At 42.8% G+C, this 144179-nt stretch overlaps 1 protein-coding gene across 1 annotated transcript; it reads right to left on the minus strand.

Moving 5' to 3' along the window:
- Window positions 1-12690: 12690 nt before the first annotated feature.
- ANGPT4 (angiopoietin 4) lies at window positions 12691-76656 on the minus strand. The gene is made up of 9 exons (XM_072631692.1): window positions 75983-76656; window positions 36525-36680; window positions 34257-34378; window positions 32853-33085; window positions 27115-27230; window positions 26378-26479; window positions 22643-22809; window positions 16827-16957; window positions 12691-15470 (listed from the first exon to the last, which is right to left on the minus strand). Exons 1-9 carry the CDS (start codon window positions 76280-76282, stop codon window positions 15310-15312), a joined length of 1488 nt encoding a protein of 495 aa, XP_072487793.1. The 5' UTR covers window positions 76283-76656; the 3' UTR covers window positions 12691-15309.
- Between the last annotated feature and the right edge of the window lie 67523 nt (window positions 76657-144179).

Below are 144179 nucleotides of genomic sequence, written 5' to 3' on the forward strand. Positions count from 1 at the left end.
GCCCAACAAGAAAAAAAAAGTATGTGTGCGTGTGTGTGTGTGTGTGTGTGTGTGAGAGAGAGACAGACAGATAGACAGAGCCAGTCAGAGACAAAGATAGAGACAGATAGACAGAGAGAGATAGAGAAGGACAGAGAGACAGAGTGAGACAGACAGAGACAGAGAAAGAGATAGCATTGATAGTATTATCCACCTCATTCCAGGCAATGGAATAAGTAATGGATATATAAGTACAAAAGTACTTACATGGAAATATAAAGGAGATAACAGACATATAAATACAAAAGTCAGACAATCCCTGTCCTCTAGACACTTGTACCCTAATAGGGTGATACAAGACAAATTGGGGAATGGGAGTTTTCATCTGTAGAGTCACAGGGATTAGGAGTGGGGGGAAGGTGGTGAGTGCAGCCTCAGGGCAATTGATTGTCACACCTTTCTAGCAATAATGATGTCACTGATCAAGAGCTTGAGGATATCTACATAGCAGTGGGACACAATGCCTTCAGTGACTAGGCCCTGGTTTCCCGATGGATGGCTATGATGTATTTGGTCCATTCTGACTCTAAATCTACGTTTCTGTGAACATTGAATGATAGAGCTGAGGAGTTAGAACTTTAGAAATCATTTAGTCTAATTTCATCATTTAACAGAAAAGGAAACTGAGGCTCAGAGAGGGAAAATGATGACTCTAGTCACATAGCAAAGTATGACAGAGTCAAGATGGGGTGGGAAGGAAGTTCAGAGCAATCTCCACTGTGCCACACTGCCTCTCATGTTCATGAATCACTCTGTGTAATGTCCTGGAGATGGTAGATTTTCAGCTAACTAGGAACAGGAACTAAGAGTAGCTAGGTGACTGGGCCTGGAGTCAGGAAGACTCATCTTCCTGATTTCAAATCTGGCCTCAGACACTTATTAGCTGTATGACCTTGAGTAAGTCACTTAACCCTGTCTTCCTTCAGTATCTCTGCCAAGAAAATCCTCAGTGGAATCACAAAGTATCAGACATGACTGAAACAACTGAACAAAAGCAACAGAAATGATTCCTGTACTCCATATGATCTCTCCCTTGTGGGTTTCTCTAAAAACCCACAAGGTTTGTGGTTTCTTAGATAGAACATAGAATGTCAGAATTGAAAAGGGTACTAGATCATAGAACGTAGAATGTCAGAGCTGGAGGGGCTTTGGAATATGAAACTGTAGACTTGTAAGGACATAAAATGTCTGAGCTAGGAGGGATCTTAAAACACAGAATGCAGAATGATAGAGCTGGGAGAGAATGTATCACCTTGCTCTGGATTGGTAATCAGATTGTTCTAGCTCTGGGTTCTAGCTCTGATGCTACCACTAACTTGTGTAAATTCGTGTAATTCCAGAGATATAATGGGGAGAATAGAGCTTTACTCCAGGCCTCCCATTTCCTGAGTCGTATGTGTGTGTTTATGGATATATTTCCTTCCTGTATCCATCACCATTCTTGTACTTGGCTTGGAGGTCTTCCACCACCCTATATTGTTGCATGATACCAACAGAAACTAAGTTCTGTTGTTGCAACACAAGTTATCCGCAACTCACAAGGGCGAGAGGGGGCAGATGCTCAGTCTTCCATGATGGCATTCAGCTGGACTGTCCCACCTACTATTCTTTAAACCAAACTGTTTCTGACCCAGGTGGAAAAAAAAATCATAGCTACAACTCTGAGTGAATCCTTTCCCTCTGTAAGCCTTAGTTTCTCCATTTGTAAAATGGGATTGTGCTATATGGTCTCAAAGTGGGCCCTTCTGGCTCCGATATTTTGTCTTGTGTTTAAGTACTGCGACCAATTGATTAAGATGGACCCTCCTTCCTGGCAAGGATGGAGCCCAGCTGGTTGACCTCATGGGATACAGGGCAGAAGCCTCAAGGGCTATGACGTTGGGAGCTATGGAATTTGAGCAGTTGGATCTTATCTCCAGCAGGGAATGGAAACTGTGTCCAGTGCCCAGGGGCCCTGGGACAGAGGGCACATTCAAATCAATCCAAGAAACAAACACATTTTGTAGGCAGGGTTTGGCCCCAGGGAATGCCACAGGCTCGGACAGAGGATGGGAGTCTTGGCGCACATCCTCTGGGTCCCTGCATAAGAAATCTAGTCTCTGAGTGGAAGAGTTCTAACCTCACCCCTGAGAGCTCCATGAGATGGGCTGATCTGGGGAGGTCTCTTTTCTTAAGTTACATATTGGTTAAGTTACTGTAAAGGTGATACAAGGATAGATCAGACTTGTGCTATGTCCTTTGAGGAATTCATAGCCTATTTAGGGATTCTGGACTCACAATTGCGTACGCTGACTCAAGACTGGGCCGAGGTTATATAAATGGTCAAGTTGATTTGCCATCCAATGCCTCAGTTCCTTCTTTTGCCAAGCAAGTAGATAAAAGAGCATCTCCTGCCTCCATAGAACGGAGCTTTGCCTTTCTAGAAAAAAGGCCTCTGGTCCTTGAGCTTCAGAAGGCACTCCAGATTTCCCTGCTCCATCTCTTTGTCCAACTCCGACTAGCTATTCTGGGGAGCGAGTTACCTCTTCCAGGCTGGTTGCTAATGTTTTATAAAGAATAGCAGGTCTACACAGTGAGCTTTGAAGGCTCCCCATGGCCTCCCATTTGGGATATTCCCAAATCTGGTCCCAAGTCCGCCTTTCCAACTTTTTCTCATGTTGCATCCCTCTTGTTTGACCCAACAAGACAGAACAATCTACTGTCCCTCAAACTCACCCTGCAAACTACCATCTCTGAGCCTTTGCCTATAGTGTACCCTTGTTTAGAATGCTTGACATCTCCAGTTTGTCCAAATTCTACTTCAAGGTCTAGATCAAGTCCTCCTTCTTCTTCTCCCCCCACCCCCAGTTTATGGGGAACTACTCTTCTTCGTCTAAATTCTTGTAGCCTTGCCTGGTAATGTTAATGATCTTTCCATGTGTTTGAGTTTTCACTCCTTCACTAGATTGTAATCTCCCCGAAGGTAGGTACAAGACTTTGAATATCTTTGACTTCCTTCCAGGCTCAATTTAAAGCCAGTCATCTACAGGAGATCTTTCCTGCTCCCCCGAGGCCACTGATGCTCTCCTGTCTCAAAGTCCCTCTTATCTACTGAATATTTTGTTGTTGTTTAGACATGTCTGACTCTATGACACTATTTGGGGTTTTCTTGGCAAAGATATTGGAGTAGTTTGCCATTTCTTCCTCCAGCTCATTTTACAGATGAGGAAACTGAGGCAAGCAGGGTTAAGTGACTTTCCCAGGGTCATACAGCTGGTAAGTGTCTGATGTCAGATTTGAACTCAGGTCTTCTTGACTCCAGGCCTGAAATTCTATTCACTGGGCCACCTAGTTGTAAATATATATTCTGTATTTTGTATCTACCTTGTTTGTGTACATGTCCTGTCCCCCATTAGAATATAAACTCCTTGAGGACAGGGACTGTGTTTTTGTCTTCTTTTTATCCCTACTCTTTAGCACTATGGCTGATACATAGTAACCATTTAATAAATGCTTCTTGACTTATTGCCTGACTATCCTCTGAAGCCAAGACCCCCCAGGCCCTTGATTGAGAGTCAGCTTGGTATATGTAGAAAGAGAACTGGATTGACAACTAGAAACCTAGGCTCTGACGCCAGTGTTGCTAAGTTGTGTGATTTTGAGCAAGTCATTTCTTCTGTCTGAGCCTCAGTTTCTACATCTAAAATATGAAGATGATGATCCCTATCCTGTATCCCTCAAAGGGATACAAGATGAGGAGGGGTGTGTTGGACCTAGCTCCAGCTAGTTCCTGATTAAATTTTCACCGTGAACATTTACACCTTGGAAATTGAAAATGTCACAAATCTGGGCTTTATTGTCTTGTGGATTGTGTAGATTTAAGAAAGTGTTAAAGAAAATTTTAATGTAGATTAAACTGAAAAGTGTGTCTTACATCCATTTCCCTGCCAAAGATCTGGTTGTTAGAGACACTTGCCAGCATAAGCTTGTATGAGGCTTAAATGAAGTCATATATGTAAAGGGCTCTATCTCCTTCTCAATACCTGACACATAATAGGGGATCAATTAAATGCTGAAATTCAACCTTTTCTACCTGTAAACAATGTCCCCTCCAGGAACACTTGGGTTTGGGCTAACCCTGGTTTTTCCCTTTGTCCTGTGGATCCTGGGTGGTGTGGGAGGGGAGGGAAGTGGGATTTGGTGGTTGGAGAAGGGAAAGGCACAAAGCTTGTGCTTCAAGGCCCCTCAATTCAAGTTTCACCTGTAAATTGCATCATTTCCCTTACATTGGATGTCTCTTGGAGAATGGAGGAAGGTAGATGACTCTAACTCTAACCCTAACCAGCCCTAAATGCTTCCAACTCCTATTATATCCCTAACCCTAACTGCAGCAGCAGCAGGCAAAGGGCCTTAGAGATGCCTGGATACTTGGGATTATCTGTTCCTAAGAAGGTAGCCATCAGTGTTGGGGGCCAGGGGTTCAGAAGCAATCTTTTATTTGGGATTATTAGACAGAATGGGCTGTTGAAACACAGCATCAGAATTATGCTGAAGAGGGAAGGATCCTTAAAGCATGAAATCTTAGGGCTGGGAAGAAACTTTAGGGCATGGAATATCAGAGGGGAAAGGACCATGGTACACACCAAACATAGAACTTCAGAACTGGAAGAAGTCTCAGAGGCCATGTGTGGGGAGCCAAATCAAAGGAAGCAGCCCCCTCCTCCTTAAGCAGGGTTGGGAAGCTGAGATCTGGATTTTGTCCACCTCTCATGGATGTTTGCCCAGCCCCTTTGGCTGGTCTCAACTCCATTCTCTGGCCCCAGGCTGTTTTGAAGGAGAGCCAAGGGTGAGGAAAATGGATGGCTATCTTTTCTTGCTGTCCTTCCTTAGGAAGGAAGGGGACAAACAGAACCTCCTTCAGGCAAAGGTTGTAGGTTTAGGGGATGGGTGGGATAAGCTGTCTAAGGAAATGGAATATCCCCCAGCCTTCTGCTGCTCCATTTCCTCAGGAATGCTTTCTCTCTTCCCCAATCTCTGTCTGATCCTTCCTTCTCATCCTTCTAGGCATAACTGAAATCCCATCTCCCCCAAGAAGCCTTCCTTCACTATGTCAGATCACAGCAATCTCTCTTTTCTCCGATTCTTGTAGGCCTTATTCCAGTAACAGAATGTCAGAGCTGGAAGGGACCTCAGGAATAATTGAGTACAGCCTGCTTACTTTATAGATGCAGATTCTGATGCCTAGACAGAGGAAAAAGTAACATTCAAATTCATCCTGTGAATTAGTGGCAAAGCTGGGATTTGAACCCAAGTCTCATGACTCCTTGAAAGAGTTTCTTTCCAACATATCACTGCTTGCACCCTTCATCTGGCCTGGCATTCGGATTTTTGTATGTGTGAATCCTGTCTGTTCTAGGGGACCAGGCGTTCCCTGAAGGTTGGGCCTGGGTTTTATGCATTTTTCTGTCCACTAGGTGCCAAGCTCTGGGGTCTGTTGTAGCAGAAGGAGTTCTTGTCTTGAGGCTGGGGGAGTCAGATGCAAATATTGGGTCAGCTGGTTACTAGCAAGCAGTATGACCTTGGGCAACTCCCTTCTGGTCTTTGAACCCCAGTTCGAGGATTATAGGGAGGGGAATGCCTTTCAGATTTGAAATTCATCTTACAGAAATGTGAGTTATTACAACATATGTCCCAAAGAGCCCTGTACTAGGAGTCTAGAACTGGGTTCTGGACCTGGATGCATTACTGAGTGGTTGCATGGCTTTGAGAAAATCACATACCCTACTCTCAACTCCAGTTTTACCATCTACAAAATGGGAATAATCTCAGCCTCATAATTAGAGGGATCAATGAAATACAGGACCATAGAAATTTAGCTACCGTTATTATTATTGTCAGTGCCTAACAGCTCAAGAGTTGGTTGTAAGCTTTTTCTCAGTTTGTGCATTCAAAGATCTCATTTCTTGATAGGCAGGCAGCAGAAAAGGGAAAGAGTGGACTTAGTTTTTCCATCTGTGCCTTGGTGAAGTACGGGCACTCAGCTTCTGTTCTTGACACAGGTGGCTTTCCCAGAGCAAAAGATCAAAGGCCTTTAACGACCCTGGAAATAATTCACCAAAAAGCAGCAAGTTTACACTGTATATGGTATATACCAAGGACTTATTTAGGGGAAGTTCTCAAGGAAGTGTCTTCCAGTGATCATGCAGGTGAAGGTGAATGGCAGGGATCCATTGTTTCCCCCAAGTGACTGACTGGATCTTCTCTCCACAAGGAACTAGACTTAAAAGGGCACAATCTGACAGTATCCAAGCCTTAGGCACTCCATGGCCCTCACATTTTCCCTTTCTTTTGCCTGAAGTGGCAACATCACCTTTAGATCAAAGGGACAGGACTATGTATGTCTTGTATGTATCTCCTTTCTCAAGGAGTAACAAGTGACCTGTCTTGTCCCAGCAGGAGCCAGGGGGTTCCTGGGAGATGGGAATTCCAGCCTAGTGTGGGAACAGTTGGTTGCCCTGCCAGGGATGAACCTTAATGAATGACACCCACCATAGGAAGTTTCTTCCTCCAACCTCATGCCCTAACATGGCTCAGTATGGCCAGACTTCTCTCTGTAAAATCATCCTTTCTCTTTCCAAGAACTTGGTTTGGGAGAAATGGGGCAGGTGAGGAGGACACCCCTTAGAGACCCCAGATTCTAGATCTCGGAGCAGGATCCTGCTTCTCACCTTATCTCTCCTCTCCTTCTTTCCATAAGACCCAGCCTGTAGTGAAAATCACACATGCCAGAGCCAAAGTATGATGCTATATGCACTGTCCTGGCTTTTTCTTAGGCTTCTAGAGATGTTTCCTCAGAGTCCAGCATCTCAGAATAATAACACTGGAAGAGCTCTCAGGACGTAGAACGTTAGAATGGAAGGGAGATTAAAACAAAGTGTCAGAGATGAAAAGGATCTTAGAACAGAAAGTAACAGAGCTAGAAGGGATCTTGGACCCTAGAACATAGTATACCAGAACTGGAAGGGACCTCGTAGGTAATGTAGTTGGACCATTCACCTTTATAGTTACTCACCCAAAGTTGGTGAGCTAGCCTGGGCTTAAACCGTCCCTTTACAAGATTATTATACATTCCTCCCCTTCAGGTACCTTATGGTTCAGCCAAACTGACCCTTGATTTTCCTTACACATGACATTCTTTCTCTCTCTGGGCCTTTGCCCTTCCCCATACCTGGCATACATCCCCCTCCCCCACCCCTTGCTTAGGCCTACTGGAATCTCCAGCTTCTGTCAAAGCTCAGCTCAGACAGCATCTCCTATGTGGGATCTTCCTGAGGCTCCCAGTTCCCCTCCCCTAATACCTTATATTTACTTTCTATATGTTTTGGGTCTGGAAGACCTGGGTTTGAGTCCCTCACACAATACTTCTGTATGAATGACTCTAAACAGATTACTTAACCATCATGCCTGTGAGACAGGAACTGTTCTACTCTGGAAAAGGAAATTTCCTCATTAGCACTTTCCTAAAGCAGTGAAATCACTGGTCTGGTCCAAATATATGTATATTTTGTGTATACTTAACATATACATATTTTGTCTCTCCCAAAAAAATCCTAGTTCTCTGAGGGTAGGAAATTATTTTATTTTTCACATTTTATCCCTAGCACCCTGGCATACATTAGGTGTTTAATACATGCTTGTTGGTTGCTAGAACCTAGGTCTCTTGAGTCCCACTGTAGGACTCTTGGCTACACCATGCCTCCAGTGACTTGGAAATGAGCTGGCTTGGGGCACAGATTTGTGGAGGCTGCTTGAGGCCCTACTGGTGTGTTGGGTCTGCTACGTTCTACAGCTGGAGAAGTTGTGGTGAGGGAAGAGGAGGAACCCAGAGGGAAGCTGAGGAAGGACAGCAGAAAGTAGCCCAACTCTTGGGTGGAAGGAGGGTAAAAAGAAAGGCAGAGGAAGGGAGGAGAAAAGAGGGAAGGAGATAACAGTTAAACAGCCTATTACAATGGGAAGAGAACTGGATTCAGAGTCAAGAGCAAAGTTCAGATCCTGATCCAGAGGCTTCTTTCTTGTATGACCTTGTGCAAAGCATTACCATTCTCTTGGCCTCAGTTTCCCTATCTGATCTGTAGGTATGATCTGTAGATCAGGGGTCTTGACCAGGAATTTGTGGATAAATTTCAGGGGGTCTGTGAACTTGGATGGGGAAAAAATTTACTTCTTTATTTTTACTAACCTTTGGCTTTCTTTATAATCCTATGTATTTTATTTTTATTTAAAAAGCACTACTCTAAGATGGAATCCATAGGCTCCCTCAGATTTCCAAAGGAGTCTGGGACATAAAAAAGATCAAGGACCCCTGAGCTAGAGGGTCTTTAAGATCTCTTGCAGATTTTGAGATACAAACCAGGAGGGGGCCTTGTGATCTTCCAAGGAAAAGTTGGCCCCTTGGTTTCTGCTTCTTCTTTTTTCTAAACACAAACTGGGGAGGAGAGGAAGCTTGGGGTCTAAGATTTTGTTTCTCCCCAGGGAGTTTTTATGTTGGGTTAGGCCAAGCTTCTCCTCCCAGGCTGGGCCCCAGCCCCTAAAGCCCCATCATAGCCCCCCTCCCTAGTTGTGCCCCACCCCAGTGTCCTTCATGACCTGCTTATAAAATCTGAAATACAAAAATAAATATTTGTCGATATAAAAATAAAACAAGCACTTTTCTTTGGCCTGCCTTGGAGGAAAGGGGGAAGGGAGGGAGGAAAGTTATGAGGGAACAGGACTAATTTTCTTCTTGCTGCTCTGGAAGTGCAGGGTTTGGGGGCTGGAGGGAGGCTGGAACCCAGGGAGAGATTGCTCCAATACGGGAGGTCTGGGCTCTACTCAAAAGCAAATAACAGGTTCCCTGGGTGGCGAGGACACAACCTGGGGCCAGATTTCAAGGTCTGAGCTCAGCTAGGTCTACATTTCGCTTTCCTCATCTGTAAAACGAGGTGGTTGAACTAGTCATTCTTTTCCAGCTTTAACATTTCATGTTTTAAGATCCCCTTCTAGCTCGGAAAGTCTGCGTTTTGTGGTCCCTTCTAGCTCTGATGTTCTCTGTTCCATACTTTAAGGTCCCACTGGTGTGTTCTCTTCCAACCCTCAGTAACACAGATATTCTCTGTTCCATGTTCTATGGCCTGATGCAGCCCCTAGCAGTCTGTGAATTAATATGCCCATGCAAGTAGTTGACTGCTTCTACCATGTAATATGAGGGACCCTGGACAAGACTACCTACTGCCCAACATTTCTATCCAAAGACCCTTCGCACTGCTTTAAATTCCATCATTCAAGAATCACCTTTTTGATACAAAGGGCCTGGCACAGGGAGACAAAGCTATGCCCTGCGGAACCTTCTACCCAGCCAGCACAAACTCCAACTGAACTTATTATCAGGGGTGTCTGCTCCATTGGGCAGTGGTGGGGCTTGGTGCCCAGGATGGATTCCTGAGAGGAAGGGGCCCTCCTTCTATTCCCATTCCCACTGCCTGTCTATAGATCTTCAGTAACTCAGACAAGTCCTGGCTGTTCTCTGCCATTCAGAGGAAGGAATGAGGAGCCTGTGGACATGGTCTTCTGCCCTCCCCTCAGAGAAATGGTCCCTGCAGCTCCACTAAATGCATAAGGAGCCCCAGCCCCCAGCAGCACCATTACCCAGAGCTCCTCACATTTCTTTGAAGGGGAAAGCCCCCAAGTTCTCTCCTCTTAGCAGAGAGACTGTGAACTTTCAATACTAATTTTGCCCTCTGGTTCTAGAATATCAGGACAGTTTTCCTTGATAATTTCATGGAAGATAATGTCTAGGCTCTTTTTTTGATCATGGCTTTCAGGTAGTCCCATAATTTTTAAATTGTCTCTCCTGGATCTATTTTCCAGGTCAGTTGTTTTTCCAATGAGATGTTTCACATTATCTTCTATTTTTTTCACTTTTTTTTTTTAACCGCTTGGTTTATCTCATAGTCATTCATTTCCCTGAACTCAATTCTCTCTTTCAAAGAACTATTTTGTTCAGTGAACTTTTGAACCTTCTCCTCCATTTGGCTAATTCTGCTTTTTAATGCCTCCTTCTCCTCATTGGCTTTTTGGACCTCTTTTTCCAATTGTTAGCCTCTTTTTAAAGGTGTTATTTTCCTCAACATTTTTTTGGTTCTCCTTTAGCAAACTGCTAACTTGCTTTCAAGCTCTTCCATTGCCTGAACCCAGTTTAAGTTCATTTTGGAAACCCTGGAGGCAGGGGCCTTAACTTCCTGTGACAGCAAGCCTTGTTCTTCCTCATCCGAAAGGATGGGAAGAGACACCTGTTCACCAAGAAAGTAACCTTCCATAGTCTTATTTTTTTTCCCTTTTGTGGGCATTTTCCTAGCCAGTTACTTGACTTCTGAACCCTTTGTCAAGAAATTGAACTCAGCTGCTTGGCTTTGGGTGGGGGCAGGGCCATCACTCAGGGCTGAGATTTAGATCAGCTGCTCCCTACCACCAAAGGTTTTAAGTTGAGCTGCCTGGACAATGGACCCAGATTGCTTCCTGGCCACCGTAGCTGCCTGCGGTCTACTGCTGCCACCTCTGCCATTGCCTGGGGGTAATGCTGGAGGAACCCCTTTCCCTCTCCTCCAGCTGGGAAAGCCCTCCCACACTGACCTTTGGAGCTTTCTTTGTCGCTTGTGGTTGAAGTAACTGGAACCCTCCCTGCTGGGTATTCTGCCCTGGAGACCTGTTCTGTTCCTGTTCCTCCCTGCCATGTGGCCAGGGCTTGGCTTTGCTCCTTTCAGCATCCCGTGAGATAGACCTTTCCTGTCGGCCTTCTAGGTTACCTTTGGCTGGAAACCTCTTTCGCTCTGTTGTTCTATGGCTTCTACTGCTTTAGACTTTGTTGAGAGTCATTTTTTACAGGTATTTTGTGGGTTGTGAGGGAAGCGCTAGAGTATATGCGTCTTTCTACTCCACTCTCTTGGCTCTGCCCACCTCAGGCTGTGAACTAACTAGAGGAGGGGAAGAGGCATTTTGTATCAAATATGGCCAAAGTGTTGTTTGTTTTATTTAATTATACTTCTTTGTTATGGGTGGAAAAGTGGTCATTGGGAAGTGATGGTGTAAAAAAAATGGAGTAGATCTGAGATTTTCTCACTATGGGGAACAGCAGGTGAGAAAACTCTTTGTTAATGCAGGCTGGCACTTTCTCTGTAACTGGTGTTACAGAGAATTCCCTAGAACATAGAGAGGTTAAATAACTTTGCCATCAGTGAATTCAGATCTTCCTGGCTTTGAGCCAACCTTTTATCCACTAGACAGCTCTTAAGAACACACCAGAGGCCTGAAATCCAACCTTCTCATTCAACAGAGAAGGCAACAGGGATACAGAAGGGAAGGGACTTGCTCTTTATCTTACAACCAGTTAGTGGCAGAGCTATGATTTGAACCCACATCAGTGTCCTCCTAGTCCCAGACTCCTTCCACTACACAAGCAGCAGCATGGTTTAGGTCCTTTGAGGGGAGGGGCAGGAAGGTGGTTCTAGTTCTATTGTCTTCCCCAGTCCCAACAGCTCAACTCTTTTCCCCAGAAATCAAAAGTGTTGGACCCAACCCACAAATATTTATCACCATGGACTCCAAAAAACTCTCTCTCAGATAGGAGGTTCTGCCCTTAACACTACAGGCTTTCCTTTTTTGCTCCACTGCATTCTGCTCCCCTACCCTGAGACAGGCCTAGATCGCTAATCTGCTTTGGGATTGAAAACTACCTGATCCAACCCACAAACACTAATCACCATAGAGACCAAATCTGGTTGTTTTTTTTTTTTAAGGTAAGGGGGCTCCATCCTGTTTCCCCTACCCTCACTTCACCCATCACTTTCTCAGGCCTAGGACAGTAATCTGACTCCTAGAATGTCCAAGCTGGGAAGGACCGTAGAACATAGCCAATCATAGCTGAAGGACCTCAGAACAGCTTTGTCATGAAATCCCAAAAGCAGGCCTGGAAGAGACCTCAGCAGTCATCTAGCCCAAGCCATACCTGAATGAGAGTCTCCACCATGAAATATCTAGCAAGTAGTTATATAACATCTGTCTGAAGACCTCTGATGAGGGGAGACCATGAGTTATCAAAGCAGCCCATTGGAAAGCTGGAATATTACAAAGTTCTTCCTTATATCAAGCCTAAACCTGCCCCTCTGCAACTTCTATTCATTGATCCTAGTTCTAACCTCTAGAATCTAGCAAAATAAATCTAATCTGCCTCTCATCTCTCCTAAGTATTCTCTTCTCCAGGGTTAAACATCTTCAGTTTCTTCATTCATTCCCTCTGTGGTACAATACCAAAGTTCTTCACCTTCAGACCCTCCCTTGCAGGCTCTCCAACTAATCAATGTCACTCTTAAAATGTAACATACAGAATTGGTGTGATGTTTCAGGTGGGATCAGACCAGGGCAGAGTGTAGTGGGATTATCTATCTCCTCTCTGGTGTAGACATTATTTTTCTCTTAAGGGAAGCTAAGATAGTGTTAGATCTTTGACTACCCTATCAGACTATTGACTGGTATTTTTTTTTTTCCAGAGATGTGCCAGAGCCAACTCATACCAGCTCCCCAAAGCCCAACTATTAAATTTCTAGTGTGAGCATTTACACCTTGGAAATCAGCAAATGCTACAGATCAGGGTTCAATTTATTGTTTTGTTGTCTAGACTTTAAAAAGTGCTAGAAAAATGTTAATAATGCAGGTTAAACTTAAAAGTGTGAGTGCCATACATTTTTTGGAGAGTCTATTGTTAAACATTTACCATCATACCCTTGCTTATAATCCATTAGCACCCTCAGATTTTTTTCTGAATGACAGTTATTTTACCCTTCCTTCCCCATTTTATACTTGTGAAGTTTATTTTTTGAACCCAAGTGTAGGATTTTACATTTGTCCCCATTAAAATTTTATGATTATAGATTGTGAGCTGAGATAGACCTGAGAGAGTTCATCTAGTTCAACTCTCTTTACTTTACAAATGAGGAAACTTAGACCCAGGGAGGTTATTCTTTGTCCAAGATCTAGCAGCTGGTAAGGAGTAAAGCTGAAATTCATACCCAGGCCCTAATCCCCAAATACCATGCTGCCTCACTAGTGAGCAACTGAGATTTGGCTCAGTGTTTTTTTGGGATCCTGACTCTGGCATCCAGTGTATTAAGCCATCTCTGAATCAAGGACAGAAAAGATTTTCCAACTTCTGTTTTCTCTTGCCCTCCCCTCCCCCTCTCTACTCACCCAAATCCCATTCTTCCTTCTGCACACAATTCTAGTCTTTCCCAACCCATGCTGTGCCCTCGCCCTCAGAAACCTTCCCTAATATTCCAAACCCAACTGATCACGCCTTCTTAGAGTACCTACTGTCCTGTCTGGACCTCACTAACTCTAATAAAAACATGAATCTCATAGGCTATTACCCAAGCCACAGGATCATGGATTTGAAACTTGAAGGGACCAGATTTCTTTGAACCATTGATCTTTCCATAGCACTATGATATATGTGTCTTTTTTTTTTTCTGACTGCTTATGGAGCTGCTATCTCCAACTAGATTGTGAGTATGGAGGGCAATATGGAGTTTAGCATTCTGTGCTCCCCATTGCAGGAGCATGGAGCTGGCCTTACCTAGAGACAGAATAGGAGGCTTCCTACACTTTTGGACCTTCCCAAGCTGTTTGCTAAAGCTGAGATATCCTTCTACTGGGGACAAAGTCCTCTATTCCTACCTCTCTTCCCTTTGCCACCCCCTCCCCCTCAATAGTGGCCACATTAAGGATATAAGTTCCCTTAGGAGGGGGAACACAGGGTTGGGTTACAGGGAGAGATTGGTGACATCTCACCCTTTCCAAGAAATAAGCTTAGGAGGATGTGGGGAGAGCATAAGATATTGGGGAAATGAAGAGGGGGATCACTATAGACTGAGGAGCACTGCTAGGAGGAGGGTAGTACTCCAGGGCAATTGTCTTTCTTGCATATTTTTGTTGCCCAAAGGATAGGTGGATGCCTGATCCAAGAGAAAGCTGGCCTGGTCTGAGATGACTAGCAGTTGTCCAATACAGCAACTGGGTGCTGAAGCAGGCTCTGCCAGGTCCCTAGGTGGTCCTCTTGTCTTCATCACTAGGCCCACTGGCAGAATGTGGCAAGAATCCTCAGGGTCAGGGATCCTGCTGTTACAACTTCCCATACCAGTCCTTCGTCCCCTATCAGATTCTCTGCATGGCTCATTCTCTAGGTTTGATTCTTTCCATCCACAGGTTCGTCTCTCTAGGGTCGCCAGTCCCCTTCCTACCACAGGCTCTCCCATCTACTCCTACCCCTTAAGGCCAGATGGGGTTGATCAGTGCTTCTCAGAAGGAGTCACTTCAAGTTCTTCCTCAGTGGGTTCAGCTTCTGAGATGGAGAGAACCACTTGACAAGCCTGTGTTAAGTAGAGGTTTCCAACCCTCTCAAAGGTAGAGAGCCAAAGGGTATCCCTTCTCCTGCCTTCAGTTTTCCTTACACTCAGCAGACCCATCTACACTGCTGGGGCTCCTAGCCAGGGAGCCCAGCAGAACCAAGGACTTGAAAGCTTGGTCTTTTTGAATGAAGATAATTCTCTGGATCTCATTAAAATGTGTGTGGGTGGTGGTGGTGGTAAGGAAGAGAGATGGAGCCAGCTCATCTGGCCATGTAATGAGGATCCTGGATGGCAGCACTGAGGACAAGGAGGGGCTGCCCAGACTGAGGATAGAAAGTAGAAAGGATAATGGGCTGGATGCAGAGAGGATGGTTAAGGCCAGGAGAGGATGGGGGAAGGTGGGAGAGAGTTCAAAAAAGAAGTAGAATTAAATGGGATCAACATAAGAAGAGAGGAAGCCTCCCTTCCCCAAAGTGGACTTTGTGTCCAAGGAGCCCAGAGGAAACTGTTCTGTGGGACCTTTCCAGGGTGAGGGAACCACAAGAATCTGAGCACTGGAGCCAATGCCAATGTGGCCTCTGGGAGACAGTCTGGCCATCTTGGTGAGGCTAGTCCAACCCTGACTGCCAGCATCCTGGTGCTATCCAAAGCTGGTCTTATTTTGAGGAGTACAAATGAATTTGTAGAATCCAGTAGTCTGTTGAGATCCCACTCCTCCTCCAGACAGACCTTCAAGCATCTCAGACCATCACCCTCCTGGTGGGTTGAGCTTTAGGTAGTTCTTCTTGGGAGTTGGAGAGTATCTCCATCCCCCTAATCACCACTGATGGCCTTCCAGGCCTGGGCTGTCATAGCTCTAGAAGTCTGTGGGCCTCACCATCATGCGTGTGGCCCGAAGTGAGTAGCTGGGGCCCTGGAAGTAGTGCCACCGGATACCATTGAGTTTTCGGACATTGTGCCTGGCTGGATAATAGATGCCATTGAGGTTGGAGAGCCCACAGGCATCAAACCACCATCCTGGAAAGAGAGAATGCTCTTCTAATCTGACTCAGATGCCTCCCAGGGTATAATGAGTAGTTTTATAAATATTCTCCCCTACTCACCCCAGCCCTGGGTCCTTCAAATACTTATGAGATACTTACAAATGTAGAGAAAACTGACCAGGCCCTCTCGCATACCAATATCACTAGCTAACTAGGCTGTCAGAGATCTAGTGTCTGGTTTTGATTGGTTGTCATCATTTATTTGGCTATTGTATTAGCAAGAGCCCTAGATTGAGGGTCAGCATACCTAGGGGCAAGTTCAGATTCAGATTCTACTATTTAAATTGGTGTGACCTCCAACAAATCATTTTCCTCTGTTGAACTTGTTTGTCCATTGATAAAAAAGGGAAATAATATTGGCATTGGTTTTCTCCAGGCTATTGTGAGGAAGAGAGTTTTTAACTGTAAAGTGCTATAGAAATGTGACCTATGGTTTCTGACAGCTCAGCCAGAGAGTGACAGGGGAGAATGGAAACCTGGGCCTAGCTTCCTTGTCGCCTTTGTTTCCACTGAATTCAGCACAAGAAAGAGGACCAGAAAATGATGTATTTCTATTCCTGAAATGAAGCAGCACCACATTTTAGAGTCATAAAGCGTTCAACCCGGAAGGGGCCTCAGGACATAGAATGATAGAACACAGAATCTTAGGACCAAAGGAACCTTAAAAATAGGAATCAGGAGGGACCTTAAGCACACATGCAGAGGATAGAATGGTAAAGCTATAAGGCACCTGAAGTATAATCAAGTCTAACTCTCTCATTTTAGAGATGTGGAAAGTGAAGGAATGTGATTTGTACTGTAAGGATACATGAAAAACAATGTATCCTTTGTCATTTTGTAGGGAGCTCAAAAAGAAGAGGACTTCCCTTTGGAGCCAGTCTGTTGCCAGTGGGGTAGCATCTTCCCAAGTCCTACAACGGTGACAGCTTTGCCCTTGGGAGAACTGGAGGCTCTTTGAGGACTTGCCTATATGGATGTGTTGTATCAAGGCCTAGCCATTGGGAGAAGTTATGACTTAATTATATAATGTTATGTATATAGATATTTGTGTTTGTGCTTTAACTTTCACCTTACCCTATGGCAAGCTCTTGAGTACTTGGACAGAACACAAGATATGTAAGCAAGCGTGAAGTGCTTAGAGATGTGAGCTGTGGTTAGTTAAGTATATTCTTTGCTGAATATTGGGCTCTTTAAAGAGTAGGTAGATACATAAATGTTTGTTGAATGATGGCTGATGTTGGACAGAGGTTTAGTAGAAGAGAGCTTCCCCCATTCGATTCTTCCCCTTTCCCTCCCTCTCCATCTCTCCCCACTCGACCCTCGTCCTCACCTCCAGACAGCATCTGGGCACACTTGCAAAGACAGTTGTCATTATCAGAATCTCGGGTGCTAAAGTTGGTGCCCTGGAGGACCAAGCCACTCTGGTGACCGGCTGTGCCACTGTACTCCTTCAGCGTCAACCTGGAGATCCCAGTGCCCCGATAAGGGACAGGTGAGAAAGGGTAAGGAGAGGGGAATGGAAGGAAAGAGGAACAGAGTAAGTAATGAGAGCGAGATCAGAGTAGACTCAGCCTGTGAAAGCAGTGCATCCCCAGGATGGGGAAGGGTGGGGAGGCCCTCCATCAAGGTCCCATCCACTCTGGAGATGAGGTTGAGTTTATTAAGGGACAGAATCTTGAGAGGCACAATGAGCCTGTGTCTAAGGAGGTGGGCTGATACAGGAGGGAGATCCTCTGAGGTATTTACAGATAAGGATACTGAACTTCAAAAGAATTAGGTGACTTGCCCATGGTCACAAAGCTAGTAGGTCTCAGAAAGCAGTTCTCTCCTGATTCTAAGTCTAAGGTACTTTCCCCTATTCCACAATGCCTTTCAAGCACAGTCCCCACCACATTGCAGGCCCAGAGAAGGGTGACCCTTTCACTTGTCTCTCTCTCTGTCTTCTATATACACACTTAGATGAGTATATATGTGTACATGCACATAATACATACATGTATATACATATATATGACATACTGTGAGTCACCTATTTTTCCATTCATGTTTGCCTCTCTGTGTGTTTATACATGGGGCTATATATGTAGTTTGCATGTGTATTTATATTTTCTGCATGTATATTTTTGTTCTGTGTTTATATGTGGGGATTTGTGTATATTTTGAGACATGTGTTTGTGTTTACAAATGTGTGTCCGTGAGTATTTTTGTAGGTTTGTGGGAGTGAGGGTGTGAATGTTTTGTCTCTGTGACTGCCTGTGTTTGGCTATGTCTGTTTGCATGTGTCAGTGGGACTTTGTATATTTGTGTCTCTGTGTGTGTCTCTGTGTAGGTGCCTTTGTGTTTGTATGTGTCCCTCTGGCTTCAGTGCATGGCTATAATAGTCCACAGGTGTGGGTTTCTTGCATTGCACCCCCAGGTAGGTTGACTCAGCTCATGTGTATATGTATCTGCTCCAGTCCAGAACTAGCTGGTCTTTCTCAGCTATGGGAGGAAGTCAAGAGGTATGCCCAGACAAGTAGTAACCTTGGGGCCCACTGGGGAGGCTGGCTTCTCATAGTCTTCTACCTTGCAGGGAAGCAGCCAAACTCTAATGTCCCCCTGGTCCACTAAGGCCTAGGCAGCCTGGCCCAAGAGTCCTTAGGAGAGCCTCTGGCCTTCATTCCTGGCTGGGGATTGGGGGGCAAAGGAGTGGGAGGTATCTAGAGTGCCAAAGGAGTACAAGGGGAGAAATTAAATCCCAGCTACAAACCACCTATAGCTCTCCATTGCCTGTAGGACAAAGTCAGAACCAATGTTCCAGGACCTCTACCATATGCTCCCATACCATCTTTGCTGACTCCCCTTCCATGATAGGAAGCCTCCACTGCCTAATGAGCACAAAGACATCACTGTCTTCACCTGACTTCTCCATACCTTTAGGCCCTTATTGGATGATGAGTGTGTCCTACAAGGTGTGGACGTATCTGGACACATCAGCCCAAATCTCAGCTTCTGCAGTAGAGTTCAGCAGGGCGCTTCCCTCCCATTCCCACTGCTCTTTCCCAGGTGCCTTTTCTTCTGAAAGCACTTTCCATCGACTCTGGAGATATCTAGTATGTGTGTAGCTGTTGACATGTTATCTCCCCCATTAGAAAGTGAGTTCCTTAAGGGTGGGGACCACATTTTTACCTCTTTTATCCCCAGCTCTTAGGACAAGCCTGAGACATAGTAAGCTTATTGAGGGATAGGAACTGAGGAATATTGAGGAACTTAATGTTTATTGAGGAACAGATAAAGTCAGTGGAACATGCACAGTCAGATTATTTGCCGCCTTATGATCGGATATAGTCCTTAGGAATGTAATGCCTTGGATCAGTCATTTGTACTTCCCCATGCAGATTCTCCACTGCCGTCAGGCTGCTGTATTCTGGGAATAGGCTGGGATCCTTCTTTGGTGCATACTGTTCCTCTGGCCTGAAGGATCCTCCTTGTTCCTTTCTACCTCTCTAGAATCCATCTATTTTTCAAGCCCCAGCTCAAGGGCCTCCTCCCTTGGGAAGCCTTCCCACAGCATCTCAGCCCACTCCCTCTGAGCTCTTAGAGACAGGACTTTGGTCTCTGTGCCGGCCATTATCATAGTGAAAGAGGAAGCACAAAGAAAAGGGTATATTCGTTCACACGAAGGCTGTCAGGTCCCCTGGCAGGGTATGGGAGGTTCGGGATGCTTCTTCCTCTCCCCCTTCCTCTCCCCCTTCCTCCCCCCATCCCCCCATCCCCCCATCCCCCCCTGGGTCTCCCAGGCCAAAGGAGAGCCCCTCCCTCCTCCACTATAAGGTGAGCCAGGAGCATAAGCTTTGTTGGACCTTACACGTTGTACAGACAACAAGTCTAACCACGTCACTCCCTACTGTATCTCTCCCCTTCTCACAAAACTTTTTAATTCCCTATTGTCTACATGAAAAAACAAAGTCTCCTCTGTCTGTCATGAAAGGCCCTCCAGAATCTGGTTTAAGCCTATTGTGCTAGCCCTATCTTACACAGTGCCTGGCAAAGAGTAGGAGCTTCATAGAATGACCCACAAGCAGCCTGTTGACATCTCCTTCATGCCCTAGGTTACAGCCAGCTGTCCTGACACCTCACTCTTCCTTTGACTCTTCTCTTACAGGGGGTCTCCCCTGCTTTGAAGGTCCTCCTTTCTACTTCCTCCATGAAGCCCTCCCTGACCATCTTCCCCCCCACTCCCTGCTCCCACTGAAGATTCTAACTTGTTCTCAGATTTTTCTAGAGCATCTGTCTGGATTTTTTTCTGTCCCTATTGCATTCTATCTTGTATTTTATTTGTGTCCAGATGGTATCCACCCTACCATCATAATAAGAACTATCATCTCCATGTAGATAGTTCCTCAGTTTATATATCTAGCCCAACCAGGGGTGTGTTAATAAATGTTTAGAAATAAATTCTGAAGTACCCAGGATACATGTAAGTATAATCTGTGATATTAACTTTTTTCCCATCACTTTTCAAAGCCTAGATAATCAACAAAACAATAAATCCAGCCTTGATTTATGACCTGTAAATGCTCCCACTGAAAATTTAACAACCGGCTCTCACAAGTAGGAGGAGCTGGCTTTAGCAATATGTGATGGCCTTGATCAAATTGTTGAATGCTGTGACTTACCAGAAATGCACATGGGAGATTGGATGCTCTTTGAAAACATGGATGCTTATACTGTTGTTGCTGCTGCTTCTACTTGCAGTGGATTCCAGACACCTACTATCTATTATGTGATGTCTGGGCCAGCATGGCAATGCATGCAACAAATCAAGAACCAAGGTTTTCCAGCACAAGTAGAAGATCAGGATTGGCCATTATCTTGTGCTTGGGAAAGTGGAATGGAACATCACTCAACAACTTGTACTTCAGCTAGTATTAATGTATAGATGCTGTTTGTAGCCATTAATTGCAAGTTTAGCTTGAATTTAGAACATTTTGGGGGACCATTAACTTAATTCCTGCTAGATTTAAATATATTTTAAGAATAGGGTTGCAACAATAATGCAAACAAAAATGCAACAATATGGAAGACTAAGAGATGGGGTCACACTTATCTGTGTTCCTACGGAAAACTATTTGGATATTTGTTTTATATGGATTTTTATTCACTTTTCAAATATACTTCTAAAGATTGTCCCTCAGCTTCTAAGCAAGCATTTGTAGCTTGTAAAATGGCAGGATGGGATTGAGCTTAGTGTTGTGATGTGTTTTAAAATAAAAGTATATTGAAATTTAAAAAAATGTCAAACTGAATGAGATGGTCAAACTCAACGTATCCAAAACTGAATTCATTGTCTTCTCCCCCGCCACCCCTACCCATTTCTCTTTTGAATTTCCTTATTATTGTCAAGGGAACCACCATCTTTCCAGTCACCCAGGTTTAGTGTCATCCTCTACCCCTCATTCTCACTCACCCCATGTATCCAGTAAGTTTTCAAATCTTATTTTTGCTTCCACAACATCTCTCTCATTTTTTCCCTTCTCTCTAGTCACAAGGTTATTATCACTTCCTGCCTGGGTCATTTGCAATAACCTCTTAATTGGTTTCCCAGTCTCAAGCCTCTCCTTTCTCCAACCCATCCTCCACAAAGTTGACAAAATGATTTACTTAAATCACAGCTAACCATGCTACTCAATAAACTGTAGCTCCCTATTACCTAGAATCAAATATCATTTCCTCTGGTTGGATTTAAAATGATATACCTCCTGACCACACCCTACCTTTGCAGCTTCATGACATACTACTTCCTCTCCATGCACTCTACAGTCTGGTCATATTGACCTTCTTGCCATGTTTCACATGTTACTTTCTATCTCCCATCTCTATACCTTTGTGCCAAATTCAAGACCTAGAATGCCTAATTTGTGTCTTGAAATTCCTAGTTTCCTTCAAGATTCAGCTGATGTCACCTTTTTCAGGGAGTTTTTCCTATTTCTCCTGGTAGTTGGTACCTTTCTTCCCAGCAGCCCCCCACCCCAAGTTACCTTGTGTGTGTTTTGTGTTCATCTATATAGGTGAACGTTGCCACCCTCATTATTAGATCCAGACCAATTCTCTAGGGAAATCTGAGAACAAAATATGATTTTTCAACTAGGGATAGGTAATAGAGGAGAGTGAGTAGTGGGAGATGGTCAAGGAATCTCTTTTGGGATAGGGACTATTTGGATTTTGTTTTTATATCCTCAACATCTAGTACTATGTCTGATACACAGTAGGTACTTAATAAAGGCTTGTTGACTGATAAACTATAACAATAATTCTCATTTTTAGTCATGTGAGGCTTAAAAAAACTTTCTTCCCAACAGCACTAAGGGCCCAATATGTAGAGTGACAGCATGGTAGAGAGGATAGTATGCTGGACCCAGAGTCATGAAGACCTGGGTTCAGATCCTACCTCCTACACTTACTAGCTGTGTGACCCTGAGCACATTACTTAACTTCTGTTTACCTTGGGCAATGGGCAAGTTAAGTGCTTAATAAATAATAAAAGTTTGCTGAATTGATCAAGACAAGACCAGGCTTGGGGACAGATTTTTTCGCCTTAAAATTCAGCTCTTCTGCTTGATTTTGCTAGGCCTCTGTTTGCCAAAACTTAGAACCAGCATTCTCTGCTTGGTTAAAAGGTTCTAGAGACCTGGGTGCTAATCCTGACTCTGCTACTAAACTTGTTGAATGACCCTGGACCACTTGGTTACATCCCTTCTCTGGATTCACTTTTCTGTGTCAAATGAGGAGGCTGGACTTAATGAGTTCCAGTGTCCTTTAAGCTCCTTTATTGTGAGTCATTCCTTTCCTGCACCCTCTCTTGTGGGCAGGAGGGAGCTGGGTGCTAACAGGCCTTCTCCTCTACATGACCCCACTGGGCACAGAGCCTTGGAACTGCTGCCTCCACAGGAGGGGTCCCCACTCTCTTGGGTTTGTAGTGACGTGAGTCTGAATGGCGGACATATGGCGGTGGTTGGACCCACCCAGGGCCTGACCCCCTATCCATCATCTCTAACCAGGCCAGCGCAACCATCTAGAGCCTAGTGGCCTGGGCTGGGACTGTAGGAAACTCATAGAGAGATCAGCATCCCTTTCCCAAGCCCTAATTCCCCTTTTGCTTCCCACCTGTAGAACTGCTGCTCACTCCCCAGCTGGATCTGCTCATACTGGGCGTAAGCCTGGTTGCCTTCCCAGTCCAGCAGCTCCACCCTCAGGGCATAGGGTGCCTGGCTGGTGAGCTGGTGCAGCGCCTCATTGCCCAGCCAGTACTCCCCAGCAGCATCTCCGAAGCCCTGTGAGGGGAAGAAGGGAAAGGGCGACAGATGGGGTGAGGTGAGCTCCGGACAGGGCAGGGCTGTGGCCCAGCCAGAGTTGTGCAGCTGGAGGCTGAGCTATCACAAGGCAAATCTGTCTAACCCGCATGCGGCAGCATCCTTCTCAGCTGTTATCTCCTTTGACTTCCCTTCTTTTTCAGGTACCCCTGCTCCCCATGCTTATGCTTGCTACCCCTCTCACTGGGCCTGCTCTTACGAAGGCTCTGACACCACCTGCTGATCCTCTAAGGGCCTTTCATCGTCAGCCTCCCCTTCTGCCTCCCACCACATCAGCCTCCTCTCTCACTGGGGGATGATAATGATAATATTAATTCACATTCCTCTAGGTCAGAGGTTCCTAACCTTTTTGGTTGTTGTCATAGACCCCCTCTGACAGACTAGTAAAGCCTGTGGACCTCTTCTCAGAGTCATGCTTTTAAATGCCAGAAATAAAATACATAGCTAGACAAAGAAAATCATTTATGGTGAAATATAGTCATCAAAAAACATTTTGAAACAAATCCACAGACCCCACATTAGAAACTCCTGGTTTAGTTCTTTAAGGTTGACAAAATGCATTCTTTGCCGCAATCTTGTGAGGTCTGAGGGCCATTTTAGCGAATCTCTCAGGTCTTCCCTATTCATACCATTTCTTGTGGTTGCCCAGGTTCATTTTTGCCTCATTTTTTAACTATTTTCATCCCCTGGATAGTAGGACTCAATTTCTGGCTCTCCCTCCTTCTGCTCACTGTCCCTTCACAGCACTGCCTGGGTCCACAGCTTTCCAGTATTTGTTTTTAAAATGTCGTATTTTCCCATTAGACTATAAGCTCCCTGAGACCGCGTATTACCTTTTTTCTTTATATTTGTATCCATCAGCACAGTGTCTAACTGTATGGTAAATGCCAGTTCATTCCTTCCATTTCTCTTTGTCTCTGTCAGTGTGTGTCTCTGTCTGTCTCTGTCTCTTTTGATCCTACGCACTCCCTCAAGCTATCACTACACCTCCCTTCCCTTTCACAGCCAAATGCCTGGAAAAAATTTGTCAACGCCATCTGCATTTTCTTTCTTTTCACTCACTTCTCAATTATTGCAATCTGTCTTTTGACCTCATGACTCATCTGAAAGCGTTCATTCCCAATCTACCAGCAATCTTCGAAGGCCAGATGCAATGTTTTCCTTTTTCTTGTTGTGGTTGTTGATTCTTATCTTTCTTGTTCTCTGCAGCATTTGACATCATCGAGCAGTTAGGGGACATAGTAGATAGAGCCCTGGACCTGGTGTCAGGAAGACCTGAGTTCAAATCTACCCTGAGACACTTATTAGCTATGTGATTGTCAGCAAGTCATTTAAGCTCTGTTTTTCTCAGTTTCTTCATCTGTAAAATGGGAAAATTAATAGTACCTTACTCCCAGGGTTATAATGAGGATCAAATGAGAAATTTGGAAAGTGTTTAGCATATAGTTGGCACTTACTAAATGCTTATTTCCTGCTTTTCTTCCCTCTTTTCCTCTCTCTACACTCTGTCTTGGTAACCTCCTCAGTTCTTATGGGTTTAATTATCATCTCAATGCAGATGATTTCCAGATCATATTTGCAGCACTTAGTCTCTCCCCAGAGCTCCAGGCCTGGACAGTTTTGTGGACATTTTTCTGATCCAGCTTCTCTCTGCTCACATGGCCCCACCCTTGTTCTAGCCCTATCACCTCTCACTTGGACAATTGCAATAACCTCTGAATTGGTCTCCGAGACTCAAGCTTCTCCTCTCTCCAGTCTAGTCTGTACATGCTTTCAGCATGGTGTCCCTAAAGTCCACATCTGACTACGTCATTCCTCTACTCAAAAAATCACAGTAGGTCCCTATTAGCTCTAGGATCAAATTCAAACTCCCATATTTGGCATTTAAAGCCCTTCCCAGCTTGGCTCCAATCTGCCTTTTCAGTCTGGGTATCCATTTCTCCCCATCTTCAAGCTGTTCTACGTGGTCTTCACACAAAGTATTTCATCTCTTATCTCCATGCCTTTGCTCTGGGGCTACCCCCTCCATAATACCTTTCCTCCTCACCTCCACCTTGCAGAATCCCTAATCCCTGCTCAAGGGCTCCCTTCTCCACAAAGCTTTTCCTGACCCCTTTAGCTTGATGTGGAGTGCTTCCCCCCTAAAATGGTGGTTGTTCAGTTGTTTCAGCTGTGTCTGACTCTTCATGACTGCATTGAGGGTTTTCTTCAAAAAACCCTTCTCTAGGTCATTTTATAGTTGAGGAAACTGAGGCAAACAGGCTTAAGTGACTTGTCCAGGATCATATAGCTGGTAAGCATCTAATGCCAGATTTGGTCTTGGGAGGATGAGTTCTTCTTGACTTTAGACCCGGCATTCTATCCACTGCACCACCTAGCTACCCCCTAACAAAATTATTATGTATTCATGTTGTCTCTCCCAATAGAGAATCTAAGCCCAAGGTCAGGCATTATTTTATTTTTGTTTTTGTATATCAGTGCCTAATAAAGAACAATAGGTGAAGCTTGTTCATTTATACTTGTTCAAAGGAGGAAACAGATTCAGAGAAAGGAAGTGACTTCCTCAGGGTCACAGAGTTAATGTATGTTAGGGCCAGGATAAGAGTCCAGGTCTCGTGATTCCAAGATTATTACTCTTTCTACTCTCCCCCCATCCCTCTTTATGTTTTAGACTTGATCTGGAATTTCATTGATGTATAGAGCTCCTGGGAGGAAACTCCCTTCACCAATGCACATTACCATCCTATGGCCTGAACCAGATGAAAATGTAATTGGGAAATAATTTAATGAAATAAATGAAAAAGACAGTAGACCATAGATAATGTTAACATGTAGTTTCCTAAGTTAATATGTGATAGGAAGAATTCTTATATGTGGTTTAGTGGTCCCTTTTCTACTTTAGTTTGACGCCAGTGTTTCATGTCATACTTCCTCTCTCTTCCCACTAAACTATACACAATAAAGGGCTTTTTGTCCTTACTCATTAGGACAGGCAGGCAGGCAGACAGACAGCAGACGACAGACACAGACAGACAGGCAGATGACAGACAGATGACAGACATTGACAGACGAAAGACAGACAGATGACAGACAGAATACAGAAAGATAGAAGACAGACAGACACAGACATGGATAGATAGATGACAGGTAGACAGATGACCGACACAGACAGACAGATGACAGAAAGATAGAAGACAGGCACACAGACAGATGACCAACACAGAGAGACAGATGAACAGACGACAGACTACAGAAAGATAAAAGACAGACAGACACAGACATGGACAGACAGGTGACAGACAGACAGATGACAGACACAGACAGACAGACAAGACAGAAGCAGACAGATGACAGACAAACAACAGACATAGATGACAGAGACAGACAACAGATAGTAAGACAAATGATAGATGACAGACAGAAACAGACAGAGGACAGACAGACAGGCAGATAACAGCTTGCTTCCCAGCTCTCAGGGAGCTCCCTGCCCCTTGAAGTTAATAGACCTGGCTGTCTAAGTAGACATTACCTGTTTGTAATCTTTCCAGTTCCTTTGGAAGTTTACACTGCCATTCACTCGGCGCTGAATGAGGGTCCACCCCCCACCACTGGTCTCCATGTCACAGTATACCTGATGGAAAAGAAACTTTCTGGGGTCACATTTGAATAAACAGGTGAATAAAAGGGAGGATATAGGAACAACTGTCTCTTCTATGTGTTTTCTCCCACCACAGGAAAATCAAAACCCTCGGCAAGCTCTCCTACAAGATTTTCTGCCCTTGGAACTGTCAGGGTTCAAGATAAGAAGCTAAAACGAGGCTCCCCCTTGTTGCCCCCTCCCACCCCTACACTTCTCTCCCTAACATAACAGTGTGTGTTCCAATTGCCCCAATTTTCCCACTAATATTCCTGCTCCTCTGTGGTGACTGCTGCCAAGCAGATCCCCAAGGATCTAGCAGAGAAGGAATTTCCTGGCTACCTCTGAGAACTATAAGGTCCAAGATCTACAGGTATTCAGGACAGTGAGGGTGGGAGACTGTAAGGCAATGTGGTATAAGAAGCAGAGTCTTTGTTCAGGAGTCAGGAAATTTGAGTTCCAATCTTAGCTTCACCACTACCTGACTCTGTGACTGGACCTCAGTTTCTTAGGCTATAAAATGGGGGAATTGGATTAGAGCTCTTGGAGTTTGGTGAATGATATCCTTGCTTGATGTCCCTGGGTAGAAAGCCAAGGAGGCTCCCCCACCCTTTCCCCACCCCCTCAACCTTCTTGGGCTCCGTCCAGTTGGCCACGTGGATAGTGTAGACACCACTGACGTTGACCCCGGAGAGGCGGATTTCCCAACAGTCCTGGAAGGATTGCTCGTCCTTCTGTAACAGAGCTGGAGTATATAAAGGCAAAAAAGGGAAGGTGGTGAAAAGAACAAAGGATCAGGTCAGCCTGGGATAGTCACCCCTGGGCAGGGAGGGTCCTCTCTTGCACCAGCGCCATCCTTCGCAGTTTGCAAATGCATCTCCTTTGATCCTCACAACAGTTAGGTGAGGGCAACAGAGTGAGGATTAGCACCCCCATTTTATAGAGAGGAGAACTGAGGCTTCAGTAAAGGGAAGATGAATTGTCCCAGCTCACAGCAAATTAGTGGTGAGTCAGGGCTAGAACCAGTGTCCCAGGCTAATGCTCTGTCCCTCACCTTGGCTTGGGGGATCCCCAAAACTCCAGATAGTCTCCAGAAACTCCAAATAAAATAACACATGGAAAGTGCATTGGGCCCTGGAATCCCCATATAGATGAAAGGAATTATCACTATTAACCTCTTTAGACCTCACTTTCCCCATCTGTCAAAAATTGTCAGAACTAAGGCCAGGCATAGGAAGGACTTCCTTTGCAAAGGTCCCTAGGTCTGCTGACAGCAGAGTGAGGTCATCAAGGAAGCTACAAGTGGGCTTCCCCTTTGTTCCCTGCACATGTACTGAACCAGACATCCAGGCAGAAAAGACATGAGCCAGCATTTGAACCCAGGCCCTCCGATTCCAAATCTTGCATCAGGTATTTTTTCCCCCTGCATTACATCACACCACACTGGTTCAGTGAAAGACCCTACATGTGGGAAGCAGAAATTGTGTCCCTACTACTAACTTGCTGTGTAAACTTGGGTCAGTCTCTATCCTTCTCTGGGCTTCAGTCCATACCTCTGTAAACTGAAGGCTTGGATTCCATGGTTTCTAAGGTTTTTTCCATCTCTAATATTCTGTGTTCTAAAGCCCCTTCCAGTTCTAATATTCTATGTTCTGAGGTCCCTTAAAGATCAACTGTTTTTCTGTTTTCTGTTAAGGTATAACTAGAGTGAGGACAATGGAGATTTTCCCTAGGGTACTTGAAATTTAGAAAGCACTTCAATAGGTAGAAACAACTGAGTTTAACACACAGTAAAAACAGTTAGTGAAGAGGAGAAAAATACCACATGGTACCAGTCTTTTCCCCTCTTTTTTTCCCTCTTGTCCTCTGAGGCACAGCCAGGTGAGCTCTAGCCCTGATGGGTGCATACCATGGTCCCGGACTCACTTACAAGGGGCAATGTGCCAGGTAGGAGGTGGGAGCTAGCAAGATATCTTGAAAACATACATAAAGCCCCGGGCAAACCTTAAATTGCTATGTAAGTGCTAGCTATTATTACTAAACCCCCACCCCATCATCCCTGACTTCCCTGGGTTACAGTTTTTGGCCCTTCGTCTAGGCACTAGAATGCCTAGTTTCAGATCCAAGTCCTTTCCAGCTCACATATTCTGTGGTCTAAGGTTCTATGATGTCCTGTTGAGTCGGTCTTAATTACCTGACTCTGCATCTAGAAGTACTGTTCACTTAGGACTGGAGAGACAGGGTCTTCTCAAAGATCCTGCTCTCCTGTCCTTAGCTGTCCTCTCATTTGTCTACCTTGTGCCTGTAGTCAGCTGTTAACATCTCATTCCTTTTAGGATTGAATGCTTTTCTGTCCAAGGATTATATATTCATAGATTTAGAGCTGGAAGAGACCTGAGAGACCAGATGGTCTATCCCTCTCGTTTTACAGATGAGGAAACTGAGGCCCATGGAGGTTAAGTGACTTGCACAGGTAGTATAATACATAGGTAGAATGATGATGACGTTGTTGTTACAGGTAGTAAATATCCAAGGTGAAATTTGGACTCAGGTCCTCTGAATCCAAAGCTATTATTTTTCCCAATGTACTTTTCTGCCTCCTTATCTTGTATGGCCTAAGTTATGTAACTTTCTTGTTATTTAATCTTTTTCTCAGTTTCCCCAACTGTAAAATGGGAATAATATTAGCACCAACCTCCCAGGGCTGCTGTGAGGGTCAAATGAGAGAATTGTAAAGGTCCTAGCACAGTGCCTGACACATAGTACGTACTTAATAAATTCTTGTTCCTTCCTTCCCTCCCCTCTTGCACGTCACTGGTAGCCCCTGCCCCACGGACCCCAGTTTATACAATTCTCAGGATGGGGAAGAGTGGGCTGGAAAAGCAGAAAAGGGCCCATGATGTCTCTGTGTCCTGGAGGACCCCAGATCATACTGAATTATTTTTCATGCAGTGATTGAGAAACAACACAGTGAATCTGGCTCCTGGGGCCTCCCACTGGGTAAATGACACAGCGTTTAAAAACAAACAAACAGGGAATGTTAACGACTTCTACCCCCAAACTATTTGTTTACTGTAATCTCAGAGGTGGCTTTGGCTGTGAGACTACCCAAACTCTAGCTCCTCTGAGACTTGGCAGGATCTCAAGGCAGACAGGGACGATGAACTAAAACTGACAGGTAGTCTGACCAATGAATGAGCGGAGGATCTGGGGCTTTTTGCTTTGGACTGCTTCCCCAGAGGAGGGGAGTGGGGGGAAGGGTCTGAGAGTTGCAGGGGACTCACACAGCAGATATGATATTATCATCCTCATTTTCCCTACAAAGCAGCAAAGGACCCATGGATGAGACCTGACAGGATCACAGATCTCAGTCTGGGATGTCCTAAGGTCTCTGATGCTTCATCTCTGTGGGACCGTGGACAAGTCATGCAACGACTCAGGACTGCATTTTCTTCTTTTGTAAAGTGGGGCAGGGATAGGTCATCTCTAAGCTGATCCAACAGAACATAGCCTATCATAGACGATCATAACTGGTAGGCCCCATAGACATCATCTAAGCCAGCAAAGGGCTTGGCACACAGCTTGTCTGGCTTAATCAATGCTGCTTCTTATTGTTTGTTGCAAATACAGGATGTCCCCAAAGTCTTGGTACAGTTTTAAGCTTTAATAGTTTAAAATTGTACTTAGACTTTTGGCTGCCTCTATTATCTCTCTTTTATGTATTTCTTCCCATTAGGGACATTGATTTAGAGCCAGAAGGGACTAGTTGTTGTTCAGTTGTTTCAGTCTTATCTACTCGTGACCCATTTGGGATTTTCTTAGCAAAGATTCTGGAGTGGTTTGTCATTTCCTTCTCCAGCTCATTTTACAGATGTGGAAACTGAGGCAAATAGGGTAAAGTTACTTGCCCAGGGTTACACAGCAAGGAAGTGTCGGAGACCGGATTTGAACTCAGGAAAATGAGTCTTTCTGACTCCAGGCCCAGCCCTCTATCCACAGTGCTGCCTCTTAGAAGAGACTCTAGATGTTATCTAGTCCTACCCCCTGATTTTTCAGATGAGGTAACTGAGGAAATCCCAAGGAGGGAAGTGAGCAGGACAAGTGGTAGATCATGGATTTGAACCCAGGACCTCTGACTCTAAATCTTAAGACCCTTCCACTGGCCCATTCAGTTCAATGGACATTTATAAAGCACCCATTTTGCATTGGAACTGGGTATCACAAGATAAAAATTACCTGCTTTCATGGAGGGAAAGGGTGGAAGCACACACAACATGTGCATCAATAAATGTACTAGAGTGTGATGGGACCAAAAGTGACAAAGTGCTTCAGGAAAAGAGGGGGAAGAAGAGATCCCTTTTAGCCAGGGATCAGGGAAGGCTTCCTGGAGGAGGTCACAATGTAGCTGAGCCTAGAGAATTCTTAAAAGGAGAGATGAGGCTTGGGGGCAGAGACCTTCAGTGTTTGAGCGAAGGGGGAACTATGCATTAGGACAGCTAGTCCTTAGGGTGGGGTGGAAAGGGGAGATAGGAAGAATCATAGCTCACATTTCTTTAGCACTTTACAAAGCACTTTTCTGTTAGTTGTTTCATTTAATCCTCATAATATCCCTGTGCCTGTGAGGAAAGCAGGGCAGGAACTATTAGTTCCATTTTACAGAAGAGAAAACTGAGGCTCTGAGAGTGAATGACTTGCTCAAGATCACATGCATAAATGAACCCCTGAGCAGAAGACTGGGTCTTTCTTTGCTTTCCACCCACCACACTTAATACAGTGAAGTCTGTACATAATGGTTGAATGACTGAAAGACAGAAAAATAGAGGACTTCCTCAGAGAAAGGACATATGCTCTGTTTCCCTGTGGACCAGTCTGACCCTGTACTGTGCTGGAAACCAGAGTAGGAACAAGAGACAGACATGGGCCAGTGGGGAGAGACAGTGTTGTGGGAGTTTCTTGGGTAAGGAGTTCTGAGGAGGTAAGAAATCCCACTTCTTTGAAGGGCTTCCCCACCCTTCCCCCTAACATCAGGTAAGGCTTCCCTGCCTCCTGGACGCCTGCCCTGCAGAATGCCTGCAGCTGGAGTTTGGACTGGGAGAGATGCTAGGCCTGGGCATGGTGCCCTGGATAGGAAAGCCACACCTGGGATCAATTTAAAGAGCTCCAGGTCCAGGACTTCGCAGAATCCCCTCATGGAATCATGCCTGGTGGTTTGGCCAGCTCTCCTGGAAGACCCCTTCCACCCTGCCCTCCTCCCCCCCCCGGGGAAAAAATTCAATTCTTTGCTTTTCTGGCTTCTCTGGTTGTAGGCCTATGCTTATCAATGCTGGCCCTAGGGAATGCTGGGAAGGTAGGGACTGTGCTACCAGGGCCCCTTATATCTTATATACCTCAGAGAACAAAGAATGTCAGAGCCAGAAGGGACTTTAGAGATCTGGCTTATTTTACATGTGGAAAAACTAAAGCTCCAGGGGAAAAGTGATTGTCCAAGGGTCACAAGGCAAGGTATTGTTATAAAGCCAGCAGTAGAACACAGGTATCCTGATTCTCAATAGCAATGGGAGAGTGCGTCATACTGTCCAAATTCCATCAGTGTTTCTCTGCCTTTCAGTCTCCCACAGGATACTTTTTGTTCAGTCATCTCAGTAGTGTCCAACTCTTTGTGACCTCGTTTGGAGTTTTCTTGGTAAAGATACTGGCGTGGCTTGCCATTTCCTTCTCCAGGGGAAGTGACTGGCTCAGGGGCACACAGCTAGTATCTAAGGCTGGTTTTGGGCCTCAGGTCTTCCTGACTCCATGCCCAGAGCTCTATCCACTCCTCCACCTGGCTGCCCCCAGAGGGTACTATTAAGAAGCAAAGAGCCTGGTGGGAGTGGTTGAGCCGTGGGGAAAACGAGGACTTCTAGAATAGTTCCTGGATTTTGCCAAGGGCAACCCCAGGGTTCAGGAAGAGTGGAAAGCTAGGGCATCAAGAGACTGGACAAATGTTTTTACCTGTTAGGGCCCCTGACCCTTTCTGTCAAGTGGCAATTTCTTTGCCTGTATCTTTCTGTGCCTTCTGTCCCTTCCCAAGTCCCTTCTCATTGAACCACAGTTTCTTACTTTGAAAAATGAGGGTGTTGGACTAAATGATCTCTAAGGGCTTTTCCAGGTCAGACAGCTCATGCGCCGATTCTCATGGTTATTCTACCCATTTGACAGATGACAAAACTGAGGCTGAGTGTAACTTGCTCAAGGGCAAGGACTTACCCAAGCAGAACTGGACTTTTAAGGATTACAGAACTTAAGTATGGAACATCATGTAGCAGGTCTAGTTCAAACCCCTGCAGACTCAGGCCTTCCCTTCCCTGCAGTCCTCAGGCAGCCTCACCTTTGCCACTGGAGACAATGTGAACCAGGTGCTGCACAGAGTCCAGGAGCTGCCGCTGCTGCCTCTGGAGGAGGCTGGTGTTGCTGTTGGCCGCATGCAGGCTCCTCTGCAGGCCCTCCAGTGCGCTGCTCTGACGGTTCACCAGGCGCCGGAGCTTCTCTCTCTCCCCCCGAATGCCCTCCAGCTCGCTCTGGTGCTTGCTTTCCATGGCCCGCACTCGGGTCTCCAGCACACTGCCCAGAAGGAACACATGGGGTGGGCAGAGGGGCCACAAGGATCCTCTTTTGGGGAACCCAGATCTAACACTGACTTACTGGGGGCCCTGGCTAGATGATGAGGTTGGACCGGATGCTGTTCATTGAGCATCCTTCTGGAGCTGAGGTTATGGGTTCTAGGGGCCATTCCACTCTAGCATTGTGAGTACTATATATTCTATAACATTTTATGTTCTATGGGCCTTTCCAGCTCTGACATTCTACAACTGCAAAGAAGGCTAGTATCTGGGCCCATGGGGAGTTGAAGAAGGTGACCTGTGATGGATCAAATTGCCGGTACTGGAGTTCCTTCAGTTTCCTTTGGGAGGACTTGATCCACAATCACCACCCTGCACACGAACAGGGAGGAGGCAGTTTGGATCCAAAGATGCCTTGATGGCGAGAGTAGGGGGGACGTGCCCTGGGGCCTGCCCAAAGTCTCACAGGGAGTCAGTAATGAGAGCTGGCATTTGTATAGTTCTTCAAGGTTTGCAAAGTGCTTTATATAGGTTAACTCACTTGATCCTTACAGCAACCTTGTCAGGTAGGTGCTGTTATTATCCCCATTTTACAGATGAGGAAACAGAGGCACAGAGATGTTAAGTGACTTGCCCAAGGTCATACAACTAGTAAGTGTCTAGGTAATAGTTAAGCTTAGGTCTTCCTGAGTCCAAGTCCTATGCTCCATCCATTGGCTAATAGAATAATACCTAGGATACCCTGACTTTCAGGGCAGTGATCTCTATTTCAATCTCAATTTCTATCCCTATCTCCATCCTGTCTCTATCTCTGTCTCCATCTTTATCTTTGTCTCCATCTCTATCTGTCTTAGCCTCTATCTCTGTCTCCATCTCTATCTCTGTCTCAGCCTCTATCTCTGTCTCCATCTCTATCTCTGTCTCAGCCTCTATCTCTGTCTGTCTCCATCTCTATCTCTGTCTCCATCTCTGTCTTTGTCTCCATCTCTATCTCTGCCTCAGCCTCTATCTCTGTCTCAGCTTCTATCTCTGTCTCAGTCTCTATCTCTGTCTCCATCTCTATCTCTCTGTCTCCTCCCCTGGATTCTCTAGTCACACTGGCTGGGTAGGCCAGCCCACTGAATGTCTGTCCCATTGCTCAGGTGCCCATCCTTTTCTCTCTGGCTTTGTACCTGTTCCGATTCTGCAGTTTGTGGATCTCATTTGTCTGCAGGAGCAACTGCTTTTCTAACTTGTTGGTGGACAGTGAGTTCTCAAGCAGCTGGAGCTCAATCCTGGATGTCTGGTTCAGTACCTGTGCAGGGAACAGAGGGGAAGCCCACTTGTAGCTTCCTTGGTGACCTCACTCTACTCTCTGTCAGCAGACTTAGGGACCTTTGCAAAGGAAGTCCTTCCTATGCCTGGCCTTAGTTCTGACAATTTTTGACAGATGGGGAAACTGAGGTCTAAAGAGGTTAATAGTGATAATTCCTTTCATTTATATGGGGATTCCAGGGCCCAATGCACTTTCCATGAGTTATTTTATTTGAATATTACAACACTCCTGTTAGGTAGGGTATGACCTGGGACCAGTCACTACCTTACCCCTAATTTAGGCTTTAACTATCTTTCCTAAGAACTTTGGGTTAGAGGATTTCTAGTTCTTTTTCCAGCTCTGAAAGCCCATCTATGTTCTAGAGGAGACGAGGCAGAGAGATTAATAATAATCATCTTTGATATGGATATTGCACTTTTGAGGCCAAGAGAAATTGCCAAAGGCCTTATTGACTCAGCTGGGACTCAGACTTAGGTCTCCTTATTCCCTGCCCAGGACTCTTTCCATCACTACTTACTGTCCTCTCTCAGCAGGGGGAGATGACCTGCCCAATGTCCCAGAAGGGACAGTGATTGAGTCTGGATTCTAGGCTTCCTCATTCCAGGCTTTCTGACTTCTGGCTCTAGACTCAGCCCATCCATTGGCCTACCGCTGAGGCTGGTTTTCAGCTCTGGGCCCGCAGGGTCTGTCTTGGTACTTCATTCTCTCCCTGCTGCCCTATGGGTATGCCCAACTTAGATTCCAAAATTTCTCCAAGCCAAGGGCCAACCAAATTAGGTTGACCTGAGATAGCCAAGCATGGTGGGTGGTTTGTGGGGTGGAGCCATGAAGCTAACAGCCCCTGCCTAATTCTGTTGTCCTTACACAGCAGCCCATCCACAGTGAAAGCTCTCCTTCCTAAAGGAAGATTCTTCTGAACCCTGGTCACTACCAGCAAAAGGGATGGGTGGCAGAGGCTGTCCCCCACTCTTTTGCCCCTTTTATTACCGAAATCTATATCAGTGAGATAGCTAGCTTGGGTGACAGGAACTGTCTATGGAACAGGATGAAGCCAACTGGATCCCAAATGGACCAAACCCTAGACCTCTACCTCATCAGCCCTGGGCTCTTAGCAACCATAGGCCCTAAGTAGAGTAGGTAGGGGGAGTCACAAGAGTCAGAAGATTGATTCAGGAATGAACCTGTAGGGGAAGGAGAAAGGTTGGTTTAAGGCAAACCTTAGGAGTTCTTGGAGCCAGGAGACCTTGGTTGGAATCTCGAATCTACCACTGACTTTCTGTATAATCTTGAGCAAGTCTTTCCCCTATCTGAGTCTCAGTTTCCCCCATCTGTAAAATGAGAGGCTTCTAGGTGACACTTTCTAAGATCTCTCCAAGTTTTAAAGTACTATGGCTTCAAACAGACTCTCTGACTTGCCTCATTTCCTGGAAGTTTTGGGCTACCTACTCTTTCCTCCACAAAGATTCCCTGTCTCTTAAATTGATGACCTCTAAGCCGAAACCCTGCCTTTCTCCTTTGAAGGATTGCTAGGACAAAAGGCAAGAGAAGAGAATTGGTGAAAATGGCCATGTTTCCCACTTCCCCACAGCCACACCTTGCATGCCAATTTTCCCCCACGGCCTTAAACATACCCTGCATGTGTGTGATCAAATGCTCTAACCTCTTGCTTTTAGAGTTGGAGAAACTGAGGCCCTGGAGTCCTTGGGTCCAAATTCAACCTCTGATGCTTATTCTTTGTATGATCTGGGGCAAGGCCTGGGCCTCAGTTTCTTCACCTGTAAAATGAGGAGGGTTGGGCAAGAAGGTCTCTGAGGGAGTTCCCTTTCAGTTCTACTTTTAGTATCTAGTGATTCCACGTCACAAAGAGCTTATCAGGGATTAAAATTCAGGTCCTTTCATTTTATATTCAGAGGTTTCATGAACTTAGATGGGGGTTAAGAATACTGGGGAAGAACTTGGTTCAGCTCAGGGACAAGGCTTTTCCTTCTCTCTTCCCTTATCCCCAGTCTCTCCCACCCTTCCTCCCCATACTCATCCTCTACCTCATCTCCTACTGGACACACCTCTGAAGATGTCTTCATGTCTCTTATCTCTGCCCTCAGTGCTCCTTGCTCAAGTCCCATACCTGGGCTTCCACATTGGTGAGTTTCCTTGTTTGTTGGGCTGTTTGGTTGAGCAGGTTGGTGCCAAGCTCAAGCATGGTAGCTGTCTGGTTCTGGACCACATTCTGTTGGATCTGAACCATCTCTGACTTCATATTCATCTGGATGTAACTCTCCAGCTGAAAGGAAAAGAACATAATGACTGGGTCATGGCAAAGGTCTGGCTTCAGCCATGCTGTTGGCATACATCCACTGGCGATTGCCCACTGGGGAGGCAGAAAAGGATCTTGTCCCGGAGAATTGATCCAAAGGACGAGTGAGCAGGCCTTTGTTTTTGTTTCTTTTGTTATGGTTGTTTTTAGGATAATGCCTTCATTTTTTTTTTTAATATTCACTTTTATAAGATTTTGAATTCCAAATTTTTTTCTCCTCTTCCTCCCCTCCCCCTTCCCCAAGATGGCATACAATCCGATATAGACCATACATGTACAATCATATTAAATATATTTCCACACTATTCATGTTGTGAAAGAAGAATCAGAACAAAAGGGAAAAACCACAAGAAAGAAAAAAGAGAAAATAGTATGCTTTCATCTGCATTCAGACTCCATAGTTCTTTCTCTGGAGGTGGACAGCATTTTCCATCAAGAGTCTTTTGGAATTGTCTTAGACAATGCATTTCTGAGAAGAGTGAAGTCTATCAAAGTCAGTCATCACACAACGTGGCTGTTACTGTGTACAGTGTTCTCCTGGTCCTGCTCACTTCCCTCAGCATCATTTTATCTAAGTCTTTGCAGGTTTTTCTGAAATCTGCCTGTGAGCAGACCTTTGGACTCTCAGTTTATGGTCTGTGCTCCCAGGGAGAGTCTAGTTTAGGAAAGGGAGTATCACATGTTAAAAGAGTTTGAGGGCAAAACAGGCACAATGGTTAATTTTAAATGCATCTTATTAATTAATCTTTATTATTATGATTACTAATCCAATATTAATTAATATAATCTTATTAATTAAGGACATTATTATATTTATTAAAGATAGGCAGACAATTATAGTGGAAAGAAGAAGAACTTAGAGACAAGGTGGGGTTTAAATCTCAGCTGTATCACTTGTTCAGTCATGTAACTGGGCACAAGCAGCTAGGTGGCTCAGTGGATAGAACTGTTGGCCTGGATCAAGAAAATCTGAGTTCAAATCCAGCCTCAGATACTTACTGGCTCTGTGACTCAGGGCAAGTCATTTAACACTATCTGCCTCAGTTTCCTCATTTGTACAATGAGTTGGAGAAGGAAACACCAAACCACTCCCATGTCTTTCCCAAGGAAAACCCCAAATGGGGTCACAGACAGTCTGAAATAACTAAACAATAACTTAAACAATTGTGGACAAAAACAACTTTTCTCACTCTCACTTTCCTCATCTATAAAATGGGGAGAATAATTACTGCACTACTTAGCTGATAGAGCTGATGTAAAGAGAAAGTACTCTGCAGACTGAAAAGTGCTGTAGAAATGTAATACGAACAATTGCTGTTGTTATTTATTTGAGCAGTGCTACCCAAAGCTTGAGAGCCTAAACAATGGCTGGGCCCCAGGGGACACCGAGGTTAAAATTTCTGAGGAGAGAATATAAGCCGATGGACCTACCTGGGGAGAACCAAGGTGTGCTGGTAAATGTTTAACATTTGCCTCTCTCCCAAAAATGGTGTTCATGACACTTTTAAATTTAATCTGTATTATTGATATTTTTCTGTCACTTTATGAAATTGGACAATCAATAAAAGAATAAATCAAGCCCTGATTTGTAGAATTTTTTATTTCTAAAGTGTAAATGTTCTGAAATTTTAACAACTGGCTCTCTAGAATAACTTTGAGCCAGCTTCGGCACACCTCTAGAGAGAGCCTCAGTGGGGGAGCCACAGAGAATGGGAGAAGGAATAGGGTGATAAATTTTGTCCTGCTTCATTGCTGAGTTCTAGATGTGTTGTTTATGTAATTATCACCATCCTGTCACAAAGTGCTCAATTGGACCATGGGAAGAAACCACGCAGGATCCATACTCCATTTCTAGGCTTAGATGCACTGCTGGGGCTTAAGCCCAGACCTTCAAGGTGCATTCACTTTGAGTGTGCCAGGAGGGCCTTTGGCAAGTCAACTGAACCTCCTTGGCCTTCAGTTTAGTGATGTAGGGGTCTGTTGTGCAAGTGAACAGTTAATTACTCTCTCAATCCTTATGTCTATGAGGTTAATGCTTCCTGTCACTCCCTTTGCCACTCCCCTCATGTGACATTTTTTCTTTTTGCAGTCTCTCCTTCAGCTGTTCCCCTAAAGTTTTCCTTCAGAACTAGTTGTAGCATATGATTATGATGGAGTACTATTGTGCTATAAGAAATGACAAGGGGTGGAAGTGGGGGGTGATTTCAGAGAAGCATAGCAAGACCTATATGAATTGATGCAAAGGAGACTATTGTGCACAGTAACATGTTGCAATGATGATCATCCATGAAAGATTTGGCTACTTTGATCAGTATAAGACAATTCCAAAGGACTCATGTTGAAAAAATGCTATCCACCTCAAAAGAGAGAACTAATAAACTCTGAGGCCAAGTTGAAGTAAAATTTTCTCATTGTCTTGTTCTTGCTTTAAAAAAATATATGGCTAACACGGAAATGTTTTGCATGATATCATATATAATTGATCTCATATTGCTTTCTTTGTGGAATGGGGAGGGGATGAGAGGGAGGGACAGAATTTGGAACTGAAAATTTTGAAAGAAAAAAATGCTATAAAACAATTAAATAAAAATATAAAAGAAAAGAAGGAATTTGACTGGGGTGGGGGGGAGAAGCAAGATGGCATAGACTCTGCCTCTAATACCATCCCAGCTAGTTAGAGTGCTCCCAACCTAACAACTTTTCAGTACTAAGAGAGAAGTATGTTTTCTCTCTTATTCTTTGCTCTGGGAAGTTGTTCTAGAAACATCAATCACATTTTCTTTCCTTTATCTCTGAGCTCCCAATCATAGCACCACTTTGGCAAAATACTACAACTGTAAATCTATTTCTCATGCCTGACACTGCTCTCTGCAACTTCCACTCTCTTGGTATCTAAATACACTTCTTGTCATGGAGTCTCTCCTCCTCTCTCCTGCTTCTGTGGGCCACTCTGGGGCCAGCACTTTGTCCTTCAGCTGTCACATGGCTTCAGCTGCTGGGAGAGCAGGCTTATGAATCACACCATCCCCACTCCCTCCATCCCAGGTTAGGGCCAATTCCCAATGGAATCAAGAAAGAGAGAAATGTTGGGAGACTCATACCTGAAAACCAATAGGCATCCATCTCCAGCATCTTAATGTCCTTAACAGTACTGAGGCAGTGCTACTTATAAATGAAGGAGTTGAACTACATGACCTCTGAGGTGCCTTCTAGAGCTAACTCCATGATCCTACCGTGTGCCTAAGGCACTGAGCATGCAAAGACAAACATAAACTGTAGAGGAGCTTACTATACATGCACATATATACACATATGTATATATACACACTCACACATGTATACACATCGAGGAGCTTGCTATACATGCACATATATGTGTATATACACACATATGTATATGTGTATATGTATAATAAGCTCCTCTAAGGTTTATGTATACACATACATGTGTATATAAAATAAGATCCTCTAGGAGCTTACATATATGTATATATGTTTAGGTATATTTATGTATGTATGTACATGTGAACATATATACACATATACATATATACACATGTAAGGAGGAAAGTACATACATGATAACTTGAAGAGGAGGGAGAGCTCTAGGAGGACAAGGACAGATTTCTCTTTGGAGATAGCACCCAAATTGAACACTGAAGGCCTCTAAGGATTCTAAACGGTAGCTGCCCCATGTCCCTAGGGACCACCTTCCCCCTTTACTCCCATACTGGTGGCCTAAGGTTGTTGAGGTCATATAGAATCCTGGCATTACTCTGTGCTGGTCCAGTAGGCAGAAGGATTGACAGGACTATAGCCTGTGAAGAACATCACCCCTGCATACAGGGGCTGCAGCCAGTAGTTGAGAACACAGCTTATCATGTTCCCTCTGTCTCTGGGAGAACAGGATGCTTGCTTTTGGGCTCTGCAGGTCTGGGTGTGCTGCTGGGGATAGAGGTTTTTGGTGCACAGAATCATGTTTCTGTGGTACCACCTGCAGGTCAAGGGTCTGTGATTATTAGAATAATGACAGTAACAACTCAGGAAAGCCATCACGGATGAAGAATAAGTCTCAGCATCAGGAATCAATCAGCCAATCAAGAAGCATTTGTTAAACATCTACTATGGGGCAGGCACTGTGCTAGGAAGACCTGGGATTAGGTTCTGCCTCTGCCACATACTGGCTGAATGATCCTCCCATGTCACTTAATCTCTCTGTGCACCAGGAAACTCTAAAGCTCTAAGGCGCAGAGCCAATGCTGGTCTGTCGCTGGTGGAAGAAGTCCCTTCATTAGGAGTTTCTACACCAAAGAAATCTCAGTCTCAGTCCAAAAAAAAAAAGGAAAGAAAAAACTCAAATCCAAACAACAAAACAGCAATTAGCAACCAACTAACTTTCAGATTTCTACAATATTTTCCCACAACTAGTCCTTGAGATAAATAGTGCAAGTATTATTACTGTCATTGTACAGGTGAGGAAACCAGTTTGGAGAGTGATGGCTGGTGTGATCCATCCAAGCTCAGTAGCTATGAAGTCAGGCCCAGACTTGGGCTTCCTAACTCCAATTCCCGGGCTCTTTCCACCATGTGAATTATAGTGCCAAGACCCTTGTCTAATGCAAAGCTACCTGAAACCCTATCTCTACTTAAGAATAGAAAGGAATAGAACAGGGAGCCAGTCAGCCATGATGCAGAGTTTCCTTGAGATGGAGGGCTGGGGATAGCTTTTATCATTTGCCACAGGAGACTGCTGGCCTTGTCTCCCAGCTGCAAGTGCAGGTCACCAGCTGTCCTCGGGAACAGGATAAAAGGACAGAATGGAAGGCTGCCTCTTCTCCTCCCTCCTCCCTCCTCCCTACCCCACCCCCCAACATATGCACACAGCTGGGAGTCATCATTCCACACTCCACTGCAGCTGCCACACCACAGGCACCAAAGGGGCAGGACCAGAGACCTATAATACTCTCCCAATTCTTCCATCTTTCCTCCCACCCAACCTCAGCCCTGCTGGTGAATGGAACTCAGGAGAATAGACAGAGACCTGTCAGAGTGGCTTTGGAGGGAGCTGGGGTCACCAGTTGGAGGAGGAGGGACCTGTCTCATCCTCAAGCCAATCTGGGATCCAGGCTTCCCTTCAAACTACAGCTAGAGGATCCATTGGCTTCTTCTGTGCCATCAAGCTGGCAGTGGGGGGAAAAGAATATGAGGCAACACCAAAAGCCAAAATTTCCCTGCTTTCCATAGTATATCAGAGCTAGAAGGACCCTTAAAACATAAAATGTAAGTGATAAAGCAGGCCAGGACCAGCTCCCCTCAGACCTCTTTGGCAGTCTTGTGTTGAGTTCTGGGCACCACAGTTTAAGAACAACATTGGTAAGGAAGGGAATGTAAAGAGGAAGGTAACCAGGGTGGTCCATGTAATACGAGGATTAGCTGAAGAAACCAGGAAGTTTATCCTTGAGAACGCTCCAGATTGACGGCTGTGTTCCAGTACTTGAAGGGCTGTTGTGTGGGGGAGTGGTGAGACTTTTCTGTTTGGCCCCAGAGGGTAGAACCAGGCGTAAGAGGAGGAAGTTGGAAAGAGACAAATCTTAGGTTGGATGTAAGGAAAATGTTCTAACAAACCACACTATCCCAAAGTGAAACAAGTTGGGAGAGGAGGGGATTTCCCCATCTTTGGGGCTCTTGGAGCAGAGACTGAAGGACCACTTCTCGGCATGTTATGGTCTGGATTTAAGGTTGTACTTGATGGTCCGTGAGGTCCCTTCCACCTCTCAAATTCAGTGATTCTATTATCTTAGACATAGACTATCGGAGCTGGAAAGACTTTCCACAACCACCTGGTTCAAGCTCCTCTTTTGACTCATAGGAAAACCGAGGCTCAGGGAAGATGAGTGTCTCTATGAAGCAAATTGGATGTCATCTTGAGGAACCTCACCTCATTATTGCATTGGGTCTGGTTTTAGTCCTTCCAATAACACACTGTATGACCTTGGCTAAGTTACCAAATTTTAGAACTAGGACATTGTCTAGTTCAACTTCCTTTCTTATACAGGAATCCTCCCTATAGCTTCTGTCATAACCTAATCCCTATCTAATAGAACTAGTCACTTTTTGAACTTCAGTTTCTTCCTCTGTAAAAAGGGAGTCTCAGTCCCTGCTTCCCTCCTCCTATGGGTGTAGTCAAGTTCAAATGAGAAAGAAGTTGGGGAAGCACTTTGTCACTTGTAATGTTGTTTCCCTTGAAGTGTTATTTCCTGTGCATTTCAGAGCTCGCACCTCTGCTTTGTCAGTTAGACAGTAAGCATTTATTAATCGCCTACTATATGCCAGACAGTCTCCTAAGTCTGGATGCAAGGAAAGGTAAAAAGACTGTCCCTGCCAGGAGCTCACAATTTATTGGGAGAGACAACATAAAAATTGTAAGGGCTTAGGGCTAGACTATTCTGGAAAGGACAGGGGATGTGATCCAATGGCGAGAGTCTAGTTTTGGCAGCCTGGAGAAACGTATTCTAATCTCCTCTCTATCACTGACCCACTGTGTGATTTGGGTCAAGTCATTTTCCCCCTGCATACTTCCTTTCCTTTGCAAAACAAGGGAGTCTGGCTGGGTCGTTTCTCAGGTTGGTCACAATGAACAATCTATTCTTGAAGGTCCCTACTCAGTCTAACATTTTGTGTTTTGTATTCCGTTCTCTGAGCCAAGTTCTCTTGCAGCCTTATTTATCCCAGGAAAATGAACTGCTCTTCGTCCAAAGAAATGGTTCTCAAATTTGTCCACACTTGTAGAACCCTTCAGTTTAAACAAAACTTTAGTGGAACCAAAAGTAGTAAAGTAGTAAAATTATCTAAAATAATTATTTTTAATGCTTATTAGCAAGCAAAAGAAGATTCAATAAAAATAAACTTGGGGTATTTCAGGGCTCCTTATAGGACAGTTTGAGAAACACTGGTCTTGAGTTCCTTCTCCCAGGGGATTCCTTGAGGGGACACCACAGCTGCCATGCAAAACACACTGAGGTTTCTTAGGGGCGCCACTAGGCTCTAAGCCTGGGATGGGAGTAAATCATAGGATTTAGAAGCTGGAAGGGACCTTAGTCCTCTGAACATTTCTCACTGGATCTCCTCCAGATTTGGGGCTTGGCCTCTCTGGGGCCGCGTTTTAATTTGGGGAATGAGGAGGCAAGCTGGGCAGCAGGAGGGTCAGATCTTTCATCCTTCCTTGCCACAGGACTCACCCCCAGCTGGTTTGTGAATTCCTTTCGAAACAGTAAAGGGGTTTTGTTGAGAGAGGCTCAGACCCAGAAACTCATGAAGCTACCACTATCACCAAGAGAACAAACCCTGGGTCTTTATATGGGGAATGGAAAAAGGAAGATGAAGCAAGATAGGGTCACTAATGAGAGTAATGGAGAAGGACATAACCAGCCAGTGAGAGCCTGTGAGTGAATGAAATGATCCACAATATCAGGGAAGAGGGTTCTCAGTCATATGTGGGGTAAGATAAGGGGGAAGGGAGAATGTGAAGTAGAGATATTTAGAACTAGAGAGACCTTAGAACGTAGAATATTAGAGACAACAGACTCCTTAGGACACACCGTCAGAGCCATACAGGATCTTAGAACACAAGGGCCCTTTTTACCTCAACATTGGCTATTAGATCTGAAAGAGAGTTTAGCAAGCATCAACTTCATTTTGGTGCCTAGAAAACTGAGTTCAAAGAGATAAGAGAAATGATTATTTCTCTCTTATATTGATAACCAATTACTATTGGGGAGATCCAGGATTTTTTCCCTTCCTGTACCCTCATTCTCTACTAGGTCAAATCAACCCCTACATAATGGGGCTGATAATGAGATTGGATTTAACCTTCTCCCCAGTCTTGTTCAGATCCCACCGAACTGGGGAAGTCCATTATGTTCTACTCAGATTTGGGGATGGGGGGGGGGTGTGTGGGGAGACCAGGAATAGATAGACCCTTTGTGTAGATTGTTGGGCTGAGGGTGGTCTGGGAGAAAGAGTGACACAATAAAAGTCATGGTCCCCCAGTCTCTCATTAGGATAGGTCCACCTTTCATTATTTGTTAACCAATTGAATTCATTGTCTCTGTTGGGAGCACTTGCTCTTCCAAGGGCATATAAGCATCAAAAGGCCACCATAATCCTCTTTGGTTTATGGAAGATAGCCAAATGACCATCCTTTCATTAATAATTAACAAAATGATTAATTACCTAGAAATGAAATCTCTTGAACTTTTTATACATCACAAAGGGGAAATGACTTGCCCAAAGTCACAGAGAGAGTTAGTGGTGCATGGCCTAGTATCACTGATTTTGAGCTGAAGGACCTTGGAAGCTATCTAGTTTCACCCCCTCATGAGGATGACACATGAGGAAACCAAAAACTAAGAAACCAAGATTGAGTCCAATTCTGATCCCAGCCCAGTAAGGATTGTGAGATGAGGGAACTGCCTTGTTCCAAAGCTGTGACTCTATAACTGGTCCCCTGGGGACCCCAGAGAAAGGATACAGAACATAAAAATTGAGAAATCTGTAGAAAATAGAGACTAGAAAGGTAAGAGAATAGAGAAAGGAAAAAAGGGGGCAAGGATAAAGGGGTACCAGAACTGGGGCTAGTTAGGACCAAGACCATCCAACGTCTTTAGGGATTTTTCAACCTTTACCAGACTGTCAGAAGGGAAGGGAATGAACATTAGGGAAATTGAAATGATAAAGGATCTTAGATATAGACCTGAGGTGGGAAAGGACCTCCAAGGTCCCCTAATCCAACCTCTTCCTTTTCTAATGGGGGAATTGAGACACAGAGTGGTTAAATGAGTTGTCCAAGGTCACATGGATAGTGAGGAGCAGAGCTGAGCTTTAAACTCAGGTTCTCTCATTCCAAATTCTGGGTTCTTTCCCACACTGCTTCTATTATCTAATTTGATCCCACAACAACCTTGTGAACCATATGCTATTACTGCTCTCATTTTACAGATGAAAGCATAGTGGGAAGAAAAAATGCAGAAGGTCTTATGACTTGGAGTAGGAGAAAAAGCAAGAGAACAAAACCCAGAACAAACCCAGGGGAACAGGAGACCTGAGAGAATAGTTCAGTAATTGTAACTTCCCTCCTAAGCAGGGACTAGAGTTGCTACATTTTATACTAGCTGGTCAGACTGCAGGATAAGAGCCTTTCCTTCCTGGAAGGAGTTAGCCAAGAATGATAAGATCTGAGGCACCTTTTTAGGAGGCTTTCTTATCTCCCCCCATTCAAAATCCCCATTTTAAATTGTGTGTGTGTGTGTGTGTGTCTGTGTGTCTGTGTGTCTGTGTCTGTGTGTGTGTGTGTGCTTAAGGTCTATTTGCTTCCTAATCTCAGTGAAGTTTCAATAAATGAAAAGCAGGGAGAATGGGAAGCCATTGCTACCTTCTCTACTTTCAGTCATTCCTACCTGCAGAGAAGAACTTAAGTCTAGGCAAGTAGCTGTGGTACAGTGGAAAGTTCACTGGCTTTGGCTTCAGAGGATCTGGGTCCAAATCCCACATCTCCCACTTCTGACTCTTATTACCCGTGTGACCTTGAGAAAGTGAGTTTTCTCACCTGTAAAATGAGGGACAGTTGGGGTCGATCTAGGTGGCCTTTGAAGTCCCTTCTGGCTCTGTCTCTATGATCCTGTACACCTCTGTCTGAAGCCAGAAGCATCCTGATGCTGCTATTGATGTCAATTCTGTCTGACCACAAGAGATGCATTCTTTCACACCTTGGTCCCATTTATTACTGTACCAGTTTGGTTTAGCTCAGCTCCTACTGGGTTCCTTAACACCCAGATGTGAAAGCAGGGACCATCTTCCTCCCAGCTTCCCACTGTCCAGAGCTGTCCAGGCAGGGATGTGATGGAACCAGCTCTAACCAGCTTTCAGAGAGTTCATTGTTAAACTTTCAGTGTGAGCATTTCCCACCAAATAGCTGCAATCTCCTACAAATCCAGGATTGGTTTATTGTTCTGTTGACCATCAAGACTTAAGAAAGTGCTAATAATGCAGATTAAACTTAAAAGTATGAGTGCATACATGCCTGCCCCTTGGTTAAACATTTCCCAGCAAACCCCCTTTATTGGGCTATAAACATGGCTTGAGCTCAGCAATAGAAGTCTTGGGGAATGAAGTCATCACCAGAGTGGAGACCTGGTGACTAGGGGATAACAACATTAATATTAACTGGCATTTATGTGCGTTTGAAGGTTTGCAAAGTGCCTTATACATATTATCTCATTAGGGCTTCACAATTCCCCTGAGTTTAGGAGAAGGGGACTCCCAGTTCTCCCCTATAACACCAGATGGGACCAGATAGATGTAAGAGCCCATAGCAATGGGGAGAGTAGTAGATAGTAGATTATGTCCCTCCATCCTCTAGTAAAGACTGGACAATTAACAGGGAAGCAAAGGTGAAAGTAATGTTAATACTTCCTTCTCAGGAGATATGCAAATCCTTACTTTGGGTGGGGAAGGACTGTGCTGGATGTTGGAACTCAGAATGAAAATCTGTTGCCTTAGGATTTCTTAGTTTAAGAGATCTCCAGTACTTTCCTAGACACTTGTCTTTTTTTTTCGCAGAGGTCAGAAGGGGACCCCTTAGCTAGCCATTTTCCAGGTGTGTTCACTTAGGCCAAAAGTGTGTCCAAGGCCACAAAGGTAATTAGTAGCAAAGCTCAAACCAGAAGCTAGGGCTAGCATGATAGAATCATCCTAATTTATAGCTGGAATTGTGGAGGGGAGAGAACCTTAGGGCTCCCCTGGGCCAGTCCCCTCATATTATAGGGGAGGAAGTAGAAATGCAGGGATGATAAGTGAATTGCCCAGGATTGCACAGTTAGCTATTAGCAATATGGGATCTAGGAAACCTAGATTTTGACTCTTAGACTAGTATCTAGGGCAGCTAGCTGTTGCAGTGGACAGATTGCAGGGCCTAGAGTTAGGAGGACTTAGGTTCAAATCAAGCCTCTGACACTTACTAGCTGTGTGACCCTGGGCAAGTCATTCAACCCTGTTTGCCTCAGTTTCTTCATCTGTAAAAAATGAGCTGCAGAAGGAAATGGCAATCTACTCCAGTATCTATGCCAAGAAAACTCCAGTATCTAGTCCCATATCTGTTCCAATCCTCCTTATTTTAAACAGGTGAAAACTTAGGCCCCAGAGAAGTTAATTGTCTAAGGTCACACAGGTAGCAGAGCTGGGATTCAAATTCAGGGTCTCTGACTCTAAATCCAGTGATCTTTCCACTTCATTAGAGTGCATCTTATCTGCGCCTTTCTGGGCCTCAGTTTCTTTCGCTGTTAAATGACGACATTGAACTGGACAATCTCAAGGACTCTTTCCAGATTTAGACCCTATGATATTTATTTAGAGGGAAGGCTGGGCCTAAGGATTCCCAGACCCTCCAGGCCAAGGACTAAGACCTCAGTCTTGCCCCCTGCCCCAATTGGAAATGTGCTGGACTTGTTTTTCTTATTTTATCTAAATTGAAGGAGCACAAGGGGCCAGGAGCACCAGGCTTTCCATCTGGCTATTTTCATCTCTGGGAGAAATTCATTCTAGTTGGACCCAAAACCCTGAGTGGAGCTTGCAACAGGAACAGAATGGAGAGCGTCAGATTAGAGAGAGACCTTAACCAATTGGTCTCCACTGCTGAAAGCAAAGGATTCCTGCATCTCAACTAATCAATAAGTTAATTAGTTGGGCAGGGCACAGACTTTAGCTGTAAAATGAGTTGGGGGGAGGGGAAGATTCGATCTAAATTTCTTCATTTGACAGATATTTACGAAATGGCCTTTGTGTGAAGAATTCCATACTTGGTATGCTCTAGATCAGTGGTTTTCAAAGTGGGGAATGTGGCCTCGTGATCCAAATGGGCTTGTGATCAACCAATTAGATGGTGGGAAGATGGCTTCCCCTCCCCAAAATAGCCCATTATGTCTCCAATGCAACAACACCTACCCATCTCCTCCAACAACATGCCCTCACTGTGCAAGATCCCAAGCTCCCCCATTCTGGACTTGGCTTTGGCCGCTCAAAAGCTATTAAATAGCTTGATTCCCTAGACATCTATAGCAGCAGTTGCATTGCTACTATGGGAAAATCTTTTCCTTTCCTTCACCCCCTTCCCCAGCTCCTCCCCCAACAAAGCTATCTCCCACTTCCCTATCACCTCCTGGCCATGGCAGGTACCCCCAGGAGGGCCTGTTCTGTGCTCAGGGGTACTGGGTGGGGAGTAGGAGACCCATTTTCCTATTTTAATTTTGGATGGGACACAGTGAGTCATGCAGGATGAGCAGGCATTGATGGGTTGTGGTCTTCATTGCAGACTTCATTACACTATTCCCTTCCCCCTCCCCACCTCCATCCACTTCTCTTCCAAACATCCCTATTTCTCTCAAGAAAACCACCATCCTTCTAGACTTTTTGGGTTCTCAACCTTGGCATTGTCTTCCATTCTCCAGTCTTACTTACCTCACACATACAAGCAGTTGCCAAATCTTGTAATTTTTACTTCCACAACTTCTCACAAATGTCCTTACTCACATGGCTGCCACCTAAGTTCAACTTCTCATCACCTTTTATCTACAAGGGATGGGAAACTTGCGGCCTCGAGGTCACATGTGGCCATCTAGGTCCTCAAGTTTGGCCCTTTGATGGAATCCAAATTCAAAGGTCTGTAGTTGAGGACTAGGGGGCCAAGTGTGGCCTTGAGGTGATAGGTTCCCCACCCCTGAATTCTAGACTATTGCAATAGGCGCCTAATTGTTCTCTCTGCCTCATCTCTTCTTCTCCAATCAGTTCTTCACACAGCCTCAGAAGTGATTCCCCTAAGACACAGGTCTGAGTATGCTACTCCACTACTCAGTAAACTCCAGTGACTCCCTAATACCTCTAGGATCCAATATTATTTTGTCTTGGTCTCATCATTGACATTTTTGAATGTCAATTTTTGGGTACTTTTATAATGTACATAATTATTAGAACAGTAGTATATGTATATAATTAAAAATAAGTAAATCTGCATATATTGAGAGTACGTGTCGATATTTTTAAAAAATTATTTTTAATGTTCATTTTTGAAAAAAAATTGAGTTCTAAATTCTATTCCTCCCTCCCACCCATTGAAAAGGCAAGAAATGTGATATCAATTATACATGTGAAATCATACAAAACATATTTCCTCTTAATCATGTTGCAAAAGAAACGACAAATAAAGCAAAAAAAATATACCTCAATTTGTGTGTGGACACCATCATTTATCATAAATCCTTCAGAATTGTCTTGGATGATTGTATTGCAGAGAATAACCAAGTCATTCACAGTGACCATTGCATAATATTGCTGTTACTGCATACAATCTTCTCCTGGTTCTTCTTCACTTTGCATCAGTTCATGTAAGTCTTTTCAGGTTTTTCTGAAATTCCCTGCTTGTCATTTCTTAGAGCACAATAATATTCCATCACAATCATATACTACAACTTGTTCAGTCATTCCCCAACTGATGGGCATCTGCTCAATTTCCAATTCTTTGCCACCACAAAAAGAGCTGCTATAAATATTTTATATATGTAGGGTTTTTTTCCTTTTTTCCTTGATTGCTTTGGGAAACAGATCAAGTAATGGTATTTCTGAGTCAAAGGATATGTACCATTTTAGAGCCCTTTGGGCATAGTTCCAAATTGCTCTCCAGAATGGTTCAATTAGTTCACAACTCCAGCAACAATGTACATCCTCAACATTCTTTTACTGATGAGTACATGATTTAAAAAATTTGGAGTCCATAAATATAGATGACTGGCAAGATCTCTTCTATTTATGATATTCTTTGCTCTATATTCCATGAACCCTTTCAAGCTCAGATATTTTATGTTCTAGGATCCTTTTATTATTTTTATTTCTCTTTTATAGATTTGGAAACAGCGGCAGTTTTATTGATGGAATAGCAAAGTAGGGAGGAGGGAGTTCCAGGTTTCATTTGAAAACAGTAGAGGCAGCAGTTGTAGGAGTCAGATAAAAAAGCCTTGAATCCTTTGTCCCTGTGATTTTTTTTATGGAGCCTGCCTTGGGTGTGGCATCCACCAATCTATAACTGCCTGGGTGACAGGGTTCATCTTTGGGCCTTAGAATATAATACTAGTCATGCCAAACATTTGGATAGAGCTTTACTATTAAAAAAAACCCCACCACATCATTCATATATAAGAAGGGGTCTGGATATGAACAGGAGCTGAGAATTATGAAAGATATACTGCCTGGGAATTCAATTCAGACCAGAATCATTTATAACTATGTGTATAACACTCTGAGAGACTCTCTGGAGGAGCTTTAAAGTTCATATTTCCATAACTCATTTTTCTTTTTTTTTTTTTTTTTTTTTTTATTTTTATTTTTTTTTTTAATTTTATTTTATTTTTTTATTAATTTTTTTATTTTTTTTAATGTTTAACAATCACTGCCATACAATTGCGATTTTATCCCTCCCCACCCACCCCCCACTACCTCCCTCCCTCCCCACGACTGCATACAATTCTGTATAGATTCTACATATACTTTCCTATTGAGTATATTTTCACTATCGTCATGCTATGTAGTCAGACTAAGATAAATGAAAGAATCCGTATAACAAATCAGAACATGATACACAAACAGATACACATACACAAACATGATCTGCTACATTATGTGAGTGACTTCCATATTTCTCTCTCTGAGTGTGGAAGGCTTTTTGCCTTGAGGTCCACCATTGGGATTTTTTTTTTTTTTTTCAGAAGTTCTTGTGTTATTACAAAAATCTAAGTCTACCAGAAAAAACTCTCACACACTGTGGTTGTTGCTGTGCATAAAGTTCTCCTGGTTCTGCTCCTTTCACTCAGCATCAGGTCATATAAGTCCTTCCAGGCCTCTCTGAAGTCTTCTTGTTCATCATTTCTTATGGCACAATAGTACTCCATTACATTCATATACCATAATTTATTCAGCCATTCCCCAATTGATGGACATCCCCTTGACTTCCAGTTTTTGGCAACTACATAGAGTGCTGCTATAAATATTTTTGTACATGTGGGACCCTTTCCCATTTTTATGATCTCTTGGGGATATAGTCCTAGTAGCGATATTGCTGGGTCAAAGGGTATGCACATTTTTGTAGCCCTTTGGGCATAGTTCCAAATTGCTCTCCAGAATGGTTGGATGCGCTCACAGCTCCACCAACAATGAATTAGTGTTCCAACTCTCCCACATCCTCTCCAGCATTTATCATTTTCTTGTTCTGTCATGTTTGCCAATCTTATAGGTGTGATGTGGTACCTCAGAGTTGTTTTGATTTGCATCTCTCTAACCAATAGTGATTTAGAGCATTTTTTCATATGATTATAGATAGCTTTAATTTCTTCCTCTGAAAATTGCCTGTTCATATCCTTTGACCATTTATCAATTGGGGAATGACTTGTATGATTATACATTTGGGTCAGTTCTCTATATATTCTAGAAATGAGGCCTTTATCCCCGAGCTTAGCTGTAAAAATTTTTTCCCAATTTACTACATCCCTCCGGATTTTGGTTGCATTGGGTTTGGTTGTGCACATAACTCATTTTTCAAGTTAGTTTATACAAAGCCAGAGGGAGAAGGGCCTTTGGGCAGCAGCTAGTCCAACGCCCTCACTTTGTAGATGAAGAAACTGAGTCACAGATTAGTAGAAGACAGTTGCTTAAGGTAGTGAGTAGTAAGTCATTCAGTCAGTCAGTTAGCAAACATTGATTAGACACCTACTATGTGCCAAGTGCTGTGACTGAGAGCCAGAATCTGAACGGAGATCTTCTGATACCAAATCTATTACTCCTTCTACTACATCACACTATTTACATTAAGGTTTACAAAGCACTTTTCTCACAACTGCCTGTGTAATCAAGAATGCAGGTGATGTTATCTCTATTTTAAAGGTAAAGAAAATGAGACTCAGGTTAATTAACTCACTTAGGGTCACATAGTTACTAAGGGTTGGAGCTGGGATTTGAACCCCGGTCCATAGCTCTTTCTACTATTGCCACATTGCCTCTATCATAATAATAACAGTAATTTCTTGCCTTCTCAATGGGTGGGGGAAGGGTGGAGGGAGGGAGAGAATTTGGAATAGTATAATAACCACAATAACTACTTTAATAAATATCACCCCTGAGGCCCATCGTGGAAAACCTCCTTCTCTTTGAGGGCCAGATTTTGGCCTCTTTAAAGACCTCTCCCTAAGGGCTTTCCATCTTCTTCCAGGAGGTTTGGATGAAGACTCTCCTTCCCTCATCCAGAATCTTAAAATCACTTCTAAATAGGCTAATTTATTTCTTCCAAGTAAACTCTCAGTCTCAATTTACTTCTCCATATCATTAAAAAGCATAGCCCCAGTAATTCCTCCAAACACTTTCTGGGAAGGAGCTGTCCTAACCATGGGGAGGGTGTGTATGTCTCAGGGGTAGGAGTGGGGTAGAAAGGAAAATTGCCAGTCAGGGAGAACATGAACCATTTCCCCCTGTGTTTAATGGATCTTTCCGAAGGGACAAAACCCTCAAAGCTGGGGTGGCCCAGCATAGTGGATGGAATAAGGACAGGCTAGAGAGAATTAGGGTAGCTGAGTGGTGCAGTGGACAGAGCTCTGGGCCTGGTAATCAACCCTGAGTTCTCAAATCCAGCCTCAGACATTTACTAGCTGTGTGACCTTGGACAAGTCACTTAACCCTGTTTGTCTCAGTTTCCTCATCTGTAAAATGAGCTGGGAAAGGAAATGGCAAACCACTCCAGTATCTTTGCCAAGAAAACCCTAAATGGGGTCACAAAGAATTTGAAACACCTGAACAACAACAAAAGTGAGAATCAACTGGGACTACATCCGAAAAGTTGCCTATCCTGGCTAGGTAAGGAGTAGTTCATGTCTCTCACAAGCAGCCGGGGACATAGTGCAAAAATTATTCTCATTTTATAGGAAACCAAGCTCAAGCAGGCCAAGGATGGTTAGGATGCAACTACAAGCTTGAGAGCTGAGATTTAATTTTCAAATCCAATTACTCTATTACACCATGCTGTTTTGGACATCCTAACTTTGTGCTTTCATAGAGCTTGGAGGCAGAGGAGAAAATAGGCAGCTAGTTGTAATATATAATACATATTAAGTGTATAACTAGGCTATGTAAGGTCTGAGTGGGGAAGTTTATTACCAATGAGAGGCATCAGGGAATGCTTCATGGAAGAGGCTGAATTTGAGTTGGGCTTTAAAGCACCAGTAGGATTTCAGCAGTGGCAGGCTGGGAGTGAGGGCATTCTAGGCAGAGAAAATAGACTGATGAAAGACTCTGATGCTTGAAAGTTGGGGCATATAGGAGGGACATCATGGAATCCATTTAGGCTGGAGCATGAACAGAACGAAGTGACTGAAATTCAACCTAGACCTGTTTAGAAATAGATCTGGAATGCCCAAAGGCTATAAAAATGTGCATACCCTTTGACCCAGCAATACCACTTCTAGGGCTGTATCCCAAAGACATCATAAAAATGGGAAAAGGACCCACATGTACAAAAATATTTATAGCAGCTCTTTTTGTGGTGGCCAAGAACTGGAAATGGAGGGAATGCTTATCAATTGGGGAATGGTCGAACAAGTTATGGCATATGAATGCAATGGAATACTATTGTGCTATAAGACATGATGAGCAGGAAGATATGAGAAAAACCTGGAAAGACTTATATGGAGTGATGCTGAATGAAGTGAGCAGAACCAGGAGAACACTGTACGCAGTAACAGTCACAGTGTTCGAGGACTGACTTTGATAGATTTAGCTCTTCTCAACAGTGCAAGGACCTAAAACAACCCCAAAAGACTCATGATGGAAAATGTTATTCATATCCAGAGAAAGAAATATGGTGTCTGAATGCAGATCGAAACAGACTGTTTTCTCTTTTTTGTTTTGCTTTGTTTTTTTCTTTCTCATAGTTCCTCCCATTCATTCTAATTCTTCTATACAACGTGAATATATGTGAATATATACAATAGTGTGAGAATATGTTTAAGAAGAATGTATATGTAGAGCCTATATCAGATTACACACTATCTGGGGAAGGGGGAAAGGGAAGGAGGGGGAGAAAATTTAAAACTTATGGAAGCGAATGTTGAAAACTAAAAATAAATCAATTTATAAAAAAGAAATAGATATGGAAAGAGAATGACCATTTCTTGGGGAGACATCCAGAGAAGATCTTGTGTTGAGGGCAACCTGGCCATAGGATCTAGGAAAGTTGTAACCAGAGCTGAAGATTCCCTAAGCAAAGTCTATCGTTGAGGTAGTGTGATACTGTGGACATTGAATCCTTCCTCAGATACCTATTAGCTGTATGCCCCTGGATAAGTCAGTCTGTGCCTCAGTTTTCTCATCTGTAAAATAAGAAAGTTGGACTTGAGGGATTCTGAAGTCCTTTCTAGCTCTAAATCAATGAATCTATAGAAGAACCCTAGACTGGGATGCAGAACACCCACATCCCGGCACTAATCCAAGTTGGAGATCATCTCTCTGCACCTCAGTTTTTTCACTAGCAAATGAGGACTATATTTATTATGCTTCCTAATTTTCAGGAATGCCATGAAGTTTTATAAACCATAAAGCACTGTAGGAATGTGAGGCACTTTAATTATCTCTTAAGGTGGATAAGGCAGAAATCTGCAATGGCTGTCCATTGTATCCATAGTTCTTCACCAGTACAGTCTCCATTGTGGTCAAACCTTCTGTGGAGATCACATATATCTCTTTTGGACTGGCATGAGCAAGAGTTGCCATCTGGCCCATGGATTACTCCAAGGAGAGGGATGGGAAATAGAAACCGTAGATCTAAAGAAGAACCCCAAGATCTTGGGGGTAGTAAAGGCTACTCTCAGGGGAAAGAGTCACCTGCCAAAGACAGGATGATGTGGGTGGGTGGTGGGAGCTTGGCACTGTAGAAGAATGTCCTGTTCTTTCTGAGCTAATGGAATCTGGCAGAATTCAGGGAGAGCTGGGGGGTGTGAGGTAACCACTCCTTGGCCACCACCCCAGCTTCTGAACAGGATGAAGTTACATGGGATAGGGTTGAACTCAGCCTCAGTTTCAGCTGAGAGCAATATTGCAGAAGTGAGGGTGGAAGGGAAGAAAGTTTCTCCCTAGCCTTTCCCCTTCCCAGGGACCTCTTACCTGGCTTCAATCCCAGCCTCCCCAGAGGGTGCTGGAAAGAGTACAGCTGCCCTATAAGAGCCCTTGGACACTCTGCCTGGGGGCTGGCCTCCCAAAGATGAGGGCTAGCTGATTGCAGAAGAGACCTATTTAACTGTCCTAGACCAACGTCAAGACTGTAGCAGGGAGAATAGAGTAGCATAATGGAAGCTAAAAACATCTAGTAGGTAAGTGGTCCAGGAGGGGAAGGAGGAGCCTTATACATTTCATGTTCTTCCTTACCCCCTTGCCCTTGCTCAAGCTACTTCCCTGATCTGGGTCACCCTCCTCCTTCCTTGCCTCTTCCTATCAAAATCCCATTTGTCCTTCAAAGTCCAGCTCCAAGGTATGTATCTGAGAAGGGAGAGTTCTTTGAAGGTATGAGAAGCAAGGAGGGCTTCCTGGAGGAGGTGCTCTTCTAGTGGAACTTCAAAACAGACAAAGGCAGATAGGCAAAAATGAGGAGGCTGGAAGGTGAATTTTAGGGCAGGGGAATGACCAAAGAAAGATAGTTAAGTGGAATGTAAGAGATGCTGAGTCTGGAGTCACACAAGCTGTGTGACCTTTGGTAAATCACTTTTTTTCTTTGGGACTCAGTCTTCACATCTGTAAAATGAGAGGTTTGGATTACATAATCTTTGAGGTCTCTTCTACTTCTGAAATATCTGATTAAATTTAGAGTCTAGAAGGCTACTGAGATCCAGTCCACTCAGGGTCAGGGCACCTGCTTCCTGGAAACCCTGCCCTCTGTGTTCTGGGGCAGCAATTATAAGGAAAGTCCCAGGGCCAGGGAGCTCTGGCATCTGGGATTCTGGGCATATTACAAGTACAGCTTGGGGATGGAGGTGGGGTAGGATCTTTTGCTCAGTAAGCCAAAAAGGGATCACTCACTTGTCATGTCTTCAACATCTGTTAGGGTGTGGGGGAGACTGGGTCTTTGCCCTCTAGTCTGAAGTCTGCCACTAACAGTGCCACTTACCTCTCCGGAGGTAAAGCCTGTAAAGTGATCCCAGGTTTAGAGCTAGACATTGTCTATCCCAGATTTCTCCCTTGATAGATGAGGTAAGGCCTGGGAGGTTAAGTTAATTGTCCAGAGTAATACATGTTATACTATAAGTGACCGGATTAGAGTTCCAACCCAGCTTCCTTAACTTCACCTGCTCTTTCCATTAGATCACACTGTGCTCTCAGGTCTGGTCCATTTCTTACATCCTACATTCCATTGTCTTTCCAGTGCTAACATTCAGGTATATGTTCTAATCATTGTAAGCTTGTCGTTTCTAGCTGCCAACATTCTTCTGCCTTTATGTGAAACAGTGTATGCAAAGCTTTACTGGGTGAGGGACCAGATAGCATGGCTCAGACTGTACACGTAAATCTAGTTCCCAGATCATTATGGGCTAGAGGCAGTGGGGAAGGACTGGGGAGAAATTCCTGGAAGAGCTGACATTTAAACAAGGCCTTGAACAATGAGAACAATTTTTAATCTATTCTCTACAGTTGATCTATGATAGATGAAGGTATTTGGAGGAGGTGAGAGTGATATTCCAGGACAGGGGAATGGTATGTGTAAAGATACGGAGGTGATCAATCAACTGATTAATGAATAAGCATTTATTAAGCTCCTACTCTGTACCAGGTACTGAGCTTAAAAAGATAAAAGTGAAATAGTCCCAGATCTTGAAGAGATTATATTCTAAGATGGGAAATAGCAAGTACAGGTATAAATAGAAACAGAATAAAGTGTGTCCCCAAAGTCTCAATGCAGTTTTAAGCCATCAAAGCTTAAATAAGGTAGTTTTAGGAGGGAGAACTGTGGTAGCTGATTGAAGATCAGGAAAGATTTCTTGTAGGAGGGAATGCTCGAATTGAGTTTTGAAGGAAAAAAGGGATTCTGAGGGAAAGACCATGATGTACTTGTGGGAGAGGGCCAGTCTTGGGAAATCATAGGAAATGAAGTCAAGAAAAGTAGGTTAAGGATCAGACTGTAGAGGGCCTTGAATGTCAGGCTGAAGCATCTGGATATTATCCTGAAGGCCACAAAGAGCCCATTTCCCTAGCCTGCTATTGGCTTAGTCATGGAGAATGTAGTAATGATTAATACAGTGAAAAGAACACTGGACTGGAGAGTCCAGAGCCCTGGGTTTTAGGTGTGGTTTTGCCACTAACTCATGTGTGACTCTGGGTAAGCCAGTTTTCCTTTCTAGGTCTTAATTTCATCCTCCTGTAAAATGACTCCTTCCAACCCTGATTCAATGAACTATACAATCATGAGCTAGGATCTTTTAAGAAAAAATTGAGGGGACAGACCACTGCCTCCCCCAAACCATCCTTTAGTGCCTTCTCAGAGAGGGAATTCTGGGACTGACCCTGGAGCACGTTCCTGAACAATCTCTTTAAATCCAGGCCTCAGCTGGGCCGGTATCTGGCTCCTAGCCTGGAGGAGCTGAACTGCAGAAATATTCGGCTTCACTCCCTGGGAGACTTCCTGGTTCCAGCCACTTAAGCAAATAAATCCATCCTTCTGGGTGAAGCTGACTGAGCAAGCCATGGGGCTGACTGTCCGGTGCCCCCTGCCCTGTTAGAGCAATGCTCTGGAATCTGCAGGCAATTGGGGGGGGGGGGGGGTGCTTTTTCTGCCTCTCTGAAAATCAAGCTGGGGCTGTAGCTGTCTTCTAGGGGTACCTCCTCCCACAAATAAGCAACAACCTAAGAGAAGAGTCAATTATGAAATTAAGGGAATCTTTCCTGAGACGCCATGTTCAGTCACAGGAAACTTGGTTTTTGTTTGGCTAGACAACAGGGGAGAACTGAGTTAGGGGGTAAAGGAGAGACCTCTCTGGACTTCAAGAAGACTGGCAATACCCTGGGTCAGACCTCTGAGGGGACTTTGGAGCAGACCCCAAGTGCTTCCCCATCTACCCTACAAGGGTTTCAAGACTCAAGAACTACTGTTTGCTATTCTCATCCTGGTTAGATTTGCACATAGATGGAAGGCTTTGGGACTCTCTCAGTCAACTGCAGATGGATGGTCAATTGTCTCCTATGCTAAGGCAGGAGCTCAGTGAAGTACCCTGGTGAAAACTCCCCTTTCTTGGCTTGTCTCCTGCCTTCTCCCCTTCTCAGCATAACTGCCACCACCTGGCATGGGGAGAGGGAGGATGGAAGCCGGAGAAGAAATGAAGAAAGCAAGATGGTGGGTAAGGGAGACAGAGATGCAATAGGAATGGCATGAGCCAAGGTGTGGAGGTATGAAATCAGTCAGTTAATAACAAGCATTTAAGCACTTAGTTATGTTCCAGCAATCATGTTAAACTCTGGGTATACAAAGACAAAAGCAAAAGAGGCCTCTATGGGACTCACATAAGGAGACCTGGGTTTGGGCAGCTCATTTCCCATATTGGAAGCCTCGGTTTTCTCCTCTGTAATGCAGAATTTATTAAATGTCTACTATGTGCTAGGTTTTGTGCTAAGTGCTTGATGAATATCATCTCATTTGTTCATCACAACAACCCTGGAGGTAGATGTCATTGCCATCTCCATTTTATAGTTGAGGAAATTGAGGCAGTCAGACGTGAACTGACTGACCCAGGGTTACACTGCTGGCAAGTATCTGAGGAAGAATTTGAACTCAGGCTTTCCTCATTCCAGGCCCCTCGAGCTATCTATCCACTGCTCCACCTCATTGACTGTGAGGTTACAGTACGTGGTTTCCACAAGCTTCCTTCAAGCTTTAACATCAAAGATGTTCTTGATAGTTAGGGTTGAGTGAGAGGGAAAGTTAACCAGAGAAATGAATAGGAAGGAGCGGAAATGCTCTCAAACCCCGGACGGCTTGCCCTGGAATCCAGCTTCTGACATTTACTGTGTGGCTATAAACATGTCACTTAATTTCTCTGAGCTTTAGGTTCCTTATCTGTGAAATGGGAGCAACAATAGCCACCACCCTCACAGTGGTGTTGTGAGGATCAAATCAGATGATCTGTGGCAACGGTGTGCAAAACTTTAAACTCCCCATGATATCAGCTGTTACGATTGCTACTGAACCAGGAAGCCAGAGGAGTCAGTTTGAAGCTAAGTCAAGTCAAGCCAAGTCAATAAGCACTTATTAAGCGCCTTCTGTAGGCCTGTACTCTACTAGCTGGAAATATAAATATAAGCAAAAAGAAAGGCAGCCCCTGCCCTCAAGTAGCTTACAACATGTGATGGAAAGCTGAACATCAGAGAAGGAGCAGGGAAAGAGAGAGGACTCAGGAAGCACAGCCTTTTCCATGAAGCGTTCCCCCATCACCCCTGCCTCCCTTGATCTCTCCTCATCATCTGAACCACCGCTTAGCACTTAATCACAACCTATCTTCAATTGTTTGCTAGATCTTCTATGAGAATAAGCCCTGTCCCCCAAACTGGGCTGTGAGTTTCTTGAGGACATTTATAGTTTCTTTTAGAATCCTAGAATGTCGGAGGAAGTAACCTCAGGGATCACCTAGTCCAAATGAATCACTTTACAGAAGTTCAAACTCAGCCCTGAGGTCAGTGACTAACCCAAGGTCCTGTGACTTGTATCCTTTAGCTAAGGGCTGAGAAGTGATAACAGCTAATATTTACAAAGCACTTTGCAAATATTATCTCCTCACAACCCTGAGAGGTAGACACTATGATTATCCTCATTTCACAGAGGAGGAAGCTAAGGCAGACAAAAGTCAAGTGACTTGCCCAGAGTCACACAGCTAGTAAGTGTCCAGGGGCAGATTTGACCTCCAGGCCTGGTGCTTTATCCATTATGCCACTTAACTGCCTAGTAAGTGATCAATATATACAATAAGAAATTAATTGATCATATATATATATATATATACACATATGTATGTGTGTGCAGTTCACATACATGAATGCCTTTGTATTTAGTGATAACAGTAGCAATACCTTGAATTTCTACTGTAGTTTAGACTTTTCAAAGTGTTTTCTCATCTAATATCACACAATTTCCATGAGGGAGATAGGGCCAGGGATATTACTTCCATTTGACAGAAGAGTAAACACAAACTCAGAACATGCAAGTGACTTTCCCAAGGTCACAAAGCTGAGTGGGTGGGTTGTAGGGGAAAGTTTTGAACTGGCAAGAATGAGGTGGGTTTGTGTGTCCAGTGGATGACTCAGTGTTTGGGCTCTGGGTAGGTAGGGCACGGTTTTGCTGAGAGGGTAGAATTGCATTTGATGGCTTGGGGAATCTCAAAGGACTGAGTTGCCCGTGGAAGCTGGTGCCTGCAGGAAGGGACCCATTCTCTCAGTAGGGAAGGAAGGAGGGAATAAATATTTACGAAGCTCCTACTATGTGCTCATTCACCATTTCTGTATCACTGTGCTCTCCATCACTTTATCACTATGCTCTGCGTTTACTGTACTCTTTTATGTATCATATTGTCTCATTTATCTGAGTAATGAGAATACTAAGTTGAATTAAGTTGGAGGTCTCAAGCTGCCCTGGCTGAACAGACTGGCTCCTGACCTGCTGTAGCATCTTACCCAACGTTAATGGCAAGACATCCCAAAGGCCGATGCATAGCGTTGAGACCTGGGAGCCAGACATGAATCACTGAGCCAAGAGGCAACATCCCTGTGTTACAGAGAGGGATAACGGGGAGGAAGCCAAGGAGGAGAAGAGGGAGGTGAAAGAGGAAGAGGAGGAGAAGGAAGAAACTAGGAGGCAGTTAAGGTGGAGGAAAAAGAAGGAAATGAAGAGAGGGAAGAGAGGGTGGAAAGAACAGCAAGTGAAATATTTTTGTACACGTGGGCTCTTTTTCCTCTTTAATCTCTTTTGGGAAATAAAACTGATGCAGAGTGAAGTTAGCACAATCCAGATGACAATTACATACATGATCACTGTGAAGACAAACTTGAAAGACTTAAGAACTCTGATCAGTCCTCTGGAATCTCAACTGTTCATTGCGTTGGTCAGAATGATGGACTCGATGCGGAATGAGACACACATTTTTGGACATAAGCAACGTAGGAGTTTGTTTTGCTTGATTCTGCGTATTTGTTACAAGGTTGGTTTTTTTTTTTTAATTTCAATGGGAGGAGGTAGGAGGAATTTTTGTTAATGAAAAAATTCAAAAATAAAACTAGGTTCTATTCCACTACTAACTTTCTTTGACTTTGCATAAGTACTTCCCCTTCTCTAGAGTTCAGTTTCCTCATCTATAAAAATGGGGGGTTGGATTGGAATCTCTAAGATTATTTCTAGTTTGGCCATCCCATGATCCTATAGGAGGAATATTTCCAGCGGAGTCTTTGAGAGGAAGAGAAAAGGCTCTACATCTCAATCATTAACAGATCTAAGTGGGGGGGCACTATCTAGATATCTGAGTAGAACTGGGAGTAGAAGACAGAGTTAAAGAAAAGTGAATTAGTTCCATGGAGGCTGGGGACCCCTCCTGCTTGCAAACTAGGAAAGCAAGAGTCAGGACCAAGAGCAAAACAAGTTAGACCTTGAAAAGAGAAAGCAGATTTGGAAACAGTGGGAGAAAAGGACCGGGTCTAAAGTCAGGTGCTTGAGGCTCAGTAGGTCTCAGTTCCAAGCTGAATTCTGCATCTGTCCTGGACAACTGTAATTCCCAACTCTAGTATCTTGTATGCTTTTATCAAGCCTTGAGTCTGGAATGAAGGATTTTTCTTTCTTCTTTTTTTCTTTTGCTAGAAGAAGCACAAGAAATAAAAGGCTATCTTTCTGGGGGGAAGAGGGATTAATAGTAATGACAAAAAGCCTAACTCTACCGTCCAAGGCTTGGAGACTTTGTATTTGGCCAGGACTATGGCCAATCTGGGCTCCATCTGTGAGGATTAGTTTGGGATCTCAGGTCACAATCTCTACATGGTGGGCCAGAAGGGGGCCAGATAGAGGTTCATAGATCTCAGAATGTTGTTGCTTCAGCTGGAAGGGATCAGAGAAATTAGAATGTCCGGGAAATAACATTTGGGAATGGGGTCATCTAATCCATTTCATTTTATTGATGGGGAAACTGATGTCCAGAGATGGAAATTGCCTTGCTCAAGACCACACAGCAAATTATTAGCAGAGCTGTTCCTGGAATATAAGCTACTTGGCTCCCAGTCCTATGTCCCCATCCTCTTCTTTCTGGTGATTCTGGTTATTTAATTTTCCTTTCTACTCCTGCCTTCCTTTACTGGGCTTTATCACCTTAGATGATCCTAGGGTAACTGGGGTTACAAGGAGGAGGAGCCAAAGATAAAAGACATCAAGAAAGTCAATTTTTGGAGAAGTGACTGATCACTTAAGAAATAACTTTGTGATTTATAGAGACTCATGCAATGACATACAAGCCCTGCTCACCTAATATTCTTAGCAGAATTCCAATGCTCTGTTAGGTCAATAACTGTCTTCTGATACTAATGAGCTGTGTCACCTTAGGCGAGTCCCCCTCTCTGGGAAAATGAGGCAATTGAACTCTATAATCTGACTATACAATCCTATGACCTTGTGGACCACCATAACAACTGTAGATAAGCTCTGCCACTTTGTATTCCATGGTCTTTAAGGTTGTAAGACCTCTCTCAACTCGACCATTCTCCATAATTCTATGAAATCTTCCATTTCTGCCCAAATTTAAGCATCACCACCCTCACCTTCCCAGAAAATCAGGAAAATTTTATTAAAGGGAAAATGGAGTCAGTCTCCACCAGGGAAACTGGTGAGATGTGAGAGTAGCTCCATCCTAGGTTCTGTAGGTACAGATAAAAATCAAGACTGTGGTCAGGGAACTTTCAGTATCCTAGGGAAATTAGAAAAAAGAGAGGGGAACTTCCACAAACCAACCCAAAAAGTCAGTGATTGGACTAAGATTCTATCCCATGTTTCATGACTCTTGGCCTATACGTTGTGGTTTTTAGCACAATATTGGATTTGGAGTTAGGAAGATTTGAGTTCCCCTCTTGCCCCAGACACTTAATAACTATGTGATCCTGGGCAAATCCCTAACCTCTTTCAGTTTCAGTTTCCTCATCTGTATAATGGAACTACTACTACTACTACTACTACTACTACTACTACTACTACTACTACTACTACTACTACTACTACTACTACTACTACTATTAGCACATACCCCCCAAGGCTGTTATGAGGATCAAAGGAGTAAAAGCACTTTGAAAACCTTAAAACCTATACAAATATTAGCTATTATTTGCCAAGGCCAGAGTAGTTACTAGGAATTTTTTTTTTTTTTTGCCTAGGACAAGTGACATAAGATACACCCTCCTCACCTGAAGGAAAGAGGGCCTAGTTGGGGTGCTATTCTGAATTGGAGAGACCCTCTTAGGACATTGTCTCAACTGCTAAGGAGACTTTGGGGTGGAATTAGGATGGTGGAAAGCAGAGCAGGATTGGAACTCATTGTGGCTTCTTCTTTTAACTAATTATCCTAACTAGATACCAAGTTCCATTGTTACCATATGATCTCAATCCTAAAAGTTCTGTTAGTGCCATTTAAATTCAGCACCATAAGGCAAAGCTTGAAGTGCCTTGTCCTAGTTACAGCTCATGTTCAGATTCATGGGATCCTTTTGGATGAGATCTCTACCAGCACTTGCATTCAAAGGAATAACAATTGGGGTGGTCTCATATTATTAGAATATAGGAGTTTGGAGATACAGGTCTTAGAGACCATTTTGCAGATGAGGAAACTGAGAGACAAGTGATTTGGTAAAGGTCATACAACAGGTCCGTTGCAGAACCAGGACCAGAATGGAGGCATTTTGACTTTAAGTGCTTGCCTCTCCACTCTTCCACACTGTCTCCTGTAGGAGCACCCAGGCCCAGGCACAGGGAAGAATTAAAATGTGAGTTGAGAGTCGCCTCCAATTAAGACCTCTCGAGGCTAGGTCTCATGTCCCAGAGGGAGCAAGGGTGATCTTCAGGGAGTTGTGATTTCATTCCTGATCTTGAAGGAGACTGGTCACAGAACTGGAACTGGGCCAGTTCTTGGCCTCCAGTTCTGTACAGAAAGCTCTGGTTTCCCAAGGGGATCTCCCAAAATTTTAGTACAATGAGAATGGGGCCATTAAAATGTCATCCCCAAATTTGGCTGTCCTTGCTGAAGCATTCAGGGCTGCAAACAGAGTAGGGGGCTGGGGTTGGGGGGGAGGTGTGTAAGGGCTGAAGGATAAAATGTCCAACAGAATCTGCTGTGAATTATACTAAAAATAAAGTGGCCCCTATGCCATGCCCTGAAGCTTTTCATTTTCCAAATGCAGTGAAGGAAGGATGCTGCTGTGGAGCTGAGGACTGACTGGGAACTTCTGCTAACTCACAGTCTTGGGTAACCCCAAGCCTGAGAGGAGTCACCCCCAAATGGCCTGTCCTTGCCCCCACCTCCCTCATCTTTCCTCTAAAGTCCTGAATAGCAAAGGATCTGACAGACCCAGCGTAGAAACAATAGTGTCCACTGAAGGTGGAGGGGCTTGAGGGGCCTTGGGAAGGTCTTCTGTCATGGTATTGGGGAAAACATTCAGAAGTTAGAAGAACGAGGTTTAAAATCTTGTTCCCATCCTTTCTACCTGTGTGATCCTGGGGTAAGCCCCTCCTTCCTGCCCTGTCCCTCAGTTTCCTCATCTGTAATATGAGGTGGGGGGGGGAGCTGGATAATCTCTAAGGTCCTTTAAAGCTCTAATGTCATTGAGTATTATTAAATATACCTCTTAAGGCATCTCTCTTCTTTCTCTGCAGAGGTAGGAGACTCTGGGTACAGAATACACCTGACAGATTATTTTCATGTATTAGTTGGTCTTTCTGAACTATTTTCCCCCCTTGCTTCCTTGAAGTCTGACTTAAAATCTCACCTTCTGCAAGCACTCTTTCTAAGTCACCCTGAATGTTAGAGCTTTCCCTCTGAGATCACCTTCCATTTATCCTGCATATGCTCATGTGGACATGGGTACTTGTATGTTGTCTCCTCATTGGACTGTGAGCACCTTGAAGTGCATTTCTTTGTATCCCCAGCACTTAGTATAGTGCTGGCACATAGTAGGTACTTAATAAATACTTGTTGACTTCTCTTTTTTACTCTTTGTTATAAGGGATGACTTTCTGAAAGGGGAGATGTAAGGGCTATGTTGAGATATATCAGTGATACAAAATGAAAGCTTTCAATATAATTGTAAAAAATAAATATACTACTCAATGAAGGAAAAAATAATTTAATGATATTTACTAGCTTGTTGCTGATGACTCAAGTTACACCATTGTGTAACTTGTATGCCAGAATCTCTTGCATTAGGACATAAACCCCCTGGGGAATACAGTCTTATGAACTATATACATTTTAGCAGGAATACATTTTTCAGATTTGTTCTAAACTAAGGTTTGGGTAGAGAGAGAAGGACTTGAGGGAGAAGCCTGGGAGAGGCTCCTGAACAGCTGGGGGCAATGTGGTGGAAAGAATTCCAGGCTTGAGGCCAAGAAACCTGGGTTTGACTCTAAGTTCTACCATGCGGTTCCTCCTTGAGAGTTTGAGATTTGGCTGAAGAAGCAAGAAGCTGGTGATGTTTTGGGTAGGGGGTGGTCATCACTGCTGATGGGAAGTGGGCCTAGAGTGCTTGGGAGACATCGGGCCCACAATGTCAGAACTGGAAGGGAGCAAAAAGGTCATCTAGTCCTATGGAGTCAAACTCAAATGGAAACAGATCCTTGCATGCCTCGTATTGACTTAGAAAACCACAAATTAACATTATCTATGTTGTACTGTACTTTTGTTTATTTTAACATTTCCCAATTACATTTTAATCTCGTTGTGTCTGCATTAGGGTACTTTGCAGCAACTTGGGCCATGAGTTTGACGTCTTGGATCTAGTGTAATCTTCCACCCAGGGAAAGAATTCTGTTGTTGCTTAATCATTTCAGTCATGTCCAACTCTTCATGACCCCAGTTGAGGTTTTCTTTGCAAAGATACTGGAGTGGTTTGCTATTTCCTTCTCTAGCTAATTTTTACATATGAGGAAACTGAGGCAAACGGATTTAGTGACTTGCCCAGAATAAGAGTCTGAGGTTGGATTTGAACTTAGGTCTTCCTGACACCAGGCCTGGCATTCTATCCACTGTGCCACCTAGCAACCCCTAGCCTGTATAGTCACCCTCATTAATAGGATCTTAGCAAGCAGAGATTCTGGACTCAGATAACCCTGACTGTAGAGCCTGTGGGGAAAATTCCAAGGAATATGGTACAGAGATATTTCAGAGATAGACTGTTCCAGAGTGGATGTTTCAAAGTCAGTCTCCTGGGACTTGTGTGTCCTATTCTGGAGATCTAGTCTCTGAAGAGGTCCACGAGCTCACTCAGCAGATCTGGGCTGACTTAATCAAGGCTCAGCCTCAGGGCTGTCCCTTCCCTAAGCACCCTGAACCAAGGTGGGACAAGGGGGCCCTTTGATTAACATTGGCAGTCCTCCAGTGCCTGGAATGCTCTGCTCCTATAAACTCAAATTGAACCTTTCATTTCCTTGACCCTGCTCCTACTCTTTCCAGCTGCTGATGCCTTCCCCCCTTACCCCTTCAAAATCCCTTCCATCTCCCCTGGATATATCTCATATGTACCTTGTTGTTTATATGTTGTCTCTCCCATTAGAATATAAGGTCCTTGAAGGCAGGGATTGGCCTTTTTTTTTTTTTTGGTCTTTCTTTGTATCCCCATGGCTTAGCACAATGCCTGGAATATAGTAAGGACTTTAACAATGTTGATTTTTCAGGGCCCTCCCTGGTCCAAATTAGAAAAAGAGAGAATCCTAACTTTTATTCCTGAGCATTTCCTCCTCTTTTAGTAATGTTAGATGGATGTGATGATAAGAGATAGGGCAGAAAGTCTTATGAAGGAGAAGGTACTAGTTAAGAATGGGAGTTAGTTAGAGTCAGGAAAAAAACAATAGTTGTGTCAGCTATAAGCCACTATACTGAGAAACAGAGCTCTCAGGGCCTGTATGGGGTTTCACTGATTGGCTTCTAGTCAGAGAAGCCAATAGTTCCATATAGAGCTGTGTTGAGTGTGCCTCGTAGCTTTCTGGGAGCGACTGATGTATCTTCCTCCCACTGTGTCTGGGAGACAGCACGGTGTCTGGAAGCTGAGATCAGCAGTCCTGGCATGGTACCTATGACTACAACAGTTATCTGGTAATGTATATGAGGCTCATACCAGCTCATTCAGTTGCCTTTTTTGTCTAGTTATTCCATACTTGCTTTGGATTCATGGTTATCTGGTTGGATCTGAGAAAGGATTCATTGATGTTGGTTCATGAGTCATGGATCTGAATAGACAGTTACTTGAACAGTAGCATGGGTCTTGGTAGAATAGAAAAGGGAACTATATCAAAGAGTCTTGGATACCACATTAGAATATGAAGCTAGATGGGCAGAGAGTTGGTCTATCAGTGCGCATATTTTGGACAAAGCAGATGGAGAACAAATCAGGTCTGGAACTCAATAAGATTTAATAAATAGAATTATATATGAGTCGGAGTAGATGGCTGCTCAAGTCCCTTCCAACTCTCAAATTCTGGGATTCTGGAAGGAGAGCAGGCTCAATTGCTTTTGGGAAATTGTGCAGTGCTTGTAATGACCCCAAGCTTTTCCCTAAAACAAAGAGTCATCTTTTTAACATCAACATTCTTCTAAGGCTGCTGCAAGGCTGCAAGTCATAGAGTACTATGGTCTCCAAAGGATTGGAGCTGTGGGTCATCCAAAGGGCAGTGTATGGGATGGGTGTCAGGGACACTACAAAATGTTACCAGGGCTCCATTGCATGGGAGAAGGGGCAGAAAGGACATTATCAGAGAGATTTATGACCAGAAAAAGAGGTAGGCTCATTGAGGCATTTGAGTAGCACAATGGGTAGAGTGCTGATCTGGAGACATGAAGCTCTGAGTTCAAATCTGATTTCAGATACTACCTAGTTGTGTGACCTCAGGAAAGTCACTTAATCTCTTTCTATTTCTGTTTTCTTAAATACAAAAATGGGGATAATAATAGTGCTTACCTCCCAAAGTTGTGAGAATAAAAGGAGATATTAATAAACCTGAACATGTTATATAAATGTTAGCTCTAGAGAGCAAGAAATAAAAAGTGATGAAAAGTCTGCATATTCTCATGGTGGCTGAACAAGAATCCTAACTTCTATTTCTGAGCATTTCCTCCCCTTATGTAGCTCAATGAAACTATGAGCTATGTCCTGTAGGGTTATGCCAGACGGACAAGTCATAGTGGAGAGTTCTGACAAAAGGTAATTGATCCACTAGAGAAGGAAATGACAAACCACTCCAGTATCTTTGCCAAGAAGACCTCTGTGGACAGTATGAAAATGCTAAAAGGGATAATATTGGAAGAGGAGCCCTTCAGGTTGGAAGGTGTCCAACATATAACTGGGGAAAAGTGGAGAGCAACAAATAGCCCCACAAACGTGAACTTGGACAGACTTTGGGAGATAGTAGAAGACAGAAAGTCCTGGCATGCTGTGGTCCATAGGGTCACAAAGAGTCAGACATGACTGAATGACAACACTATACAATACATACAAAGTAGATTCAAGGTAACCTTAGAGCAGAGGGAGCCAGCTGCTTGCAGGGGGAAACTAGACTTTTGTAAGAGGTGGTGCATGAAGTTTTGAGGGAAACCAAGGATTCTATTTAAGAGAAGAGGGAAAAATTTCTAGGCCAGTGCAAAATCACAGAGACACGGAGCATTGGATGTGTAAGAAATAGCAGATAGACCAGTATGGCTGCATTATAGAGGGTGTGGAGGGGAGTAAAATGCTAAAGGAGTGGAAAGGTAGGAGGAGTCAAGTGGTGAAGAGTTCTGAATGTCAGAGAGGGATTTATATTTGATTCTGGATGTAATAGAGAGTCACTGGAGTTTAACGAGAGAGAGAGAGAGAGATTATTTGTGCAGGACTGGGGTGGGAGGGTGGTGTGTGTTGGAGTGGGTAGGGAGAGACATCATAATAGACCAGATCGTGTGGTGATTTGGGATGTGGCATTAAACAACAGAAAATCTATTTTGAAATATCCAAAGGGCAGTTTGTGATTTGGGTCTGGAGTTCAGGAAAGAGACTAGGGCTGTGTGTATAGATCTGGGAATCATCTTCATAGAGATGATAGTTGAACCCAGGAGAGATAATGAGATCACCAAGTGAGATAGTATAGGGGGGAAAATAGACGATGGCCAAGGATAAAGCCTTGAAGGACATTCATGGTGAAGAAAATTCAGAGGATGCTGAGAAGGAATGGTCAGGCAGATACAAGAGAATTAAGGGCAAACAATGTAATGAAACCCTCAAAATTCACTTCAACTACGAAGGACCTATGAAAGAAGATGCTTACTTCCTTTCTGTGCATTCAGAGAAAGAAGTGATAAATAGATGTATAAAATGATTTTATATGTATATACATATTTTGTGTCTAATGGTAGCCATCTCTAGGGTGGGGATGGGGAAAGGGAAGAAAGGGAAAAAGTTACATGATAACTTCATCATATATTTAAAAGGAAAAGCAAGTTATACACAGCAGTCATCTTTTTTTTAATTCTACTGTGTTATGGAAATACTTTTTTCATTTCTTAAGTCAGAATAAAATCAATTTTTAAAAAAACCCAGAGATGAGAAAGTATTTGGGAAGAAAGAGGGAATCAAGAGGGTCAAAGGTGGTCCCCCTATCCATAAGAAAACATCCACGGAAACCTGGAGGTGCTATTTCTTACCACACACAACAAGAGCTGAAGCTGCGTTCACTCCTCTCCTCTTCCAACCAAGATTTCAGGGCATTTGACTAGGCTCTTCAATAGTCTTGAGGTCAAAAGTTAGAGTTGAAACAGACTTTAGAGGCCATCTAGTCAAACCCCCTCATTTGACATATGAGGAAACTGAGACTCAGAGAGGTTAATGGGTTAATGACTTGCCCAGGGTCAAATAGGTGCTATGAAAGTAGTAGAGGCAGGATTTGAACTCAGGTCATGTGACTCAAACTTCAGTTCTTTTTCTACTATACCACACTATTTTCTTTAGGAAAATGCCTAAAACACAACATCATTCTGCAAATTCAATTTAATTCAAAGAAGTTTATTAAATCCTTATGACACTGAAGACACTTTCCCCTCTGACTTATATGTTTCTGTGATGCCACCATCCATCACATATATTCCCATGTTTGTCACTTTGAGCTTAACTTTGATCCTTCTGATACCTGTTGTATCCAAAATGGTCCCACATTCCTACCGATTCTACCACCACAACTATTCTCATTTGCTCCTTATTCTATATTCCCATTACCATATCTCCCCTTCTGCCCCCTCTCATGCAGGTCTTCTTACTGTCCACTAGAACTGTTGGAATACCATTTGAAGAGGTTCCCCCCTCCCACCTTCACTTGGCATACCTTCCAAACCAGACCATGCTACTGCTAGAATCATTGTCCATATTCATACATACACCTGTCCAGGTCCCTCTTGCTTTAAAAAAAAGAATCATCAGTGACTCCCTTTTGTCTTCTGAGTAAAATTCAAGTGTAAACGCCAGTTGTTTGGAATCTTAACAATCTGGTGTTTTACTACCTGACATTAACAATTAATGACTCATGGTATCACCTGACACCTCACTATTCACAGGAGGACAAATGATACTGTTAGAAGGAATCCAGAAAGCATAGCTAAGGATTATGCAGTTGTTAGCAAGGAACTGAAGACCTAAGGTACATAGCAAGCATTTTTCATCACTTCAGCAGATTGAAGGAAAAGGTTTTATTTGTTTATTTTAAAAATATATATAATATATTTATTTTTCAGTTCTCAACATTCACTTTCATAAGAATTTGAATTCAAAAATTTCTCCCCATCTTTCCCCATCCCCACCCCAGGACAGCATGCACCCCATCCACCCCTTCCTCTCATCTGTCCTCCCTTCTATTATTCCCCCTTCTTCCATTCTCCTCCCTTCTGTTTTCCTGAAGGGCAAAATAGATTTCTATACCCCATTGGAAGGCAAAGGTTTTAGAAGATAAAGGCAGATTTAGATCACAAACAGCTGGCTAAGAAGAGATCAGAGCAGACTGGATTTTTGTGTTGAGTTGCGTCTGACTCTTCACAACCTCATTTGGGGTTTTCTTGGCAAAGATATTGGAGGGGTTCGCCATTTCCTTTTCTGGCCTATTTTATAGATGTGGAAACTGAGACAAACTGAGAGCAAAATGACTTGCCCAGCTGGTAAGTGTTTAAGGTCAGATTTGAACTCAGGAAGATGAATCCTTCTGACTCCAGGCCTAGCATTCTATCCACTGCACCACTTAGTTGCCCCTTGGATTTCTATACCACTGAGTAAAATTCTGAAATAATAGATTCTTGTCCTGGAATGAGAAAGATGTAATACACTCAAAATATCTGATGATCTCATCAATGTAGGTATTTCCTCAGTCATCCTGTAAACAAGAACTTATTCAGTACCTACTATATTCTGGGGATAATTAGGTGGGGCAGTGGATAGAGTACTAGTCCTGAAGTCAGGAAGACTCATCTTCCTGAGTTCAAATATAGCCTCAGACATTTACTAGCTGGTTGATCCTGGGAAAGTCACTTAACCCAGTTTGCCTCAGCTTCCTTTATAAAATGGGCTGCAGAAAGAAATGGCAAACCACTTCAGTATCTTTGCCAAATGGGATCATGAAGAGTCATACGTGACTGAAACAACTGAGGCTATGTTCCAGGTACTATGCTAAACATGGATGATACAAAGAAAAGCAGAAAATGTTCCTGTTTTCAAGGGTCTCACAGATCACATCCTGTTTATGTCTGTCCATCCTGGGCAACTTTTATCCACTTCCTTTCATCAGTTCACCTCTACTGTCCATCCCACACATTTTGCACCTTCCTCATTTTCTCATGACGCAGTTAATATGCCAACAGAGCAGATGGATTGTGGTAAACTGAGCTGGGAATAGAAGTGTCCTCTGGAGTCCGTCTCCTACATTTTTCTGATGGCGTTCTCTATATTGATTCTCGTTCATATGCCTCATTTGTAATGTGTCATGGCCTACTCACATCCGTCATTTGCTTATCCATTGTCCTATGGGTCAACCAAAGCTTTAATTGTTTGGATATTGCAATGCCCCTTGAGTTGTAGCCATAAGACAGCACCAAAAGAATAACATTATTCCAAAGGTGGACCTTGTTTCAGGGAGAAGCTTAGAGGTAATTAAAAGAATTCCGCAATTTCCCAGAGGCAATCTGTCCTTGCTTCTACTCATGTTCAATTCTAGGTCCAACTAATTATTCATTTATAGTATGTCCTATCATGTGAAAAATGGCTAAAGTAGGAGGGAATGTTTAACCTGGGATAGAGGACACTTGGTGCTGGTAGTGGTGGTGGGTGCAGGATAGGAGTCTTCAAGTATTTGAAGGGCTATCCTGTGAAACTAGAGCTATCTGAAAGTGAAACAAGCTATTGAATAAGGTAGTGAGCTCCCCATCATTGGAGGTTTTCAAGAAAAGGTCTCTTTGGGGATGTTTATAGGTGTCATTTGGACTAGGTGGCTTCTAAGCACCTTCTAATGCTAAGATGCAGTTGGGATTCTGAGATACTTTTCATGCTTCACCTCTTATTCCTCCCCACCATGAACCACTCAAAGTCATTTTCTATATCCTCACTTTCCCACCCCCTCCTTTTTGTTCAATCAGTTTCTTATGCCTAAAATGTCTTTTTACTTCTTATTTCCTCTCTACCTCCATCTCTGCTTCTTGAAATTTTCTCCTTTCACTCCATCCTTAATCAATCAGAAATGATCTTTCCATCCTAAAGGCCTCTTTGAATCTCTCTTATGATATTCTATGTCAGAATCACTGTACAATCTTGTATATTTGTGTTTGTGTCCTATGCCCCGTGGTTATATTGGAAGGTCCATGGGCCACTTCTCTGATGATTTTTTTTAACTTCTCTGCTGCTAAGCACAGTGTCCTGAATATGTTCAATACTTAATAACTGGTCTTTGAATAGGTAAGTGGAGGCTTTGATGTAGTAGCTATAAAGCCTTCAAGATCACACATATGCAATCTTACCAGAGTCTCACAACAGTTCTGTGAAGCAGGCACTAAAAGGGTTAACCTCATTTTGCAATGAAGAGATTGAGGTGAAGAGAGGACAGGGGACTTATCAATGACCACATAGCCATAAGTAGCAGAGGTGAGATACCGTGCTATCTCTGCAATGAATATGTAGGAAGAATCTAGGTTTCTGGTCCCCACCAGACCCCTGCCCCTCCCAGAGCCTCATTTATAGACAAGTGATTATAACCTTATGTTTCCCTCCATTTTTTTTTTGAGACCCAACTCATGTGTGACTTCCTCTATGAAGTCTTCCCTAATCCTCCTACCTTACTCCAGAGTTTTTCCTGTCTCAAATTCCACAGAGCAGATTCCTTGGCTCTCTTCTCTGCACTTATCTCTCTCCCCCCTTGTATTATTTATTTGTGTATTAAATCTTCCCCTAATTGGATTATAGGAATCATAAGTTTGGAGCTGAAAGAGAACTTGGAGGCAATCTAGTCTAAACATCCTTCCCCCCTGCTTTTATTGGTGAAGAAATTAAGGTTCAGAGAGGTTAAAGGAGTTAGTTGTCCAGGTCCAGAAGTAGGATTGGAACCCAGGTCTTCCTGGCTCAAGAACTTGGCACTCTATTGGCTATAGCAGGGCCTGTATCTCATCTAGCTCTGTATTCCCAACACTGAAAACAGGACCTACTACATAGCAGGTACTTAATAAATGTTTATTGTATTAAACTGAATAACAAAATGACAAAAATCCCATTGCTATAAATCTGTAAAACAGGGTTAATAATCCTAGAATTACTGTATCTCACAGGGTTGTAGTGAAGTGTTGTAAATAAACCTTGGGGACTATATTGAAGAAAATAAACATCTAAATGATCCTATTTGATCAGGATGTAGTAGAAAGTGCCCCAAGCTGGGACATGAGAACTGGTTTCTAGCTTCAGCTCTGCCACCGACTCCCCATGTGACTTTAAACAAGTCACTGCCCTCTGGGTTCGACAAGTCTCATCTGTAAAACAAGGGTTTGGACAAGATACCCTATAAGGTCTCTGATAGCGCTAATGCTATGCTTTATGTCAATAGCAGTAATGCCAACAATAGCTCACGGTTCTACTGCTTTCACGTTTACAAAGCTCTCCTCATCACCCAGGGAAGTTGGTACGATGGGAATCATTAGGCACTTTAAGAATCACAGAAACTCTGAATCCCTGGATCACAGAATCGCAAAGTTAGAAGGAATTCAGATACTGTCTTGTCTACCCTATACCTGAGCAAGAATTCCTGGACACGTGGACCTGGATCCTCTGCTGGAAGACCTCCAATGATTGGATACCCTTCACTTCCTGCCCTCCCCTCCTCCTCCCTTCTCTCTCTCTTCCCCCCCCCCCCCCCCTTCTACTTCTAGACAGCTCTAATGGTTAGAAGGCATTTTCTTATATTAAACCAAAATTTGTGCCTCTGGAGCTTCCACCCTTTGATCTCATAGTTCCTTTCTGGAACTTAGCAGATTAAGCTGAATCTTCTATATGACAGGCCTCCACATACTTTCTGGGAGCTGTCATGTCTCTCCCCTTCCTTCCAAATTCTGATTTTGCAAAGAGCATCTCAGGCTCCAAGAGGGGAAAGGACTTGCCCAAAGTTAGGAAGCAGGAGCATGGGGACCCAAATGGACCCAGGTCTCCTTTCCACTGCACCAAACTGACTCTCCTAAGGACCCTTCCATCACTGACATTTGATGACTACGGATTATTCTTTCCCCTTTGCTCTTGTCTGATTTTTTTATCCATTATTGACTGTAGAAGGAGAATCTAAATTTCCAAGGGCCCTAAAACTTCCCAGTCCAGCTCCAAGTCCTCGAGGGGCCACAGTGCCCCCCCCCCCTCCTCCAAGCAGGCTCCCCCTCCCTGCCCTTCCCCCAACTCACCTTCAGTAGCCACTGGGTGTTGTTCTCCAGAACGCGCTCTAACTGTTGCACCCTCTGGACTGACCAATCATTCCCCCGAAGTGCTTCTGCTGGGGAGTCCCGCTGTAGGGTATTGGCACTGCTGCCAAAGGCCTCTGGCCCTGATGGGCATGGCTCAGGTTCCGGCAGAACAAATGTGTAGCTGCACTGACCGTGCTGGACCCGGTGGGACCGGCGATGGGCACTGCCCTCGGCCCTCCTCCGCTGGGTGCTCACTGTGGCCACAGTGGTTAGGACTAGGAAGAAGGTGCTGGTCTTCATGATTTGGTTCAGGGCCTCCCAGGTTGTGGAGTGTGTGTGTGTGTGTGTGTGTGTGTGTGTGTGTGTGTGTGTGTGTGTGTGTGTGTGTGTATTGATATATGTGTTTGTGTGTATATATGTATGAGTAGGTGTGTATTTATGTATGTAGAGGTATGTATGTGTTAGGGAGGTGGCACAGTTAAAAACCTTTCTTGGGTCTCCTCTGCCCTTGGCCAGGCTGCTGTCTTCTGTCCCTGGTCAGAATGAGGAGACAGACAGACAGACAGACAGACAGACAGCTGAGGAGCCCTGCCCGCTGAAATGTTCAGGGAGGCTGTGGTTGGGAACCACACAGCTAGGCTATTTATATTCGCTCTAAATACCGAAGCTGCTTCCTCTCCCCTCCACACTCCCCCTCTTCCCCCCACCCTCCCTTCACCTCTATTCTTTCCTCATCTTCCCCTTCCTTCCTCCCTCATTCCCTTGCTCTGCAGTCTCTTCCTCTCTTCTCCGCCCCTATAAGTCCTCTTAACTGTCTAGCAGCCTCCCCCAACGCCGCATCCCAGCAAGAAAAAAAATTCACAAACACCAACCCCAAATCTCTCTTTTCTTTCCCCCAACTCCACTCCCAGAGCTCAGAGCTCAAATTTCAACCTCCCTGCCCCTCCCCTCCCTCCTTCCCCCCCAACCTCACTCTCCCCTATTCACACAACCTCTCCCTCTCCTCCACCACCACTCTGGGGCTTTCTTACCCCACCACCAACTTTACCCTGCTCTTGCTTAGCATTAATCTGGCTGGCCACCTATTGGCCCAGAGCTGGAATGACCCCAAGAAAAAATATTTGGGGAGGGGGGAGGAGGGAAGGAGGCTTTTTTTCCCTCCCTATGTAGGGAGAAAACAATTTGGAGAGAAGAGGCTTGAACCCCAGGTCAGATCCCCAGCTCTTTCTCCCCTCCTCTCCTCACACCATGGACACAACCCAGGAAATCAGTGTGTGATCAGGACCAGCTGGACCTGGGAAGGGTTACAGAAAGAGACATTAAGGAGAAGATGATTCCTTGGCTAATCCACGATGGTCACACACAACACAGTCTTTTGTGAAGAGAGTTTGTGCTCCCAGCTGTGGGGATGGGAGACTGAAATGAGGGAGCCAGAGAGGTTCACTAGAAAGGGAAGTGGGGAGGTCACAGAACACTCTGAGTCTGACTTCTGAGAATCGCTGCTCCACTCTGGGCATCAGTTTCTTCATCTCTCATCAAGGCCTCAGTTTCTTTCTCTGTCAAATGAGGGCACTTGTGATCCCTGCCCTGCCTCCTTCACAGGTGTGTTGGATGAGGAACAAATACAGTTATGTCTGCAAAAGACCATCTTGGGGAAAAAAATGTAGAATGCTGTATATTGAGGAATTTGGTGGACAGAAGACTGGACTTGTCATAAGTCCTGGGTTTAGTAGTTGGCTCTTTTGTTTTCTATTTGTGTGATTTTGAGCAAGTCACTTTACACTGCTCTGAGGGTCAATTTTATCATCTATCTGAGAGAGAGGATTGGATTAGGTGATCTCTAAGGCCCTTTATAGGAAGGAAATAAGCATTTATTAAGTACCAGTACTACGCACCAGACATTGTGCTAAGTACTTTACAAAATCTCATTTGATCTTATTAATAATAATAATAGCTCACATTTATATGGAGGCAGTTAGGTAGTTCAGTGGCTAAAGTGCTGGACCTGGAGTCAGGAAGATCTGAGTTGAAATTGGCCTCAGACACTTACAAACTATATGACCCTGGGCAAGTCACTTAACTTCCATTTGCCTTAATCCACTGGATAAGGAAATGGCAAACCACTGTAGTATGTTTACCAAGAAAACTCCATGGACAGTATGGACACGTTATGATCCATGGAGTCCCAAAGGATCAGACATAACCGAATGGCTCAACAGCAACAGCATGTGTATAGCACTTAACTATGTTCTGTGCGAAGTGCTTTATAATTATCATCTTATTTGGCCCTCAAAATCTCTGGGAAATAGGGGCTATTATTAATTCTGTTTTACAGATGAGGAAACTGAGGTAGATGAAGGCCAAGTGACCTGCCTAGGGTCACAAAGGTCGTTAAGTGTCTGAGGACAGATCTGAATGCAGGTCTTCCTTATTCCAGGTCCAGTAGTCTTATCCACTACTCTACTTTCTACTTTCTCTTTGAAATTCTATCATTCTTTGATTCTGTGAAGGGTGACCAACCAACCAACCAATCAATAAACATTTATTAATTTATTCCTGCATGGCAAAGTCTTGAGGATACAAAGTGAGACAGTCCTTGACCCCATGGAACTTGGGTTTTAATTGGAGGAAGGCTACCTGTTCAGAGATGAGTAAATACAAGAGGTATACAAAATAAACACAGTTAAGGGGGACTGAAGGGTGGAGGGAGCTAAAGCCTTGGAGAACGAAGAAAGGTCTCATGAAGGAGTTGATCCTTGAAGAGGGGCAGAGGGGAGCAAGGAGAACCTGCTGGGCATGGAGGGAAGGGGGGGGGGGGCAGTTCAAAGGTTAGACCAGATGGCCTCTGAGGTCTCTTTAAACCAGGCTATTTTGTAATCATTTCACTCCAAGCTGAAGGCATGAAGGTGGGAGATGGGGGTTTGTATATGAGTTGTTGCAGGTCAGCCACTGGGGCTGGAGCTCAGAATGAGAGAAAGTAATGTGCAATCATCCTGGAAAAAGAGACTGGGGTCAGACTGTGAAGGACTTTAAATGACAAAGAGAAGAATTTGTATGTTATCTCGAAGGGAAGGAACCACTCAAGATTCTTGAGCACAAGAATGCCATGGTCAGAAAACATCAGCATGACAGCTTGAGGAGGATGGAATAAAGTCTCCCTTGGAGAAGGATGAGGGGAGGAGAGGCTAGAGATGTCTACTCTGCCTCCCTTCAGGACAAACACAAGGACCACATCCGCATTACACTATACAAGCAGGCCTCCACCTCGGCTATCCAGAGTTTCTACCTTTTGCCTGCTTTGAACAGAAACCTTTGTAAATGAACACATAGTACCCTCCTCCTGCCTTTTAAAAATTCAGTTCTGAAATTAGTCTCTCATAGTCTCAGTTTCCTCATTTGCAAAATGAGGAGATTGGATTAAAGAGCCTCTGAGATGATTGCATTAAGATGGTAGGGTGGGTTGGGGGAGACTGGATGCAGGGGAAAAAATGAGCAATTATTAAGCACCTACTATGTGCCAAACACCCTGCTAAGCCCTTTTCAACATTATCATGTTTGGTCCTCACAACAACCCTGGGAGACAGGTGTTTTTATTATCCCCATTTTTTATAGATGAGGAAACTGAGGCAAACAGATGAAGTGATTTGCCCTGGGTCACACAGCTAGTAAGTGTGTGTGGCTGGATTTAGGCTCAGAACTTCCTGACTTCAGGCCCAGTTTTCTATCCATGTGCAATATAGCTGCCTCCCTCCCTTGCAGGGAGAACCATTCTGGAGGTATTGCTATAGTCTAGGTGAGAGATGAGGAGGGCCTGGACCAGGGTGATTGTAGTATGAGTCAAGAGAAGGGGACATATAGGAGAGGTATTGATGAGGTAGAATTGACAAAACTCAGCATCTAATTGGATATGGGGGTGGGAAGGATAAGTGAGAGTGAAGGATGACTCTTAGGTTGAGGACCTGGGTCATGGAAAGAATGGTGGTGACCTCAACAGAACAGGAAAATTAGGAGATGGGATGGGTTTGGTGAGAAAGATAATGAGTTCTAAGCCAGGCCTAGACACTGAACAGATGCAGGATTATTAGAGGGATAGGGACAGGGGCTGGCCCAGTGGTTGTCTAGGGAACTCTCAAATGAGGAAACTTAACTCTACTTCTGCTACTAGGCACCTTGTCTGTAACTCAGAGTACTAGAGCAGTGCTTAGGGACCTGTTAAGTCACTTGTCCACCATCCTACTGGGAGATCAGAGGAAGGACTTAAATCCAGGGCTCCTAACTCTAAGGTCAAGTCTTTATCCACAGTAATATTTAGAGCTGAGAGAGACCAGTGCAGTCTGTAGCAAGAAGCAATGGCAGACTTTTCACAGGAGAATAGAGTTTGGTCTGGAAAGACTCTCAGAGGACATCCCTTCATTTTACAGATGAGGAAACTGAGGCCTGAACCGGCTAAGTGACTAAGTGCTCAAGTTTATACAATGTTCATAGTGGGATCTGAACCCGGAGTCCTCTTGCTCCAGGATTCTTCTCGCTGAGCCACGGTGTCTATAGTTTAATCTAGCCTAGACTACTACTATCTAGTTTAAGCATTATTCTCTTTAATTATGTAAGTCATGACAGACTTTATATTTACATATATAGCATTTACATATATATATACATACATGTATTTATAGCATTTAAAATTTGACTTCTGTGTTATATTTTTCAAACCAGTTTCACATGCTTTGTTTCACTTGAGTTCCATGATATCCATGTGAATTCAAGGTAGGATATTAGCATCCAGATGGAAAAATCAGGGCCTAATTCAGTTCAATGATTTGCCCAGGATTCCTCAGCAGCAGAGCAGAGACATGACTGTGTGTGTATTTTATCATACTGTGTAAGGAAGGGGATCCCCATAACAATAGGTGACACCCCACTTTTCTGGCCCCATGGACTGTGTAAACCCAAGAAGGCCACAAACATTCAGTTGACTTCAACACTGCACTTGGTCAAGTTGGTACTTAATAAGTACCTACTGTGTGACAGGCACTGTGCTCAGTACCTTACAAATATAATTTTATTTGATCCTCACACCAACCCTGTGAGGTAGATATTCTTGTCCTTCCTTTTTTTAATGACTCAGGAAATTGAGGCAGATAGAGGGTAAGTGACTTGCCTAGGGTCAGGTCAGTATCTAGGGGAGAGAGGAAGAGGATAAGCATTTATTAAGCACCTATTGTGTGCCAGGCGTTGTACTCAGTGCTTTACAAATCTTATCTCATATGAGTCTCACCACAACCCAGTGAACTAGGAAGTACCTGAGGCTGGCTTCGAACTCATGTTTTCCTGACTCCAGGCACAGTACTGTATCCCCTGCACATTTATCTGCCTCCTCAGGGAGGTGCTGAGGAGGTTAATGGGAAAGCCTGGATTCTCTCCTGGGTGGCCGGCTGCCTCTTGCTCCCTGCCAGCTGGGCTGAAGCGGAAATTTCTCTCTGCTTGTTTTCACGGAGAGGGAACTGATCTTGGTGTTTGGTATTGTTTCTTTCCTCTTGTTTCCCAAACTTTGATGGTGTTTTGACCTGGGCAGGATGCTTGGGGGTTGGCTGTGGTCTTTGCTTTGCCAGCAACAAGGGAAGAGAAAAGAGAAGCCACTTATGACTTAAGGGCTATAACCCTATGGAAAAGATTAAAAAACAAAGAAACCAACCACCTCATAGAATTAGAGCTAGAAGGGATCTTAGAAGGCATCTCGTTCACCAGCTTTGCTGAAGAAGGATCCCTTTACAACACCCTTGACAAGTGATCACCCAGCCTCTGATTAGAGACCTTCAATGGGGGGGAACACAACTTTCTCCCTTCCTCCCACTCCACACATTCCACTCTCTACCAGCTCTTAGTGTTAAGATATTTTTTTCCCTTTTCTGGAGCCAAAACCCAATCCTCTGCAACTTTTGACCATTGCTTCTAGGTTTGCAATCTGAGGAGAAGCAGAACAGATCTAATTCTTCTTTTCCAGGTTGTTGTTCAGTCCTTTCAGTCATGTTCAATATTCCATGACCCCATTTTAGGGGAGTTTTCTTGGCAAAGATACTGAAGTAGTTCTCCATTTCCTTCTCCAGACCATTTTACAGATGAGGAAATTGAGGCAAAGTTAAATGACTTGCCCAAGGTCACATAGCTAGTAAATATCTGAATTTGAACTCAGATCCACCTGACTCCAGACCCAGCTCTGTATTCACTGTACCACTTGGCTGACCTTTTCCAGGTCAGACTTTCAGATGTTTGAATACTTCGAGCATAGTATTTAGAGCTGGGAGAGAGAGAGCTTAGACAGGATCTAGCCCATCCCCTTCATTTTCCAGAACAGGAAACAGATCCAGAAGTGACATGGTTTATTCAAAGTTATATGGGTAGTAGTGAGCATAAAAAAAAAAAAATGAAAACTGATCTTCTGACCCAAAATCCAGTGCCCTTTTCACCCCCAATGCTGCTTTCTCTTCTCCAGGCTAGCAGACCCCAGTTCCTTCAAAGAATCTTTGCATGCCTTCATTTCCAAACCCATCCCCTTTGTGATAGCTGTGCCCTAGACACTCATAAGTTCTTCAGTGCCCTTCCTGAAATGTGCTGCTCAGAACACAGAATACGACCAGGGCAGAAAAGAGAGGGATCATCACTTTCATTATTCTAGATGCTCTGCTCAATATTACACAGTCTAAGATGATACTGGCCTTTTGAGGCTGCCGTATGCTAGGCAATAGAATGGATAGAGTACAGGGTCTGGAAGACTTAAGTTGCAATTTGACCTTAGACATTTACTAGCTGACTGCGTGACCCTAAGCAAGTTACTTAACTACTGTCTGCCTCAGTTTCCTCAGCTGTAAAAATAAAAATATTAGTTATCATAGTAATTAGGCTAATAATAACACCTAGCTCACAGGATTGTTGTGAAGATAAAATGAGATATTTGTAAAGCACCTGGCATAGGGTAAGTAATATACAAATGCTTTTTTTCCCCCTCCCCTTCCTTCCAATAGAATTTCCAGACATTATGATCTCAGAGGCTCTCTAATCCAACCTCCTCATTTGCAAAATGAGGCTGAGAGAGATTAATTTCAGGACTGACTGTTTGAAAAAAGCAAGAGGAAGGTATAATGCCATTCATTTACAAAGGTTTCTGTCCAAAGCAGATAAAAGGTAGAAACTATGGATAGCAGAGGTAAAGATCTCCCTGTGTAGTGGGGCTCCATGTGTAATGAGGATGTGGTCCTTGTGTATGTCTTGAAGGGAAGCAGAGTAGACATCTCCAGCCTCTTCTCCCCTCACCCTTCTCCAGGAGAGACTTTCATTCCTGCCATGAAGGGAAGAGGAGATTGGGGCTAGAGGCTACCATTCTGCTATCCTCTGAGAAATGGGGTACTGGGCTAGAAGTATATCTGTCTGCTTCCTGAAATACTGCTCATCTAGAGGATATAATTGGGTTTGATTACTTCATCATGGGGAGGGAGCAGGTACCACTCAAACTTTATCTCCAAAACTTCACTCCTTCTCCTCCTAATATCAGTTCCACACACACAACAAATGAACACATAAAGCAAATAGCAAAGAAACCCTTTTATCTAAATAATAGTAAAACAGAAATCAGAGAAAGTCTACATAGAAGAATATGTACTAGACAATACAGAGAGAAGACTCTCTCCCACTGGGAGCCGATAACTCAGCTCAGCCAAAAGAGAGGGACCTGTATCTCACTCAAGGGAAGATTCCCTAAAGTCTCTAGAGTAGCAAACTGGAAAAAGGAACATGTTGGAGATTACCCACTCCTCTTATGTCTTCCCAGTCTTTTTCTTCAACAACCTGAACTGGGGTTGGCCTCTTCCTTCCAATTTTCCTATGGAAGCTGGAAGCCAGGAGAACCGGATGTATCTTAATACCCAAAGACTTGAAGCTTGACCAATCCCCCAGGCATTGCCCCTCAGAATCCCTAAGAGATGTTAGAGGTCAGAGTTCTCACCTCTTACCAACTGTGTCCCACTGTGCATGTAGGGCAGACCTTTGATCTCCACCAATAAGGAGGAAGTTCCAATGGACTTGGGACAGGAATCACATGTGATTATGTGAAAATTCCCTCGTGCAGAAGTTGCTAGTGCTGGATAAATGCAAAGCAGCATAGTGGATAGAGGGGCCAGATTTGTGGCAGAAGCATCTGAGTTAAAATCCTGTTTCAGACCCACATTGTGTGACTCTCTTTTCTCATCTATGTAATGGGGATAATAGTATTTTAATTCTTAAGTCATAGAGCTGTTGGGAATATCAAATTAGTAAAGCATATACATATATATATATATACACACACACACACATACATGTATATGTGTATAGAGATATATATACACACACACATATACTATACATATCCACACACATACATATATAGCACATTTTAAGACACTCAATCAATGTCAATTTGATAACCATGATAAGACTGGGCCCTGGTGGGAGAGGGGGCCAAGGGGCCTCTCTCAACTCTGGATCTGTTTTTGTCAACCTGAGTGAACCTGACTACCTAAAAGAAGGGACAGGCTCTGTTTTCTCCCATTCTTTGATTCTTTTCATATCCACCCTGGAATCCTAGCTAAAACTTGCCTAAAACTTAGGTTCAGCTCATTTCTTAGATGAACAAGCATTTATTAAGTGCTTACTATGTGCCAGGCACTGTGTTAAGGTTTACCCAAACATATGCTTTCAATAGTTTGAGGGGAGTAGAAGGATATTCAGTATACAATGAAAATCAGTAATAGGACAGCTATTTATTTCCTCTACACAAAAAGAATGTTAAACACACCCAAGACTCACAAGCATGTACTGAGAGAAAAACATAAAATAATCAAAAATCTTTTTCCAATTATATGTTTAAAACAAATTTAAAAATTTTTAAAATAACTTTTGAGTTCCAGATTTCCTCCTCTATCCCTCCTCTTCTCTCCCCTCATTGAGCAAGCAGGCAATTTGATATAGGGTATACATGTGCAGTCATGCAAAACATATTTCCATGTTATTTGTGTTGTGAAAGAAAACAGACAAAAAACCCCAAGAAAAATAAAGTAGAATAAAAGTATGCTTTGATTTGCATTTAGACTCCATCCGTTTTTTTCTGCAGAGATGGATAGCATTTTCCATCATGAGACCTTCAGAACTGTCTTAGATCATTGCAATGCTGAGAATAGTCAAGCTATTCACAGATGATTATCATACAATATTGCTGTTGCTATATACAATGTTCTCTTGGTTCCGCTTATTTCTCTTTGTATCAATTCATGTAAGTCTTTCCAGTTTAGAAAAACATAAAATAAGTATTAGCAATAATATAGTTACTGCTATCAGGTCTGGGCAGGTGATACTTGAAGCATCAAGGCATGATGCTGTTTGAAGGAGTCCTGAATGATAATTGTACATTTCAACCACACACACACACACACACACACACACATTCTTCATACTCTCCAAACAATTCCTTCCAGGACTACATCTTCTGGCAAATCTGGATTGAATTCCTTTCCCCTCCCACCACATTGGTGATTACCCTCTCTGATTCAGAAACTCCGCTTACCACCCGTCAGCTCTCACTGAGGGCCCCCAAATCTTTGGACATCTTAAATTCATGAGATTGCCTCCAAGCCTGGAAACATCCATTATGGGGCTACTGTGTGATCACCAATGCCTCGGCAGAAAAGATAGTCAAGGGTCCCCACACCTAGGCACAAGCTTACCTAAATCCGTGCATATGCATGTACTTTAGCTGCTGAATTCTGGCAGGCTGACTTTTCTGCACTGCCCATTCCCCTCCAATGAAAGACTCAGAGATTCCTGACATGATCAGCAGATGGGGAGAGGAGAGAAATGGAGATCAATTGAGTCAGTGGTTCTTCTGAGTTGGTGGCCAGGAAAGGGATTGCATCATCATATCAAAGCACAGACCCTTCAGCACTAAGCCCCACTTTTCCCCAGAAATTGTCAGAAGAGTCCTAGGTCAGAATCTCTAATGTCACATATGCTTGATACAAGCCCTATTACACTTGTTATTATACTTGTTATTATACTTATTATTATATTATTAATACTTATTAATTATTATACTTATAATACTTAATTATTATTATATGTATTTATTATAATATTATTATACTTATTAATTAATTAATGTGCTACTGCATTAGGGGTAGGCAGGGAGGCAGAGTGGAACTGAGTTTTTCAAATTCTCTGCTGCTTTTTTTCCTACTTATCTGACTCCTTCTTCTCAGTTTCTTTTGCTGGATCTTCATCCAGATCGTGTCCACTAACCCTTGGTGTTCCACAGGGTTCTGTCCTGGGTCCACTTCTCTTCTCCCTCTTTAGTATTTCACTTGGTGATCTCTACAGTTCACATAGATTTTATTATCATCTCTATGTTGATGATTCTCAGGTGTACAGATTTACTCATCCAGCCCTAACTTCTCTCCTAATTACCAGATTCTCATCTCCAACTTGTCCATTAGACATCTCAAACTGGATATCTTAAAATATCTCTTTATCAGAACTCATTATCTTTTCCCCAAAAGCTTTCCCTCTTTCTAATTTCCTTACTACTAGAGATAGTGCCACCATCCTCCCAGTCACCCAAGTTCAAAACCTGTGTGTCATTCTCTGGTCCTCACTCTCACTATCCCAAACTGTGGCCAAGGCACCTGTTACTTTACCTTTGTAGCATCTCTCGAACACATCCCCATTCTCTTCTCTGACACTGTCATGGTCTTGGTACAAACTCCTTTCACCTCATGCCTGGACTGTTGCAATGGCTCCTGGTTGGATCCCTGCCACAAGTCTCTCCCCACTTCAATCTATCCTCCACTCAGTTGTGAAAGTGATCTTCCTAATGTATAGGTCTGACTTTGTCACTCCCCTGCACAAACTCCAGTGGCTTCCTCTCACCTCTAGGATCAAATATAAAATTCTCTGTTTAGGGTCTAGAGACCTTCATGAGTTGGTGTCCTTGTACCTTGCTTCTTGTACCTTACTGCCCCACACATACTCTTTGATCCAGTGGTAACGGCCTCCTTGCAGTTCCTCAAACAAGGTACTTCATCTCCCAAATCCAGGCATTTTCTTGGGCCATCCCCCATGTCTGGAATGCTCTTTCTCTTCATATCCACTTTCTGGTTTCTCTGGTTTCCTTCAAGTTCTGGCTAAAATTCCACCTTTTGCAGGAAGCCTTTCCTAATCTCCTTTTAATTCCAGTGCCTTCTGTTGTTATTTCAAATTTATTTCTGTATATGTCCTGTCTGAATAGTTTCCTGTATGTCATCTCCTTCATTAGATGGTGAGTTCCTTGGGGCAGGGATTGTATTTTGACTTTCTTTGTATCCCTAGTGCTTAACTTTGTGCCTGACACATAGCAGATACTTAATGCTGATTGATTCAGTTTCTCCAGCAGCATATTAAGTCCTTGGCCATTGGATTAGGACCTGACATTTAGAGTATCAACAGTTAAGTTAATAAGTTTACAAATGGTCAGAAAGCTGTGATTCTTAGAACTCTCCCATCTTCACAACAGATCCATGCACAGACTGAGGACTTCTCTGTGTTGACCCTTGATTCATAGGCTTCCATGTCCAAAGTATTCATCACCAAGTTGGGGCCTGCTGGTGATGAGCCCCTCTGTATTTAACCGCTTTTGTTTTCAGAAGGAAGTGGCAATATTTATTGTTGGGATCCTACTGAGACTGAGTTTATGTTCTATTGACAGCCTTCAAAAACCCATAAAGAAGCCCTAGAGGAGAACTTTTGTGGAGGGCTTCAGTACAAACACTGAAAAAGAATCTTCCCTTTTTAAATTAGACCAATTCAGAGAAACATGGGATGTGGACTATATGATGCAGAATAAAGTAAAAAAATGCAGCAAAAAGAATGTATGCAGTCAAAATAGTGAGAATGAAAAGAACTCTACTAAAACAAAGCCAAATATCAAATGACTCTAAAAACCAGTCTTCATCCTGGACAAGAGGAGAAGAAATGGATCTCCCTTGTTTTGGCAGAGGTGGTGGACTCTAGGTGAAGAATGGTGGATATACAGTCAGATTGAATCACTGTGTTGGTTGGTCTTGCCTATTTTCCTTGCTACAAGGGAAACCTTATTGGCTGAGTAAGTGGGTGGTATATCTAGAAATAACTATGGCAGATAAACAAAAAGCATTGATAAAACTTTTATATAAAAAAATTAACTAAATGAAATGAATGAATGAGACTGGTCACCAGAAGAAACGTTGATCCCTTGAGCGCAGGGATCCCTTTGAGTTTTACAATATTTCTGTGAGAAAGATACAAGAAAAAGGTTGACCCATTCCAAAGATTTAAAAATATGCCCAGAAGCAAAAATTGTTTACTAGAGAGAGGAACTTGTTTACTCAAAGTAGCAGAGGGTGGCCCACTGTCCTCCAAGAACAGGGGTTGGGAGAGGGAGGGAAAGTGTCCTCTCCCCAGAAGAAACCCAAGGTTAGCTCTTAGGACTCTGGAGGTATTGGGTGATTGTCCTCACTTTGACCTGAAGGAATTGGGTTAAATCAGCAATTCTCTTCTCCCCACCACCCTAATCCAATTTTCTTTCCCTATCCCCTTTTCAACTCCTTAAATAAACACCGAGTGATAATTAAGGGATGAAAATCAAGGCAGCTTGAAGCAGACCCACATTCCTCTCCTCAGTCCTGTTTACATTCTGCTAAGAAAATTACCCGGGGCACCTCTGGCATTATCTGATTGGCAAGCAGGGGAGGCTCTGGCAATCACTCTTCAGAACCATTAGGAACCTTGGAGAGGGACCAGGCCAATCAGTGCCCCTCCTGAGGGCACTGGAGAGCTGAAAGGGGATGCTCCCCAGAGCCCCAGCAGCAACAATCTTGATGTCATAGGCAGAGAGTAATTTATAGCTTCAAAACCTTTTCCCTTAGGCACTCCAATTCCCATCCTCCCAGGTTGGTCCTGGATGGGTCACTTACAACGAAGGGTCAGGTAGCTTAGTCAGAGCCAAGGAGATATCACTGTTTAAATGTGCCAAAGGTCTGAATTCTGGGCTTTCCATACAGGAAGCTGGAAACCAATCAATCAATCAATCAGTAAGCATTTATTAAGTGTTTTCTATGTGCCAAGTATGTGCTGAAAACCCATCATTAGACATAGAAGTTAGGATACTTTGGCCCTAGATTTTATTTAGTTATTATCATCTGGTACATTTCATGACCTCCCAACATGAAATTGCCCTTGGGCTTTCTGTGTTTAAATGTATTGTGTGAATTTGAGGTGAAGAGGAGTGGGAAGCCCTGGACTTGGGAGTTGGAAGACGTAGAATGACATCTTGACTACCACCAGCACACTGGTTTAGAGGCAACATGGAGCAGTAGAAAAGTAGAAAAAACTAGGTCTAGGTTCAAATCTTGGCCCTGACACTTGGTGCTCCTGTGACCTTCAGCAAGACATGACTTCTTTGGATGCCACTTTCCCCATCTGTAAAATGGGTGAGTTGGACTAGATGAAGTCCAGTTCCCCTTACAGATTTAAATCTAGAGGGCTAGGTAATATCACCTCTCCATGTCAAGCACTGTGCTAGGCTCTTGTCTGTATCCAAACAAGTGGTCCTGTATCATGTTCAATGCTAGAAGAAGCCAAAATTCTCTTTGGTTCAGGGTTTATTAACTTTTTTTAAAAAATATTTTGATAACTGTATTTCAGTATACTTGGTTTCCTTTGTAATTCTATGTATTTTATTTTATGCATGTAAAGTTATTCTTAGAAGGGGTCCATGACACACAAAAAAAGGCCAAGAACCACTGCATTAATGGATTGGGCTGCCCATGAATAATGAAACAATTTCTATTCTCAGGGCAATTGCATTCTAATGCAACAGAGTCAAACTCAAATAGAAATGGGCCATGAAACTGTACAAAAGAATCCCTTCAGGCCTCATATTGACTTAGAAAACCACATACTAACATTAGGTTTTATTGCATTTTTATTTGTTTTGTTAAATATTTCCCAATTATATTTGAATCTGGATTAGGTGACCCTTGAGAGTGTTGCGGAAGGCATGGGGCTCAGAGTTATGTGTTTGACTCCTCTGTAATGGAAATTTAAGCAATGTAAAATATATTTAAGCAAAATTAGCAAAAGTTTGTTTTGGGACTTTCTCACTTCTGGCTCTTTCAATTCTTTCATTGGGGCTGATTCTTGCTACCCTTTCCGCTCCTACACCTACCAACTAACTGATGTTACTAAGGCAGAGGTTCTTAAACTGGGGTTCATTAATCTGGTTTTTCAACATTTTGATAACTGTATTTCCATGTAATTATTTTCATTTGTAATTCATTGTATTTTATTTTATGCATTTAAAAACATGATTCTGAGAATGGGTCCATAGGCTTCACCAAAGAGGTCCAGTACATACAAAAAGAAGTTGGAAATTTTGTGCCAAGAGGATAATATAATTTTTTCTTTCTCTCACACCTGGGGAATTTATATTCTCAAGGAGGATCCTGTGGGATGTAAGAGATGATCAAAGGAAAGGAAATATAAATTGTGGAAATTACCTAAGGCACCACAGGGCTACTCTAAAGGGAGAGAAACTTTTGGGAAGTGAAGGGACATTTTTTTTTAGTCTCCCTTAACACATGGGAAGTTAATCAACTGTTGTGCCTAATGGGAAGGCCAAACCTACTCTTTGTCTTTGGGAAGGCTGCCTCCTCAACTGTATTCAAGGAAAATAAGGCATCCCTTCCTCTAGTCCCGATTTTTCTCCTTAGTCTTAAGACTAGAGATATCAGAGTTCAAGTTCAATGAGATGCTTGCAATTTACTGTTTGGGGTTCCCATATGTCATGACAAATGTAGGTCTGCATATGTTACAGAAGCACTACCTGGTTGAGGAAGAAAGGGCTGGCAACCTGCTCCACCCCAATCTGTATCCAGACAAGTGGTCCTGTACCATGTTCAATACTAGAGGAAGCTTAAACTCTCCTTAGTTCAGGATTCATTAATTTGTTTCTTTAAAAAGTATTTTAATAACTGTATTTCAGTATATTTGGTTTCCTTCGTAATTCTGTGTATTTTACTTTATGCACGTAAAGTTATTCTTAGAAGGGGTCCATGACACACAAAAAGGCCAAGAACCACTGCATTAGTGGATTGAGTTGCCCATTCTCACGTGAATTGGCTCATCATACTCACCTTGGCTTCCCCAGGGAAAGTTGCTAATTATAGTAATAATTCTGTCTCAGAATTTAAAGGATTCCCCAGGAAGAAAAGGGGAAAAAAAGAGCGATCTAATGCACATTATGAATCAGACATGGTAACAGTTTATCCTTATTCAGAAATGGATTCTAACCTTGAAGTCACTCTGTGAATTAACAGAATGATTTAAACAGGACTCAGTAACTTAGTTTATATTTATGATACAGTTGACTTGAAGGCTGATACTTAGGCCTCTTCAGAATATGTCAATTTTTGCTGTAAAGTGGCTAGTTAGATAGTTTACATTTCACCTCTGCACTGAGCATCATCTGATCAAACAGCCAAGTTTGATTTTCTTCACCAGGCCTCCCAGACACTTGCTTTGGTTCCAACCTGCTCCTGTTTTGACTGCAAATGCTACCATTCAGGCAGAAAAGCTGAAAATGTTTGCACACCATCCCCCCCCCCCAAAAAAAATCCTTTAAAGCTCACAAGGTTACCTACAAAAGAGAAAAATGCAAAAGTGGATGGGTAGCCAGGTGCTGACTGGTTTGGTTTTCTTGGCACTAGCCATTCTGTGGGTTGGATTGCTATGATATTAGGGTAGAGAAATGACCTTATCTCTTCCTCACCCCTCCTTGTGTCACATCTTTTTTTCCAATGGGGGCAAGGAACAGGCTGTAGCCAAGAAGTTCAGCTGGATATTGTCTCCTCTTTTAAAAAGGTCCCCCAAAACATCAGCTCTTCTGGTTCAGCAGTCAAGCAAGAGACTCTCTCAGTAATAAGTCACACATAGTCAGAAGCTGGATCCCCAGACTTCCACATGGTCTCCCTGGAACAAGGAATGGACACTGGGCACACCAGGGAAGCAGGGAAGCATCCAGCTACATAGGAATTAGAAGATAACTTTAGTCAGTCAGGTGTTAGTCTGCAAAGTGAATAATTACCCATTGCTAGGCACATGCCCCAAGGAGATCAAAGATAGAAAAGGAGCTCCAAGGCATACTTGCACACTCATATAGCAGCTAAGAACTGGAAACAAAGTGGATGTCCTAATACAATGTGCCACATCGATAAGAAACAATGAGCATGAAGAATTCAGAGAAACATAGGAAGACATATACGAACTGATGCAAAACATAGTAAGCATAACTAAAAATACAATATACACAAGGACAGCAATAATATAAACGGAAATACAACCTTCCCCAGCTGAAGACTATGTAATGGCCAAATTAAGCCCTGAAGAAGAGATGAGAGCATGCGACTCCCTCCTTTCTTTGCAAGAGAGAGGAGGCTGTAGGTGTGTAGCACTGCACATACTGCCAAGCACAATCTATTTTCCAGCTGATTTTGATGACCTGTTTTTTCCCCACTCTTTTTTTTATTTATTATTACCAGGGATGACTCTCTGTAGAAGGGAGAGGGAAATATCTGTTAATAAAGGTGATTTAAAACCAAAGAGATCAACAAAAGCATTAAGAAGCTTTAGGATATCATCAAGGACACGTATGACCTAAACAATGTGGCCCGTTGCATAATGACAATGAGGATTGACAGACTGACTGTCCCAAGTGATGTGCTCAAATCCACAGTGGATTAAAAGGCATAGAGGAAGGTCTCCAGCACGTTGGGTGGCTCTTTTATGGGAAGAATTATAGGATCATAGATCTAAAGAGGACATCAGAGTCTACCGTTTCATTTTATGGATAATTAAACTAGAGCAATAATCCCACAAAATGTGTAGGTATGAATGGGTTATAATCTGTATTGTTGAGGGTAGGGTGGGAATGTATCCATATGAAGGGAGAAAACTTGGTACAGTGGAAAGAGTACTAGCTTGGAAGTCAGACAAAGTGGGCAAATCATAACCTGCCTGGTGCCCCATTTTCTCGGCTTTAAGTTAGATGACCTCTAAGATCCCTTCCAACTCTAGAGCTCTGATCCTATGAATGAGTACTTTAGCATTACACATATTAGGCTCTGGGAGGGGGAAGGGAGGAATAAAACTTTGACAAGAAGGAAACAAACACGTATTAAGTGCTTACTATACTACCAGGCACTTTGCTAAGCTTTTACAAATTTTTCATTGGATCCTGAAAACAACCATGGGAAAAAAGTGCTTTTATTACCTCCATTTTACAGTTGAAGAAACTAAGACTTGCTCAGGGCCATGCAGCTAGTAAATGTCTAAGGCCAGATTTGAACTCAGGTCTTCCTGACTTCAGAGCAACACTCTAACCACTGTACCACCTACTTGCTTTGGTGTTTGACTATAAATGCTGCTGTCAGTTAACAAGCATTTATTAAGTTCTTCCTATGTGCCAGGCACTGTATTAAGTGCAAGGAATACAAAGAAAGGCTAAACCAATCCCTGCTCTCAAGGAGTTTATGTTCTAAAGGGAGGAGAAAACATGCAAACAACTGTATGCATACAAGAGCTATTACAGAGCAAATGGAAGGTAATCTCAGGAGAGCACTCGCAGAAAAGGCTCTAGGATTCCTACACTTCTGGTGAATGATAGGGATGGAGAGAAGTAATAATGCTTTTGCTGGACCCTTCAATACTTTATGTCACTATTCCATGGAGGTTGCACAATTGTACAATTACATCTATATGAAGTAGGGAACAATTTCAGATTATTTTTTCCATCTGAGAGGCAATATGGGGTAAGGAAAATTGCCCTGGCTTATAATGAGAAGACCTGCGAATGAACCCTCACTTTTTGTTGTTGTTCAGTCAGCTTTCAGTGGTGTCTGACTTTTCGTGATCCCAAGTGGGATTTTTATTTGGCAAAGATACTGGAGTGGCTTGCCATTTTTTACTCCAGCTCATTTTACAGGAAACTGATGCAAACAGAATGAAGTGACTTGTCCAGGGTCACACAGCTAATAAGTGTCTGAGGTCAGATTCTGACTCCAGGCCCTGCACTCTATCCACTGTAGTGCCTAGCTGTCTAGCTGACTCTATCACTTGCTAATAATGAATCATATCTGCTAATAACTCCAACATGAAAGGACGAAGGGATGCGAAATCTCATTCGGCATCTAGCCCAAATTCTATCTGACCCTGAATCCTCTCCCTAACTTCCCTGAAGTGCTCATTCAGTTTCCATTTGATGACCATCGGTGATGGGGAGCTCACTACCTTGGAAGAAAGCTATTCCATTTGTCAGAACCTGATCTGTAAAATTACACTACCAATCACACTTCCAACCTCATTCAACACACATCTATTAAGTGTCTACTGTGTGCAGACCATGGTGCAAGCATAAATAACATATACTTCATGCCTGCAGTGCTCTTGTAAGGAAAAGTTCTTTGTAAAGTGTTATATAAATGTGGTCTATCATTATTCAACTAATGTAGAAACAGGGGCCTGAAGAGATCTTGAAGGCATCTGGCAGTACCCTTCATTTTGCAGGGTGAGGGAGCTGCCTGGCAGATCTCCCTGGCTCAGCCTCATTTCTGGGTCTGAGTTTGGCAGTAGCTGCTGGGAGTTGATTAATGAGCCTGGTTGGGTCAAAGGGCAGTTCTATTTTGGAAAGTGAGGCCCTGAGGAGGGCAGGCAGACCCCATGGCGACAGTGAACTGACAAATCCAAAACAAAGAACCAGGCTCTGGAACGTCCCTGGTGGACAGGGAGATTGATCATCTCTGCTCCTGAGGGACAAGACAAGTAACCCCCCTCTCCTTGAATGGCTGAGTGCTGGGATCTTTGTGGTGGGTTCATCTGGGCAGGGGAGAGAGTTGAGGGTGGGGAGTGAGCAGAGCAATGTGATCCATTTTTGAAATAACCTGGCTTCCCACCAGCCTTTGAATTTGCTGTCTACCGCATAACACCTCATAACACCAGAGCTGTAATGGCTGAGAAAAGGCAGGAAAACAGGAGAGAAAATCTGATGACAAAGCATGTTCTTGATCCTTAACCCCCTAGTTATGTCATCAGTTTCTTTATCTAGATCACATGAGAGGGAGAATGGTATAGTATTAAGAGGACTGAATCTGGAGTTGGGAAAGACTGGGTATGTTCATCCTGACTCAGAGTTCTTACCACCTCTATGGCTCCGGGAAAATCACTTAACTGCCCTGAGTCTCAGTTTTCTCAACTGTAAAATGAGTATAACATTTGCCTTGTGTATCTCTTAGTGTTGTTGTGCGAAAGTCACTTTGTAAACCGTAACATACTACAAAATGCTGTCAAACTCATCTGATGTATTGGTTGGTTTTTCTGTCCTTGCCTCCCATCTTTATTTGTTTCCTCCCATCTTTCCTTCCTTCCTTCCTTCCTTCCTTCCTACCTTCCTTCCTTCCTTCCTTCCTTCCTTCCTTCCTTCCTTCCTTTCTTCTCTAGGCCAGAGGCATCAAACATGATGGGCAGCATGTGGCCCACAAAACTCCTGAGTGTGGTCCAAACTAGATTGGAATATACCTGGAAAGTATTTAACAAAATTAATAAAAATTCAATAAATCATAGGTCACATCACATTTTCAATATGCAGCCTGCAGAGATTCTTACATATGGATTACTGGTTCCCTTCCAGTTGGAGTCCGACACCATTGCTCTTGTGTAATGCAGGTCAAGAAGGAACCTGAGATGTCTCATTAACTGCACACCTCTCATTAGTACCAAAGAGATGCTCATACTCATCATGGCAGAACTCACTTGGTAGGTTGTTACTTACTTGAGAGGCAATGTACCACAGTCAAAAGAATATTGGATCTAGGGTTAGATGATGTGGGTTCAAATCTTGCCTCTGTTGTTTACTATGGGTGTGACCTTGAACAACTCATTCAGTGCCTCCATTCTAAAATGAAGGAATTGGACTACATGGCCTGTGAGGTCCCTTCTAGCTTGAATCAATGGTCCTCAGGCATGGCCCAGTCTCAGTTTCCCCAGGGGAGAAATGATGCCCAGTTCTTTAGTTCCAAAAAAGAAAGGAAAGAGAGAGAGAGAGAGAGAGTGAGAGAGCCTTTCCAATACAGTTCAAGATGCCAAGATAGGACCCTGGTGTCCTGATTCCTAGCCCCTACCCCTCATCCCCTCATCTCCTCCCCAGAAGCCTTGCCACTCCCAGGTTCAGACAATTGATCTGCCTCCTTGATTGTCTCCCAAATGAGAGAGAGTTTGTTTACCTCCTTCAATGTTTGTACTTGCACATCCAGGGTCCTTAACAAAGGACGAAACATCAGAAACTATCAAATCCCTGGGAAGCTACCTCTGTATCTTTATTAAGTAAGGTGAGCCTTGTTTTGATGGAGTAGTGGTTTCTCCTAACTGTTCTTTCTGCAGTCATTCTTATAAGGTCACAGAATTTTAAGTAGAAGAGACTAGAAAAAGCCATTTAGTGCAACTCCCTCTTATTATTTGAGGAGTCTGAGACCCAGTGTTGGAAGCCTTGCCCAAAATCATAGAGGCAGTAAGTGGAAGAGCCAGAATTTGAACCCAGATTCATGGAATGAATCGGCCACTATCTTTGCTGTGTTAGGCTCCAATCCACCCTGCACATGTTGCCAAAAATCATCTTCTAAATGAACCCATCTTTTCATATCACTCTTCTGTCACAAAATCTTCAATGGCTCCCTATTACCTACCAAACCGAGTATAAACTCGTAAGTCTGACTTCCAAGAACCTCCACAGTCTGGTTTCAATCTACTTTTCCAGTCTGATCTTCTACACTCTCCATTACACATACTCTACATTCTAGCCAAACTGAATTTCTCATCATCCTCACTTCCTGCCATCCTCAAAGGGTCTTTGCTCAGGTCATTCTCCAGTTCTGGAATATCCTTCTCTACCACCCTGTTTCAATCTGTGTAAATTCTTCCCTTCTTTTAAGGTCTAGCATAACTGCCAACTATTTTACAAAGTCTTCACCCCCATTCCTTTCCTCTTTGGTGAAGGAAAGAGATCCATTTTTTCATCAATCAATTAAATCAATAAGCAGCTATTAAGCAATCCATCAAGAAACATTTATTAAGCACCTATTATGTGCCAGGTGGCATGTTAGGTGATGAAGATACAAAGATAAATTTAAACAGTATATAACATTGAGAACTTTACAATATAGCTAGGGGACATGACACATACATTCATAGGCATACACAAAAAAGGATACAAGATAATTGTGGAGGGAAGTCACTAGCAGCTTTGCAGATCCGAAAAAGATTCATGTAGAATGAACTGCTTGAGCTGAGCCTTGGAGGAAACTCAGGATTCTGAAAGGTGAAAGTGAAGAGGGAGTGCATTCTAGCACAACAGTCAGCCAGCACAAAGATGTGGAGGCTGGGCTCCTTACTTTATGTAAGGAGCTGTAAGAAGGCCAGACTGGGCCATAGAGTGCATGGAGGGAAGTAATATGGAATGAAACTGTAAAAAGCGGCTGAGGCCAGATGGTGAGGGGCTTTAAATCTCATACCACTTTGTATCTTCAACTTATCACAATCTGCCCCAATATTATAGTTATGTGTCTATCTTTTTACATTACAGAATCTCAGAGATGGAAGGCACTCAGAGACCACCTACTCTAAGGTGTACCTTGACAAGATTTCCTACTACAAATATCTCTGATAAGGGATCATCTAAGCTTTGCTTGAAGGTCTTGATAAGTGGACCCTCACTTTACTCTCTGGTTCTAAGAGATCTGATCAGTTTTCTGATCTAATGAAATGTGATGTCTTGGCTTTTTTTTTTTTTGTCCATGGCTTTCAGGTAGTGCAATGATTCTTGATCTTATTGGTCAGCTAGGTGGCACAGAGGATAGAGTGCTGGACCTGGAGGGAGGAGGATTCATCTTTCTGAGTTCATGTTTGACCTCAGACACTTATTAGTGGTGTGACCCCAGGCAACTCACTTAGCCCTGTTTGCCTCAATTTCCTCATCTGTAAAATGAGCTGGAGAAGAAAATGATAAATCACTCCAGTATTTTTGCTAAGAAAATTCAGGAGTCAGATAATAACTGGGAAACAACTGAACGACAACAATGATTCTTAAATGCTCTCACTTTCATTTATTTGCCAGGTCAGTTGTCTTTGCCATGAGATACCTTACATTTTATTCTATTTTTTTTTTTGTCTTTTGACTTTGTTTTAATATTTATTATTGTCTCATAAAGTCATTATCTTCTATTGGATCCATTCTAATTTTCAGAGAGCTTGTTCCTTGGGCAGAGTTTTTTACTTCTTATGTCAAGCGGTTAATGACGTTGCTAATTCTTTGTTCCATAGCTCTCATTACCCCTCCCCCATTTCCCCACTCTAGCTTTTTATTTACAAAACCTTGTTTTTAAAACTATTGCTCTATCTCTTCTAGAAATTCTAGTTGAACCTATGCCCACATTGTGGGTTTTTTTTTTTTTTTGGTGATTTGTTGGTAGATGTTTTGGAATCATTCTCTTTTTTCTGGATTTGTTATTTTGATTTGTTATCCCTGTCATCATAATAGCTTTTTATGATGGTATTCTTTTTTGTTGTTATTCTTCATTCTTCTAGCCCACTTCCCGACATCATACTTTATGTTAGTTCTGGGCTCTGACAACATCTGGAGGGAATGTCTGGGCTGACCTTTAGTCTTCTAGATGCCTGCTGCTGCTTTTTCGGGGGTGTTAAATGTTGTGTTATTCCAGGATTTCATTCTTTCATCCTACTTCCCAACTTTATACTTTATGGTAGGAAAGTTTGACTATTTCTTCCTGTTAGTCCATCATCTTGGCTTCACACAATGATCTGTGAACGGCCAAATCTATTTGAATTTTCTCAATCCTCATCCTGCTTGATCTCTCTGACGCCTTTGACACTGTTGATTTTCTCCTTGATACTTTCTTCCCTCTATGTTTTTGGGGCACCACTCTCTCCTGGTTTTCCTCCTGTCTGTCTGACTGCTTCTTCTCAGTCTCCTTTGCTAGCTGTTCATCCAAATCACGCCCGCTAATAGGATAAACCCAATAGGATTCTGTCCAGGGCTCTCTTCTCTTCTTTCTTCATTATTGCACTAGGTGATCTCCTCAGATCCCATGAATCCCATTATCTCCATGCTAATGATTCCCAGATCTACTTGCCCAGTCTTAACCTCTCTCCCAACCTCCAGAGATATATCTCCAACTGCATATTGGAAATCTCAAACTTGACATCCCATAGATATCTTAAACTCAATGTGTCCCCAAATAACTCATTATCTTTCTCCTCAAAACTTCCCTTCTTCCCACCTTCCCCATTATTATCAGGTCACCACCATCTTCTTGGTCATCCAGGCTTACTACATAGGTATTATCCTCAACTTTTCAATCTCTCTCACTCCGCCATATCCAATCAATTGTCAAGCCCTGTCTAGTTTACCTTTGTAACATTTCTTACATATACCCTTTTTTCTACTCTGACATTGTCACTGCCCTGGTCCAGGTCCCTCATTATTTCATGCCTGGACTATTGGAATAGTCTGCTGGCTGATCTCTCTACATCAAGTCTCTCCTCACTCCAAAAGTCATCTTTCTAAAACTCAGGTCTGATCATGTCACCTCCATATCCATCTTCACTGGCTCCCTGTCACCTCTAGGAACAAATGCAAAATCCTCTACTTGTCATTTAAAGCCCTTCAGAACCTGGTTTCTGTCTACCTCTCCAGTCTTTTTATATTTTAATTTTTATTATTTATAATTTATTTATTTTTATTGTATTTTATTTCATATTTTACTCACCCCCATGTACTCTGAGATCTAATGACCCTGGCCTCCTTGCGGTTCCTTGTTCAAGACTATCCATCTCCTGACTTCTGGCTGTTCTGCATGCCTGAAATTCTCTACCTTCTAAAAGAAGCCTTTCCTGATCCCTCTTAATGCTAGTTCCTTCCCTCTGTTCATTAGCTCCAATTTATTCTGTATAACTCTAATTTATTCTGTACATAGTTTGTCTACACTGAATTTGTTTTCATGTTTTGTCCCCTGTTAGACTGTATGCTCTTTGAGATGAGGAGCTGCCTTTCTCCCTTCCTTGTATTCCCATGCATTAGCACAATGCCTGACACAAAGTAGGTGCTAAATATCTGTTTGCTGACTGACTTACTAATGCACTTTTGGTGGAACTGCTCCAGTCATTCGGGAAAGCAATTGGGAATTATGCCCCAAAAGTTATTAGGCTATGACCTTTGACCAGCACCAGGTCTATACCCCCCAAATGAGGAAAAGGATGCATATGCACAAAAATATTTATGGCAACTCTTTTTATGGTGTCAAAGAACTGCAAGCTGAGGGAGTACCTATCTATTGGGGAAAGGTTGAACAAGTTATGGTATGTAAATATGATGGAATACTTTGATGATATAAGAAATGGTGAAGGAGATGACTTCAGAGAAACCAGAAAGACTCATATGGGCTGATACAGAGTGAAAAGAGCAGAACCAGGAGAACAATTTATACAATAACAGCAATATCGTAAAGGCAAATAACTTTGAAAGACTTAGGAACTCTGATTGAGACAATGACTAGTCACAATTCCAGAGGTCTCAAGATGAAACAAGCTGCTCACCTCCTGACAGAAGATTGATTCCAAGTGTAGATTTAGACAAAAAAATTTTTAACATGATCATTGTGGGAATTTATTTTGCCTGAGTATATATATATGTGTATGTATGTGTGTATATGTGTATATATATGCATATATTTTACATACATATACATATAATATACATATATATACACACACACACATATATATTTTCTCACTAATACCCTGGACTTTGTGGATACAGACAGATCTTTCAAAACTTTGAAATAAGGGCTTGGTAAAAGTTGGATTCTGTATAGGCTGTCAGAATTAGAAAAAGGAAAAAAGCAAAAGTATGGCTTTTCTATTCCATACATAAGAAAGGGATTTTGAGAGGTAATTGGTTAATTCTCCTTCTTTTAATGCAAGCAGCTCAGATGGAGCTGTTTAAGAACCTTAAGAACCTAATCTGAAGGCAGATCCTTCAGGCCTTTCAGGCAATCCCCTAGTTTCTGAGGGAGATTCCTGGTATCTGGTAATCCTCTGGTTTTGACAGAAAGGAGGAGTCCTGATTTCAGGTAATGCTCTAACATCTAGGAAGAATTCTAGCTAAAATCAACCTCTGGTGTGGGGCTGACAATAAAATCTCCGATTATCTGAGGGTAGTCACAACACAGTTCACTTCTGTGTAAGAAAGTTCTGGAGCTTTCCTATTGATAGATAAGACTGGTCAGAGCTGTCTAGTCTTGTCTAAAAAGCAAAGGATTTGTTGGGGTTTTTTTTGTTTGTTTTTTTGTTAGACAAGACTGTTTAATGATAAAAATAGCTAACATTTACGTAATCCTTTAAGATTTGTATACATTCTTTCATTTGATATTACTACAACTCTGGAAAGTGGGTGCTGTTATTATCCCTATTTTTCAGATGAAGTTGAAAGAGGTTAAGGTGATTTGCCTAGAGTCACACAGTTAGTTAGTTTCTGAGACAGGATTTGAACTTGGCTTTTTCTGTCTGCAAGTCCAGTGTTCTATGTCCGCTGGGCCACCCAGCTGCCATCTAGGTGTTTACATCTGACAATTTGTTCTGAGGACTTTGGAGTGTTTTTTCCTGATTCTTCCTGGTAGCTGGCTATGATTACCTTGATGTTTATTAACTTGTCATGTCTCTTGCTAGCTCACTTTGATTATAAGAAGGTGGAACGGAAGGATGGTTCATAGAGTTCTGAAGATTGTATCTCCCATACAAAGAGACCTGAACATATATGAATTATGGAGAAATTTGGAAAGAGTGTGTGGTTAGCAGTTAGCAGTGTCTGCTGGACTTCCTCTGGTCACCTTCCCCTATGACTCATCCTCTTTACATTAGGAGTGGAGAGGAGGCCTGCATGGCTTTGCTCAAGTATCTCTTTAGACAAATAAGAGGTGGTGATCTTGTCTGGGTCTAGCTCATGATTGACCATGTCGGACTTTACAATGAAGTTAGCAGAGTAACTTTTTTTTCTGTGAACTATCCTTTATGATGGAGGCACAATCCAGTTTTGTCTTCTGTGTGAACTAAATACTAGACTGAAAAGGGTGTTTATTTTGCCTACTCTCAGGATAGGAAACATTTTCAAAATGATTTGAACTGGAAGCTGGTCAGAGCAGATGAATGACTTTCAAATTAACTATATCCTCTGGATAGTTATGAGAAGGAATTTTATTTTATTAGCTATAGAAACAGATCATACATTTTACCTGTTGGAGAATGAAAAAAAATATTTTAAATAGAAAAGTTATACCTCTGAGGTAAAGATAGAAAAAAAAAGGTTGATCTCAAACAATTAGTGTGGAGAGCCTGCCAGAGTAAAATTGGAACGGATCCCAGAAAAAATAATTGAACTACCAGGTATTGTCCTGTCTTCATTATTAATGATTAAATGCCAGCAAAAACTTTTTCTTCTCTTCTCTAGTTTAGGTATATGTGATTAACCCTTAAGTGAAAATGAATTAAAAAATGGAGTCTGTTTAAAAAGAAAATGGGAATTATTCCAATCCGAGCAGCAATCTTCTTTTCCCCTGTTTTTGACCAATCAGGGCACAGGGGAAAGATCGTGCTAATTATAAGGAGACCAAATGGAGTTTATACTAAATTTCATAATGAAATAAATGTCTCTGGTTTATTACAGATTGTTAAACTGAAAATGAATAAACTTGAATGTTTGTCCCCAACCTTATTCCTTTATTCTCTCTCTTTCACAGAGATTGTAGGGTGCAAATGTTGAACTGTACTCATTTAATTCTAGAAGCAGTTTAAATAAATCTTCCCTCCTGGTTGTTATTGCTACTGAAAGGGGAGATTTTTTTGAAAACTAGTCCTTTATTTTTAGTGAGAAACCTTTCATTGCCCATATTATTCCGAAGAAATGATTTAGTTGCATTCAATTGTTTGGCAAATTGAAAGAATTTTGTACAGATCAATTTGTACTTACCTTAAATGCCTAAAAAGAACTAGGTTGAGGAAAGCATATTTTGGAAAAGAATGAATTAGTCCTATGCACAGAAAGTACACTAAACTGAAGAGAGATAGAAACAATGGAAAAAAGAAAACTAGAGGTAACAATGTAATTGAAACACATACAATATCATTTGGAATATTAATAGGGCTGATGATAGCTAGCGTCTCTATGGCACTTTAAGGTTTGTAAAGTGCTTCACAAGTATTATCTCATTTTTTTCTCACAACAATCCTGGGAGGGAGGTACTATTATTATCATCCCCATTTTACAGATGAGGGAACTGAGGCAAACAGAGGTTAAGTGACTTGCCCAGGATCACAAAGCTAGTAAATATCCGAGGCTGGATTGTTCTGAGGTCTTCCTAACTCTAGGTCCAGCGTTCCCTTCTCTGTGCCACTGGAAGCAACAAATTTGAAGATTAGGAAATTAAGAGTAGAAAAAAAGGATAAACTTTATATAGTCATGAAAAGAGAAATTCAGTGACTTACAGCAGGGTTACTCTAACTTGATGGACATTTGGAAAGTATTGGAGATTCAGAAAAATTCATGGGAAAAAAATGATTCACAGAAAAGTTTCTACCTGTTTTAACCTATTTAGGGTGACAGACTAGCTCTGAAAAGACAATTGCTCTTTAGGAAGTTGGGGAGATTTCTAATGATTTTGAAATTAACTTCACAGATGCTGGTATCCTGGTGTGAATCTGGAAAAGGAAACTGGAATAATGGAGCAACTTTAGAGTTGACCAGCATAAGTCAAATTTATATTGCATTTGCTACATTAGTTGAGTCCAGTTATTTCAACGGCAAAGTTGATGCAATATGTGGATAACAACTGATAAACACCTTTGCAGCTAGGAAATTATCTGTGTTGGGGTTTTGAGTATAATCATTGTAAAATGTCCTAACTGGGAGAGATATGCATGGCATTTTTTCCTTATCAATAATTTAAAAATATGATCAACTGGATTAATGTTGCCAGATGAATGACAAATGAGTTGTGTCTTATGTTTTATAATTGAATTGTTCTCAAGATTATTTTGGGTTAATGCTATGTTGATGAGGTTTAAGCATTATAATTGCAGAAAGCATTATAAAACTGTGCTGTTCATACTTGGTAATGATACCTACTGTGTCATGCATATGTAACATTATAGGACAGGATCCTCTTTGATCTTGGTGCTCACATATCTGTATGGATCTTCCTCTGGTATATCAAGAGTTAATTTGGCTTTGTTAAAATGATATGAGACCTTGAAAAATCTAAAGGTGCAATTATGTTTGCAATGGGCATTAACCATGATCTCAAACTATTAGCTTCAATATTTGATTCTCCAAAATAAGGAAGAACAGATATGTCTTTACAGTTCATGAATTAGCTAAAAGACAGCCCAGTTGACTGAAATATTTTCATGAATTTTCAGCTTAAAGTAAATTGGCATCATGAATTTTAAGCCTGAGAATAAATTGAAATCAGAAACGAAAGTACATTTGGAAGTTCTCTGAACGTGGTAATTAGAAAATTGGTTAAGACTTTAAATCTTCAGGTTATGACAAAAAAGATTACATGAATTTTCTAAAACTTATGTATTTGGCAATGGCTTTGTCTGCAAAGATTACCTAATGATATCTGAATCCTATCCCTGCATTTCCACCAGATGAGAAGACAACACTTTTACAAGCAACTTATTAAGGAATTTGTTTGATCCATGCTTCAACTCCCCATCCCTTCCAGCCATTATCCTGGACTTCTTTGACTTCTTCAGAACAACTTCATGGTTATCTTTCCTTTTTATCTGTTGTTTTCCTCTATCAGAAAAAAAATTCCTTGAGGGTAAGGATTGTCTCTTTAAAATAAAATAAAAAAAATTGTATCCCCATCACTTAGACTTCCTGGCATATAGTAAGTACTTAATAAATGCTTTTTCATTAATTAATTGTATGGTTAGGCATTGACCCCTAAAAACATAAAGAGAAAATGTAGTTTGTAAGAATGGGGAAACTTTGTGATGTTATCGTAAGATTAAATAAGTTGTCTACCTTGCATTTAATAATAAACTTGAGGATTTGTTTCTGGGAAATCTGAAACTTAGTGTTTATTCTGTATTATGCTACAGTCAGTTAAAATTTTATTAAGCCAAAAACTGTGCTAATAAGCATTGGGAGATACAAAGAAAGGTCAAAGACAGAATCTGCTTTTGAGGAGTCCTCAACCTACTGGGGGAGCCAATATACAAATAATAATGTACAAACAAGCTATATACAGGGTAGAGTGGAAATAACAGAGAGAAGTCCACTAGGGTTTAGAGAGATTGGGAAAGGTTTCTATAGAAAGTGAGATTTTAGCTAGGAATTGAAGGAAGCCAGGAGGTGGAGCAAGAGCATTCCAGGCATGGGGAATGGCCAGAGTTGAGAGATGGAGTATCTTAGCTGCTGTGTAAGGGACAGAGATAGGAAACAGACCTCTGATTTCATTGATTTGGGGAATTCCCAGATAAGGAAACTCATTCTACCAATGCATTTTGGTACATTCTGTGCAGTCTTTAGAGGGTTAGTCTAGAGCACTGAGAGATCAATGACTTGCCCAGGGTCACACAGCCAATAGGTGTCAGAGATGGCTTTTAAATTTAGATCTTCTTGATTCTCTATCCATTCTGCCTTTTTCTTAGCTGTAAACAAAATTCCAGTATCTGTTGGTATTGATATTATTTGTACAGATAATTTCACCTTGCTTTAATGGTAAGCATGGGAACTTAATGTAGTTATTTCTTGGGGACTGCAAACGTGATTTACTTATTATGTTTCTTTGATTTTGGTAAAAGTATTGAAGTTCAGCAGTATTGCAAAGTATTGAAGAATCAGCAATTCAATAGTCAAGAGGAAAGTATTGCAAAGTAATAAATGATAGATACTGGTGGATGTGGTTATGCCTTTTTTGGTATTTCAACTTTTTATCATCTAACTTACCTTTTGTCTTCTCAACCCTGTTGTAAGACTATAAAATGAGCAGTCATCTATCTTTATTTGGTTGGAGAACCTGCTTGGGTGTCCATGGTCCCAGCCTCCTTTTGTGTATACAAGTAATAAAAATACTTTACCTAAGCTGTAGATGTGCTGACTTAATTCTTGAATAAACATTTTTCTCCCCTGGCTACCATATCACATTGGTGACTCCTACTGTGTTTGCTGTTTTTTAAAACCCTCAGTCCTTTCTCACACAAAACTGCCATGCCTCTGGCATTTTTTCTTTGTAGTGTTCTGCTTTTTAAATAGAAGTGTATGACTTTTATATTTGTTCCTATTAAATTTCATCTTGTTACATTCAATCCAACATTCACCTTTTTAAATCTTTATTCTGTTATCTGATGTGTTAAGAATCCAGCCTAGCTGTGAGTAATTTGCAAATCTGATAACTATGCCACTTATGTGTCCAAATCATGATAAAAATGTTTTCTAATACAGGGCTGCACATGGATCTCTGAACACTTTACTAATGGTTTCTTTCACATTACTTTGCTAGTCTAGTGATTCAGCCCATTCTCTAATTTGCTTAACAGGTAGCACTGTAGTCTAGCCCACAATGATTCATCTTATCTTCAAGAAGAGAATGAGAAAATTTAACAAATAATTGGCTAGAATCTTGGTAAACTAATTCTACACTATAACCCTGAATTTGTTGTTGTTGGTTAGTTAATTAGTTGAGTCTGACTCTTCCTGACCCCATTTGGGGTTTTCTTGGCAAAGATACTGGAGTGGTTTGCTCATTTGACAGATGAGGAACTGAGGCAAACAGGGTTAAGTGACTTGTCTAGGGTCACAGAGCTCAGATACCCAGTGTCTGAGGTTGGATTTGAACTCTGGTCGTCCTGATTCTAGGGCTGCTACTCTATCCACTTAGCTGATCTATGACCCTATAACTGGTTTAGTTCAGCACTTCCTTAACTATGGGGGCAACAGTAAAAGGTTTCCAAAAATTAATTAAAAATAAAATACATGATGAATCTGAGATGTTTCTGGCAGTGTGTGCCCATGTTGCATCTGCAGCCTTGGTTCTGAACACAAAGCATGTGCATTTTGAACTTCATATGCCCTCAGGCCATGCAATGCCAATGAATAGTGCTAAACAAGAAAAGGGGTGGAGAATAGAAAATATTTAAGAAGCCCTGGTCTAATTAATGCTATCAAAGGAGCAGCTAGGTAGTGCAGTAGATAGAGCCCTGGGCTTGGAACCAGAAAGACTCATCTTCCTGAGTTCAAATCTGCCTTCAGATACTTACTAACTGTATGACTCTAGGCAGGTCATTTACCTTATTTGCCTCAGTTTCCTCATCTATAAAATGAACTGAAGAAGGAAATGGTAAACTTCTCTAGTACCTCTCCCAAGAAAACCCCTAATGGGGCCACAAACACAACTGAACAACCATCAAAAAAGGAAAAATGAGGTTAGTCTGATATGACCCTTCTTGATGAAACTATTGCTGGTTCTTTAAGATCTCAGCTCCCTTTTCTAATTTTTCATCACCAAAGTCAAATTCATTGGCCCATAGTTTGTAGATGCCATTCTTTGCTTTTTTGATGATCAGGAACCTTGGCTTTCTCCAGTCCCGTGGCAGTCCCAAGATGACTCACTCAGATTCTTTCATTACTGGGAGGAAGTGGTGTGTGTGTGTGTTAGAGTTCTGAGCTTGGTGACTTGAATGCATCAAAGGCACCCTTGTCTCCTTACTAACAAGGAGTTTCTCTTACTTTCTTTTGGTCATTTGTATCGTACTTCTCTACCTCGAATTCAGAATATCCCAAATAGAACCCTTTATTTGTCCCCCAAACCTACCTCTTCTAAAATTGTCCTGTTTCTGCCAAGAGCCTTGGCATTCTTCCAACTACCCAGGTTCACAACCTCAGAGTCATCCTTGATTCTCCACTCCCTCAACCCACCTCTGCCCCTCACACCCAATCATTGCATGTTCAATCTTGTCAGTTCTGCTCCACAACATCTCTCATATCCCTCCCCTTCACATGGCCCTCATCACATCTTGTCTGTACTATTACAATAGCCTGTGTATCATAGTGGAGAGAGCCCTGGCCTTGGAGTCAGGAAGACCTGGATTCAAATCTTGTCTCAGACACATACTAGCTATGTGACTCTTGGGACAGTCATTTCTATGTACCTCAATTTTCTCTTTTGTAAAAGGGAAAAATAATAGCACTTACCTCCCAGGGTTATTGTATCAAATGAGACAATGGTTACAAATCTTGAAACAATATATAAATGTCAGCTATTATTTTTCATTACTTCCTAATCGTTTCTTGTTTCTCCTCTTTCCCTTCTCCTTTCCATTTCCCCACAAGAGCTGCTCTCATATTCCTAAAACACAGGTCTGGCCATATCAACCACCTGCTCAAGAAGCTTCAGTGATTCGGAATTCCTTTGGAATAAAAGCCAAATTATTTTGTTTGGCATTTAAAACACTTTATAATCTGGCTCAGGGCAGCTAAGTGGCACAGTGGATAGAGCACTAGGTTTGGAACCAGAAAGACTCATCTTCCTGAGTTCAAATCTAGTCTCAGATACCTACTAGCTGCGTGACTTTGGGCAAATCACTTCACCCTGTTTGCCTCAATTTCCTTGTTGGTAAAATGAGCTGAAGAAGGAAATGGCAAGCCACTCCAGGATCTTTGCCAAGAAAACCCCAAATGGGGTCATGAAGAGTTGAACAGGGCTGAAAAACAGCTACAACCACCTAGCCCCATCCTGCCTTTCTGTGATTCCTTCCTTTCATCCCCAAGACCACCTCCTGTGCCATGTAGGCTCTGCTCCCACAAAAAATGGCCTTCTTACTGTTCCCTGTGCATGGCAAGCCATCCTCTGCCTCTGGGCCTTTGCAGAAATGGTCCCCAAGTTCCAGAATGTCCTCCAGCCTCAGTTCTGCCTCTTAGAATTCTTCATGCCCTTCAAGTCTCAGAGGATCAAGTGGAACCCTCAGATGGGACTTTTCCTGCTCCCTCCCAATGTTAAATGCTCTCTCTTCTCCCCATAATACTTTGTATATACATCTCTTCAGGCCTGTCATAAAATTCGTGGGGACAAGGACTATTTGACTTTTCTGTCTGAATTCCTAGCACCTAGATAATGTTTCACATTTGGGAGGCATTTAGCCAATCTTTGGTGAATGAATAAGACAATGTAGTGGGAAGTCAACTCCCTTCCCCCACCAGTTCTCTCTGTGGCTTAGAACTGGAGACTTTGTAGAGGACTGCTTTTGGGTCTCTCTCAGTTGCAACTCAGATAGTCTAGGGGGTGGAAGTGGAGTAGGAAGTGGGGTATGCATAGTGGGGTGGGGAGCAGGGTGGAGTGTGGGCTATGATAGGAAGTAATCACTGAAAGGTAGGCTGGAGCCAAGTGGTTGTTGTACTTTTTCAGCCCTGTCCAACTCTTCATGGCCTCATTTGGCGTTTTCTTGGCAAAGATACTGGCGTGGTTGGTCATTTCCTTCTCTAGCTCAGTTTATAGATGATGAAACTGAGGCAAGCAGGGTGAAGTGACTTGCCCAGAGTCACACAGCTAGGAAGTATCTGAGGCCAGATCTGAACTCAGGAAGATGAGTCTTTCTGGTTCCAATTCCAGTGCTCTATCCACTGTACCACCTAGCTGCCTAGAGCCAGATTATACATATATATAAATATAAAACATAAATAATTAATAATACAAATATTATATAATATATTTATATGTAATATAAGCATATGATATAAATATTTTGTATTATTGTATTATTCATCATATTATATATAATATATAAATATATTTATACATAAATAAATGTATAAAGATAAGATACATATAAATATAAAACCAAAATAATTTGGTTTTCAATCCAAAGGAATTAGGAGTCACCGAAGCTTCTTGAGCACGTGGGTGACATGGCCAGACCTGTATTTTAGGAATGTGGTAGCAGCTCTTATGGCGGAATGGAAGGGAGAAGGGAGAGATGAGAAACAAGCAAGCCAGTTAGGAAGTAATTAATAATAATAATATGCTGCCTCAATTTTACTGTTATGGAGCAACTGGGGTGTGCTGGGAGGTAAATGTTTAATAATCAGCTCTCTGGGGAGGAAAAGTACACAGGGCACACTTTTTGTTATAATCTGCTTATTAACATTTTCCCTGTCACTTTCTTAAGTCTAGATAATCAACAAAACAATAAATCGAGCTTTGATTTGTAGTATTTGTAGATTTTCAAGGTGTCGGCGCTCACAATGAAAATTTCCCAATCAGGCCCTCCAGGGCAGTTTTGAGCAGGCTCCATCACGCCCCTGAGGCCTCATGCCCTATGGCAGGCTGTGTGTGTCTGAGAGAGTGTGCGTGTGAGTATTTGTTTTTGGTTGGAGGCAAGCCTTTCATTATTTCTCAAGTGGAGGGATGACTACAGCTACCCTACTTTGCTTATATCAAATTTCTCTCCTTTCCTCACCAACACTAAACCTAGAGTCAGGAGACCTGAGTTCAAATTCTAGCTCTTATTAAGTAAGCAATTCTCCCTACTTGTCTGAGCCTCAGTTTCCTGATATATAAAATAAGGTTAGCAATCCTTGTGTTACTGGCCTCACAGGTTTGCTGTTAAAAAACAAAAGAAAACAAAATGAGGGAGAGAGGTTTTGTAAGTCACATAGCACCACTTTGGAAATTTAAGTTGCTGTTATTGTTTCAAAAGAGGAGGCTGGGCAGGGCTATCCCTTCTCCCCATGGGACCTGATTTTATCTTTTGTACTTACTATCAGCCAAGAGGACTGACTGCCTATGAGATGTCCCCTGGTTCTAAAATTCTATGATGTGCCCATCTATTCAGGCATAGTTAAACACACTGTGGCTACTAATGGACTATTACTATACCATAAGAAACAATGAAGACACCGAATTCAGAAAAGTATAAGAAGACTTATATGCACCGAAGCAGAGTGAGGTATTCAAAACAAGGAAAGCAACTTAGATAGTGACTACAACAATGTAGATGGAAAGAGGGAAAAACAAACCTGAAGCTAAATGCTATTTAGTTATAATGATCAAGTGTGGTCCCAGAAAAAGAGAAACCATACCTCCCTCTCTTCATTGCAGAAGTTGGGGATTATGGGTATAGAATGTTAAATATGCTGTCAGACTCTACAGATGTGTTGGTCAGTTTTACCAAACTACATTTCTTTCTTTCTTCCTTCCTTCCTTCCTTCCTTCCTTCCTTCCTTCCTTCCTTCCTTCCTTCCTTCCTTCCTTCCTTCCTTCCTTCCTTCCTTCCTTTCTTTCTTTCTTTCTTTCTTTCTTTCTTTCTTTCTTTCTTTCTTTCTTTCTTTCTTTCTTTCTTTCTTTCGTAGGGGATGGCTCTCCAGGTAAGGGAAGGGAGAGGGTTCTAAATAGAAATGAAGGTGGTATAAAAACAAAAGATATAATTTTTTTTAAAAGAATTTTATGACAAACTTCCCCTACTCCACAATTTGACTGTGGCTTAGTGTTTGTCAAGATGGTGGTGGTTGGTATGAGGATGGAGGAGGGATAGATGGGGAGGAAGTGAGAAAAGGAGGATGATGCCCTCCTGCCCTCAGCATCTCTTCCCACCTGTTAAATTTAATGATGCCAGAACAGAGCAGGCTTGAGATGCTTCAGACCAATATGGTCATTCACTCCTTAGTTATCAGAGCAGGCAAGTTGGGGCTTTGCCCATAACCCCTGAGAATTCTTAGAACTCCAGGACCAGATGGCAAATCCCTCAGCCATTACCAGAGCTGATAGACATGAAAAAGAAATCTTATTGTTGTAGAAAGAGAATCTGTGATTCTTATAAGAACTAAATGAACTCCTAACACAGGCCAGGTTATGTCAGCACTATTCAATCAGGCAGGGACCTTGACTATAATGGGCTATTAGGAAGAGACCCCATTTTCTTTCTAAGAGATTACACACACTCCTCCCCCAGCTTCCCCAACCTGATCTACCACCCCCAGAGCATGGAGAGAAAAAGCCAAGAATGTTTGGAACAGGGCCTGCTGCGGCTATAGGGAGGCAAAGCTGGTCACAAATCAGAACCAGGTGGTACTGATTGGGTCATGGGAAAAGGAGAAACTTGCCGGCAGGGTGCTGCTGATCTGGACACACAGTAAGTTAGTGGTAAGAGGGTAGGGGGAGGAATAGATTGCTTGAGTGGACCCAGATATGTATGGGAAGGTTCAGGATGGTGCAGAACAAAAGGATGATGGTCAGATTCATGAAGCATTTCATAATTTCCTGATCCTTCCAAGCCTTTCCCTGACCATCCCAATTCATATTAATCTCTCCCATTTTGGAATACCCATGTTTCATCTCTATCTCTTAGAATTTCTGGTTCTCTTCCATTCTTGGCCCAAACATTACCTTCAATGCCACGATTTCTTAACCTGGATCCAAAGGCCCATAAGAAATCTGTGACAGATTTTGCAAATTACTGAAAACTGAATCACAAATGAGTTTTTTAAAAATCTTTTGATAACTGTTTTTCAACATAATTGTTTTCCTTTGTAATACTATGGATTGTCTGAATTTACAGGCATTCATCTGAGAAGGGGTCTCTAGGCTTCACCAGACTGCCAAAGGAGTCCGGGACATGAAAAAAGGAAGTATGTTGTTCCATGTGACACTTTCCTCATCCTCCCCAGCTGCTAGTGCTTCGCCTTCTCCAGTTACTCTAGCTTTTGGAGGTACCTACATCTGTTTTCTCTCCTAAGATTGTAAGCTTCTTAAAAGCAGGGACTATTATACTTTTGGCACTTAGTAGAAGCTCAACAACAACTTAATAATTAAGTAATATCTTGCTCTCTATGCTAGTGATCTTTTAATTTTTGTATTTTTCTCCTGGTGGCTAGATGATGCAGTGGAACTCACTAGGGAGTGAGTTCAGATTCAGTCTCAGACACTTACTATGTTACCCTGAACAAGTCACTTAACCTCTGTTTGCCCCAGTTTCCTCATCTATAAAATAAGCTGGAGAAAGAAATGGCTAACTACTCTAGTATCTTTGTCAAAAAAAAAAATGGGGTCACAAAAAGTTGAAAAGGACTGAAAACAAGCGAACAACAACAGTTTCTCCCCTGCCTGGATTTCCTTGAGGGCTAGGGAAGTGATTTGTGATGGGAGACAGCTTAAGGTATTGGATAGAGTGCTGGACACAGAGCAAGGAGACCCAAGTTCAAATCTTGACTTAGGCTTTTATTAACTGGGTGATTTGGGGAAAATTGTTTTAATGTCTAAGAGCATCACTTTCAAAATGATTTTTGTTGCCTTCCCACCCTGGAGAAAACTCTGCCCCGAGGCCCATTCTTTAGACCAGACGATTTTTTTAGGGTCTTGAGCCATTCTCATTTCACTCCTAGCTCAACTCTCTCAGGACTTTCCCTTTCTTCACTAGCAGCCTTAGTTCTACTCAGGTCCTCTCCCTTCTTATCCCCCCTTCCCCTTTCTTTGTATGTTATCTTTTTGCATTTGACTGTAAGTTCCTTGCAGGAGGGGGAGGGGGTTAATGTTGTGTTTACTTGTAATTGTATACCCAGTGCTTAGCACGTAGTAAATGCTTCTCTCTCTCTCTCTCTCTCTCTCTCTCTCTCTCTCTCTCTCTCTCTCTCTCTCTCTCAACTCCTTCTCCTTCCCTCCTCCTATCTCTCCTCTCTTCTCCCTACCTCCTTCCTATCGCTTTCTCTCATCTATCCATCCCAATTTGACCATGTTATCTATCTATCTATCTGTCTGTCTATCTATCTACATAAATCTATTTATCTACATTTATCTGTCTACATCTATTTCTCTCTCTGTCTCTGTCTCTCTGTATTTCTGTCTCTGTCTATCTCTTTCTCTCTCTCTCCGCATCTATCTATCCATCACAGACTTGTGGAAAGAGTATCCTGTAACCCTTAGCATGTTACATAAATTTGAATTGCTTTCATTATATTTCCCTGTATCTTCCATAGTACTGTGCATGTAAGTGTTGGCTGTGTGCAGGCTCATGGGTCTCTATAGCCACATGACACCCCCAGAAATCTATAGACAGGCTTCACTTAGTGTGGCGCCAACAACACTTACTGCAGTGATGAGTGAACAATTACCTCATTCTGGCAACAGAAAGCTCCCCAACCCCAGATTCCGTTCCGGCTCATCTCTGATCCCAGCCCCAGCTCTCTGGTTAAGTTGTATTCCTGGGCTTCCCCAGTTAGTAGACTCAGCTCCCCTAGGCTTTCCTGGAGCAGCCTCTGATAAGAACCCAGCAGTGTCCTCTGCCTTGTCTCAGCACTCCCAGCTGACGTCAGGATTACGGGAGCTCATCCCTGGCCAGCCCATAACAGGTTGACTGGGACCAATTGAGTGCCAGCGCTGTGTGGGTATATAATAGCTGCAAATTCTGCAAAAGAGAAGACAAAGCATTGCCAAATTTTTCCCTAGAGGGCAATGAAAAAAAAAGCAGAAGGAAAAACCAATAGAAGCAAACATGGTGCTTTCTTTCTGGAGGTCTGGCGAGCCATTGGAACTAAAGGAAAAAGCATTAATTAACAAGCTTTATTAGGCATCTACTGTGTGCCATGTGCTGGTCAGTACTGGGGATGCCAACACAAAGAATAAAACACTCCCTCCCTCAAGGCTAACAACCGTTATCTTCAGGAAGGTGATCATAGAACATAGAATGTAAGAATGAGGAAGATCCTTACAACATAGAAGGTCTGAGCTGGAAGATCATCTGACTCACCGATTTAGAGATGAAAATGAACATTAGAAATCATCTAGTCTAACATTCATTTTGCAGGTTGAGAAACTTAGGCCCAAAGCTGTTAAATGAACCTTATAGAGCATTTGAATCCAATCCCTTCAGTTTGCAGATGAGAAAAATGAGAACTAGAGAATGGGAGTAACTTGCCGGAGGACCCCACAAGCAACAAGTAGCAACGGCAGGACTTGAAACCAGGACCTCAGATATCAAATCTCTGCCTCTGTGGAGCTTGGACTTGAAACTGGTTTAATGCTTTATATGATACGATGAATAGATAGTTTTAAATTCCAAGATAAGACCCTTGAACATACATTTATTCAGCCTTCTTGAATATCTATCTATTGACACAGATCTATTCATATACATTTATCTCTATCTATCTGTCTGTCTGTCTATCTATCTATCTATCATCTATCTATCTATCTATCTACTTACCTATTATGGATAGAGCTCAAGTCATATGGCAAGTACATGGCAAAGCCATGACTCAGAGAGTTAGATCTGGAATGGACTCTAGAGTCATTAAGTCCTATACTCTCATTTTACAGATGAGGAAGCTAAGGCCCAGTCAGACTTGTCTAGTGTTACATATTTAGTGTCTAAGGTGGGATTTGAAGCCAGGTTCTCTGACTACTTCCTCTCCCCGCCACAGCCACTGCTTTCTCCTAGTATGGGCTCAATCCGTACAAATTTATTTTAATAGATGCCTAAACAAAACATAATTAGAAAGAATAATGTTCAGCTATTACAAAAATTCAGACAATGCATTCCACAAGAGAAAGAGAAATGATGTTTGGGTTATCCACCCCCAGTTCCCTTTCAATTAGTACAAATAACTGGGAACTGACATACTTTGCTTGCAGACTACCTTCCTCCAATGAGTTTCAAGTCATGTAGGGATGTTATAATTACAGCCACAGATCATTAGATTTGGAAGAGATCTTAGCATTATCTAGTCCAACTTCCTCCTTTTACAGATGAGGGTACAGGGGCCCAGCAAGGGGAACTATCTTGCCTGAGGTCTCGCAACAAATCAATTTAGATCAACAGCTAAATTCCAGGCCTAGTGAATCCCAGTCCTTTAAGACTTTTATTACAAAAAGATTTCTGGGGCAACATCCAAATAGGCAATTGTTTAAACACTGAGAGAAACAATGACATTATTTACTATAATCCACTCTGTCCTCTCTGCCCAGACTCTTTTTCTTCCATATCACATTTCAGTCTCTTGGTAATAGAAAAGTGTAAGTGTGAACAGAAATCTTCTCCAAGCTTTCTGCCTTTTCTTGGCCCAATTCTCTTCCTCTTTGCCCCTCCTGGGGGTTCTTTCTCTCTCTTTCCCAAAATGGGGTGGTGCCTAAATTGCTACAGATTCCTAATTTGTTGTGGGGCTCAAATGGGTTCTAAAGATCACTTAGGAACCCCCTCATATTTCAAATGGGGAAAAAGACCCTGAAAGGGAGAGTCACTCATCCAGGATAACAGAGTAACTCCGATGCACAGCTGAAACTAGAATCTCCACTATTTTAGGCATCAAGTCAATCTATTCACAAGTATCTATTGAGAACTTTCTACATGCAAAGTCTTATGCTCTGAATTATGGGTTTATGGAGATGAAGACATCAATAGGCTTTGGTTCCCCCCTAAATTTGTAGTCTAATTAGGGAGACAAGACACTTCTGAAAGAATTAGAAGAACTAAACGAACGGTGTTGTTCAAAGTGTAGAGAACCCTGGGGTCAGGGGAAGATTCCTGTGGCCAAGGGGTGTACAGATAGTCTAGAGTTTGGTAAGTTGGGCAACAGATCCTACACACACACTATGTCCTTCAGGTTGGGGAAGGGGTGGGCCAACTGTGTGGTCAGACAGATTTCCTGAAGCAGAATGTTTGAATCCCTGGTACTTTATCTTGAATCCTTTCAAACCTGTCCCATAGCCTGTGGGGAGTAGTGGGTATTAGTGGGGAGTGCTGGGGAGTAGAGAGGGTATTAGTAGCCTGGGATTCCATTCAAAGTAAGTTTAATACTGGAAATACCTACCTAGAATACTATTTTCCACCTAATGATACTGAGCAAGTGACAACTTCTTATCCATAAATGGGGTTGGTAATTGCAATTCCTGGCAGCTAGGTGGTGCAATGGAGAGCATGCAGGACCTGGAATCAGGAAGACTCATCTTTGTGAGTTCAAATCTGACCTAAGTTGTGGGACTCAGGGCAAGTCATTTAATCTTGTTTGTCTCAGCTCCTCATCTGTAAAATGGGCTGGAGAAGGAAATGGCAAACCACTCCAGTATCTTTGCCGAGAAAACCCCAAATGGGGTCATGAAGAGTCTGACATGACTAAAAATGATTGAACAACAGACATAGAGATAATAGTTAAATCCAAGGGATTCAATGAGGTTACCAAATAGAGGATATATGCAGAAAGAAGAGATAAAGGTCCAGAACAATGTACAATGTGTGTAGTCTGCTATCTGATTTCTCCATTTTCATGGCCTCTCATTTGTATCCTCTGTTCACCTTCCCCTGTTCATTTCCTATTAATAGTCTCACTTCTCAAGTTTAGAGCTTCCTTCTTTAGAAGCAAATTCTTCTGTCTCCTTCCCAGTTCCAAATAAGAAAGATGGAACATAAAGTGCTTGCAACAGTACCTTTCCTTTAATAAAATTCACAGTACAATCTCTAACCCATCTCCACATTAATCATTCACAGCCCTTCTTAGGTGAGAGGCAGAGTTACTACTCCCTGTGTTCCATAAGGTTGTTCAAAACCAATCTAGAAGAAACGTAACTAGAAAGGATACTCAAGACATCATCTAACCCTCCCAATTTTCAGGGAAGCCCAGAGAGAGTGAGTTACTTGCCTAAGGTTACAGAATGAGAGTTAGTGCAGCAAAACCCAGGTGTCCTGACTCCCAGCTAAAAATCTTCCCATCGCAGCTCATTGTAGGCTTCCTGAGTGACTCTTCTGCCAAAGACTGATGATACAACCTAATATGTAAGTGGGCTTTGTGCCACCAATTCCTGCAATTTCTAATGTTCTCAGTGCAACCCAAGTTAGTATCTAAACTCCTAACATTTCACAAAGACTTTCCTTCCATGATTAAAGACTAGGTTGAGAATGTGAATAACCCTGGAGACAGGGATGCCAGGGGTTGGCGTTGTACTAACAAGTACCACTTCTGTCTACAAATGCTCCAATGGATCCAATGATCTCACATCAGTTTAGGAGTTTCTTCTGATGATACAGGTAGTGACCCATCTATGCCTGTTCAACTTATGTGACTCTCATCCTCCTAAGGGAGGCCTCCCTCAACTTCTCCCAACATTCTGAGGGTAGTAGTGGAGCACTCTGGTTGTCAACTGGTCACCTTTTACTCTGGCTCATCTTATCTTAATGATTCCTTGATGATACTCATTCTATAGCCTCTGTGTATGTGTGTGTGTGTGTGTGTGTGTGTGTGTGTGTGTGTGTGTTTGTCCTTCATTGCCAAAGAAGACCATGCCATCAGAGAAATAATGACATGACTTGCACTTGACTTTGTTTTGAGTGAGAGAGGGCTGGCTGTGCAGGTCACCGGCCTCACTTCTCCTCCAGAGCCATCTGAATCCAGTGACCAGATATTCATCCAGATGATTGGAGATGACCCAGTATGAGGCAACTGGGGTTAAGTGACTTGCCCAAGGTCACACAGCTAGTGAGTGTCTAGCGTCTGAGGTGAGATTTGAACTTAGGTCCTCCTGATTCCTGCACTGGTGCTCTATCCACTGCACCACCTACCTGTCCCTTCTATAACCTATGATCTTAAAGAATATAAACTCGAGGTAGTTAAAGAGGGAGGACAATAACCATTGAGGACTCCTTTTCTGAAAGAGCTCCTTGTTAGTTAGAATTTGCAATCTGATCATTTGTACCATTCAGATTTCCACTGCCTTTTGTGGGATGCTCATCTTTAGTTCTTTGGAAGTAGTGATGATTCATTTCTCATTGTCATACAGTAATACCAATAAAATGTTTGTATTGAAAAAAGGACAGCCCTGAAGGCAGGAAGACTCACCTTCTTGAGTTCAAATCTGGTCTCAGATACTTCCTAGCTGCGTGACTCTGGGCAAGTCACTTTACCCTGTTTACCTCGGTTTCTTTATCTGTCAAAGGAACTAGAGAAGGAAATGGCAAATCACCCCAGTATCTTTGCCAAAAAAACCCCAAATGGGGTCCTGAAGAGTTGAACACACCCACAAAGATGCTACAATATACCAGAAAGATAAGATTTAGAGCCCAGAGAACTGGCATTCAAATTACAGCTGTGCTCCATATTTGGCCTTGGGAAAGTCAGTTATTCTCTGGGTAGGAGTTTTCCCTCTTCAAAATGGAAGTTTGGACTAAATTCTTTCTAAATGTCTCTTTCAGATCTAAATCCTCTGCTCTTTTTCTTCCAAAGGAGATTAAACTTCAAGTGGGCACAGAGATCCTGACTAATCTATCTGTTTCCTCTCAGGTTCAAGTGCTCGACTTTGTAGGTCCCCAGTAAATGTTCACGGAACTAAGACAGACACATGAAAAGAAAAACATCAGCTAGTACAAGGCAACAGGATGGCAAAGGCTGTGGGACTTCAGAAGACGGAGAGGTCACTGTGGGCTGCAGGAATGGCTGGCGGATCTGCAAAGGGCCTTAGGAGATTCAGGTAGTGGATTTGGGAGGGAATTCTGGGTGCAAAGATGAGGAAGTTGGAAAGGACAAGATGGGCTTGGGAGATGTCATGGAAACCAGGCTGACCCAAGAAAAGGAATCATATAGAGGGAGGGCAATGGGAACAGCCTGTGGCCAGGCTTAAATGCTGAGATGTCTTAAGGTACACGGGAGCCACCAAAGGCTTTTAAGTAGGGTAATGACCTAGTGAAAATAGTGTCTGGCACAGGGGGCAGAAAAGAGGTCAAATGTATTATGGATGCACTTAAATAATAAGCTCCTAATGGGGAGGGACATCTGTATATATGCCACAGGGCTGAGCACATATATATATATATATATATATATATATATATATATAGACACATTGAGTGACTAATCATTGCCTTCGTTATGAATCATTTTTCAGTCATGTCCAGCTCTTAGTGACTCCATTTGAGATTTTCTTAGCAAAGATATTGGAGTGGTTTGCCATTTCCTTCCAAATTCCTACAAATGAAGAAACTGAGGCAAATAGAGTTAAGTGGTCACATAGCTAGTAAGTGTCTGAAGCCAGATTTGAACTCAGGAAGATGAGTCTTCCTGCCTCCAGGCCTGGGACTCTATCCACCATACAGCCTACATGCCTTAATTATTCCCTCCCTGTTGCTATGTGTTGAGGAAGAATCTCTGGACTTAGGGGCTCAAAAAACCTGGTCTCTTGCCTCGACTGCATGATCTTGGACAAATAATTTCTATCCTCTCTGCTTCAGTTTTGTTCCCTATAAAATAAAGGGGTAGGTCTAGACAATATATAAGCTGATGATTTCCAGCTCTGACATTCTATGCTCTAGGATCCCTTCCAAGTCTGACTTCCTATATTCTATGACTCTGAGATTATCCTTCATCCAGCTTCCTGGTGAATCAGTCCTAAGGTCTATTTCCCAGACTGTCCTGGAGCCTTGTAGTCTAACCTGTGACTTATCCCAGTCTATCAAGTTCCCAGCTTTCACATGGCTGGAACAAAGTGCATGTTTCTGATGGAGCCCTTATCAAGTCTTTTCCCACTTGCCCTGGCTCTTCTCTCAATTCCTGTATGAGAGTGCTTTCTTTGTACCTCATGCAATGTGTTCTATGTGCAATGTATCAGAGTATAGCTGTGTTTGTTTGTGCGCTGTCTCCTTACTGGACTATAAGCTCCTTGAGGGAAGGGATTGTGACACATGTAAACTTTGTACCTCCCTCATCATCCAGGACAGTGCTTTGCCTTCACTACATGATTAAGAAATAACTGTTGAACCGAAACCAACTTCAATTCAATTAAACATTTATTAATCACTTAGCATGTATAAGGTCCTGTGTTATGTTTTATGAATACAAAGATTAAAAAAACCACAGTGCTTGTCGTCAGGATGCTTACCATCTGCTAGACTTTATGTGACACGTATGCCTGTAAGTGAAAGTAGCTTGAAGTCAAGAAAGCCTAAATTTGAATCCTTCTTCAGACATCTAGTAGCTGTATGAATTTTGGCAAGTGCCTTGACCTCTCTCAACCCTAGTTTCTTCATCTCTAAAATGAGGATAATCAGCATACTTGCCTCACCAGTTGTGGTAAAGATCTAACCTTTCTTCTCCACGATAGCTCTTTAAATATGGCAGCATGGTGTGTTGTTAGGTGTGAAGTCAGAAATATCAGAGTTCAAATCCCCTCTGTGACATTGGCAATATGACCATGAACAAGTCACTTAATACTTCTGATGCCTGCTGGAAAATGAGGATAGTAAGTAGCTCCTATCTTACAGAGTTGCTGTGAGGATCAAATGAGAAAATTTAATGTAAATCATCTTGAAAACTTTAAAATGTGAGATAAATGTCAGTTATTATTATTTCAAGACAGCTACCACATCCCTAATAAATGTGTATTTTTCAGGCCAATCATCCTATTTGTTCAACCAGTGCTCATTTGGCAAGACCTTTCCCATCCTTAGCCCTCCTCTCACAGAATATCAATATCCTTAAAATGGCGAGGCAAGGAGTTAGAAGTGTCCATAATACTTCAGATATGATTTGCCCAGGGCAGAATAAAGTGGGACTCCACTTCCCTAATTCTGATTATCTTCCTCTCTTAACGTAGTCTAAGATCACATTTGCTTTCTAACTCTCATAACACTTCTTGGCTCACACTGAACATGGTCTTCTAAGATCCTTTTCAGTTGAATTTCACTCTAGTTATACCTCCTCTACCTTGTACTTTTGAAGTTAATATTTTTAACCCAAGCGTGTGATGTTGCATTTATCCCAGTTATGCTTCAGGTTATTCGATTCACCTCAACATTGTTGCCTGTCAAGATTTTTTTCAGATCCTGCCTATCATCTAATATTTTCATTATCCTTCTCAGTTTGCATCATAGGTAAATCTAATCAACATACCATCCATGCCTTTGGCTAAGCCCCTTCTAAAAATATTACACAGCAGAGAATCTACACATTCCGAGGGTACTGAAGTTATAGTTCGCTACGGAGCTTTTTGCAAGTAGACATTGAACTACTATTGATGACAACTCATTCTGTGTGGACCTTTATCTGCCTCCTAAATCCACCTAACTGTACCATCATCTAGCTGGTCTTTACATCACAACGATTTCTGGAAAACAGAAAGAGAATCTCCCTCAGAGTGAATCCTCCTTGGTGACAAAGATATCTGATACACAAGTTTATTGCTGTTCAATTGTTTTTCAGTTGTGTCCAACAGGAGTGGTTTGCCATTTTCTTCTCCAGCTCATTTTACAGATGAGGAACTGAGGCAGATAGGGTTAAATGACTTGACCCTGGGCAAACTTGAGGCCAGATTTAAACTTAGGAAGATGAGCCTTCCTGACTCCAGCCCCATTGCTCTATCCCCTAAGTCACCGGATAGACACAGTGACCACATCTAAAAAGGTATTTGAAGGGGGATGTATGTCTTATCATGTTCTCTGGACCTTCACTGGCTTTTCATTAACTCTGAGCTGAACTATTATTTCATATACACTGTTTTAGACATCATGTATGTTGCTTTTTTGGTTCTTCTTATTTTCCTCTGCATCAGTTCATACTAATCATTCCATGTTTCTCTGAATTCTTCATACTTATAATTTCTTACTGTGCAATTATATTCTAGCACATTCATATACCACAGTATTTTTAGCCGTTCCCCAATTTGTGGGCACTCACTTTGTTTTCAATTCTTTGTGTTTTTTCTTTTTGACTGTCTTCTGGTGCATGGTATGTATCCTGTTCTTGGTGAAGTCATACTGACGTTTTTTTTCTAAAACTTCACCCACTATCCCTTCAGTAATATGTTCCAGGAATTTGCTAGTTTGCCAATCCAAGTCATAGAAAGGAGTGCATTCCTGGAATGGAGGCTGACTGCACAAGTACACAAAGATGACAAACTGTAAGAACCGACTGGAGAAGAGTAAGCAACCAAGTTTAGCCAGAACAGAGTTCATGAAAGGGAATAGGAAGAAATGTCTGGAAAAATGAGTAGGAATTGGATTGTGAAGTACCTTGTTGAGGAGATTGCATTCTATCATAGCAGCACTTGGGAGTCATTGAAGGCTTTTGAGTAAAGGAGTGACATGATCAAAACCGCACCTTACGAAAGTTATTCTGGCAACTTTGTGGAGGAGGGATTAGAAAAGGGTTAGACTGGAAGCAGTGAGACCAATTAACAGGCTGTTACAATAGTCTTCCAGAAAGGTGATAAGGGCCTACACTGGGATAGTAGAAATGGGAGAAGAGAAGGTGCTGTCACTACCTGTCCCCTTTCAGCCAGCCTTGCACATCTCTGCTACCATACTTACCCCTTGAGCCAGTGATGATATGGTGACTGAAGTTTCTTCTATGCCTTTTCTTACACTTGTGGATTCCTCCCTGGGACTCACTGAACTTCTAAGCACCAATCTACCTTGATGCCTAAGAGCCCTCATAGGGGAGGTGACTTGTTTCTTTCCCATAGTGCACTGAGGACTCCCTTACACCAGCATCCCAGGAACAAAGAGAACACACAGTGCAGCGGGGCAGGGGTGGGGTGGGGGCACCCAGGCCTCTCCACCACAGAGGTAATCCTGTCCAAAGAATATCTTCCTCAAGCTTCTGTACTGAATCTCCCCAACTTCCCACCCTCTTAGCACCAGGCCCCCAAACTACCTCAAAGTCTTCTACCTCAAACCCAATCAGCTTCCTGCTCCTGTCCTCTCAATGCTAGGGTCCTCTTCTAAGCCCCAAAGTCATGTCCCTTCAAGGTTAGTTTACTTAAATTATCTCCAAATCCAGTCCCTTTAACTGCTTTTCTCAACTTCTTGCCAGAAGGCCACCAACTCTAATGTATTAATTCACATTGAGTCATTTTAGCCTGTAACGTAAACTTATAGAACATTAGGGCTGGAATGAATCTTTGAGGTCATTCATTCCTCCCCTTTGATTTTATATGGGGGAAAGTGAGCTCCAGAGGCTCATGGCTACGAGCCAGATAGAAAGGCTACAACCAAGGACCTTTGGTCTATATTTTTTTTCACTATCAACATTTATGAACAGATTTCTGTATGCAAAGCCCTATCTTTCACGGAATGATATGAGTTAAGAGGTTTGGGGATATAAGTAAAGAAAAGTAGTTGTCCTCATAGAACCCACAATCTGGTAGATGATAGATTTAGAGGCAGAAGGTCATTTGAGATCATCTAGTCCAATCGTTTCATTTTATTGAGGAGGAACCTGAGGCCCACAGAGGAGAGATAACTTGCCCCAGGTCACCGGGGTAGTGAGGAGCAGAGCCAGGGCTTAAACCCAGGTCATGTGACTCCAAATTCGGTGGTCTTTCCTCAGAGCCACTTGGGAGATAAGACAAGGCCATGGAGAACTATGATAGAAGGTAGAATGCACTAAGGGCTATAGGAGAGATAGCTAGAAATAGAAGGCCATGAATAGAAGACAAAGCAGAGTTCATGTGACATGAAGATGGGGATGTCGAGTGGTACCCCAGAGATTTGGGACTAGGTAGAGTGGGCCTTCATACCCCACCAGTGAGGTCTCCTTCATATTGATTTCCAGATCACAGCAGGCCAAAATAAAAAGGAGAAAGTGTGTATTCTTGCAGCAGATCCCCACGTGGAGTGAGACCTATACTAGAAAACAGACTTGGATTCCAATCTAGATTCTGTCACTAACTATCTGTGTGATCTCAGACTAATCATTTCCCCCAATATAAAATGAAGGAATTTGACCAGAGGGCCTTCAAGGGCCCCTCCCAGCTTGGACGTTATATATTTAATTGTTCCTCCCAGCTCAGACAGTCTTTGTTCCATGGTCTAAACTCTCTTCCAGCTCTGACATTCCATGTTCAAAGGTCTCTTTCAGCACTGGGAATGAGAATCTGTGAAACAGGCCTGCCACCCTAGAGAGGACTCTGTAGACTCTGCCTCTGACCTTAGCAAAATCTGTTGTTGAGAAAAGGCCCCAAGTGAAACTAATGCATCCCTATCCACACGGCTGTGGCCTGGCCCTCTGCATGGAGGAAAGAAGTATTAACACTGGCCTTGCAAATGTCTTACGATCTCTCCCTGCCCTGATGGGAGTCATGTAAGGTTAAAAAACAGCTCCAAACTCATCTGAAAACCATCACCCCTCCCAAAGCATTGGAAAGAGTCCTTGAAACCAAACTCAGGAACACATCATTACCCTAATGGAAACAGCCCGTTGAGGCCTCGGCCTGGACCATGGGCTTGCTCGTGCGAGTCTCGTCTCCTGGAGAATTCCCCTTGGAGAGGTCTGGGCTGGGAGTCCTCCCAGTCCACATGGGCAGTGAATGAGACCATCTGTGCATCTGCTCCCCATCAAGAAAAAGGCTATGGATAGGGTAAGACACAACTTGGCCTGTAGGAAATTCAACAGTTCAAGTTGAAGGCCAGTCTAACACAGAAAGATACAATTTCATCCCCCTCACACCTCCAAATCTCACCTCCTCCCATTCTCATCTCCATCCCCTATTCTAAAGACAAATCATAAAATTGTAGCATGATCTGGGAGGAAATAAAAAGATCATCTAGAACAATCCCCACATTTTACTGAATAAGAAACTGAGGCCTCTGAAGTTGAGATGAGCTGACCAAGACTGGTGCCTACTCCAGTGTCGGCACACAGTGAGCACTTAATAAATACTTATTGGTTTATTGATTGATCATGCCATGACTCAACAATAGGCCAGGCCCAGAACTGCATCTCCAAAAATCTCTCAGTTCACCAAGTCTGGCGTAGCATAAAGAACACTGGATTTGGCATTAGGAGACCTAATTTCAAATTCCACTTCACATGCATACTATATCACCCTTGACATTTCACTTTATCACTTAGGCCCTCAGTTTCCTCATCTATGGAATTCAGGTAACAATAGTAATCCTACCAACCTCCAAGATTGTTGAGAGGAAAGTGCTTTATAAACCTTAACATGATAGAGACAGGTATGTTATTTACCTTCCCCCACTATGTCTTATGCCTGTTTGTTACCCAGGCCTTAATTTTCCCATCTGTAAAATGAAAGGATTGACATCCAGCCTTGACATTCCATGAATCTATGTTCCTTTCCCCCCTCCCAATTATATTTTTATTTCAACTAACAGGCATTTGTTTTCTTGTCCTCCCACCTGCCCCTCCCACTGGGAGAAAAAAGGGAGAGAAACAAAACTCTTGTAACAAATATGCACAGTCAAGCAAAACAAATTCCCACATCGGCCATGTCCAAAAATGTGTGTCTCATTTTGCATATTTGCATCACCTCTCAGTTAGGAGGTGGGTTGCATACTTCGCCGTGGGTCCTCTGGAATCTAGGATTCCTTTCTGATTCTGTCCCCCATTGCACCTCCCTGCCACTGCCCCACCATTCTCACCTTCCAGAGTTCTAATTAACTTCAATGTAGTTTTAAAAAGACCTTAAATGTCTTATGTTTAGTACCCTTTGTGTAACACTGGGGATACAAAGATTAAACAAACAAACCAAAAAGACCTAGTCCCAATGCTCAAATCACTTACAATCTAACAGAAATATATATGTATGTGTGTATGTGTGTGTGTGTGTATATGTATATATATAAAACTATGAACCATATTACATATCATATATAATTATAATTCATTATAATTATGTTATCTAGTTATTTGTATACATATCAATTACTATTCTCCAGGCACTGTGCTAAGTCAGGAGGATAAAGGAGTCAAAAGACAGTCCCTGCCTTCCAAGAGCTCACAGTCTAACAGGGGAGACAACATGCAAGCAAATATATACAAAGAAATCTATATTCAGGAGAAATAGGAAATAATTGACAGAGGAATTAAGAGGGGTGGGGAAAAGCTTCCTGTATTCCTATAAGTTGGGATTTAAAGGAAGCCAGTGAGGTCAGTAGTCAGAGATGAAGAGGGAGAGATTCCAGGCATGGGGGTCAGTCAGAGAGAATGCTTGGAGTTGAGAGATCAAGTGTCTTGTTCTTGGACTATCTAGGTTAGTGCCACTGGACAGAAGAATCAGTGCTGTAAGGTGGAAAAGGAGATTGGAAAGGTAGGAGGGGGCTAGGTTATGAAGGGCTTTGAACACCAAACAGGGCATTTTTATTGCCCTTTGGAGGCACTAGGTAGCCACTGGAGATTATAGAGTAGCGATGGTGGTAGTGATGGTGCATAATTATAATGAATTATTATACAAATTTTAAATCTAAGTGCATAGGAGAGATCAAGCCACACTCTCACCTCTGCTACAATACCCCGCTAGAGCTCACCTGCCACAGGTAAAGCCTCAATAAAAATTCTCCTGCTTAGTCCTGTCTTTTTTTGTTGGTTCCCTCAGAGTGCTTGGCTCTGTTTTTCATGGAGCCTGGAATAGTATATTAGAAAAAGCCTTGATTCTATAATCCAAGGACGTGGATTCAAATCTCACCTTGGAAGCTTAGCCACTATGTGACATTGGCCAAAAGAATTCACCTTCCTGGGCCTCAGTTTCTTCATCTGTAAAAATGAAGGATTTGAACTAAATGGCTTCTGAGGTTCCTTCTAGTTCTAGAGCTCTGATCCTACAATCTGGTGAATCATCCCATGCTCTGAGTATTAATGGTGACCTATCAACTTTCCTGAAGGTACTTTTATTCTAAACTGGGGTTTCTTAGAGATGCAGCTGCCTGAACCCAAAGGCAGGAAAGCCCTATGGTAGAATTTCAGACTTGGTAGGAGAGGTATTTGGGATTTAGAGCTTTTCCAGCATCCCTCAGATCATAGCTCATGCAGTTCTTTCTCTCTATAGAGCTGACTTTGTTAATTATGGGCTATGCACACAGCAGACATTGAGTCCAAATGGCTAAGGGCCTGACTGCCCTTGTCTTTCCCCGTGGACTGTAATTTTGTCCAGTCAGCAATGCAGGTCCATCCAGTTTTTCCCGAATCTCTCTCTGTAGTAGTCAGAAAATTATTCTAGCATCTATCTGACAGTTGTCCAGAGCTCTGGGGACAAAACCCTTCCCCGACCCTTACTTATACCAAGTCTTCTCCTAGTTTCAGGGGGCTCAGCTTAGCTCACTTCCTGGCTCCTGACAATCCTGGCCTGGGGTAGGAAGAACATAACCCATGCCTCTTATTTTTGCTCTAGATATGAGATGGAAGCTAGGCATTCATTCTGTGACAGCAAGAACACCAGTCTGGGAAACACAACCCCAGGGTTCTAGATATGACTTTGCAATGTACTCTTTGTCACACCACTGTGAATCTTAGCTCCCTCCTCTGAAAAGTAACATTGAGGTTTATGTTCACTACCTCCAAGGAAAGTTGTTGGGAGAACATTTTAAGTCTAAATGCTACAAATTATTTGTTTAAACTATAGTTTCTTTCTGTGGTGAGTTAAGGAAGGTTGTGGTTGAAGAATGAGGGAAGCAAAGGAAAAGGCAGAGAGAAACCTAGGGAGCAGAGTAGGAAGACAGAGAACTTAGAGAATCCGTCCCTCTCAATGTAACTGATCTTGCCTTACAAAAGTCACGTACACAGATTAAAATTGTATAAATTATACTGTGGTATGTATGAAAAGTATAAAAAAGCATTGTGAAATTAGATGAGGGAGATAGAACTGGCTGGGCAGTTCAGAGAGGTAGAATTGGAGCAAAGCCTTGGATAATGGGTGAGATGTCCAAGTACAGAGAAAAGGTTATAGGGAGATCAATGTGAGTAAAAATATGGAAGGGGGAAAGTGGGAGCCACACCAAGGGGATGGCAAGTAGCAGATATGGGCTGAAGAGTAGCATATGTAATAGGAGAAAAGACTGCAAAGGTTGGCTATGCTGAGCTCATGTTTTTGGCAGTGTAGGCCCCTGGAGAACCATTCAAAAGTATTAAGCAAAAGAGGGATGTGCTTAGAGTGATGATCAGATGGCATTGGCAGCATGGGCAAGATGAACTGGAGGGACAGAGGAGACGCAGACACTGGCTAGAATACTGTTAGAGTGAGATTGACTTTCCTAATAATGGTTTACTTAGGCAAATATTAAAATGAGTTTGTATACTCCGATGATGACTGTGGGGGTGACTGGTCATCTGGATGATGAGACAGGAGACAAAAGACCCCAGCTTCAGTTCCATCTCCATTATTTGCTCATTGTATGGCCTTGGGTAAATCACTTTCCCTTTCTGAGGCTTAGTTTTTCATCTTTAAAGTGGGGATAATACCATATTACCTATCCTGCCTTTCACAGTACTGTTGTGAAGACTAGATGAGATAATTTAATTTGCTTAATTTATAATCAAAATGTGCTATATGAATACATATTATTGTTATTATTATGAGGAAGACTGTTCATGAGCTTACTTAACCAGCCTCATATGTCACTTTAGGAAAATACTACCTTCCTAGAGCTGGACCAGATGATTTCAGTAAGTTTTCTTCCAGTTCCAAAATTCTACAATTTCCTATAGATTATTGTTGCTGTTGTATGACCTTCATTTTTGAAAAGGACCAAGGATATAATTGGTGATGTCTTGACTTGTGCATAAATTGGGTTTAAGTGAGGCAGAGTTGCACAAAGTCATTGAAATAGAGGGGCGAGACTAAAGCAAGGCTACTGGCAATGGCTCGGGATGCAGTGGATGACCTTGGCGTCTTCGATGTCAGACCAAGGTCAAAGTGCTCCACAGCACCTGCTTCAGAACCTTCATGGCTGTGAAACAAATTGTTCTTATCCACTCATTCCCTCATTGCTCTATAGATAATCCACCCATGAATAATGAAGAGTTGCCTCTACTTTACATCATACACTTGGTTACATGATTGGGACCTTAGAGACCAGGTCTATTCCCTGGAAAAATTCATTTCCTTCACTACCTAGACTCTTGTGCTTTCTCTAATGCCAAGTGAAACACCAATTGACAGGTTTTTCCCCTATAGACTTCTAAGCATCTGTTTATTTCCCATACTCCAAAGATGGAAGAAAATGTCACTATCCTAGAAACACAGAAGGCAGAGCTTGAAAGAACTTTAGAACACTGGAGATAAGATGTCAGGACAGGAAGGGACCTTAAAACATGAATGTAAAAGTTGAAAAGGAGCTTGCAACGCGGAAGTTTGAGCCAGAAGGGATCTTAGAACCACAGAATGTGAGATCTTTAAGAACATGGAATATTGCAGATGGAGTATGCCATAGAGACTGTTTAGTGACTGAACTTTAGTCTAACTGTCTTATTTTACTGAGGGGGATACTGAGGCTAGGGGCAGGAAGTGACTTGCCCCAGTTTTGTGGCATATTCCAGGACTATATACCCTTTCAATGTTGTGCCCCTGTGAATTCAATAAGTGGCAGGGAGGAAGGGGTGAAGCCATCTGTCTTGACCGTCCCTGGCCTGGAAGCTGAGAGACATGCCAAGGGACTTATCCTGGAGCCCCCACATCCATGATGGTGTGGAGGGTGTGGACCCAAGAAGCAGACCACAAGCCCAGAAAGCAGCCCCAATTGGAAGCACATGGAGCAAGCCATCCTTTGGCTGGGCATGCTGTGTTCTTTCACTCACTTTGACCTTAGCGGGTGGGCTGCTTCATGACTGACCCAATGTGGTCAGCTATCAGTGCCTTGGTAGAGGCCAGACATGGTCTGGCCAGACAGGGGCCCAAGCCTGGAATTCCCCCCTCCCCTTTCCTTCTCAGCTGGCCCCCCCAGGTTTTGGCCTGACTTCAAACTCTGCAAGAGCCCCACTCCACAGGCTGTCTGTGGTCAGCTAAGGTTCAGGGGCAGGGAGGGACAGTAGGGGAGCTGTCTATGGATTGCAACATACTTAGCTCTGGCCCAGGCTTAGGGCCAGCCACATCTGTGAGGCCATGAGCAGGAGAGGGAAATGGGGCTTTGGAGAAGGGCAGAGGGGATATAGTAGATACCCCCTTTTATAAAGTCAGAAGCTCGGGGCTTCTGGATAAACCCAAGCAAAGTTAAAGCAAGAGATCCCCTCATAAGCCAACTGGGCAATTCTGCTTGGGGAAAAGGCTTGGGAATCTTCCCCCAAACTCTCCCTCTCTCCTTCTCCTTCTCCCCAGGACTAGAGATGGGCAATGGAAAAAGCACTGGCCTGAAAGTCAAAAGACCTGGTTGAAGTTCCAGCTCTGACACTTATTAACTGTGTAACTTTGGACAAATCATTCTTACTCAGCTTCAGTTTCCTCAACTGCAAATTGATGAAGTTGGAAGAAAGTCCAAGATCTCTTTCAGTTTTGATATTCTATGTTCTATAATCTAAGTTCATAGATCTAGTACCAGAAGGGTCCTCAGAGATCATTTAGTCTACCCCTCCCCAGCCTTTGTTTTACAGATGAGGAAATGGAGACTCACTGTACTTGCATAAGGTCATAATAAATGTCTGAGGTAGGATTTGAATCCAGGATCTCTGATTCCTGAACCAATGGTCTTTCCACTGTATCATGCTGCTATGTTGCCTCTCCCTTCCACAATCCTTTCAGTTAACAACTTCAATGTTCTCAAGACTTTTGACCAGAATTCAATTCAGTTCAACAAGCATTTATTTTTTCAGCCCTACCATTCCATATACTAAGGTCGATTCCAGCTCTGAAATTCCACGTTCTAAGTTCTCAAATTCCTTCTAAGGTCCTCTATCTAAAATCTCTGTCAGGGATGGGTTCACACATCCTTTTCTAGGAACTCTTGGTCATCCTTAATGCCCCAACACCTCTCTTCTAGGAAGCCTTTGCTAACCAATTGCAGTCCTCAAGGATCAATCTAGTCTAACTCACTTGTTGCCTAATCAACCAACGTTCTCTGACATCCCATGTTCAAAGGGCCTTCTCAACACTAACATTCTATGTCATATGTTCTAAGGCCATTTTCAGTTGTAACATTCTATGTAACATTCTGTACTCTCTGTTCTAAGTTTCCTTTCAATTCCAATATTCTAAGGGTTCTCCCATTTCTGGTGTTATAGAATAATAAGATGCTAGTTTGGCTATTTAGACAGGTAGAATTAAGAGTTAGAACAGAGAGATCCTCAAGGGTTGAGGTTGATGAGGAAAGACTTCCTAGAGGAGAGAAGGAAAGACAGTAAGGGTAGCCAAAAACTCTCAAGTATCTATAAGCCCATTTCTGACAGGGTACCTTGTCTGTGGTATTCGAATCTCTCTAGGTTGGCATTTTCCAACCCAAGTGCCCAAGTGAATTCTCCTGCCTTTTCCTTTTGGGGGTCGATAGTTCTGGTTTCAAATTTCAGCTCTGCCACCAACTTGCTGTGTGACCAAATTGGAAACTCCTATTCAGCATGGGTTAGGAACAAAGAATCAGTGAATCCAAACTGGTTCCTTTCCCACCTCCACACCCATGGGAAATTAGAAAGGGACTTGGTTCTATACTCCCTTTCCCTCTTCCAGCCCATTCAAAGCCAGAGCTGGGAGAAAGGGGACAGGTGAGGAGGGAAGAATATCTTGACTAGTCCAGCCCTGAGCTGGACTCCTTGGGAAGGGATCTTTGGGCAGGAGGATTGATGGAGAAAACAGGGAGGGGAGACTTTGAGTTCAAATCCAGAAGCTATAGCATAAAACTTGTGAACCAATGTCTGAAGACCTTTTGTCTTAATCTTCAAAACGACTGTGGTGTGGTGCAGTAGAGAAACTGCTGACTTGGAGGTCAGAGGATTTGGGTTTGAATCATATCTCTGACATGACCTTTGTGATCATGGGCAAAACACTTACTTCCCCTTTCAGTATGTTGCCTATTATCTACTGAGGAAAGTTCAAATTCTCCCTGATAATCAAATCCCTTAATAATCTGGCACCATCCTATTGTTTGAAACTTATCTTATACCATTTCCCCCCATGTCCCCTACCTTTCAGTTGAACTCGATTCCTTGAGATCCTCTGGATGCTTTGTCTTTTCCCACCTTTGCACTGTTGTCCATGCTGTTCCCTGTTTCTAGAATGTCTTTGCTCACAACTCTGTTCCTACCTTTCTTGATCACAGGTCAGTAGCCCTGCCTCCCTGATTGTGGTAATACTCCACCTGTCCTGTGCCTTGAGTTCCCACAACAGGCTTGAAATAATAAACTTTATTAATAGGTGGGTTTTGTGTGTCTGTGTGTATGTCTGTGTATGTGTGTGAACTTTTTTTTTCTTTTTCTGGGCAATAGCCTAGAACCAGGAGTCAAGAAACTTGGATTCTAGTCCTGCCTCTGCCATTAACTGGTAGGAGGAGCTAGACAAGTCTTCTTGCCTCTTTGGGCCTCAGTTTCCTCATCTCTAAAACTGGATAATAGTCTCTGCCCTTTTAAATTGTGTATTATGAGTTCATTGAGTCATAGAATCTGAAAGCAGGATTATAAGAAATAATCCAGGTCAACCCCCCTCCCTGTTTTATAGATGGGAAAACTGAGGCCCAGAGAGATAAGAAAGATGAGTGTACTTCAAGAAGTAAGTGAAGGACTTGTGATTTTATCAGGGTAGGTTATTCTTTCCACTAGCAGAGAACCTTTTATGACCTGGTAGATAGTGTTTGAGAGTTAATCAAACTTAAGGATTCATCACCCTGAAGCCAACCTTGTGATAAGTCCTAATTTGTCAGGGGTGGGGGACCTGTGGCCTCAAGCCTACATGTGGCCCTCTAGGTCCTCAAGTGCAGCCCTTTGACTGAATCCTTGTTCTGTGAAGTTTGAATTCAGTCAAAGGGCTGTACATGAGGACCTAGAGGGCCTCAAGGCTGCAGGTTCCCTACCCCTGGGCTAGGCTCATGCTAGAACGAGAAGTGCACAATCCATCACCAGGTGTGTCCTTAAAACTTTTCCAGCTCCACAGTTCCTGCTCAAGCTTGTACTCCATTGATGTTTAAGACTGGGATTATAAACATAAGTATTATTTTATTCCTAGAGGGTCATGATTTTCCTTAAAAAAAATTTCTCATCTCTAGGAGTGATGCAGTAGAAGGAGCCTAGGATGTGAGTGTTTGCCTGGTTCTCCCCCTGGCTTTTGTTAGAACTTTGAAAAAGTCACATTCCAACTCTTACTTACATATTAAGAAAACTTAATATGTCTAAAGCTGACTCATTATCTTTTCCCCAAAACCCTTCCCTCTTCCGAACTTCCCTACGACTATTGAGGGCACTACCTTCATCTCAGTTACCCTTGCTCAAGCTTCACTCGCTGTTGCCAACTCCTATCTATTCTACCTTCTCAGTATCTTTCCTATTTATTCCTTTCTCTTTTTTGATAGTGCCATGACTCAGGGCAGCTAGGTGGTGCAGTGGAGAGAGAACCAGTACAGGAGTCAGGAGGGCCTGAGACACTTGACACTCACTAGCTGTGTGACCTTGGGCAAGTCACTTAACCCCAATTGCCTCATCCTGGGGCATCTCCAGTCATGCTGATGAATATCTGGTCACTGGATTCAGATGGCTCTGAAGGAGAAGTGAGGCTGGTGACCTGCACAGCCCTCCCTCACTCAAAACAAAGTCAAGTGCAAGTCATGTCATTATTTCTCTGATGGCAATATTTCTCTCTCAGCAACAAACGACGAACACGCACATTGCCCTGACTCTAGTACAAACCCTCACACCTGGACCATTCCAATCAGTCCTCTGACTCAGCTACCAAAGTGATCTTCCTTAGGTATGCTTTGACCTTGCCACCCCTCCCCTTTCATTCAATAAATTCCAGTGACTTCTTGTTACTTCCACAATCAAATATAAAATCCTGTTTGACTTTTAAAGTCTGTCATAGTCTGATCCTTTCAAACCTTTCCAGTCTTCTTGCACCTTACTGTTATGCAGTAACATAACATAAGCCATAACAGGCTTGAAATAATGAACTTTATTAATAGGTAGGTTTTGTGTGTCTGTGTGTGTGTCTCTGTATGTGTGTGAACATTTTTTTTCTTTTTCTGGCAATAGCCTCATGTTCTGTGATCCCATGTCACTGGTCTCCTCGATGCTCCTTACATAGTCTCCATTTCCAGACTCTGGTTCTTTTCTCTGGCTGTCCCACATTCCTGGAATGATCTACCTCTTCTCCTCTGCTTCCCTGGCTTCCTTGAGGTCTCAGCTAAGATCCTATCTCCTGCAAGAAACCTTTCTCAATCCCCCTTCATTCTAGGGCCTTTCTTCTAAGATTACCTCCAATTTATCCTGTATATAGCTTGTTGGTACATAGTTGTTTGCATATTGTCTCCTCCACTAGACTGTGAGCTCCTTGAGGACAGGGGCTGTTTTTTTATATTTGCCTCTTGTATCCCCTGCATTTAACAAAGTGCCTTGAACACAGTAAGTACTTGATCAATGCTTGATGACTTGATTTGATTTTGGCCCTCTATTTCCCCTTCTGTGAAATCAGGGGGTTGGATTAGACTTTTTAGATCTCTTCAGGCTCTAGAATTGTAAATTCTAAGCTTTCACAACCTAGATTTTATGTTCTAAGGTTCCATCTGTCCAACAGACCACGTTTTAAATCCCAGGACCCATTCTAGCCCTAACATTCATAGCATCGCAAATCTAAAGCCTGGGGAAGGGATCCTCAGATACCATTTATTGCAACCCCTTTATTTCACATGTGAGGAAACTGAGACCCAGAGAACTGAGAGATTTTTTCAAAGTCATATGAGTAGTAAGCATGAGAAGGAGAATTTGAACTCAGGCTCTTTTACTCCAGAGACAGTGTATTACCCTACCTCCTCTGTATTCTATGCTCTAAGGTTCTTTCTAGCTTTGACATTCTTATTTCCACCTCAAATACTCTAAGATTCTATGCTAGTCATTCCTCAATTCTTGTTTTCCCCCTTTCTTCCTTCTCTCCCCCCATTCCCCAAGTCCCTAGCTCCCCAAGACACAAGATATATGAGCTACCCTGAAAAGAAACAGTCTGCAGCAGAAGGAAGAAAAGAGTTGGGGAATTCCTTTCCTAGTACTCTTTGGGGAGTAGAACTGGAGCCTGGCTGCATAACCTTATCCACTGCTTGGCAGGATCTGAGCTCAGGACCTGAGCACATGGATTCCCGGCTGTCTTTTGGATGCAAACACAGTTTCCAATGGAGAAAACATCTCACTGTGGGGGGAAGGTCAGACTTGCTCTTACCTTGTCCCTGACACAACCCCAACTTAAAGGTGGGGGAGCTGGGCCTACTCCTGCTCCCCTCTATGGTTTTCTAAGTTCCAGATCCAGACTCTTTCCCAGAAGATGCCATAGTCTCCAATTCAGCCTCCTTGGACTCCCCTGGGATTTGCTAATTGTATTACGGCAGATGGACCACATGACTGGGAATTAGCTCATTCCAGCTCTGCCACCTCCTACATGACGCCTATCCTGATTCTTATATTCCCAGGGATTCATGCTCCCTAAAGGCTCCAGGTTCACAGGAACCAGGTTATATTCAAGGTCATGACTCCAAAGAGCCTGTTTCTCTCTTTAGATCATGGTCCTTACCTAGTGTTGTCCAGAAAAGTCCTTATAGTAAAGGTCAGGTAGGCATTTGTGTCAGGTAAGCAGCTAAGTGGCTCAATGGTCCTGGAGTTAGGAAAACCTGAGTTGTAATCTGGTCTCAGATAACTAACTAGCTGTGGGATCCTGAGCAAGTCATTTAACCTCTGTTTACCTTATTCCACTGCAGAAGGAAATGGCAAACTATTCCAGGATCTTTGCTAGGAAAACAATATATGGAGTCACAAACAGTTAGCCACAACTGAATAACAGGCATTTTACCTAGCTTTCTCCTATAGTAGGATAAAAAGGGACCTAGCCCCACCGCCATCCCACACTGATATTCAGTAGTGACAAAATAGAGATCAGGTACAGATTTACCTTTATTTTGCCTACCTCTGTAAATTCACAAGATGCAAAGTATTCACAGGAAGCCACAAATGGAGAAGAAACACAAAGCACTTGGATAGCCCATCGGACAGGATCCTCCCTGGAAGGGAAAGAAACTTTGTGGCTACTGAGCATCATTCTCCACCCACCTTGGATCTTATACTGTCAGAGGAACTCATGGAAGTATCAGGGAGAGTTGGCATTTTCCAGATCTGGTCCCCTCTGACAAAGCTTCAGCTGCAGGGTGACCCTTTTCCTTTTCTAAGGAGTACACCATTGAGGAAATTCTGAAATTCTCATTCATTCAAGAGCTCTTCAACCTTCATGGAAAACGCATTCTTCATGAACCCTAGCTAGGCTTTATGCTTAGAAAAGCAACCAGGGAGGCAGAAGAAAGAGTACAGAAATCTGAGCAGGTTCTAGGATCTTGGGATGCCTGGACAAACACATAGACCTTGGTCTATGCTCCTCCTGAAACCTACATTTTTCTGCCCTGGAAGAGGAAAGGGAAAAATCCCCTTTCCACCTTACTGTCCTCTGGCTAACACAGGCTTCTTAAACTTTTCCCACTAGTGACCCCTTTTCAAGTTTTGTCAGCCTTTGATGGCGTTATGTGGCCTGAGGGCATGCACAGTGCAAAGCTCCACCAACAATGAATTAGTGTTCCAACTCTCCCACATCTTCTCCAACATTTATCATCTTTCTGTTTTGTCATGTTAGCCAATCTGATAGGTGTAATGTGTACCTCAGAGTTGTTTTGATTTGCATCTGTCCAATCAATAGTGATTTAGAGCATTTTTTTTCATATGATTATAGATAGCTTTAATTTCTTCCTCTGAAAATTCCCTATTCATATCCTTTGACCATTTAGCAATCGGGGAATGACTTGTATTCTTGTAAATTTGACTCAGTTCTCTATATATTTTAGAGATGAGTGGGCCAGTCAATCTTGACAGACCCAGAAAAGCACGACTAGTTGCCAGGAAATAAGACTTACACAGAATAATCTATGCCAGGGACCCAATATGTGGTTGTGCTGAATTCTTCAGTACAATGGAAAGAGTCCAAGCCTAGACTGCAGATGGAGTCCTACTTCAGTCATTAACTTACTGTGCGATCTTGGACAAGCCTCTTGCCCCCTCTGGACCTTAGTTTCAGGATCAAAAAACTCACAGAAATTTAAATTTGGAAGGTGTCTCTGTGACTTTTAAGCCTAACCCATACTTGAGAAAGAATGCCACCTATAGCCTACCAGATAAGTGGTTGGTTGTCTAATCTTTATGAGAAAACTCACTGATTCTAGAAGGAGCCCATCCTGCTTTGGAATAGCTTTCCATAATCCACTGGCCCGCATAGCTCTTACTTCTGCCCTCTGAGACCACCCAGAACAAGTCAAATCTCTTTTCCACAAGATAACCTTTCAGGTACATTAAGATAGTCATTATATCCTCCTCTCCCCCTCAACCCCATCTCCCTATGAACCTTTTCCTCTTCATTGACTTCATTCAAAAGTCAACAGTTCCCCCCAACAATAACACGCCATGGACTTGAGCCCCTTCACCATTCTTGCAGATGTTCTCTAGCTTATCAACATCTGTCCTAAAATGTGGTGCCAAGACCATAACACAAAATTCCAGTTCTCTTTGCTCCTGGAAGATATGCATCTTTAAACACAACCAATATCTCTGTAGCTTTTTGGGGCTGCCATACTACACTGTTGACCCATATTGAGCTTGCAGTCCACTAAAATCCCCAGATCTTTTTGAAATGACATGCTAACCATGTCTCTCTTTTCTTATATTCATGAAGTAGATTTCTTGAACTCAAGTGTAAGATGACACCTTTCCCTATTAAATTTCATCCTTGTACATAGATTCGATTCAGCTTTCTAAATTGTCAAGATCTTTTTCTGATCCTGCCTCTATCATCCAGTGTATTAGTGATCCCTCTTAGTTATCTGTCAAATGGAATGTTAGGAACCTAGCATTTTGGTCTAAAAGGGACCTCAACTCATTTAGTCTAGTAGCAGAACAGGAAATTGAGGGCCAAAGAAGTTAAATAATTTGCTCAAGTTAATGAGTCACGACATGTATACAGTGACATGATGGTAAATATTTAAAAATTAGCTCTCTTGAATAAAAGTACACATGACACACTTAAATTTAATCTGCATTATTCATATTTTCTCCATCAGTTTCTTAAGTCTAGGCAATCTACAAAATGATCAATCAAGTCCAGATCTGAAGTGCTTGCCAATTTCCAAGATATGTTTACAATGAAAATTTAACAACTGGGTCTTAAGATGCAGTAGGAGCAGGCTCCAGATCCTTTGAGTTCCAATTAGAGTATTCTTTTCATTATGCTCTTCTGTCTCCTAGCTCAGAGGATTTCTATGAAGTTCAAGTGAGAAAAACTGTGATGCTGTGTGGATGAAGTGATGAAGTCCTTCTTAAGAGAAATGAGTAGTCTTTGGAAGGCCTGCCACTTTAAATTGCTACTAGAAGAAATTCTTCAGGTCAGCAAAGGATTCCTTTGAGTGGTTCTTTAATAACTTAATTTAGAGAAACTGAATTTATAAGCACCTTTAGGAATATAAACGCTTTTTCTCCTGTCCTTGCCTTTCCTCTCCACTTCCCCATCACCTCATGGCCTTTCATGATAAAGGAAACTGTGGCATTTGTTTATTTGTGTCTGAGGCCAGGCTAGGACACAGAGCTAGGCTGCTAGAGCTGGGAAGAACCTTGAAGATCAAGTCTGGGTCTCATAGGATCATATATCTACATCTGGAAGGGAACTTCAGAGATTGTCTTCTCTAAGCTCCTCATTTTATAGAGGAGACAACTGAGGAATGACTTGCCCAAGGTCACACAAAAAGGGGCTGAACCAGGATAAGAACCAGGGCCACCTGAGTCCTAGCCCTGTCACATGCATTTCCCCAAGCTGCAAAAACACCCAGAGAAACCTCAGTATGAATGTGTCTTGGGGTTGGGGGAGGAAGGGGATAGAGCCTTCTCCCACTGCCCCTTGAAGGTCCCTGGATAAGTGATGGGATAGGAGAGGCACATGGAAGATCCCTCCCCATTTCCATGCTGGAATATCCTCATGGGAGTTTCAGGCACATGGAGTGAAGCATTGTCTACTCCAGGCTCCTTTTCAAAATGAAAACCCCACTGCTTGGGAAAACATACTTTAGTCCCTTGCTGGGCATTCAAAGCCTTCCTCAAGCTACTGAAACATTTTGTTGTGGTCTCATGGAAAGACCACTGAATTTGGGGTCATAGCACCCTGAGTTAAAGTCCTTACCCTGCTATTTGTTGTCGCGTGTCCTTTGTTTCCATCGCTGACATCTTAGGGTAATGTTTTGACTCAAGCATGAATTGGATTTAAGTAAGGCAGAGCTGTACAAAGTTATCAGCCCTGCTCTTTCTGCCAGAGACATTGAAGTCCTGTGGCAGGACAAAAATCAAGATGACTGGTGATGACTTGGGATGCAGTGGATGACCTTGGGGTCTTCAAGATCTGACTGAGCTTTAAGCGCTCCCCAGCACATGCTTCAGTCATCCTCATGGCCATTGGAACAAATTGTTCTCATCTACCCACTCCACTGGGGAGTTTTCACATGCTTGGGGTAGATATCTCCCTAACTCACCAGGGGGTCTGTGGCACATTGCTTATCCTCAGCTTGGTCTGGCCCATCTGCCTAGAGACAGTTTCACTGGAATGTGGCCATTGTATATTTACAGCTTCGTGGCAGCACAGGTGAGAGTTGAGTGCCAGGGTGACACTCTAGGTAGATGAGCAGCCCTGAGGAGGGCTCAGCAGCCTTCATGCCAGAGACGCTAGTCCTCCCTAGGCACCCCCAATACCTCTGCAGTTTGCAATCTTCATTACTATGGGTAAGTTACTTTCCCATTCTGGATCTCAGTCTCCCCATCCCTCAAATGACAAGGAAGCAACATGACATAGTGGAATGAACAATGGCCCCAGAGTCTAAGGTCTTGGGTTCAAATGTTGTCTCTGTGGCGTACTACCTGTGTGAACTTGTCAAGTTCCTTTTCTTCCCTGAGCCCTAGTTCCTCATTCACAAAACAGAAGCCTTGGACTAGATGGTTTCTGAGGTCTACCTCTATGATTCTAGGGGATCTCTATGGGCCCAGCCAGAATTCACTCTGGGTCAGTATAATCTAGTTTTATCACCCATTGAGTGGTGTAGTAGAAAGAGATCTGGGCTTTGAAGATACAGGCTTAAATCTTGGTCCTGCCATTTGCCAGCTGTGTGACCTTGGGCAAGTCATGTAAAACCCATGGATGGCACCTATAAAATAAAGGGTTGGACAAGATGATTTCTATGGCCACTTCAACTTTACATCCTATGATTCTATGCTCCCTTTCAAGGTTCTGTATGAATCATAAGCTTCTGTGCTTTTGCTTCTGGCTCCTAATCGCACATTCTTCTCTAGTTTACCTCTTGACATCCTATCCATCTTCAAGAAAGGAAACAGGCATTTGTTAAATACCTATTAGTTGCCAGGAGTTGTACAAGTATTATTTCATTTGGTCTTCACCTATTTTGGTAATTACAACTGAGGAAGACAGAGGATAAGTGATTTACCCAAGGTCAAACAGCTAGTGATTTAGGCTAGATTTCCTGACTTCAGGCCCAGACTTCTATCCACTGCCCCACCAAGATGTGTCACTTCTAATCTACCTTCTGCAGGAAGTCTTCTCTAATCCTAGCAACCCTACTCCCAAACCTAGTTAGAAGTTATCATCCCTTCTGTAGACCTTGATTAGTATTATGCTTGTAAAAAAAAAGTAAAATTTGGAAAAAGAAATGTTTGTAAAAAGAAGTAAAATTACTTTATATTTTTTTTTATTGTTTTAGTTGTTTTTATATCACCTAAGTAAACCTTGACTCAAAGGGTCATCTTTATAGAACTCTCTCCTCACTGGTTCCTCTGTTCCTCTCACTTGAGTGGGAGCTAAATTGGTGAAAGCTGGAGAGAAGGGAGATCCAGGCTCTTGGGGCTTCCAGAGAGAAGATGCACTATTTCAACATCTCTTCAGGTCCACAAAGAGAAAAAGACTCTGGGAAGAAACCATTATGTAGAGGAATTGGTACTTCAATCCTGAGCTTTTCTCAGATTGCCTAGAGACTTGGGGGAATTTCCCTTTGAGTAAGATCTGAGACTCTCTCTCTGCCCCCGCCCAAGTTTTCTCATTCCCAATGAGAGAGTTTGTTTAGTCTGTGTTGTCTGATACTGATACTGATAAACACACATTTGTGTGTATAATATATATATACGTATACCTACGTACTTTCTCTGATTTCTGTTTGCAAAAGTAAAACAGTAGGTCCTCACTCCCACGCCCTGCGTGTATGATTCCCATTGTCTCTCTCGCCCTACCTCTCCTAGAGACCCAAAATTGCCAATTTTGGGGTTTTTTTTGCGGTTGCCTCTGTCCCTTGCTTGATAATAATTCATCCCGTAACCATAACTGAGAAAGGTGCTTGGTAACTTTCTAATACACTAGCCATGACCTTTTTATATTCTAATTTTCTGTGCCAATTTTTGTTTCCTACTAGACTAGGCTCCATGAGGGCAAGAAATAGATCTTATCTGTCTCTGGATCTGAAATCTTAGGCAATGGTACTGAGTAAAAGAAAAGAGTCTTGGAGAGATGAATTCTTCTCCTTTGGGCCTAACCTCAGAGAGGCCTCGGGGAAAGAAGAAGGGAGGGTCAGGAATTCCCTGAGCGTCCAGCCTCCCACTCTGTGCATATCTAGGATGGATAAGGCTCCCTCCACCCCCTTGGGTCTCTAGATCAATCATGCGGTCAGGAAGGCCTTCTTTAAACAGTCAGCACTGTCCAGAAGGATACTTCATTGTCCCTTTTCAGGGCCCTGAGGGTCACTAGGCTTGGAAGAAAACCAGAAGAGACTCACAGAAGAGAATGTGAAGAGGCAACTTGCTGTTGACAGATTTTAGGGAGATAAATCAAATCACAGGGTTTAAAGCTGAAAGAGATCCTAAATAATATCAAAGTCAATCCTCACTTTACAGACATGGAAACTAAGGCCTAGAGAAATTGAAGGACCAGTCAAGGCCACACAGTCAGTGAGTGTCAGAGTCAGGATTCTAACTAAGTGTTCTGACTCCAAATCTACTGCTCTTTTCACTAAAACATTATATTTCACAATATGTGCACGTGTGCATGTTGGGGAGGAGGATTACTTGTTCAGCAAAGGATGTGTGTGGGGTGTATTGTGTGGGAACTTGGGGAGAGGAAGACTTTCAGCTGTGGATCGCCTTATGACCCATAATACCATGGGATTCTGGTCCCATGGGTTTGTCCTAGGTAGAACCTGACCTGGGCAGGCAGCTAAGACAAGAGGAGGAAACTCAATATCCTCTTTCCTTCCCTCTCTCATTCTCTTTTTCCAACCAGGTGTGATAGGAAGGGCATTCTAAGACTCAGCTGCTGCTTCCTGTTTTTGTAGAATCTCTGTCTCAAAATAACTCTCCATCCTTCCCCATTCCTGCCCTTCCCACAGCCTCAGTAGGTTGGGGTACAGTGGCCACTTCCATCTGAGTGGGTTCTGAAGAAAGACTGTGGATGACAAAGACCAATGGCAACAGAGGCCTGTTGGGGTCAGGGAAGGAGGCGTAGTGAAGGGCATAGTGACCAGGGGTCTCAGGCCTCTGCTTCTGCTCTCCCTCTGAGACAAGATTCTTACAGAAGAGTCTTTCCTAAAGCTGTTCAGCACATGCTCTGTTACTCCTAAGGGAGGCCCCTCTGTGATGAGCAGCATTTATGGCCAGAGCCTTGTTAAACACTTAGAATCTTAGAATGCCAGAGGTGGAAAGGACTTAGAACAGAATATAAGAACTGTAAGAAAGATATCTAAGTATATGTGTGTATGTAAGTGTGCCTATGTATGTGTCTATGCATGTATATATGTGTATGTGTGTATGTTTAGGCATATGTGTACATGTGTACACATGTATTCATGGGTATATGTACATGTGTGTTTGTGTGCATATACACATATATGTGCTTAATTGTACCATCTTGGGGGAAGGGGAACAAAAGAACCAAGTAAAAAGTGCACAGCAGACAACAAAAGAACACTGACAAAGAAGCAAAGAAAAGATGGCCAGCTCTCAACACAACATGTAGGATTTATTATATAGACCTTCTTGAAA

This window comes from Notamacropus eugenii, chromosome 1, assembly GCF_028372415.1.
Source record: "Notamacropus eugenii isolate mMacEug1 chromosome 1, mMacEug1.pri_v2, whole genome shotgun sequence".
NCBI lineage: Eukaryota > Metazoa > Chordata > Mammalia > Diprotodontia > Macropodidae > Notamacropus > Notamacropus eugenii.

Coding starts and splice junctions, on each gene's coding strand:
- ANGPT4 (XM_072631692.1), bottom strand. CDS start 76,282: ATGAAGACCAGCACCTTCTTCCTAGTCCTAACCACTGTGGCCACAGTG. Junction 34,379..36,524: donor TCACCAATGTGGAAGCCCAG/GTATGGGACTTG, acceptor TTCCCTGCACAG/GTACTGAACCAGACATCCAG. Junction 26,480..27,114: donor ACTGGACGGAGCCCAAGAAG/GTTGAGGGGGTG, acceptor CTTTTCCATCAG/GTATACTGTGACATGGAGAC.